This window comes from Caloenas nicobarica, chromosome 2 (genome assembly GCF_036013445.1).
Source record: "Caloenas nicobarica isolate bCalNic1 chromosome 2, bCalNic1.hap1, whole genome shotgun sequence".
NCBI classification, from domain to species: Eukaryota; Metazoa; Chordata; class Aves; order Columbiformes; family Columbidae; genus Caloenas; species Caloenas nicobarica.
In genome coordinates, this window is record NC_088246.1 from 50,628,924 (window position 1) to 50,750,819 (window position 121,896).

Sequence of the window (121,896 nt, forward strand, 5' to 3'; positions counted from 1 at the left end):
AACTACCAGCCCTGATGTTTCAGTGATCCCCGTCAGGACTGGAAGGATTATTATTGCCTTGTTTGCCACAAGGCAATGAGCTCTCCCGGTGTCAGTGGCACAGCAGGGTTTTGGTGGGTTTTTTCCTTATTCATATTATAGCAGCCTCTGTTATTCCTAGCCAGGGCTAAACACCCCAGGAAGGATGACAAAGTAGCCTGTGCTTGAGGAAGCTTGTCAGCCAATCTCAGCAAGATGAGGAGCTCCCACTGAAAGCCAATTCTGTGCCAGCTCATTAGGGGAAAGCATCTCTTAATGATGTGGGATGCTAACTACTTGCTGCCTTTTTTTAAGCACCAGGTTTTCTCAGCACAAGCCATCTCTAATAAATGTAGTCTTTAAGCCTCAGTGTCAGCTGCTTTTGAGCACAACTGGGAAGGGTTAGTAAAGGCTTTTTTTTTTTTTTTCACAGAGCAGGTTGGAGTCAGGAGGAGGTAAATATTTCATTTTGTTTTGGTTGTCTTGTGCCTATGTAGGTGCTACTTTGCTGAGACAGAGTCTAGTGGGCCAAGCAGCAGTTTGTGGCCTTGTGTGGTCACAGACCTCTAGCTTAGTTTCTCTGCCAGAGCTGCCCATTTGGTGAGATGAAGCTGAATATTGACTATTTACATGATGAGGGCAATACAAGAAGCCAGTCTATTTGGAAGGTGGGAAGCACTATGAAAAAGTTACAACTAAAACATACTAATAATGACGAAGTACAGACAAGTTCTTGTTCTTCTGAGGTATTGCTTGGCTCAATAAAGATGAGCTATGTGGACTATCATATACATTCTCCTTGGGTGATAAGCTAAATGGATGAATGTATTCCATTATGTTGACACCTAATGCCCCATGTGGTCTGGAGATGTGCAGCTGTGTATGGTCAGGTCTGCATGTGAGATTGTGCAGGGGAATGTGGAAACAAAGCCCAGCTGTCCAGGGCAGGAGCTTGCTAAAAGCTGAATATTTAGATCAGAAATTTATTCTTTTTCCTTTACTTTTTTCTTCTTTCCTCCCCCTACTGCTCACGTCTTCTGTTTATAACTGGTTTCTAGCAAATCACCAGCATGAAACACCACTACAGTTCTTGAGTCTTACAATGAGGTAGCTTTGGTGGGACTGGTATTAGCTTCAGAGAAAGAAAAATGCAGCCTTGTGGTTTCCCCAGGTTAGGTAGGCTTTCTCTGTGCTATGTTGTTTGGCAGAGCCCTATTTTTCATTTCAAGATCTCTAGCTCTGTGAAGGTAACATCACGCTAAAATCTTGTCATACCTGTTGTCCAATTATGTCAGTCTGTAAAAACAGCTTCAAGTGAACAAAAATAGCTTTGACAGTATTAATTATAGTGCTCTGTTTTATGACTGATTTCAGTGCTTTGTTGTGATAACTTAGATGCTGTCACAGTTAAGACTATACAATGACTTGGTAACAGATATGAAACTTGGAGTTAGGTCTGTCCTGGCTCTTTTTATGTTTCTGAAATTGACTTTGCCAAATGTCTTTTCCACCCCGCAGTCTAAGCTGGGAGGAGATTTAACATTTTCCCTGCTCTATCATCATGGCCATTTAAAAAATATTATTTATTTATTTAAATCCATCTGTTTCCCAGCTCTCACTGCCTTTCATAGCTGCAGCGTAGACTATCTCTCCCAGAGGACAGTGCCAACAACTGTTGCATGCATTTCTGGGCTTAAAGTACGCTGGTGAAAGTCCCAGCTCCTGTAACTCAGTAGGTCATGTTGCTGAGGTCATGCCGCCTCTTAGCCAGGCAAATGGAGACCTCCGAAGAGGACTTCTTGCAGCAGAAGAAACACAAGGGGACATGCAAGACCACTAAGCCAATAAAGCCAATGGGACAGTGCCCACACTGGAAGAAGAGCAGCTGCTTGAAAGCTTTATTGCATCGAGAGTGACGTCTCATCTAAGACAAGGTCTTCCAACTTATTCAGCTGCACTGCATGATATTGAATTATTTCATGGATAATCACACAGAAAAGGAGGGCTGGTGTATAGAGGGTCCCTTTGCATGGTACAGAAAAATAACTGCTTCTAGAGAAGTAGACCGAAGTTCTTCTTATTGGGACTACTCCCCCTCCTGCTCTGCAGTACGGTTATCTGTGAGCAGCATACTGCATAAACAGAGCTGAGGATGCTGGCATTCATTTGGTTGCTCAGCTACCTAGTCATAGGGTTATAGGATGCCAACTTCAAGGGGTATATTCCTTTTTTAATTGCCACTATGTTACTCAGTTGTACTCTGTCATTTATCACACTGCAGGAGACCATTTTCCAGTCTGTGTTCCATTTTGTTGCATGTCACCCCATCTAAAATTAAACTCCAAACTGAAATAAATATTATCCTATTGTTGAGCATTAAGTATTGAATAGGGGTTTTAGCTGAAGAATTAAATGCTACATTTTGCTCTGACATAGTGAAGGATAAAAAAGATAATAGGAAACGCTGGCATAGCTAAGCTTTTTATCTAAGAAACCTTATGGTATATAGTTTTATCTTATTAATAGATTAATCTAGGAGTCAGGTGGCCAAGATTTCACGGTTCAGAAATAAAAACATCATGAGCAATGATTCAAATGCAATACATGTCCATGCCAAAAGCCATTGCAGTACAGTAATGTTTCATTTTTATGTCCATACAGAAATTCCACTCTATGGATAATGCCTTATAAAATTGGGGAGCTGGCAGGAGAGGGTATTGAAGGAAGAAAATATTTGCTTTGACAGATGCAGGATAAATGCAGCATCTGGATGATGTTTCTTAAAACAAATTGCTCTCCCAATTTCCTATTCTGTCTGGCTTGACTTTACAGAATCGTCTGTATGTCACGTATGTGATGAGTAGCTCCAGGGGCGAGGAGAAAGCCTGAGACAGATGAGGGTCTGTGATTTCAAGCATTTCATTTTATTCCCTAGTTTTTCAATTGTAAAAAGAGGTTAATGGCACTTCCAGCTGTAGAAGAGATGCTATGAAGAAAGATTTCTGTGGTGTTCCGGAGGCACTTTGACTAGAAAGACTGGGGAAAGGACCTCAGCAGATGACTTCCAATCCCACCTTGTTAGGTTTTCATTTTTCAGACCTGCTCCTTTTAAAGTGTGGCAGAGCAAGCACCTCTGAGGTTTTTGTTCTGTGACCCAGGATCATCAGAAATCTCCAGGGAAATACCTTCACTGCTATTTTCCAAAAGATTTCTTCCCTGCTTGTCCTATCCTGGAAGTACGGGAGGCATACGTAGTAGGTCTTAACCTTGCTGTTAGGAGAAAGGAGATGAAATGCTTTGTGTGATGCTATATTAGCCTCTCTGGCCATTCTCAGAGATCTGTCATCCGCTGCTTCATTTGCCTCAGCCGCCTGGCCACTGCCCTGCTTGTCACAGTCTGTGAGAGATCCTTCTTGGGGCTTTCTGTATGGTGTGAAGACTCATCAAAGCCATACAGTCCTTAGCCTCACTCAGAAAAATGTTTATTCTCAAATCTTCCAGGCAATTTAGTTCCATTATTATCCATTATTGTCAAATAATTTCTTAAATCAAGAGACCAAAAACCTGAAATCTCTCTAGCAGAGAGACACTGAGGCATCTCTGCTCTTCCAAGGCTGAGGGGCTCATTACAGAGACCGTATGCTGGGCACAGAAGTGAAGAGGCAAATCTCTGAGTGTTTAATGCCTTCATTAAAAATGAATGTATTTTACGAATGTTCTCTTCTATGTAGAATTTCACTTTGCTATGACATCCCAAGTTCTTGGCAATGTGATCCCACTGACGTATCATTTCCCAAACAACACAAAGCCACAGGCTTTTACTGGACCTAGGACTGCACAGCTTATATTTTGTAGGAAGCCCCACTGAGATTTGAACGGATAATAATTTCTTTTCTTTTTTTTTTTTTTTTTTAAATACGTCCTCAAGAAGAGCCTTGAAAAATACTCCATCTGACTTTTATGTAGGAGAAAACCAGGACCAGAGTCTTCTGTGCAGCTGCTGCTCGGAGAAATGTCATAACTACAAGGATGGCAGCATAGAACTTCCATTAGCAGGGACTTTCCATGTGTCCAGCTTCTGTATTGTCTCAGCTGGATGCACTGGCTACATGTTTAGTCTCTTCTCAGTCTGATGGGTCACTGGTATCCCAAAGTTGCAAGCTTCAGGGTCACTATGTTGGTGAAGGGTTTGGAGGGGAAGCCATATGAGGAGCAGCTAAAGTCGCTTGGTTTGTTCAGCCTGGAGAAGAGGAGACTGAGGGGAGAGCTCATGGTGGCTACAGCTTCCTCACAAGGGGAGGAAGGGCAGGTGCTGATCTTTTCTCTCTGGCAACCAATGATAGGACCTGAGGGAATGGCAGGAATATGTGCCAGGGGAGGTTTAGGCTGGACATTAGGAAAAGGTTTTCACCCAGAGGGTGGTGGAGCACTGGAACAGGCTCCCCAGGGAGGTGTCATGGCCCCAAGCCTGACAGTGTTCAAGAAGAGACTGGACAACGTCCTCAGCCACATGGTGTGACCTGTGGGGTTGTCCTGTGCAGGGACAGGAGTTGGACTCGATGAACCTTGTGGGTCCCTTCCAACTCAGGACATTCCATGATTCTATGAAACAAGGTGCTGAACATGAGCAGCAGCTCTCTAGAGTTGCTCCTTGTTGTGCAGACACAGTGTTAGTTGCTACATCCGCATCTGCTCCCCACAAAAGATTGAAACTCCCACTTGGATGAGTGCTAAGGTTAAATGGAGCGTGGTTGGTAGTCCTGAGACTTCAGGAAAGTGTCATCGGTTTTATCCTCATCATGACTTCCACTATCAAAAAACATTCCAGGGAACAAAACTAATTGGATGCGGTAGTTAAATTTTATTAGCTTCAACTAGTTTAGAAAGCTGGAGGCATTTTAAGATTGAACACATGAAATTTGTGTTTACAGTATGGCATGAGGCAAGAAAAACGGAGACGATTCTTCATTGGGAATCCAAATCAGACATTTAAACTTGTGTGCATCTCATCTGTCTCTATTTTGAGTTGTGATTTATTATTTTTTCCCCTTAGTCCTTTTGTGACATTTTTAAGCATTAAATGTTAATGTAATTAAATGCTAATTTGACTGCAGCCTCTAACAAACACAGCATGCGTTTTTTTGCATATTCAGAAAGCTTCACAGGAATGTGGGAGTTTAATTCTTTTCCTTCAGTTTCCTCAGGTTTTGGAACGTCTATTTCCAAAAGCGATGCCAAGGACCAGTACATGTGTCCCCAGCCTGTGATGTGACCATGAAAGTCAAGAAGAGTGTAGCTGTGGAATGAACTGTGGACGACTAAACCTAAAAACCTGGCCAGAGCGATATGTCATATCATGTGCGTTGATCTTATTAATGCAATTAGTCATAATCTGATTATTTATTAGAGATGCTACCAAATATAATGACGGCAAGCTAGGAAGGACTGTTTCATCCAGTATTGAGCAGTATCTTAATGTGACTTTAGTATCTGATGTTTGACTTCTGAGGGATAGCAGATCCTGTTTATTGTGGGAGATGGAGATCCATCTATGTTACTTCTCTTCTGGGCCATGCTTTCAAATGAAGAAAGGGTCCCTTTCCTGAGGTAATTGTCCCTTCTGTGTCAATGTAGTTTATTGCACAAGGACTATGCGCACATCATGGTATCTGTGTTTGGGCCTTAAGATAAATAAGTTAAAGGAAAACATTCCTATTGTACATGACAGTAATTTTTACAAAATAGCTGGCTGAAGTTAAACCCTATTATAATTGCTAGGACTCCTAAGCACACACATCCCCTTTGCACAGTAATCATAGCAAAAAAAAAAACAAACCCTCAAACTTTTTAGTAAGGAAATGTTGTATTGTTTCAATTTGCTGTAATTAAAACCTGCTCTTTGCATTAGAAAATCAAATTCCATTTACAAGATGAATAATTCACTTGAATTCTCTTTGCTGCCATTGTTCTGAAGTGATAGAACTTCTCCCTGTTTGGCAACAAAAAGACCACCATTTTTTTTCTGTCTGAAGATTAACCCCATATATCATGCAGAGTGACAGCAGAATAAAAGCTCTGTGATGTTGCTGGTTGAAGGCTGCCTTGTTTCTGCTTCCCCTGAGAAGACACCTCTCCTTGGTGAGGGAGCCTCCCTGCTGCAAACTCAGGACTCATGGATTTACTTGTACAGTAATAGCAAACCACTATCTTTGTTCCTGTAGAATCAGAAAAAAAAAAATCCTAATTATTTGAAAGAAGATGGATGAGGATTTTCTTGCCTTTTAGATTTTTTTTTGATCCAAGTTGAATCACGTGTCGTCTTTAACTATCAGAAATAACACACAACTGTAAGCTAGTTCAATAGTGCAAAATGGGATGGTTATCCCCACAGACCTGCCAAGAATGGATATGAAACTACCAGTCCTGTGCTACCCATCCTCTATTCCCTTCCTCTCCCTCTCATAGCCATGCTGTCTGCAGCCCACTAAATCCTCCTCCAGCTCCTATTTACTAAGGCAACAAGTCCAAGACCACCACTGTCTACAAAACTGCAGAATAACTGAGGTTGGAAGGGAGATTATCTAATCTAACCTCCTGGTCAAAGTTGCTCAGGATCATCTTCAAGGATGGTGATTCCTCTGCTTCTTTGGACTCCTGCACCACTCTCATGGGGATATTTGAGGGGGAAAGATTTCTCAGAATTTTCTGCTGAAATTGAATAGATTTACAGACTTAAATAATGTTTAATTAGTTTTATTAGTCTTAATAACTAGCCCATGGTTAGGAGTGACAGATTTTCCTCTCTTGCATGCAGAAACGAGAGCTCCTCTCTTATGTCAGCAATCCTAGCACTGAGTTTGAATCTTAACACAGCTTCAACAACTCAGAGGCATGGGGAAGGGTCTATTGGTTGACAGTAAGAACAAAAACCCCACAGCAATAGGCTGGCAGAGCCTTCTGCACAGAGCCGTGAAGAGAACATAAAACTGAGGCAACTGGATGCTGAGAGAAACCCTTGTGCCATCCAGTGCTTCCTCACCCAGCTCAGCCTTTGCTGGTGCTCCTCTGCCTCTCCCAGCTCCAGGTCATCAACAACTCCAAGGAGCAGGAGTGGATGCTGAGAGGAAGGCAAGGAGGTGGCACAGGAGGTGGGAAGCAAAGAAAATAGCTTCTCCTGGATAATTTGCACCTGGATCTTAAATGCCTCTTGGCCTCTCCCCGCCTCTCCCCTCTTCTCCTCTTCCTTCCCTTTCCCTCTCCCTTTCCCTTTCCCACCTCACAGTGAGTCAAGATACAAAGAGACTATTTGCCTGAAAGGACAGGGGGATTTCAGCTCTAAAACCACTTTCAAGGACACATAACACAATGGATACAAGTGTTTATTTTATTTTGTTTTATTTTGTTTTGTTTTATTTTGGTTTTTTTATGTTTTATTTTATTTTGTTTTATTTTGTCTTATTTTGTTCTATTTTAATTTCTCTTCTCTTTTCTTCTCTTCTTTGCTATTTATTAATTTAATTTATGTTATTTCATGTTATATTATTTCATGTCATTTTATTTCCATTTCTGACTCTGTTTCTGAGCCAATGCTCACAAGCATTAACACAAGGCCCATGTGTAGCCAGGAGCCGGCTGATGCATTCTTCAGTTTAGCATGAAAAAACATCCCTTGCAGGCTGGCAAAGGTGAGTCCTAGAGCTGCGGAGAGCAGCAGCAGGAATGGAGGCCAAGCTGTCCCTGGTTCCTGAAGAGGGAGAATGTGGAGAATGAGGCGTGGGACTGACGATGCCCAAATGAAGAAGAGGTGTGTGGTACCGTGGGATCTTTTCCAGAGCGTGACATGTAGCAATGACAAGCAGACCTTTTGCCTTTCACAGCTTATTTTGCTGCTGTGCTTCTTGGCCAGGGATGCCCGAGAAGCGCTGTCGTCCCTGCCAGGCGCTTGTGTGTCCCGCAGGGAGACCTGACAAGTGGCAGCTGGGGACGGCGCAGCCAGGCCGGAGGCCTTCCAAGCAGGGGCTGTTTTGGTGGAGGTTTTTGGTTTTGGTAGCTCAGTTCGGGTTGTTGAAGTGGTTTGGCGTTGTTTGTTAGAGGCAGGTTTTTTGAGGGTGGTTGTCAGAGGTTGATTGTTGAAGGCTGGAGGGTTTAGGTTTCTTGATGTAGGTGATTTTTGGTTGAAGTTGTTTTCCGTTGGTTGTTTTAGGTGGGGTATCTGAAGTTGTTTTCGTTGAGGTTGTTTTCAGTAGTTTGTTTTAAGTTGGTTTAGGTTGTTTAGATAATTTTTGGCTGGGTGGTTTAGGTTGGTTATCTTAGGTTGTTTTGGTTTGTTTCTGTTTTGTTTCAGTAGGCAGTTTAGGTAGGTTGTTTGTGTTTTTTAGGTAGATTTGGTTTCCATCGTTGAGGTCGCTTGAAGGGTTTGTGTTGAGGTTAGTTCAGGTGGTTTGGTTGAGGTTGGTTTAGTTGTTTTTAGGTAGGTTGGGTTAGGTTATTTGATTTGGGTAGGCTGGTTTAGGGTGTTTAGGTCTTTTCTGGTGGCTTAGGTTTAATAGATGGTTTAGTTTGGGTTTTTTGGTAGGTTTGGTTTTGGTTGTTTGGTGGTTTAGGTTGGTTTAGGTAATTTTGGTTGTTTGAGGTTTGTTGTTTTCAAATGTTTTGTGCTGTATGAGGTTGGTTGTGTGTTTGTAAGTTGTCTGTTTCCCACAGATTTAATGTTGTTTAAGCTCAGTTCTTTTAGGTCATTGAAGGCTGGTTGTTTGGTTTTGGTTTAGGTTGGTTGCTTGAGGCTGATTTAGGTTGGTTCAGGTAGTATGTTATAAATTGTTAAAGGTTCTTTCTAGGTTGTTCATTGCTGATTGTTTTAAGATTTTTAAGGTAGATTGGTTTAGGTTCTTTAAGGTTGGTTGTTTGGAGTTGTTTAAGGTTGGTTTAGGTGAGGTGTTCTATGCTGATTTAGGTGGGCTGTTCTAGCTAAGTTTAGGGCCACCTCGTGGAGCAGCAGGCACCCAGCCCAAGTGGCCCAAAAAAGCCGTGGCAAGTGGGCCATGCTCAATGCTGCAGAGGAAGGCAAAAAACCCCCAGAGACACTTGGTGTCCCACGTGGGGGGAAAAAAAAGCCTTCCTCCCCCCAGCTGCAGGGCACGAGAGGCCATCTTCCTGGTGCTTGAGCAGCAGGCAGGAACCGAGCCAAAAGGGCCCAGAGGAGCTCTGAAAAGTGGTCACGCTCAATGCTGCAGAGGAAGGCAAAAAACCCCCGGGGACCAGTGCCAATCTGCCCCGGGGGGAAAAATTCCTTCCTGACCCCAGTGCTGGCGATCGGCTGTTCCCTGAGCATGTGAGCCAGACCTGGCTCCTTGTCCCACAGGCTGCTCACGCCTCCCAGGACCTGCCCAAGCCCTATCCTCCCTTGAGCTGGAGCCATCTCAGGGACTTCCCAGAGTGCCCAGATATCTCTGAGCTGATGGACCTTGGGGGCAAGAATCCTTCCTGTGCCTGGTGGGACACCAGTGGGTGCTCCAAAGCACTGCAACCCCTTGCAACCCCTCTGTATCCTATTTCTTACGGCTCCTGAGCCTGGCTCTGTAGGGGATGAAGATGGTGAGCTCTGCAGTGCTCTTCAAGAAGGCATCATTCCCTTGGTCTTGCTGCTACTATCCAGCTGAAAAGGATTTCCGTGCATCAGACGAGTCTGGAAAATGGCCCTGCCAGGAGATTGTCTTGCAGTGGAGAACCTCCAGCAGCCTCATGCAAGGTCTTCCTCCCTCAGCCCCTGCCCCGTGATTCCAGCAGCTCCTCAAGTGCTTCCCCTGGGATGTGTTGGGGCTGCCCCCGGGCCAGCTCTGGCACTGGACACGGGAGGCTGCTCCTTTTGATGCTGCCCGGGGCATTGTGACTGCTGCGTTGCCGGGTGCTGGCATTGTGACATGGGGGTGACAGAGCCCCCATGTGCAGCCCCGCCCGCCCCCCCTCCGCCCAGCACCCTTTGAAGGAAACCTTTGGGGCGCTATCCCCGAATCAGTCCCTGTACCTACAAGATAGGGGAGTCATCAACCTAATGGTGTCCCTTTTTTGCAAAAATACGGTGTGGATTTGTTGCTGGTCCAGCCTTGCTTCCAGTAGCCATACTGCCTGTGACGATCTCCCGTTCAATTACAGGAAGGTGCCTTCTGTCTGGCACTTGGGGCAATGACTCGCTGTGTTTTGACTTTTTCTTCCTTAGATACCTCCCGCCTCAGTGGCTGTTTGGGCACCGATGGGTTTGGGGACTCAGCGGGTTTTCTCTCTTTGGGTGTTTAACACTGGGACCTTCCTACCCATGCCCTCTGACTGTGCCTGTTGAGGTTTGCTGAGATACGGTTTGCAAATCAGCCCTTCCTGTGCAGCTCTTGATATAGGTATGTGATGGGGAATAGGTAATAGTGCAATATTTTTCACGTATTTAGCCCTCAGGGATTGTCATGCAGACCTCCAGGCATAACAGAACTCTCCTCTTCTTTGTCTCCTCTTGCCTCGCCTTTTGCCTTGTCCCTCTCCTCTCCTCTTCTCTTTTCTTTCTTTCTTCCCCACTTGATTTAAGGTAACATCAGTTCTTGTCTTGCCTTGTGGTTTTCATAATCAGTGCCTAGTCTGATTTCCCGAGAATGTCTAACCCTACCTGAAATTCGAAGGGGAGCATGCCCCTGGCACTGCTGAGGGACTTGCAAACACCTTGGGGAACTTGTTTCTGTGTGTTTACTTTGGTTTATGATTCTGCAGTAAGTTGGTGGAACGTTTCTGCTGGGTAGTACACCCCACATTACACCTCCCAGCAGGTGTAATGCTTCTGCCTGGCAAAACCAAATTGAATTCAGTGCTTAACAAAGGAGAAGAAAACAGTGCCTTCCTTGATTCAAGGGATTTCTTTAACAATGTTTCTTTCATCATTTGTTCTCATGATACAGAGTCTTCATTGTGCCTTAAACAATTACCAGCTTTAATCCAAAGGGAATCTGCAAATTTGTGTCACCTTATCTAAAACCAGTGAGAATAAAGGAATACAGATGGAGCAAAACTCTTCCTCTGTTTCTTTTCAATCTACTGCAAGGAAGGAGAGAACCATTGAGTCTTTGTCTTGGGCAGAATTAGCCCTTTCAAATCCAGACAGTATCACGATCAATTGATGTGAACGCAATTTAGCATCCCTGCCAACCGTCAGCATGCATGGCTGCCTATCTCAAACACTCCCTGTGAAGGCCACGTGCTGATACCCTTCCTCGTGTTGGGCAATCCTCTACTCTCCCGCTGGTCATAATCATCCTGGAGAAAGTTGGGTTCAACGAGGGCAGTGCAGATGGCAGATCCTCATGCACAGCACGTGGTGGCAAGCTCAGGTCCAAAGACCTCACAGAGCTGGGCCAGCAGCCATGAGAAACCTGCAGATCCCTATTCATATGATAGATAGTTTCTATAATGAAGTTCTCAAAATTAAATGGAGACCATTCTCTTTTAACCCATCTTTCTAAAAACTTGTCCTATGCTACTAGCAGTAATGCCTGCAAGTGGCAAAATGCAATAGAAAAAGCTGCAGGGAAAAAAAAAAGTGTGATGCTTTGGTTTGCTGAAAATCAGTCTCCTCATCCCTGTGCAGCATGAAGGCTGTAGTGCACCTAACAGCAACTGTTTGCTCAGTTTCGGTAAGTCATACCTGGCAAGTCTAATGGGCTGTGAGGTAAACCGTGGGCAGCCTGACGACTTTGCCCAGGAGTGCTGGATGTCAGGCACGCCAAGGGAATTGATATATCCAAAAGAGGCACCTGACATCTCGAAGCCTAAGGCACGAAGGTCACTGTGCAGTCAACCCTATATTAAGTGTGCAGTGAGTTCACATCCAGTTTGGGATACCAGTTATAGTATCTATACTGAAGGAGCAGCATTTGTCTTCCCAGAGGTATTTAAATGCTACAGCTTGATGTGTGCGTACATGAGAAACAGCCAGATTCAGCAACTGGCACCTGTGGGATGGGGCCTGAGTCAGCTAAAGCAAGACATTCACCCAACCCTTTATTTGAGCTTATTGTCCACACTGAGTGTCCTATCTTCCTTCTGCCCTATCTTAGGAGTCATGCTGGGAAGATACCAGCATCCCCTGACGTCACTTGGTAGGTGGCAGGATAGGGACACCCAGCACCTTGCAGCATCAGGAGACAAGAATGTTTCCTGACTCATGGGAGGAGCATCTTGTGTCCCATAATTGTCTGCCACTGCGTAGGTTAAAGGCAGACGTGCTCCATGACTAACCCAGGAAGAATGTGGCTCATGTACCGGCTGGCAAGGCTATGTGTGTGTGACATGGCTATCTGCAGCGTGGAATCAGAATTAATCAATTGCATGCTTCGGGACACTTGAGGGAAGGATTAAAACCTGATTTCAGAATATGTAGTGCAATTATTTTTGAAGCAGGAGGTGCTGGGAGCTGTTCCTGAACCACAGCAAAGAATCCATCACAGGAAAACCAGAAGTTCCACAATATTCAGAACAAAGTTTGCATGGAAATTACAGCCGACCAATTTCTGCTATGTTGTTTTCATGTTAAGTCACACTAAAAAATACACCAGGTGAATAGGAATGAACATCCTGCAGAGTGTGGTGAGCCCATGCTGCTGACATGATGCAAATCTTGTGTAAGATGGAGATAGCTATTTTTCCTCATGGCTCTTCAAACTTTGGAAAAGCCTCTCCAAAGCCAATGATACTTGGCTAGAACAAAGTTTGGAGCTGTGGATGTGACCTCAGCCATAATAGCACATATAGTAAAAAGAACACCATGACATCTTATGTAATTTAAGACCTTATTTAGGAAGCAAACTCCTCGCCCCAGGCTACACAAGCTTTATTCCTGTCCAGCAATACTCTGTAGTCCATGTGATTCCAATTAGGCCATTTATCAGAGTATATATTGTTTGGCATAAGCAAAGACTAGGATCTAGGCTTAAAACAGGAAACATTTCAGAGTTGTGGGTTTTGTTTTGGAGGAACTGTATGGGTTTTGCAGCTTGTACAACATCTGCCATTAATTCTTCAATACTTTGGTATGGTGGCTCTTAGCATCATGTTCTTGACAGTAATTATGTCATTGCATAGCTATCTTTGTAATCATGTTGTTGGGATTCATGAGATCAGCTAGAAACAGCCTTTGTTCTCTACCTAATGGGCCATCCTGATGATTCCTGTTTACATTGTTGAGCTTTTCCTGTCTCATCTGTGGCTCAGTTATTCCTCAGTTTGAATGTACGCTGTGGATTTCTCCTCCCTAGGTCTCTACCAAAGCCCATCTTGTCAGTTTTGGAACACCCCTCTGATCTGTGAAGGCTATTTTGAATTTTGATCTCACCCACCAAAATCCTCGCAGGCCCTCCAGCTCGGTGCCACCCACAGGCTTTGTAAGTACACTCTCTTCTACCGCCTCTGTCATTAATCTGCTGTTTCTGTCCTGTCATTCATGCTAGTTGCCCTGTTGAAGACAAAGTGAGCTTGGTAAGGCTATGCTGGTGGTTTGGGGTTTGTTTGTTTCGGGTTTTTGTTTGTTCGTGGGATTTGTTTTGTTTTGTTTTAACACCTAGTTATCTTCAAAGTACTTAAAATCCTTATTTATGCCAGAGTCAAAGTTCAGTTTAATGGATCATTCATTTGCTGTTTTAAATAGCTCAGAGGTGTTCATCTCCATGTGCTTAGGGACACGCTTGTCCTCCAGTGTTACTCAGATGCTCTGCTACCAATTCCTCCTGATGCTACTGACTTGAGCTCGCCTGTCTTTTTTAAGTAGCCATCCTACAGGACCTGGTTCTAGAGGAAGACTTTTATCCTGTCCTGCTTTCCTACCTCCTTTATGCTCTCATTGGAATAAACCTCACTTTCAGGTGGAAAACCATATGAGTCAGCTCCACCAACAGGGCAGGTCCGCCTGCTCACGTAAATCAGCAGAGTACCCTTTTGAATCATTCTGGGCGTCCTTCCTCTATCTTTACAGGAGCTGAATCAAACCTTCACAGAAGATGTTGTAATGATTAGGCAGCTAGGTGTCACTTGTCCGGGAGGTTCCTCATAGAAGTTGAAAGTCTGCTAGGAGTGGTTGAGGTCATGAAACCATTTTAATTGCTGGTGCAGGACTTGAAATGTGAGAGAGAGATTTTCTCAAGAGAGTAGTGCAGAGATGTTCGTTTACGCAAAATGCTATGTTTTGTGTGAAAAGTCTTAAATAAAACATTTACTGTTTAATAAACCAATGACCTCATCCTCAGCAGAGCTATGGCTTTATACTGAAGCTCTGTCCTCTGCAGATCTCCTCTGAGAATTTGGGGCTAAGGCAAAATTGTGGTTTATTTTCTTCTTAAGAAACAAGTTTACACATGAAGAGGCAGAGACAGGAAACTAATGTCAGCATAAGTGAACAAAATTAAGACCTTATTGCAGCCTTTCAGTACTTAAAAGGGGCCCAGAAGAAAGACGTGGACAGACTTTTGAGCAGGGCCTGTTGGTTTTAAACTAAAGGAGGGGAGATTCAGGCTGGACATGAGGAATACATTTTTTATAATACAATGAGGGTGGTGAAATACTGGCACAGGTTGCCCAGAGAGGTGGTAGATGCCCCATCCCTGGAGACATTCAAGGCCAGGCTGGACGGGGCTCTGAGCAACCTGATCTAGCTGAAGATGTCCCTGCTCATTGCAGGAGGGTTGGACTAGATGACCTTTGAAGGTCCCTTCCAACCCAAACTATTCTATGATTCCATGACCTGGCTGACTTTCCCTTACATCTGAGAAAATAAGGAGAAGAGTCCAGGTTTTGTCTCTCTGAATAATTTCAGTGTCCGAAGCACAACTGTTCATATGAATGAGGAGTAGAGACTGAGTTCGTAAGTTTTCATAAAAAAAAAAAAACAAACCACAAACCAAAACCCCCAAATAGCAGAAGTTATAAGTAATATTTAATTCTGGGCAGAATTGCATTGGCTGCTAAAGTGACTGCAGAATTGCTTTGAGTTAAAAAGCTTTCTGAATGAGTTAAGTAATCAATGTTCATGAAGCTCTCTGAAAAAAGTAAACATGAAGTGGACTTTTAAACATTTCTTTAAAATTTTCAACAAGAAAATTAATTATGTTTTAATTCTTCATGTAGTAGAAGGTAACCTAGTAACTAAAAGTAAGTTATAAATGACAAATAATGCAAAATAATAATTTACCCAGTGAAACAACAGAATGATCAGGAGGTAGGCCTCAATATTTAGCATTATTTCTGGCCCTAAACCTCAACCTCAACAAGTTGTTCTGGTTTTGAAATGCAAATGTTTAAAAAGGACTAATTTACACTGCCTGTGAAGTCCATGGCTTAGTATAAATTAGCGAGCTCACTTCCTTGCATTTTAAACCCCTATCTACCACCAAAAGGCATCACCTAAAGACATTTGAAGGGTCTATATGAGAGGCAATGTTCAAGAGGCTGGCTGTCCAACTGTTGATAACCAAAGCGCTGTGTGAAGTGCTGAACACTATACTGGAAATCCCTTTGCAGCATGTTGACTTACCTACCTTCTCCTCTTGCTTGGCTCTCAAGGTGCCTAAAGTCTCATTGGCCTTATCTTGTTCACAAAAATCCACTTGATGCTTGCTTCTGGGTGGAACTACTGAAAGCTTGACCAGGGTGAAGAGCTTAGACACCTAGCTCACAAGTGAAAAATTCTGACTTTCTCCCCTGCCAAAATCACGAAGTAGTCATTTGCGTGCATTTTTACAAGGGTCTTGCCATACCAGGCCTCAAACAAAACATTAGTTGTGACACAGGTCTACTGTGTCACACGTCTCTCATCTGGGAAGTTCAGGAGATGCCACCACTGAAGGCCCGGAGCAGGTAAACTTCCGTATGCGTGGCCCTGGTGACTCTGCCTGGGGTGAAGGAAGGACTAGATTTTTTAATTCCTTTCCACTCCTATGTCCCAAGGGATACCTGAGTAATTAACAGTGTCACCTCAGATGTGGGGGATGAGAATCAAATCCCACTGCTGTCTGTAGAACCAGGAAATCACATGCAAAGCTCTACTGGATAACATCTCTAGGGTGGGTTCCTCTCTTTTCCCTCCAGGATGAGCTGTCCCACCATGCACTGACAAGATAGAATGGTGGGCCATTGGTTGGGATCTTCTGGGGCAGGAAGAGGCCTGGGTTTCAGACCCAACACCAACCAAAATGAAGCCCTAACTGTTATAGAAGTTCCTTTTTCTTAGGCTTCCTGTAGCAGAGGCTCAGGCATGGATTTCCTAACACTAATCAAGGTATAAGGATGAGTCACTTCTGCTCACCCTTCTGACTGTATTTCTCTGTAGGATGTGACACTTGTAACTTGGCAACCCAGCACCAGTGACATCACTTAATCTTTTTGCAACAAGTTTGGCAGCCATATGTAAAACGCCTCACAGGAAAAGGAGCTCATGCCATAGACATTGGATTCCTAAGATAAAGCTCATGTGATTGTGTGCTCTGCTGTTCTGCTCATCTTCCCTCCCCAGGGATTTTATTAGTATGTGGGCTAATTTCAAGCAAATTCAACAGAGAGGTTGAATGTCTCAAAAAATTTAGAGTTCCTGGGAGTGCCACAAAAATTGGTGGCCATGTAGAACAGAGACATCCAAATTAGTGACCCCTCTGAGAAACTGATGGATACTCAGCATTATTATACATCAGAAAATCAACAGAGGAAAGAGCCATCAGAAATCTGACCTCATAAGTCCCACTGGTCATGAAGTTGCTAACTCCTCCATGTTATTACTTGTCTTCATAAAACCACTGTCTGCCTTCTGCCTTGGGCATCTATTACAAGTGTTACCGAATACGTCCTCTCAGAAGGAAAACAATTATTTTAATAGCTCCTTTAAATAAAAATACAGGCACTACAGTTAACCAGCTGCCTTTTTCAGTCCTTGCCCATTAAGAGCCCAGTACAGCAGGTCTGAAAACACAGTCCCTAGGAGGGCGACTGCTCCTCAGCACCAAGCCCCCAGCTCCCAAAGGCCGTGTCAGTGAGAGCTGGAAAAGGCCCTGCTGTCACATGGTGGGCTGGTAGGAATTGCAATCGCAAAGGCAAACTGGAGGCAAACTCTGTGTTGTTTTGTTGAGCAACATCTCCTGGCTCCTTCTAGCCCTCTTCATGAAACAGAGCTTATTTGTTTAGAGTCTCTGCAATGTAGATGATGCATTTGGCAAAATGTGAAAATAGATTAATAGATTTTTTTAAGACCATCTTAAAATGCTGAGAAATTAAGACTTTAAAATACAGTGCCCTCTAGGCTGATTCTTTGCCTGACTTAAGTCAAAAGACATTGCTCAGCAATATCTGCATCCACCACATCATTATGGGTTCAAGCAATTCCATATCCTCCTTAAACATTGCATTTAAAGGCTTTTCATGTTGGAGAACCTCCTTCTTATGGAAAAGTTTAGTTTTCTTCTTTCCACTTTGAACAATTCCTGCAGGAAAGACTAATATGAAAACTCCAGAGCTGGCAAGCAGTTCATACTACCATATCCATGGATTTCTTGCATGGCCGGCTGCTTGTCCCCATGCCTCTGAGCTGTCCAGGAACCTGTTTTACTAGATGCTTGTGGGGACAAGGTACAAGTTGTTCAGCCTCGGAGGGCCCTAGGAAGTGGAAAAGCAAGCCCAAGATCATAGAATCACACAACAGTGTGGGTTGGAAGAGACCTTCAAAGGTCATCTAATCCAAACCCCCTGCAATGAGCAGGGACATCTTCAACCAGATCAGGTTGCTCAGAGCCCCGTCCAGCCTGGCCTTGAATGTCTCCAGAGATATGGCATCTACCACCTCTCTGAGAAACCTGTTCCAGTATTTTACCACCCTCATTGTATTATAAAAAATGTATTCCTCATGTCCAGCCTGAATCTCCCCTCCTTTAGTTTAAAACCAACACCCCTTGTCCTATCACAACAGGCCCTGCTCAAAAGTCTGTCCCCATCTTTCTTATAGGCTCCTTTTAAGTACTGAAAGGCTGTAATAAGGTCTCCCTGGAGCCTTCTCTTCTCCAGGCTGAACAACCCCAACTCTCTCAGCCTGTCCTCATAGGAGAGGTGTCCCAGCCCTCGGATTCTTGGTGGTGATAAAACCATTGCTCCCTTGTTGCCCTTTTTTGCAACACTCTACAGTGATACAGAAAAACATTCTGCATGATGGGTGATGGCTGCTCCTAAGGGCCTTTTGCTGGCATCCTCCTCTTCCCTCTCACCATGGAACCCCACCTGGCCCTGTAAGGCCCTTCCCAGATTCGCATCCTCAAAGCAGCAAAACTCAAATTTGCCTCTGCTGAGAGGTTTTTAAGCCAGGCCTGGCAGGCAGCCAGCTGCTCAGCAGGCAGCGAGCTGCGGATCCTGAGGAATAAGCCACCCACGGTGTCTTGGAGCCTTCTATCCTGTTGGGGCTGAAGGAGATCCAGGAATCCTGGATTTGTGGCCACTTGCCATGTTAGGTGCCAAGCAGCCCGGGTAGGCTACCTGCCAGCCAACGCCTACCAGTAGACCACGATCAATCACTTCTTGAATAAATTTAAATACAGTGAGCTTGGGATTGGATCAAAGATAAAATCTAGTATCTACATGGGTTTCACAAGATTTATCTTCTGTTGCCTACACTAGTCGTCAATAATTTCGCCATTGTTTTTTCAGTCGTTTACTGACTGCACCCTATTTTTAGCTTTCTCATGTTAATGGATTGCCTAACATTGATGTTAAGCCAGTTGATTCATCTTTTTTGTTTTGTTTTGGTTTTTTTTACACATAAACCAAACCTGTACCTTTTCACATCTTTTGGCACTTCCAAAAAATACCAAGGTGTGTCAAAAATTGACTCAGAGCTCAGTTAACTCCCTGAAACTGTTATTTTCATAGTGTTGACAACATAAATAAGGGTAAGGGGTTAACGGAATGATAAAGCCCCTTCTTGTCCCTGCAGCTCACATTAGCATGGGTCATATTCCGGTTTAGGTGATGGGAAACTCATTGCATCCCTCTGAGTTCTGCTACCTCAGCTGCAACCAGCCTTGCAAGTTATCTTCGTGCTGCAGATTCGAAAAATGTTGAGTAGCTACTGACAACAGAAAGTGCTGGATGAGAGGGACATCTGTTATTTTCTTTCTGGAGATGCTCCTGCCTTCTCTCTGAAACACAGAAAACCTAGTGCTGCCTGCAACGTAGATGATGCCTCAGGTGGATTTTGGTGTTTTTCAGCTTCAAAACTTATTTAATGAGCCTGGATCAATTAGAAACAACCTGCTGTAGAAAGCAGAAGAGTATCTCCATTGAGATAACAGCTTGTGGAGCTATTACTGTAATCATATTGCCTCGCAAAGAATACTAGTTTCAATGGTTAATTGTTTTCAGCTCTGTGCTGGTATGATCCCAGCAGGATTAGGCCCAGCATGACTTCTGCTGCATTGGCCACTGTTATCGCAGTGCACAGAGCACTTTCCAGTAGACATGGAAGCATTTAATCACCTAAGCGAGCACTTTCTCCACTCCAACAGTCAGCAAAGAGCCAATAGCCTAATGCAGCCAGTACCCATTCCCGTAATGATAATTTACTAACTCTATTGCTCAGGCGAACAGAAGAGAAATGTGTGAACTGCAGCATAATATCTAGTGCAAATGTTAAAGCAGCAGTGCCCCTGTGCAATCTAAAAGCTGGGTACAGCCTGCACTCCTCTATGCATGTTGCATTCTGCTTCTCCAAGGAGCTGAACAAATTCAACCTTTTATTTTAGGTGAACCCAAATAATTTCCATTACCTTGCCACGAAAAATAAATGTATAAGCTGCTATGACAAGCTGTTTAATTTTTGTTAGAGGGCAAACCAAGAGTCTTGATGTTGAAAATACATCTGTGCACCATATTCTAGCCGGCTAAAAGAAACATATATACTGTCAGCATCGGGAAGCACCAGGGTGCACAGCTGGCATCTGCAACCGCATGTTGCTCTTTCTTTTGGGTTTCCTCCCCCTTCCTTTCAACTACACCCACCGATTACATTTTGGATTCATTGACACTGCAGTCACTCCTGTGTGGGCACAGTTAAGCTAGTTTCAAATGAGCTAATTTGGCTACAGATAGCATTGCAGACAGCGCAGCATGGGACTCGATGCAGTAGAAGCCGTGTAAATACTTCAGCAGCTTTACCAACACAGACTGCGGTGGGCTGCTGCAGCTCTCAGGGCAGGAATGAACTATGCTAAAGTGAGCTCAGGCACATGGGTGATACACAACCATGATCTCGGTGCAGAACGGTGATACTACATCTCAGGGAAAGGCTAGGCATACAGCAAACCAGGGGCCATGGGCTGAGGCAGACCTCATACGCAGATCTAATACGTTCAAAAGCACCATTCAGTGCGGAGTTTGAAATTGTCGAGCACTCTCCCGATTGCTTGAGATGTGAAAAAGAAAAAAAATTTAAAAAAGACGCAGACTTTACTCAGATGTATGAGAGCACAGTGCCTGCAACAGCAAAAAAAAACCCCAAACAACAACCAAAAACCCAGTGGAGATGACTGATGAGGCTTTCATGAGGTTTGAAAACACACTTATGCCCTGCCAGCTGCAGGCGGGCGAGCTCAAGAAACTTCAAGGATGGGAATGCTGCAAAGAGCGTCTGAGCACCTGAGGCCCCGGCGTCCCATGCACCTGGAGGAAGGGAAAAGCCCGCCCTTAACGGCGAGGTGACAGCGGTAGGGCCATTTTCGGTCGCCCCGGACCCTACGTGCCTGACCCCACCTTTCGCGGGTGAGTGCCCATGCGGGGAAGGCGGAGGTCGCCCCTCCTCATCCTCCCCCGCCCCACGGAGGCGCTCGGGACAGACCCGGGGCCAGGATGCCGGGGCGAGTCCCGCCGGGGCGGCCGCCCCGACCGCAGCGCCGGCCGGTCCCCGCTGCCGCCGGGCGGGGGCGGGCACGGCGCGGGTGACACCTCCCCGGGAGGCGGTGGTGGCGGCGCCCGGCCCCGCCTCGCCCGGCCGAGGGGGCGGGAGCTCCCGCCGAGCTACTACTGCCGCCGGCGGGGCGCGGGGCAGCGGCAGCCGAGAGCTGCGGTGGCGCGGCGGCAGCTCCGGCGCTAAGGGAGGGGCGGTGTTCCCCGGAGGAGGAGAAGGAAAGGACTTGGGGCCCCTCCGCGGGGCTGTCGGGGTCCATCTGACCGGGCTTGTATCGGGTCTGTCCGCAGGGTGTCCTGCAGCCGCCGCGGTCCGTCGTCCCCTGGCGCGGAGCCGCGGGGCGTCGCCGGCTTCCCGCGGGGGTCCATGAGTCGCGGGCGGGCAGCCCCGGCAGCGCCCCTCGCCCGCTCCCCCGGCGGCGGCCCGGCGCGGCGGCGTCGGAGGCGGTGAGATGGGGGGCAGCCTGGGCTGCCACCGCTCCATCCCCCGCGACCCGGCGGACCTGTGCCACAGCCGCAAGTTCAGCGCGGCGTGCAACTTCAGCAACATCCTCGTCAACCAGGAGAGGCTCAACATCAACACGGCCACGGAGGAGGAGCTGATGACCCTTCCCGGGGTCACCCGGGTGGTGGCCCAGAACATCGTGGAGTACCGGGAGTACATCGGTGGCTTCAAGAAAGTGGAGGACCTAGCGCTGGTGAGCGGAGTGGGGGCGGCCAAGCTGGAGCAGGTGAAGTTTGAGATCTGTGTGAGCAGCAAGGGCAGCTCGGCACAGCACTCGCCCAGCTCCCTGCGCAAGGATCTGGCCTCCGAGCATCACCTTTCTGCCACCAAGATCAACATCAATACCGCCACCCCAGCCCAGCTCATGAGCATCCGTGGCATCACCGAGAAGATCGCCAACAGCATTGTGGACTACCGTAAAGAGCATGGGCCCTTCAAAAGTATCGAGGACCTGGTGAGAATGGACTGCATCAATTCCTCCTTTCTGGACAAAATCAGACATCAGATTTTTGCAGAGCGGTCTCGTCCCCCTTCGACAAACACCAACGGTGGCCTCAACTTCACAGCCAAGCCTCACTCTAGCCCCACTTCACTGAGCCTCCAGAGCGAAGACCTGGACTTTCCACCTGGGGGTCCAACCCAGATCATATCCACTCGCCCCTCTGTGGAGATGTTTGTGGGGGTGAGAGATGGCAGACCCGTCCTGAGGGTGGCTACCTGGAACCTGCAAAGCTGCTCCATTGAGAAAGCCAACAACCCAGGTGTGCGGGAGGTTGTGTGCATGACGCTGCTGGAGAACAGGTAAGAGGCAGCACCTGACCTGTAGACCCAGCTTTATGTGGGGTGGTAGGTTAATGCCTTTGGGGTTTGGGCACTCTAGAGTCCTGTTGTGATCCTAGTGGGGACAGACTCCTTCCCAGGATTATTAAATGTTTCCAATTTCTTGCAGGGAACCCTGCTTGAATCTTAATGCTAGGACTGTAGTGAGAATCACTTGATAAGGCCACTATAGTCCTTGAAAGGTGGTGGACCTCCTGAGGAGGTATGTGCACGCACAGAGCTGTGCAGGGAAGACTGAGATGTTATGGTCAGTCACGTTGGGTCTGTTAATGGTTGGTCAAAGGTTGTTTCTCTGTCAAGAGCCTTTTGAACAAGCCTCGGTGAACTGTCTTTCCTGTCAGAAGCAGAGGACAAATGGCAGGTAAGGGCGGCTCTGTATGTACCCGGTTTCTTACGGTGTTTCCCAGAGCATCTTATTGCCACTTCGGGAGGCAAGATACAGCGCTACATCTGCTTTCTCAGAGCTGCCAAGCAGAGATCTGCCAGTGCCTCTTCTCTAGAAAGTCTCATTTGAGTGGTGACCTCCTTAACATCAGCATTAGGGCTCTAGTCCATTCTCCCTCAGATCCACTCATCGAATCAGAAATGCTGAAGAGCACAGTCAGGATGGTTTGGGCTGTGTAAGGAGAGTGGAATGTCATGGCTTGTCCCACGAGGGTGACACAGCTCATTAACGAGCAGTCATGGGGCATCTGCTGAGCCAGAGGAACCGCTCATCCTTGGGGGTGTGAGACATGGGGCAGCTGCCTGGGAAGGCTGTGCTGTCCCTGCACCAGGTGGATTCCTCGTTTCACTGACTGAGTGGGCATGAAGCAAGGTCTGTTTGTGGTGTGGTTAGGTGGGATGGTGCTTCTGGTGTTAATGGCTGAGAAGCTGAGAGGTTTTTTTGGTGTTGTGGTTTTGCATTCGTTTGTTTGTTTAGTAAGGTAATCGGGCAATGGTGCTGGGGATGTCTGTCTTGCTAAACTTTCTGCTTGATTCAGAAATGTAAGAATGCAATAAGGATTTAATAACTCTCACCCTTTCCTCTCTACATGTGAAATCTATCCCAGCTGGCCTGGCATTTCGTTTACTGCACTGGAAAACTAACTTTTCTCTCTGGTTTCTATTCAGACTTCCAGCTGGAGATGAATAGGGGCATGGGACTTTTGGACTTCTGCGAAAGGGGTATTGGGGGGAGGGGAAGTGCTGATGAACCATTATTTCTGGCAGTGCTGAGAGCTCTGTTCTTTTCCAGTAATATGCTGAATAATGGCTCTTATCGGTGTGGTTGCGAAGGTCAGGCATGCAAGAAGGACGGTGACAGTGATGTGGCGTCCTGCACTGCGGTACAGTGTTTGTGGTGGGGGATACCTCTGCTGTGGGCTGCTCGGGAGCCTGACGCTCCTGCGTAGGAAACATCTGTTATCTCACAGCGTCTGCTGTTTGATAGCCAAAATGGAGGTGGTAGCCCAGCGGGGTTATTCAGATGTTACACTGCTGATGGCTTCAGCCTAAGATCTTTCAGTATTCCTCGACTGCTTCACTAGTTCAGGTATCCCGCACTTCTCATTTTGCCACCATTCTTCTTCTTTTGTGAGCAGCTGGTTGGCTGGAGTGCACCTTAGGATGAAGTCTGGTGGGATTTGGCATTGGGGTAGGGGGCAGAGGCAGAAGGACCTGCTTAGGAAAGAGACACCATTGATTATCACTAGCCTCAGGGTTATTCTAATAATCGAGTTTTGGAAGAAAAGTGACTTCAGTAGTTTTTATTTATTTACATATATTAAAAATGTGTTGGATTTGTTTTGGTTTAATTTTTTAAAATTATTTTAATGACCTCAACCAGTAAAGTTTTAACTCTCTGTCACTTCTGCATCTTCAGCATTTTGGCAAAACAAACAAACAGTTGGCATATTAAAAAAGCTAGGCAGAGAAAGTGACTTAGGAAATAAGCCTGCGTTAGCCCAAGCTGGCCACTGTGTATGCAGAGCATGGCACTAGCAGTTTTACTTTTGCTCTTAAGCTGCATGGTACTTTGTTTCCATCCAGTTTAGCAAACAGATACTCAGTTGTACTGGATGATGTGAAAGGACTCTCAGATTCTTTGAAGTTTAAAAGAAGCCTGATGTAAGTACTTGTTTTTGTTCTGTTTTATTGCACGTATGTGTGCCATCAATCACACCGGGCAAGTACAATGCAATTGTTTTCTGTATTTGATCCTATTTGTGATAATGTGAGAAGCTGGAAAGAAATGAGAGTAATGTGCATCCACAGACAAGCCTACAAAGCTTTCCTGGGGGGAAAAGAAAATATGGGAACAGAAAAAAAATCAACATGATGCAGGAAAAAAGTATACATTGGGAAAAGTCATACTCAGCATCTCAGGGAGGAATTTCCTCTTGCTTGTGCTAGCATTGCTGAGGTCGGTGGAGCTTTGCAGCTGTAAAATGGCCTCAGCTAGGGCCAGAAACTGCTTGCTTTTTTTGTGTGGACTCCGTGGTCTCCCTCTTGGCTCTGGTTCTGTACCCTGGGAACTGACAAAATGCCTTGCAAACTAATTTTTGCCCAGGTGAATGAACTTCATTTGATAAATCAGCTAGATAAATTAATCTCTTGCTTCTGCAAGCAAGAATACATCACTGCACAGGGCCCACCAGCACTTCAGCCTCATTAAATCCACGGGGTGTATTTTCAGGGCACTCTGCGTGCTCAGTGGATGTTGCACACATGTTGCTGGAGTCTCCAGCTGTGACCCAAACCGTTGCCTGGTGATCAGAGGGCTGGAACATCTCTCCTACAAGGACAGGCTGAGAGGGTTTGGGTTGTTCAGCCTGGAGAAGAGAAGGCTCCAGGGAGACCTTATTGCGGCCTTTAAGTACTTGAAAGGGGCCCATAAGAAAGATGGGGACAGACTTTTGAGCAGGGCCTGTTGTGGTAGGACAAGGGGTGATGGTTTTAAAATAAGGGAGGAGAGATTCAGGCTGGACATGAGGAAGAAATTTTTTATAATACAATGAGGGTGGTAAAATACTGGCACAGGTTGCCCGGAAAGGTAGTAGATGGCCCATCCCTGGAAACATTCAAGGCCAGGCTGGACGGGGCTCTGAGCAACCTGATCTGGTTGAAGATGTCTCTGCTTATGGCAGGGGGGTTGGACTAGATGAGCTTTGAAGGTCCCTTCCAACCCAAACTGTTCTATGATTCTGTGATTCTATTTCGTCTGGCAGTAGGTGGATGCTCTGAAGAGCTACACTGACGAGGACCTGCTTGCTGATATACTTTGTGCATAGCCACCCTCACGTACATGAGGTGCTCCTGCATGCCTGTCCCTCATTGTCCAGAGTGATATCGGGTAGTCTGGGGTGGTCTCAGGAGCTGGAGTACTGCCTTGTGGCAGTACTCCTGCTGTAGAACCTGCCTAACCTAGCTTTTTAAGTCCAGGAATAAAGCACAACAAGTCAAGAAGGCCGTATTGAAACTGTGTAAAGAGCAGTAAAGCGTATTAATTTGAGATCTCAGAGAGTTTCATGCCAGTTGAAAGGCTGGTTTGGCATTCGCTTTGGGGTTTGATTTTTGTTTGTTTGTTTTCATGACCAGTTCACAGCAAGTAGCTTTGAGACCTCTTGGGCTTGTTCTTTCAGGCATTAACAACAGGAAAAATTACTGCTTGTTTCCAGGTGAGGTTAAAAGATGGAGGTCCTCCTGCCTTCCAGCCATGCAGAGCCTTTGTGCTGAGGGAGCAGTTGTGCAGGAAGGGAAGCGGGTTGTGCCTTCATTCAAAACAAACAAAAAGCAAGAAAATGTCATCATGTAATCTGATGAAGGATGGGGGAGGGAAAACACGATGCAAAACATTCACACTCATGCCCAGAAGTGCTAAATTTCTGAAGAGCAGCAAAGGGAATGTATACCAAATCAGTAAGCATGACTACTACTGCTAAGCTATTTTGAAATTCATCGCTGCAGTACAAAAATAATGAAATACAGCAAGGTCCTCACCCTCTTTCTCATATTACAAGGATCTATGTTTATCACAGTGTTTGGAGTGGAGGAACGAGGTATTTTCATTCAGAGGACTAGAGGGTAATTTTAGAAGAGATTAACATGATGAATGTGGAGGTGAGAATGACATGTAATTGGATTAAAGTATCAGATGTGGGGTGAATTTGCCCAAACCTGCGACATTTCTCACAGATGTGGTTTGGCAAATCTGGGATTTGTTGACAGGGGATCAGAGCTGGCCTGCCTTTGGGGATGCAAGTCATCCCCTCCAGCTGACCTCCATTGTCCTCCCTTTTCTCAGGGGGATGAAGAAACCAACAGCTTCTTCACAAACACACGCACACAAAAAGGAGGGTAGCATGATCAAAAGTGTGAGCAAGTCCACATCAAAGGCAGCATGGGGAGGATAAGTAGCCCCAGTGGAGATGTTTCTTCTGGCCAAGGTTGGTAGACGTACCCCAGAGCTGGGAATGACGCTCTTTCCGCTCCTCATCCATACATGCCTCAGACCTGACCCTCTGGGCCGTAAACTGAGCTCGTGACTCCCACGACACCCTGTGACACCTCTCTCTGGCTGCAACGTGCTGAGGCACCTGCTGGGTGACCACATCAAGAAGCATGATGCGGGCGTGTGCAGCACCGGTGGATACACAGAGCGTGCTGAAGGTGCCTCCTCTACTTTAATTGCTTGCTTGAAAGTTCGCTAATAGCCGAGGGCAGGGGTCACTTGTGCATCTTTCCCAGCACGGTTTGCAGCAGAGGTTTTCCAGCTGGTTTTCATAATCCTTTATAATCCTAAGCGGTAATTTTGTGAAGACATCTTAATTTTTTCTTTTTTTTGTAAGCATGCTTTGCAGTTGAGTAAATGCAAATTTATAGAGGGTCCAAAAGCCAGAACTTGCACTCTCTCAAAAAACACTTTCAATAAAAGTGGGAAGGGGAGATGGGATGGGTGGCAGGATGATGGTGAGGTACCAAGGTTGAGGCTCAGGTCTGTGAAGCCCAGCTCTTTTTTCCTTCCAGATGTCAGGCACTCAGGCTGCTCTTTCCCTCTTCTGCTTGCAGTGTGGTTACATCTTCTAGATGCAAAAGTTTTAACACCTTAACACCTGTTGCAAAAATCGCAGAACTATAGAAGAGCCCTGGTTGGAAGGGACCCTGGAAGGTCATCTGGTCCAACCTTTGGTGGGAAAGGGAGCCTAGATGAGATTATCTAGCACCCTGTCCAGTTGCATCTTGAAAACCTCTAGCAGTGGGGGCTCTTCTGAATCCCTGGGGAGGTTGTTCCAGTGATTCTGTTCTCACTGTAAAAAACTTCTTTCTTACGTGTCTGTAGAGTAACAAATACAAATACCAGTATAACGTTTGTACTTAGCACCAATGGAATTTTTTTTTTTTTTCTCTTCTTGGCTTAGTTTCTTGGACAGCGAGCATCTGTCCTTACCTTCAGGAACATGTCAGCCCCTCTTCCTCCCCCAGCTTTGTAACCGGTGAGCTCTTTTCACTTTGGTTAGATAGGACCTTAGAGGTCTTTCAAAGGTAAGAAGTTAACCTCAATTTCTGTGGCTCAGAGACCCAAATTGGTGTTCCTGCTGGGGTAGGTAAACCTCAGCCCAAAATTGCCTCCTGGGAGGCTGGGGGATGGACAGGCAGTCTCTGGGTAACCCTCACTTTGCCACTGTACTTGGAAGCTCTCCTTCCTAGTCCTACCTACCCCAGGAGAGCTGTTGCTCTAATGCGCATCCTCTTGTCACCTAAAAGAAATGAAGCTCCTGAACCACCCTCTGGAGCAGCCTCTTTTGATTAAGAGATGAGGAAAGAGCCATCTCGTTGAGGTCCCCACAGTAGGTGCTGGAGGTAGGAGCAGTGCTTTCCCATCTCTCCCCTATATTAAATAACAGGGTGGGGGTTCTGTTTTCCTCTCCAATCTCTCTCTTAGTCTGGGCTGAGAGGTGGGGTCATTACAAGGGGCAATTACAGGGTGTTTCAAAAAGATGGACCCAATCTGAAGCCACTATATCTCTGCAAGCACAAACCGCCCATGAATAAAACACTTATCACTTCAAAAGGGTGAGGCATAGTTTCAAATGATTACCACTTGATAACTCATTAAACCATTTGTAATTTTTTGTATAACTGTAACATGTTGCCATTGTGAAATACAGTGCTTTGAAATTGGGTCCATCTTTTTGAAACATTCTGTATTTACTCCTGGGGTTTGACGCTTTGTTTGTGGAGGGGTGCGCTGTGGCATAGTACCTTTCCTGCTCGCTTGTAGCTGTTACCCATCAGGATGAAGGAAAAAGATTGCCCCCCTGCCTCCTCCACCCCCCAAATGGACACTGTAGTTGTAGTAGTGTATCATAGTAGTAATGATGGTTGTAATTGCATACTTTGGAGGCTCAGCACCAGCTTGTATTTGTTATTTCTACTCTGTTGCTGCAGCTCTCAGTGGCCTGGCAAAGTCCTGAGGTGCGTCTGTTTTATGTCTATACAGCCGCTTGGTTGTTCTCCGTCGGGTTAATACTAGGCTGGAGCCTTGCCAAGAATAATTCCCCTACAAGAAAAGATCAGGAAAGAGGGCCTGGCTCCAGTAACCTGACCGTGCTAATAAGTCTTAAATGGCAAAAGAACAAATACATCCTCTCCTCCTGATGTAATAGGGAGGAAATCCTGCCTCCTGCAACTGCAGGGAAAAACTTGAGAAAAAAGGAATTGTTAGGTGATATCTTCTATGTGCACTTCACAAATGGATTCTTACGAGCAATAGAAATATAGATGCATGTAAGGTCGCCATTAGTTTGCACTTTCTAATAGCTCTGAGGAAAAAAAAATGGGGTGATGGAAGAGCTGGTGTGTTTAGGGGATCCGGGGTTGGCTTTTTTGCTGTTGTTTGGGTTGGTTGTTTGTTTTTATCCCTTCACCTATATGACATCAACAATACTTCACTTGCTGGAGACCAGTGGGAGACTGAAACTACCTTCTGCATAACATCTGGCAGGGGAAAGCAGCAAGATCTTCTAAGGTCAGACCCCGAGTGACATCATTTTCCAGTGAAATGAAACTCTGCTGATTTATTCCTGTTCAGGATTTGGCCCATTTGTTTGTCTATGTCAAATGACGTGAAGGCTGTGGAACTCAGTGCTAAAAAGCACAATTGTCTCCCTGAGAGTTGAGGCTGCTCTGCAGTACTGCTCCTATCTTAGGTAGGGATCCCAGCCCCTCTCAGGACTGCTGCTGGGGGAACAGGTGATGTCAATCAATTAAATTAAATTAATTAAATTCCATTTCCAAGCCTCTGCTTCATATGGATGCAGTACTGAGACCCTCCATGGGCATCACCTGCTCTTCCTGTAGGAGGTGGGTTGCTCCCTCGAGGTACTTTGCAACTCTGGAGTCTTTTCAGGAGAGATCAAAAGCAGAGGGTGGACTTACATGAAGATCATGAAGGGTGTACATCATCCCCGTGCCTAGACACTTGGAGAAGGCATCTGGAGCCATGTGCTCTGCAGGAGATGTCAGAAGTGGATGCACTGAGCTGTCGGATCTTGCTTGGTCTCTGTCGATAGCTGTGGATGTGCTGGGCTTGCCACAGCCCTCACAGCTTTCCTCCCTTGGACATGACACAGGAATGTAGGACAGGCCCTTGAAATCACCTGAGTAACTTTCCAAGAGATTTTCTCTTTTAAAGGGAGATCTGGGCATCTTGTTGACTTTGAACAACTGCCTCAGTATACTCCTTGAACATCTGAGAGGCCATCTTTATCTGCTTTAGAGTTGAGAATGTGGCTGGAAAAATGATGTAGTTAAAGGCCAGTTTATCCATATAAGATAAACCCTATTTTTCTGCTTGCCACTGTTAATCGTGCCATAAAGCCTGACTAAAATGGAACAGATCAGTGAAGAAAGCATTTGTTCATGTATTATTTTTCTTCCCAACTTGTGTAGTTGATACATCTGGCAGCATAGTTTCAATCCATGCTTGCTGGGCTATTCCGCACATTTATTTCATGTCACTGGATTCATGTTGCAAATTGCAGGTATTTTGGTAAACCAGAGCTGCTCGCTTCTGCAGGGTTTGCTGTATTCCATGTGGCAAAGATTAAATGGGTTGGCTGATTTATGGTAATAAATTGGCAAATTGGTATGTGATGCAATACTGCCTGCTCCTGAATCATAAGCAGAGGCCACCAGCCTATAACCTCATCCTGATAGACTTTTCAGAAAGCTTGTGCCACACAACTGTAGAAGGCAGACTAGGTACCTATGCATAAACAGAAATCTTTAATGCTCTGCGACTCTTCTGTGCTTTGGGAGCTCACAGTACAGCTGCAAGAAGGGTGGTTTTCTAGCTTTGGCTTTAAAAAAGAGCAATAGGATCGTTCCTGAAGGCAAAAGACTCGGTTGTTCTTAGCAGGAAAGAAAGACCAAGGGACGACAAACATGGGAATTAAATACTCCAAGTTCCTGAGAAGGTGCGAGTGGAAACTCAGTCAGTCCTTCTGAACTAGAAGAAAACACCGTCTCTGCAACCAAGTGCTGGTCTGGCTCACTGTGAACACGGGTTTCCAGCTGTGTTGAACACGGACGTTTAAGAGAGAATCTGGTTTTACAGATTTAGCTGCACCCTTCTTGACCGAGTTGGGCTTCAGTGTGTTTTCTACAGCTGTGTTGCTAGGAGGCCCCCGCTTCTTCAGTCTCTAATTAGCGTTTCTCTGGGAGTTTTGCCCAAATAATGATTTCAAGGCTTGGCTGGATGAGCAGCAAAAGTTGATAGGACAGAGATTACAGTTTGCATGTAACTTATTTTTAAGTCTCATTGTTCTTCATTGTGATGCAGGTGTAAGCTGACAGAGGGAGGCACAGTGTCCTTACTGAAATAATTACAGTACACTGCAGTAATTTCTCAACACGATTATATGGTGTGGTGATGGAGACAAGAACTGTGGAACATTATTAATAACAGTGCTTAAAAAATAGGAACCCAGTAGCTTCTTCATTTCCAGATTTTTTTTATGTATTATTTTGCATGAGGGACTTTGTTTTATTTGAATAATAGCTGGCAATCCCCACTGATTTATTGGAGAATAGAAGGGCATGATGGCTTCGCTGTGGGGAGGGTGAGACATACTGAAGACCTCCTCTCCGACGTTGGAGGTGTGCATGTGCTTTCCACCAGGTTTTGGTATGGTCCTGTCCCTCATCTCGGGGGTGGGTGATAGACAGCACGTTCTGAAATGCTACATAAGGTGCCAAGAGCAGAGTGGGCATCATGTCAACAGATCAGCAGCAAAGCGGGTTATGTAGCTGTGGTTAAAAGGATGTTTTCTGTTGAGAAACCGTTTCGTCTCACCCTCAGCACGTCTACCTCCCGGTCAAGCTGTGTGGTATTTTCAAGTGGCATGAGTGTTTTAAACTGTGTCACCACCAGGGAGGATCATCACGCTGACCTCCTTTCCCTCCCGGCTTCTGGGGGGTTTGTGCAGGCAGGAGCCTGGCATCAGCGCCAAGCTGTTGTTTTCAGCGCCTGTGGTAAAATTATTAGAGGCCAGTGAGTAAAAGAAATACGTTTACCCTGCTTGTGCCTCATGCATGTGCATGTTCCAGAAGTTGAACAGTGTATAAAAATTATAATTTAAAAAAAATTCCTATGGAAAAATACATCTGGGATTATATTGTCATCTCTGCTAAGGATGGCTAGGAATGCTGTGGTTACTAAATACACTGTGTTTGCATTGTGCAGAGCAGGTTGGAGTCCCTCTGTCTGACACCACCTGGCACCTCCTGTCTGGGAGGGAGCCTCATGGCTAGGTAGGCTGTCTGTCTGTCTGTCCGCCCTGTCTCTGTGTCTGTCACATATTGTGAGGGAGAGCACAGTAATGCCCTTCTGCTCTTTGTGGGGAACATCCCGCAGGGCAAAGCTATTCCAGGGAGCAGTTCATGCTGTAGGTTTATGGATACAGATGAGGACGAGAAACTGGAGAATCTCCTTTTCCTTCTGTGCGGCTATTTTTTGCTGTGTTTTTATAGGCGTTTCAGGTAACGTGCCCGAGCTTCTGTGCAAATTTAGCTACAACAGCTGTCCAAGCTGCTCACAGCTGACCGGGTTTTTAATGGGTTACTGAACAGCTAATTGATCAACAAGGCTTTTGCTGTGCACTGGGGCCACAGCCTTCCTGCCCTAAATCCCTCCTGCTCCCAACATGCTGCCAACCCTGCAAAACCCCTTTGCTTAACAAGGCAGGGGGGGGAAAGCATCAACCTCTCCCGGCTACAGCATAAAGAGGCTGTTGCCCTTTTTGTCAAGAGTTTTCCTTCGACTGCTTTATATTTATAGCTCTGTTTTTTGGTTTGTTGTTTTTTTTTTTTCCCCTCTGCTTCCTCGTCGGTCGCCAGCTGTGGGTGCGGAGGCTCAGGCTCTGTGCTGCTGGCCGCCAAGGGCTTGCTCCAGCCTGGCTCGGGGTAATTGCCGGTCAGTGCCCTCCCTCTCTTCCCCGAGCTCAGCTGGCATGAAGGTTAGCCAGCTTTCTGCCCAACTGGAAGCGGTGTGCTGCTGGGTATGTGCTGGATGTTAACTTAGAAACCTTGTGTTTGGTGTCTCCTATTTATTCTGTTTAAGCAAAGAAGACGAAGTGCGGCTCCGGCTCAATGCCACAGAATTGCAGGGTATTGTGGGAGAAGCAACTCTTAATTTGGAATTGAAAAATGAACTGCAAAATAGGCAAGTTTGTTACTTTTATGCATGCAAGGTCAGTTCCATAGGCTTTCTGTCAAACCTGCTGCTCATAGCATATAAAATGACTACCTTACTCCTCTTTTTCTTTTCCTTCTAAGCAGGCAAAAAATATGGAAAGTGCAAACCGCTGTCAGGAAGAATAATCTTAGCTGGGAAGAGCCATCTTAAGCTAACACAGGCAGATGCAGCTCTTCCACTGGAGACAGTGATGGGGTCCCACCTGCATGAGGACCACCTTAGGGAAGTCTTTGAGTTGTTCCCCTCATGTGGCATGTAGGGCTGATGGTGGTGAGGCATGTGCCGGCACCACAACACACATGAGACAAAGTACACTGTGTCTGCAAGAGATCCCCACCGCGTGTAAACCTCAGAGCAACCTCTGAATTCAGTGCTAAAATAAATGTTATTGGCAGGAGAACGCCGCATTAGTGCCTGACTACCCTTTGCAACCTTTATACTGACCAGCCCAAGTTCACTGATCATTTTCGGCAGCAATGGTAGTGCAATTTTTGGCTATTTGTCTATCTATATCTTCCTGCTAGTCATTTGTACAGCTCCTTCCCTTATCTCTAGCCGTGTTTACACTCCCCTTTCATAATCAATGGAGACATCGCCACCAGCACTGCCTAGTGTCCTCTGCACTGGCTGCCCTCCTGAAAACAAGGCATTGGGCAATGAGCAGCAGGTGGCCTGGGGGATGGTGAAGGGGTAGGTACCGCTGCCAGATAGCTCAGCCTTATTTCCAACACATCTCAGAGAGATCTCTTGGTAAAGATTACCCTTCGGTTACCAAAAACAACGCCCATGATTTATTGTTTTAACTGCTTCTGAATTCTGTGGTGCAAAGTAGCACTGCAGAAAAGGAAACAATAGCTCGAAGGACAATGTAGAGGTTCAGGGATTGAACAGTCCTTAGTCAGAAGCTCATGGATTTAATAAGTATTTGGACAATTTCCACACAGAGCTATTTGCAGTAAAAATTATGGAAATATTGCCTATAGACGAAGGTTGCGCTGCACAAGCAAAAAGCCACCTTTAAGCATGCGGTGTTTCTGATTTCTTTATTAAACTGAGGCCACTTGGACTTGGCTGTCGTTTGACTTGCTTCTCCTTCCATTTTTGACTTGTGTGTGCATAAAGTACAGCAGCTTTTTTGAGGAGCTGTGCGCAAGGATGATGGTGGCCTTCTATGTTGCACATCTGTGCACGCAAATTTGGCAAAAAGAAACCGAAAGTAAGAAGATAGGCAGATTCCTGTATATTGATTGTCCATAGGTTGAAAGGAAATAGCCTCATAAAAACTGCCTCTATTTTTGACCTGAGCTTCAAAGCTTGCTCTCATAACCTGATAATGACGCCTTGACTAGTCCCCTCTCCAGTCCTGCTGAACCTAAATCTTTGCTTTGCTTCACTTGGCTTTGAAATTGCCTTGCCACACCTTGAGTGCTTCCAGTTACTGCAAGTGCATTTTGATCATGCCTTTACTTTCATACCATGAGGGCTGAATGGTGTCGTCTCCCACCTACAAGGACAAGAACTTCAGTTTCCTTGGATCATTCATGATATTTCCCCAGAAATGGTTCTGACGCTGTCTTCTCATTCCAAGATGTGCTGCAGCATTTCTTTCTCCTCCGCTGAAGCCTTTTGCCAGGCAGTTTGAAAATCAGTACCTTTTAAGATATCTCAAGTTTCAGGCAAAACCTGCTTGAAAACTGCAGCCTTGCCTTTTATTTCAGGGAGTGTTGTGAATTCTTGCAAATAGAGGAGGCTCCTGTGCCATTGCTTGAAAAGAAAAAAGTATTTATGTTTTTGATTTCTGTTCCTCAGTAGTACTTAAAGCTCTGCAGAAAAAGACCTTGTTAACTTCCTGATGTGCTGGACGTGGAATTATTATTGCAAGAGAGTTGTTTGAAAGGAGTTTGTATGTATGTTAGAAGCTTAGCAGCACAAGCGTTCAGCATTTCTCTCCTATCTTCAGTCAGGCCTATCTGATTATGCTGTATGGGTGCATGCTGCACCGACAGTTTACAATTCCTCTTCCATATTCATCTTATCTTCTTAAAGATAGTGTCTGGAGATGTCAGCTCTGTGAGGAGAGGCTGATGAATTTATATCAGAAGAATCTTTTTGTCCAGCATCTCTTCAACACACTGTGCTGTTCAGAATTTCCTTAATACAGAAAGTACTGGAGGAATATCAGCTCTGTCACGGCAGTGTCGTTTGTCTTCAGTGCCTCAGTGCGGCTTGATTGGGCTCAACTCTGGTATTTGTAGGAGAAAGCCTGAGTTGGGCATGCAAGACTCCTTCTGCCTCAGTTTTTAAAGTACTTCTTGATACATTTGGGGGGATTCTTTGGCATTTCCAGCCAGATCACTATTAAGTGTGAGTCCTCTCTTACTATGTAAGCGGTTGTTTTTCACTAAGAATGTAAGTATGATGGTCTGAAATCTTCAGTTCTGGAGCAGAGATTTGCCAGATGACTGCGCTCTCATTCTGGGTTTGGGGATCTTTCTTTCTTTTTTTTTTTTTTTTCTTTCCCTGTTCATGGGATCTTCCCAGGGTAATTATAACCTAAAGATTTGATCAAATGTTGTCAGTAAACTTTGCACATGTATTTATCTGCTGCAGAGCAATTTCGCGTTATCAGGGAGCAAGGGTCATACAACAGCTTGAATCCACTGGCCTAAGAAAGCACAGAGATTGTTGCTTCCATCTTTATTATTCCCAATGCTTGACTCAAGTTTAACCTCCCAGGTCTGTTCCTCAAAACTGAGATGCTCCTAGAAATGTTGCCAAATCCAGAAGTTAGTTCCCATTGAGGTGGTGGTTAAACTTTGGGCAGTTTGCTTATTCCGTGTTTCCATCCTCCTGGATGCTGTATCCACTTAAACACTTCTGCATGTTTCCCTGTCTCCCTGTTTTTACATGCTGTCATTTTGTCTTATGGATGCAATGAATGGCAAGCTTGATATTTTAGTACTGTATTACTGCCTATAGGTATTAAATCATTGGTTTGATTGGTTTTATAGATTGTTTTTTATGGCATAACTTTAGGACGCAGTCAAGATAACAAAACCTGTGCAAGGCACACCTCTTCAAATAATCTGAAGTGCTTTCCATGGAGCAATGACTACTTTATCCTCAGAATAATCCAGAAATGAGAATAAAACCAGTTGTGGTTTGTTTTTTTTTTTTTTTTTACAAGGGTTATAATTTCTGCTCCATGGACTTTGTAGGCCTGCAGGTGCATGAGCACCATTGAGAGGAATCACTGGAGCCTTCTCTATTTTGCTTTAAGCCCAATATTGAATCCAGTAAAATAGATACCAGGACTCAGCATGCAATGTTCTCCCTCTCGCTGCCTTAGGGTGCCTGCTTTGCCACCTTCACCATTTGTTTGCCTGTTTTTGAGGTTATCACCTGTTCAAGCCAGAGAAGATCTATGGCAGGGTGGAGGAAAGAATGACATTGTGGTGGCTGGCAGGGCATGAGGACAAACCAATGGGGGACATTTTCATGGGCAACCGCATGATCCTGTTTCATGCCCTGTATGTAGTTTGCTGAGAGCTGTTTTGTCCCCCTTGGAGCTCATTATAAAACATGCAAATCATGTATAAAGCTGCATGAGGCATAATTTTGCACCTCTGTGTGGATCCCAACACAACCCATCAAAAATGATCTCTTCCTGTCATCGCTTTCTTGCATAGGATTGTACTTCAGCTCCAATAACTGGAGAGCTCTGGGTCTGGCCAAGCAGTCTTTCTCATTCCCACAGAAGACAGTTGTTTCTAAGACTGTTTTGTGTTGAATCCTCTGACCTAAATAAGTTTAAGGGTCTGGACTACATAATTAGCACCCAATGCCAGAAGAAAAGAAAGCTGAACTCAAGCCACCATTCCCTGCTTTGCCAGGGCTGTTCTGTGTGTGGGGCTCTGCATCCTCTTGCATCCTTATGCTTTAAAGGCCATTCTTATGTCCAGACGTCTCCGAGCCTGGCACGCTGGGCTGCTCTGTAACTGGGAAGCTTTCAAAACTCCTTCCTGCGTGTCATTGTGCAGCTGGAAGCTGGGATGGCTTCCAGCTCACTGAAGACACTCTGACATTGTTCCCTCCTAATCCCCCTCCTCCTCGCGGAGTGTGGTTTCTTGGGAGGCTAGCATGTTCCCTGGTTGGCTTCCTGTGCGAGAAGACAGGCAGCGGTTCATGGGAATAATGTAACCCCGAATCAGCGATGAGCCAAGGCGGAGGGTGGCTACATGGCGTGAGGGTGGTACGAGTGCTCGGCTCTGCAGCGTGCTGGTGAGGATGCTGAGCTGGCTCATGGTGGCCCTTCGTTTAGCTGCTTGCTGGCCTGCCATCAAGAAGCACAAATGTTCATCGCGGCAGGGCTCCCGGGTTTCAGCAGGAAGAAATGCCACCTCCCTCTCGACCCTGCTTGCTGTCCCTCGGGGGGCGATTTGCTGCTGGTTTGCTGTTTCTTTTTTGTGCGCAGGTAGCCAGGGGAAATAAAAGCAGGTTAATGGGACAGGGAGGAGGGTGCTTTCTACTGAACCAACCTTTTTTCTTCCCAAACCAAAGTATAAGGAGAGAGAGAGGACGAGGCACTGAGTATATAGATATATTCAAATGTCTTCACAGGGACACTTTCATGCAGGGATTTGACCTTGGAGGTTTGGATTGCATCATTTATAAGATGGTGGCTTTGAGGTCAACCCTCCTGATACTCGAATGTGCTGCTCCAGAAGACTTTGTGCAGCTCTTGAAGCATTCGCAGGCCTAAGGAGACAGAGCAAATAAAGGACAAAAGGGAAATTTATTCTAGTTGAGTTCTCTCACCTTTTCCTGCCTTCTAGCGGGTCAGAAGCTCAGGTGAAGTGTGAACTTCTCCTGCTACACCTGGCTGTGCTTCTGTTTGCTTTGCTTCCCTTCTGCTATTATCAGCCATGGGTGTTTGGAAAGCTAAAGGAGTTGATTTGAGGAGAGGGAAGCTGGGGTAGAATTAAAGCTGTGGTCTGAGGTGCGCAGAGGTGTGATAGAGGGGCTCATATATGCAGTTCGATAGCTTGGTTTTTCTTTGGGGTATCTCCTGCTAATTATGAGAACCTGTAAACAGCTTTACCCATGAGTCCCAGCCAGCCAGCTCAACTGGGATCCCTAAATCGATGGCATATAGATATCCACTTTGCAGGGCTGGGCCCAAACCTTCAAGTATCACCTGTTCTGAATGTTCAAAAATGATGAAGATGGTATCTCAAAAAATAACAGGATTAATTCAGAGCTATGTTTACAGATTTTGAAGACCGTCGTGGTCCATAATCTCACACCTTTTGCATTCATCCCTCGCAGCTGTGTCCTGTGGAAAAGGCTACATTCTGCCCTGAGGAAGGAAAGATAAAATGGAAGGTGGGTTGGATACTCACAGCCAGGTCCCACGTTGACGGAGCACATCCTGGTACAACTTGAAGGGCACAGCAGTCGGAGGCGTGTTGCTGCACCCCCTCCAGCTAACCCACATCCCTTTCGCCTCTCACATCCTGTAGACACGATGGGTGTTCCCCTTCTTGAAAGAGCATTTTGGGGCATTATTGCGTTTTTGGGATGGGGGTGGGGGAGAGAGGAAAGCAAAAGCCCAATACCTTGGCTCTGCTGGCTTAGGAAATCAGGTGGTCTGCCTGCCACGTGAGAGATTTCTTCGGTGTGGAGCTGGTGGTGAGGTGGTTTGTGGCAATGTTGACTAATTCGTGATAGCAGTGTTTTCCTGCTGGGGGTGGGGGGACGATCCCAACAAAGTGTTGGCTCACCTTGTGGTGTTACCCAACTCCCTTTGCACGCTGTCTGCACATCTGTGCAGGCACATGTCAGCCCTTCTTGCTCGTCAGAAGAGGTTGTCTCCCCAGCTCTGGCTTTCTTGCTGTGTGTCAGGGCAACACGCTTTTATTTGGGTGTTACATGACTGAACAGAAATTCCATCGCAGTTACTGTGTATGCACACGGATCATGGCTTCTTACAAGGCTGGGAAAAAAGCTGGGTTACCTTTCTCTTTCATAAAGTAGCAACTGGTATTAAACAACTTGGGTTTCTTTATGTAGGCAGAAGGTACACAACTTACTGCTAAACCGCCTGTGTGTGCCCGTTTCTTCTGTGTCATCTGCCATACTTCATGTTGGTAGGAGGTTTCATAGTCATCCTCACTCTGCTCTTTGGGGCTATGGGAAGAGAGGACCCAGCCCAGGACCCTCTCTTTGTAGTGAAAGGGGGAGCATCTGCTGAGGATCTGCTCCAGTGGTTGCTCAACCTCTTTTTTTTGTACATCCTGACTATAAATTGTGCTTCAACCCTAACAGTACAGTTTTTGCCTGAATGATTCGTGCTTTTCTCTGGAAAGGAAATGCTCCTTTTGCTCCTTTCTTGTACTCTGCTCTTCTGCGAAAGCTGTCCTTCACATTTTTCTGTGTGGTTGTGTCATAACTCGTTAGGTATGTTGTCATGTCGTGCTCCCCTAAAAGAGGAAGGGGTGACTGCCACCTCTTCTTGTCTGTAGCCTTCCCTCCCCAAGTGTGCCTCTTTCCTCATCCTCCCATGTCACTATGTGCTCATTCCCATGAGTGGCACTATCCCAGGTGGGATCGCCCAGGTTCATGTTTGTCTGGGGAGCTTAGCTTCATTGCCTCCCTGAGCACCCTGGAGACTTGATAACAGGTTGGCTTTACTCTACGGTGTCGCTCAGAGACACATCATGCTTCTCCACTCTGTTAGGAGTTAGTTTTTCTTTTCTTCAGCTCATTCCCTTGAGGATGGTACTGTTTCACGGTGACCTTATTGAGAATGAGATACCAAATTAAAATCTTGCGCTCAGCTTTTTTCTTCAGTGAAGTGCTGGTGAATGGTGCTGTACCTGCTTTCTTTTCATCATCTGTGACATATATGGTGTCTTCCTGAGTATTGGGGTTGAGGCATGGAGGGAATGATTTTCTTCATTGTGTTGTATGTATATGCCATAGTAAAGTTATCATTTGAATTGTATTTGATTGTTTAAACTACTGCAAGATTGGTGAGCATCCAAGGGGTTGTATGCAGGTCTGTTGTAGGACAAAGCTTCAGATACCTGGTTGGCACCACGCTGGGAGAGCAACCAGCCTGGTCGGGGGGACAAGCGCCTTCTGAGATGCTGCTCTGTGGACTCCCCTTCAGGAGAAGGTGTGGAGGCTTTCTTTCTCGATAGATGTCCTGGCTACCTGGATTGCAAAGCAAAATCAGTGCCATCAGAGCAATAAAACCACTCTGCTTGGCCAAGGCGAATGGTGAGGGGAATTGGTCTTTGGCTCAGAAAGGAGACTGGGCTTAGAGGAAAAGGCCCTGAGTTTAGTCGTGGAGGAATAAACAAGAAAACAATCACCTTTTTGATGCACATGGGCTGGGAAGAAATGCTAGAGTTATCCCCTATTAGAAATCAAATAAACTCTGTTAACCTTTCTTACACTGCTAGGACTTGCATAATGTCAGGAACTTCCCTCCCCCCCTCCCCACTTACATGAGCACAGAGGCTGTGGCTGTGTCGTGGGTGCTTTTCCTCTTTCCCCTGTAAAGCAAAAAAATACTTTTTTTTTTTTTTTTTCTAACCAAGAGAGATAAGAGAACTTCCTCTTATTAAATCCTGTGGCAATGCAATCCCAACCACATAATATCTGACTGAATTTAAGCACGTGGAGACATCTGCCTTTGGCAATTTTTAATTTCTATTAGAGAGTCAGCATTTCTCCTCTCCGAATGTGAATCCTAGTAACCCCTAAGATGTCTGGCTGGATCTCTGCCTGTGCAGGGTTACTTCAGTTCGGGGAGTTCACGCTGCCCGCAGCGCGTGGCAGTCTGCATCCACTCGCAGGCAAAGCGCCTTAAATCTGTGCCCTGCTCACGCTGTATAGCACAAATAAGAAGGAGGTGAGAATTATGTGTTTAACAAAATCTCCTTTTCATGGCTCTTTGAAAGGCTTTAAAAAGATGATTTTTTTATGTTTGGTTTTTTTAATCCCCAACAAGCTCACAGCCTTTTAAAATTAGAAGGATTTTGGATTTTGCTTTTACCTGTGTCCTGTCTAAAGGAAAACCTTTGGTAACAGAGCTGGCACAGCACAATCATGTTTGTTGCCCCGTTATACATCCGGTGAAGCAGATACGATAAGTCCTCTTTGCTTTAGACCTTGAACCTTGCTTTAGGGCTTAGTGGTTACTAGCAGGCTGGCTAAAGAAAACTCCATAGACACAGCACTCTGCAATTTATCTCATGGTCATTTCTATAGCTTTCTATAGTAACTGGTTATGTACCTGTGTGCACGCTCTATACTGTGACAGTTGTGGCAGTTTGCAGGCATCTGTGTTTAATGAAAGCTGTCTAATTGAATTAATGTCCCTTTCTATCTTCCCAGCCTGTGTGATTCCTTAGGTGCTCTGCTTTGGGTTTGAAGTTTTATTTGTTTTAATTTTTTTTTAAATAGCATATAGCCTTTTAAGAATAAGCTGTAGCTCTTCAGTGTTTGGGGATTTATTTGTCATGCTTTCAGAAAGAGGCAGCCTAAAACTTCTGCTGCTTGACTGGGTCTTGCTGAGAAGACAACCGTGATGCTTCCCATTGCTGTCCTGTGCTAATAAGGTAGCACAGGTCAGACACCAGATTTTTCCCTGCCTCCACCACCATAATTAATCCTCTAGAAACCAGTGTTTGCAAATTGCAATCAAAATTATAGCTAGAAACTATTTGGCCAAATAAAAAAAAAGGTGTTGGGGGTGGGGGGGGCGCTGCTTTAAAAATCAGAGCAGTTATCCAAATCACGAAGAGTAAATGCTGAAGTAATGAATAATGCATTAATGCTTTCCTTAAATCTGAAGTAGAAGCCGTGTACACTATGTAATTAACACTTACGCATATGCTTTCATGCACTGTAAAATGTCTAAATGAGGCATTAAAAAGTGAAGTGGTCTAAGAGAACAAAGCTATGGCCTGGGACTGTAGCCACCATGGCTCTGTCCCATCACTCTCCCTGATGTGATATTGGACAAGTGTTGTCACTTCTCTGCAGCTTCAGGTGTATTCTTGTCACTGCTTAAGAAGAACACATTTTGGAGATCCTCCCATTAGCTGCTGCTTACTCTTTCTCAGCACCCGGAGCTGATCCAGGTTAATCTGGGAGCTGCTTGTCTGCCAAGTAAATTTGCTTCACTTAAACAGCTGCTGAACGCAGCTTGCTGAACGGGAGTGGTGACTGCTCAAACCTCTTTATCTGAAATTGCAGGAGAAAGGCAAACTGTGCCCTGGCTTCATGTGTTGGGGCAGCACCACTTGCCACCTTTGAAAAGCATGTGGAGGTTCACAGAGAATAGCATATGCAGACCCCAACTTTAAAATACACAGGCAGAAGAGCTGCTGTGTGATGGGGACATGGCATGGGGAAAGGTGCATCAGGTGGTCACCTCTGGTGTCTGGTTGACTCTGCTGCCCGTCCAGGGAGACGGAAACTCTGTCATGCAGCTGTCCAAAGAGGGTGGATGTGGCTGGCATGGTCGTGGTGCTGGCGCTGGGAGCAGGGTGCCTGGGTAGTGCTGTTGTGTTTCAGCACGATGCTGCTTTGCCTGATGAGGTCCAGCCATGCCACATGATTCCTTATCAGATTGGAGCTCTTGAAGACTGACACTGCGGCGCCTTTTTTTTTTTTTTTTATTGTTCTGACAAGTGCAGTGGTTGTATTTGTCATAAATAGTGGGCAAAGTCATGACTTGCTCCTGTGTACAGTACTCAGCTGCAGGGAAGCATTACTCTGTGTTCCATTGTACACAGACTTTTTTGCAGCACACCCATTATTGCCAGCGACATAAGCTTCTGTGTATGTACTCACATGATACTTGATTTGAAACTTGTTATTCCACAATTTAAACTTTCAGTGATATCTTCTGTGATATAAACTTCAGATTTCTCCTCTTCTGTAGAATAAATAGATCATTTTAATGATGTGCCTTAATTGATAATGTTTCTTCTGGTCTCAAAGTCATGAGATACTAGAACAAAAAGGCTACTGTGATAAGCAAATGTAAAATAACTGTGCTATTTTCTAAGTACATATTAGAACAAGGGGAAAACCTTCTGCTGTGCTTGCTTCAAGGAGCTGTTAACATGGCACACTAGTAAACCCATGCCAGAAAATGCCACGCTGGTTAGGAGCTCAGCAAAAGCTCAAAGGATTAGTCGTGCCCTGCCTCTCCCATTCCTGAAGTGTGACTGACATGACTGTGGTTTCATGGTGGGCAAGACGTTCCTTCTGTAGTGTCTTTTGGTCAAAAGTTTCACAACTGTGTAACCTTCCATGAAGAGAAGCTTCAATCTTGACAGCAGCTTACAGCTCAGAAAGCTTGGGAACCACCACGTAAGACAATTATATGGACAGTGGGGACATCCCATTACGTGTGATGAGAGTCGGGGGAAAAGCAGAAAAGCCGTTTGGCTTCTTTACTATGTGTCTCCCTCTGTCCTCTGAAGAACCTGGCACAAGCTATCGGTGGGGCAGGAAAAAGAAAACTTTACTTGACCCATCTATCTAGTCAAATACGCTTATCCCTATGTCAACGAAAACTGTTGTGGTAGCATGTATTTGCTACACAGGGTAATTATCCTTTATGATGGGCAATAAGTTGTTAGGTACTGTAACAGTACATGGGTCTGGAGGAGTGGCTGCTGTGGCAGATGGTAGCCCTGCAGTCCAGAAGATCCTGGAGAAACATGGCTGGGTCAACAGAAGCCTTATGAAGTTCAACAAGAGTTCCAGCACTGCAGGTAAAATAATCCTTCGCTTTAGTGCAAGTGGGCAATTGGCTGCTTTGGGATCTTCAGAGCAGATGCAAGAAGCAGCTTCCTCGCTCAGAAGTTGGTGCAGCACTGGAAGAAGTTTTCTTGAGGCCATCAAGTCTCAGTATTTTGGAGGTTTTCAAGACTCAGCTGGGTTAAGCCACATCTGACCTCATAACAGTCCCGTGTTGAGGGAGGTGTTGCGTCAGACAGTCCCTTTTGACCAGTGTTTCAGTGTTTGTGGTTCTGTTGTGCTCCTGGAGACAATCACCCAGGATCTGGTTGATGGAGGATTCTTCTCTTTACCATACACAGTCTCTAGGAATCTTCTGGGATGCAGTAGGAGAAGTGAATGGTAGCAGGCTGTAGTCTGTTCTGCAATATGTCTGTTGCATACTTTTATTTTTGAATGGCCTGTCCCTTCTGCCTAGTATAGCTCTGCTGGAAAACTCTGCCAGCAAGCAGAGCAGAGGCTGGTTTGAGGGCCAGAATTGGCATGGAGAGTGCCGACTCAGCCAGTTTTTCTGACTCTGAGAATTGAGGAAGGATTACATTCTCTCCCGGATTAGAGTTGCAGCTATGTGTTGCATCCCCTGGAGGTTTAAATCAAAACCTTTCTGTGTTACTCTGATACTCAGAGCAAGGGTATATGAGGTTGTGGTTTTTGGCTAACTGGAGGCTTAAGTTTCGTGTAGCCCCTATCACACTTCAAAGTCATTATTAAAGTAAAAAAACAACTGGACTGCTAGGAAGACTGTCTGGTCTGCTATTTGTGTTGAAGTTATATAAATGGCACTCCAACTGCCCCATAAGCTAAATTCAGTATTCTAATGCAGTATCATGTGATGAAGATGAAGCCAGTAGGTTACTGTTGTAATTAGCTCTTGGAAAGAAGGCTTTTAACTTCTTACACTTATGTGACAAGCAGTTTTCTTATCTGATTTGTACTTTCTGTGGGCTCTTGCAGATGCAACCTCAGTATTGGCTGATTGTTATTTTCTGACTACAATATTCTTTGCATGTCTGGTGACCTAAGAGTGTAGCATTAGCCTAAACAAAGTTCTTTATGGCTTGACATCAAATCCACTTTTGAGTATCCTTACTCAATTGTCTTCAGTGGCATTTCTGACAGTTAAAGGCTCAGGTTCATGCAAGATGCAGAAATACCATCTTCACTGATATGTGAAACTCAGATTTTCTTCCTCTGTTCCCTCTGGCCCACTGCTTTTCACAGTTTTCCATTTCTTTACTTCACATTTTGGAATGTGCTGTAGACCTCAGTTTTATGAGGATGGTGGGATATTCATATTCCTTCAGAGCTTAGGTACCAAATTGTTCTGTTTTCTGTAATCTTTCAGTGGGCTAGCCAACTGACAGTTTTAAGGAAGCGTCATCTGCTGTGGCCTTTCCTTCACCATATGGTATAGATGCTATAAAGAGAATGACCTGGTTGTTGGCAGTGGATCCTGCCACCATTCCTGTTTGTGATGTAGTACATGGCTGTGCTGACTGACACACTCGGCTCTGACGTGCAAACTTGATAGTGTTAGGCTAGGCCTGCGCTGGACACTTTCGCTGGAGTAGTAATGCAAGAGTGCTATCTGGTCAAACTCTCCTTTTTTTTACCCCTCATGGTGACAATGCCTCAGTCACCTTGGCAAAGTCTCTTCCTCCTTGAATGCCTGCCCTTTGCTCTTGCAAGGGCACTGCAGCATCAAGGTCTTGTCACCAGCATCCTGAGCTCCACTCTAGAAACAAAATTGGGCTGGCTTTTAGCCACATGGTGGTGGGAAGTCCTTAAAACATACAGGCTGTCTGCTAATACAGTTTCTGCTTTATTGTCTACCTGTTGTAATGATGCGCTTCATTTTATCCTTTCTGTCAAAATGTCTTTGAATTTGTAGGACAACATAAGCTGCTCGTGGGTAAACCATAGAGAAAGTACACGACCAAAGTACTGCTCTTGATTTCTCCAGTTCTTCTTTCCCCTTATTGCACTGCCTCTCCTCAGCAAGTTCATAGCATCTCTCCAAGCACCTCTTGTATATGTTTTCCTATTTTAATCTCTGATGTTTGATCTCTTCCACTGTTTAAACAATTCCACTTTGGCATGAAGTCTTTTGCAGAAGATGCTCCAGTAAAACGCACAATTGCTGTGGCGCTCCGCCAGCATCTTCAAAGTAGGAGCCAACTTTTGAGGGTCAATCTCTTTAAAAGCATACCATAAAAGACTTTGAAGTTCTGTATCCAGGTTTATCCAGGAAGCTTCAATACTCTTTGTGTAATACCAGGCTAAATTTTACCGATGCTCAGATGCCACCAGCTGATTGGGGTCCTCCTGCCACCAAATTACAGCTTTGTTCTTGGGCCCGTGTTTATCAAAATGATCTGGCTTCCACTGTATTCCTTTATAAGGTTTTTAACTGGGCAAACACATTTCTCTGAAAGGAGGATGTGCATGTACGACAGGGTAAATTTGCATTACATTTCTGAGAATGAACAAGGGGCCTGGAAGAGTTTTTGTGTAAGAGCTTGATAGCATATGGTTCACATACTTGATGAAGAAACTATTTTGAATAGCATTTTATTGCTTCCCAAGTTCAAGTCTATTTTGCAGGGACACAGAGGTAAATTCTTCAAGTAGAGTCCCTGTTAATCACTTTGCATCTCAAACCTTCACAATTTTATTGGTAGCTTTGTTCTTCATGGCAGAATGATAGTGTGGTGGTGTGCCCTTTCCCAAACATGCCCACTTGATTTAATTAAGGACTACTCATTTTTTCCATTGCTGCAGTAGGGCAGGGTTGAGTTGGAGAAAGTGCCGTTTCTGGAACTGAGAAGCTCTACTCCAGCAGAGAATGATTCAGAAAATCCAGAAAAAGAGCCAAATGTCAGAGACCTTTACACCATAGCATAATGCCTATATTTGGAAGCTGTAAGTCACCTTTGATTTTTATGAGCTTCTAAATTTCAGTTTTCAGTCTTGGTCTCCTCCTTTTTGTTGGACAAATTTAAATAATTCAGGGCAAGTTAAATAGCTTGACCATGTCCAGTTTTAATGACTCAGAAGAAATCAATGTTGCCACAAACACAACACTCTTTGTGAGCCTCTCTTGCTGCAGAGTTATATGGAAACGGGTGTCCTTTGAAAAAGTAAAAAAATAAAAATAAAAAAAACCCCTAAGACTGTGAACGTTATACAGAGTGTTTTCCCCAATTTCAAAACCACTGGACATAAGGCGAACCATTTTGAAGGAAGATGTTATTACTCTTCGCTGAATATAGTAAGAAGTGCAATATGGAAGAAGGAAAACACCTTTTATCATGATATAAATTAAACTAAAAGTCAGGTCCCTCCTTTTTTTAATGCAGGTGACCAGTTTTGCTTTTTTTGTCTGTCAGAAGTGAGTTGAAACAACTCGTGTGTTTTTTGTGAGTAAACATAACTGTCATCAGATTATTTCCACAGCCCTCCCGCCCCCTCTGCTTCTTTGGAATAGTATTCTCTTATGCTGCCTGAATCATCATGTAGTGAAATCTTTGGCTCAGGAGTGTTCAGTGAAGGAGTAGGTGGAAGTGGAGACAGAGAAGCCTCCTGGATTGTCACCCCGAGTTTTGAATTATGTTGGGAGTTAAGCTGCATTGCCACTGCCTGTGCCTGCTCCCCCATAGTAGACTTATGCAGACAACGTTGCTGCATTCAGTATAATTTAATATAAGTATTTGATTTGCTGCTTCTTTATTCATTAGGCTACTACTCTGTAATCGTTATGTTACTGGCAGTCTCAGACCCTCTGTGGTTTCGTCTCATGCATTTGGGAATTTGGGGGTTATTTTCAGCTGCCTAGTCTATTTTAAACTCTTTTAAAATTTAAAAAAAAAATCAACAAATAATGAGTTAGAACAGATTGATCCTTTTGAGCCATTTGTCTAATTAACCTTTGCCTCTCAGGACTCAGCTTTGGTTCTGTTCAATCAAGTGCAATATATCTCAGCCCTTAATAACCAGCATTTCTTCTGAGGACCTTGGAAGTCTTCCATGATGCTTACTTTTCTGACGGCTGCCACTCTCTTGGCATTGCACCAGTTTGCAGAGAGAGAGTTGGAGACGGAAAGGAAACAAGAATAAGAGGACAGCAAAAGAAAAGGCCACAGGATAGCCTATAACTTAGCAAACAAAGCATTTCTAGGAAGTGCAGCTAGCTCTGGGCTCATGTCTTTAGTGCTCTGCACCCCAAATTGAGATGGGATAGCAAATCTGAATGAACATAATAATGAATGAAAGTATTTATGTGCACATGAATGCTGCATGCACCGAAAAGGATGCCTCTTCTGTGCTTCCTCTGGTTTAAAAGTTTGAGGGAATCTTCAGAAAGAGAGACTTTACGCAAGTGGAAATGAGTAGATGATGACCAGTCTCCTTCCCCGTTCCCTGAAAAAGGAAAGAATTAGGCCTGAGACGTGATCCTCTATGTGGAGGAAGAGGTAAATAGGATGCTTCCCTGATGTTCTTAATCCTCTCTGATAGGAATGTCCAGAATTTGCAGAAGTGTCCTGTCAAGCATCAGTGCCTCACAACAAAGGAGACACCTTTTCTGAGTAGATGGACAAGAAAAGAATGATCTTGCTTTAAAGTCACAAAGTCTGAGAGTTTTGAGCAGCTCTTGTCTTCACGGTGCATAGGCACAGCAGCATGGCTTTCATCTCTTTGGAAAGAGCTTGGAATGGGTGTTCCCAGGGAGGAGGTCAAGAAGACTTCCAGGTGTCATTATATGTGGACATTCATGCTTTCTGCTAGTGGTTGTGGTTTGGGTCATTCGGTGAGCGTGTCTTACTCCCAGAATGCTAGGAAGAAGTCCGCTGTTCTTGCAGCCTCCCCTTTTGCACTCATGCACTGGGAATACACAGAGTCCAGGGTTTATGAATCATGGTTCTGTTCCTGCAGTGACATAGCTGTGCTGAAACCAGAGCATCACTTGAACATAAATCAGACCCTCGATGCGAAGTTCATTGGTCCTGCAAAATGATGGTTTTGCTGCAGATGTAGGAAAGAGAACAGCAAGGAGAGAACTGTGTGTGAGAGAGGACTCAGAGAGCATCCTTGGACCCAGCGGACTGCTGAAATGGAAAAAGAAAGTAGTGAACTCTATCAGTTGCCTCCTGCCTGTTAGCTTGGGTAATGCTGATGTTTTCCCCCCTTCAGCTCTCAGCAGTAACCATCCATAATTCATGTTTTCCCCCTTTTAGTTCCATTACAGTTTGCTTTCTCCCTATGACAAATACTTCACTCACTCACATAATGTAATAGGATCCACGAATGCAAATGTCGGGGGAACAGTGTTTGTGCAGCCTGCACTACACCACTAATTTGCTTGATGGATTTCAACTTCTTTGCTTCTTCCATTTACTCCTGGTTCCCTTCCCAGCTACAGAGCCTTTATGTGCTTTCTTGATTTCAAAGCATTCTGCAGGAAAATCAATGATGGCTAGACATCGAAGAACAGCTGCTTTCATCCGAACTGGGAAACTGCAAAGAAGTATCCCTAAATAGATTTTTATATATATCTATAAGCTTATAAAATGATATATAAAACTTAGACTAGCTTTTAATATATAGGTATATATAATGTATTTATATAAATACATACTATAATATGGATATATATAAAAATATAAATATATTTTCATAAGGAAATGGATCTCCCCAGTTTTATCCTGATTTCTACTTACTATAGATATATTTTTTTCCTGAGAATCTTCCAAATGATCTTATTGTGTCATTAGCTGGCAGCTAGTCCCAAAGCAATATGGGCTGGTATTCCCATCCAAGCCTGTCAGCTTACTTCATAAGCTCTCTGGTGGCTTCCAGCAGCCGTTAAGACGTGGCGGCGGATGTGATTTTTTCCTTCCATTTAAGGAGTGATTGAGAAGACTCAGATGCTTTTAGTAGAAAAGGAGAAACCAATTTTATTTCCTTGTCAGACTTTGTAGGGGAAGACGGAGGAAGTTTATGAGGCTGAAAGTCGTTAAGTGTGCTTTTCCTTTTTCCTTTTTCCTTTTTCTCCTTTTTCCTTTTTCTCCTTTTTCCTTTTTCTCCTTTTTCCTTTTTCTCCTTTTTCCTTTTTCTCCTTTTTCCTTTTTTTCCTTTTTCCTTTTTTTCCTTTTTCCTTTTTTTCCTTTTTCCTTTTTTTCCTTTTTTTCCTTTTTTTCCTTTTTTTCCTTTTTTTCCTTTTTTTCCTTTTTCCTTTTTTTCCTTTTTTTCCTTTTTTTCCTTTTTTTCCTTTTTTTCCTTTTTCCTTTTTCCTTTTTCCTTTTTTTCCTTTTTCCTTTTTCCTTTCCTCCATCTGTTTTTACTGGGGTTTGAGTGAACAGGGTCTTGGGGGGAAAAGACAGCTTTAGTAAATGGGATATGCTGGCAAAAATGAGATGGTTTTCCACAGTGCCTGCAGTGATGAATGTACGAAATGTTCCTTCTTCATTGTAGAGGCATCCCATTTAGGTCACCGGTTGCCCCAGTTGGTGTGGGCAGTCACAATGGAGGGAGCAGTGCAGGTTGCTTTGCAGCCTCCTCCTAGGAATGGAGCTTGATGGTTCTCAGGGACCTGCTCCTCAGCCATCTCAGCCTGTGAAGCCTGGTCTGCAGTGCTGTGGGTGGGAGACTGCCATTCTTTCACCTGTGTTTGTGCAAGGCAATCATTACTGGGGTGGGCAGAGTCAAGAATCTAAGCCCGCGGTCTCATTAGACATTAGCAGCAAGGGACAACTCCAAACATGTTAACAGCAGCTCTATATTTGAAACGACCAAACCAAACAAAAAAACTCCACAAAATACGCACCCGAAGTACCCCCCCACCATCATTTGCTTAAGCCAGCAAGATACGTTTTCTTCTGTGTTTGTCACGTTTTGGCTGTTATCTTTCCCCACTCTCCCAAAGCAGCACGTGCTTGGTGCCTAAGCTTCTGCCTGTGCTTAAAACAATTGGGAAACAGTGAAAGCTCTTAACCTCAGACAGCTGGCTGCAGTGGGGGCACACCACAGCCCTCACAGTGACCACGTACTCGTGATGTCCGCTTCCCCATCCTTATCATTACTCACCCTCTCATCTGGTAAATGCCAAAGGAAAAATAGGGTCTGTGGCGTGCATGGTGATGAAACAGAGCGTACCCTTTCGGCAGGAGAGCTGGGGACTGAGGTCGGATATGGATATGAGCAGAGCAAGCAGTTGATGGGGAGCGCTCCCTCCCATGTACTGGGGCTATTAGCACAGCTCAGCTGCCATTTCTTTTTTGTTGCCTTTTTTTCTTCCAAATCTCATGTTTCATGCCCATCTCTTAGAGCACAACTGATTTATGAGTAAGATTTGTTTGCGTAGATACACAAATACAGTTTTAGCATACAAATTTAATGGCCCAAGGGTCTTGTCCTGTTCTTTTTGTTAACTAACCCCAGCATGAATCTGTTGTCAAGCACTTCTGTTACGTGCATATATGGTCTACTCGCGGATATGTAAGTCACCCATAAAACTTAGCCATGGGCCATAACATAGCTATGGCAACTTAAGAAAAAAGGCAAAAAGTTTAAGGACCAGAAAGGAGAGAGAAGGGAATGATTTAATAATGCTCAAAATAACGCTTTGGGATTGAGTGGTTTTTGCACAGGCTATTTATAATAACGTCTGTGAGTCTATCTGAAGCATGATTCAGTACAGCTGTATGCTGAAAAGGGAGCCAGAAAATGAGGAGAAATCAAATGGCGTTTCATGTTGTTAACTTTAGTCAGGCTTATGCACTGACTAATAGAAAGCATGAGGTTTTTGGAAAAAACTCAGGCCCCAAGCAAAGATGTATAAACTTACAAAGCAAAGGCAGTGCTGGCTGGGGAGCTCTGCTCTTCCAAGCTGAGGAGAGACGCTGAATGCTGGGAAAGAAAAAACAAAGCAGTAGTCAACCCAGCTGTGCTGGCATGCCTGAAGACTTGCTGTGCACCAGGTCTTTGCTGGCTAACGGGGTGTGCAGAACTGGGAGTGACAGCCTGCAGTCAGGGTCTTGTTACTCTACCTTTGCAGCTGCCCTGCATTGCAGCACCTGGCCCCTCAGGACACCATCGTAAGGCCAAAGTGTTAAACACTTTGCTGTCTCTCTGATCACCAAACTTAAAGCTTCATGTTTTCTTCCTCTTTCCATTTTTTTCCCCAGATTACTGGGTTCTGCGCTGTAGGGGAACCTCAGCTCCGCTCCAGGCTCAGCTCAGCAGATGCAGGTCACTGCGCTCATTGATGCAGGGCTCTGCTCTGGAGACCTTCTCCCTTGATAGTGGCAGCCAAGTGGTTTCTGTCCATAGTGGCTGCAAGTCCAGTGCTGTGCAAGGATGCTCCAGAAACTGGCTGTAGTCCTAAATCTTCTCTAGCCCTATCCTAGAGTACCCCTCAAGCTGGTTTGGAGGAATCAGCTTCTCTTCCTCAGGCGAAGAGTTCAGGTGCGTTCTGCATGGATGGATCTTGGATCTGCCTTGCACGGTGGTTTCTGTCTATCCCATCTGCCTTCACGCAGAACTGTAGGTTCTCTGGTGTGCAGGCAGATGACCCTGCAGTCATTCTTAAGAAGTCCCTGACATCTCCTATTGCAAGAGCAGATGGTATTTTGTGGGCAATGAGAACTCAAGCCGGGAAGTGATGCACAGTGCAAATAAAACACAGTGATGGCTCGTGGCGAATAGGAGCACAACAACTAGCAAGGCACCTATCAACAAGTTTGTAGTACCACAAAAGGTTGCTAAAAAGGCTTAACTTATTCCTGGGTAGGTGGGATTAGAGAAAGGAACCTGATACTATCTGTTTTTAAGTAAGAAGACTTCAAGGAAAGGATTGCAACACATCCCTGAGGAGCAGAGATGTGCTGTAGCTGTAGACATTCATTCAGCACCCTGACTCATTTTCTGAAAATCAAAAGGAATTCCCTTAGAGGAGAACATCGCGCGTCAGCTATGCCCAAAAGAAGAGAGTTGTGTTTCCTTGACAGCACATCATGTTTGCATATTTTTACTGCTGGAAGAGAGTCCTTCATCCTGATCACTGCATGTTTTCAAGTATTTTGAGTGTGCCTGAGGTGCCAGGATATTAATTTCAATAGCTTTGTTTAAATAGATCATGTAAGTAATTGAGTCACTGAGTATTTTTAGTAGGGTTTCAGACACAAACAAGGCCATTTCCTTCAAGTCAATATAGTTACTTGCATTACAGGTTTCTTACCAGTATACTTTAAAGCTGGTAAATTAGAGCAGGTGCTTCAGTAACTAAAAGGTTTCCTCAGGAAATACAATTTTCTGCAACATATTAATGAGCTAGTGTTCACATACTGCAGGTGAGGGTGAAAAATAAATATACAGTATATAAAGAGAGTACATAAGTGTTGTATTGTAGACAGCAAGACCTGGGGCTTCCGCACTGACTTTTGGTAACTCTCTTCGCATTTCTATGTTATTTGAGTTCCACCCTGCCCCTCCTCCCCCAATCTTTCTCTTAGTCACTGGGTAGCTATATTCTCATCTACTTAGAAATCCTTGGTGAACCCGTAAGCTACAAACAGCATACATATAATAGTTAGGAGCTGCTTTCAGTGTTTGTAGGATTGCTGATGTAGTGCCTAAATAAACAGCCTGATTTTCTTTTTTTCAAAGCATCAAGCCCCCCAAAGCAGCAACCTTGAAAGAAGCTGCATTTCCAAGCTGATATTGCATAAAGTAGCACATGGAAGTGTTGCTTGGAATTGCTGGAAGAAATAGCAGTAAATAACTGGCTATCAAGAGCAATTTTTCAGGTAGTGGGCTGTAATCCAATGGGCAGAGATAGCATGTGTGGTAGTGCTCCAAGGAAAGAAGTGACTTGCAGCTGGTTGCATGAAGGCCGTTACTTATATTTGTTGATTCCTTCTGACTCAGGAAAAAAATACCTGGTGTCACCTGAGGAGAAAAAATTGCACTACTGAGCAAACATTGATCTCTGTAAATTTGTAACAGTAGAGGGAAGTCTTTTTCTCACCAAGAGTGAAACCAGTGTTGTTGCAAATCATCTAACAACATTGAATTCAGATTTGCTTCTGGCCCTGCATGTGCAGTATCTCTGCAGGACATAAATGTTCCATATGGGTTCTTCACCTCTGAACAAGAGTACAGCATTCCTGTAAACATGAGATAAAGTAAAAATATTCCTGCTTCCTGTTTTATTACTTGCTTCTGTGTAACTTGGTACACTTTGTTTTAAATAAAAGCATACTAGTTGAAGGAGTTCTTGTGGGGCTTCACTAGTGTAAAGGGGAAGAAGGATGGGTTTGTACAGTAAGATTATGATCTCTAATGAAACAGTAGTTGCATTTGGGACAGTCTACATCTTCTGCAGCTATTGTCAGATAATCCACAATTAACATTCTAGAGATAAATCTGACAATTGATAGAAGCATCAGCAGCCTTGATTGATAAATGCTACCTTTTGATGATTAAGTCATTGAAAAGTCTCTGGCTTCAAAAGGAAAGAGACAAAAGTAATTTGCATAACAAAACCCACATTGTTGTACAGCTTTCAGAAGGGAATAGCAAAACGTTAAATTTTACTATGTACACACCATGAAGTAACCTTTGCAGAACCCCAGCTGGCTGTGAGCATACTGGATGCCTTCTCATGCATGTTAGAGTACCTGCCTCTCGCTTGTCCTGCATTCCTCCAAAGTGCACTGCATCGGAGGTGGGTCATCCAAAACTAGGAGATGAGCCCTGAATTCAGAGACAGGCCTTGCTTGTGGCTGCACTGCTACTGCCTATGTTATTTCAAAGGCTTCATTCTCCAAGATGCATCAGCCCAGGCTCCTTCTGAAATTCAGCATTGCACACAACATTGCAGTGTTTTTAAATAGAAGTGCCTTCTTCGCTCAGCGCCCTCCTGTTTTTATTTCACTTTCACAATTACAAGCAAAATGGTGTTAAAAAATACCTTTATGTTGGCTTTGTGCTTTCCCTAAGTTCCTTCTAGTGGAGCTGAATGCTTGTGTGCAGCCTAGTGTGTTCATCAAACGGTAACAGAAAATCATGCATGCCCTGCTACCGTAGTGGTTGGGCTTTAATGGAATACCTTTTTTTTAATCCCTGATTATCCTGTTGTTTTCTGAATAATTTCCATGCTCTCTGCCTTAGTTAAGAGTAGCCTCTACAGACTGGAAATGTATGGTCTGGGGCTGTTTTATAATTCATTGGATATAGACTTTTTATGATGCTTTGAAGACGTCTGAAAACTAGAAGTACATTAAAGTGAAAGCATATTTGTGTTTAGGCATTAGGCTGTGAGTACTTCTAGTGGAAACCATTGAGCACAGTAGAAGGACAGGAGTAAAGCTATGTTTTGCCAGCTGCTGCTGTTACAGGATGGATGTACATAATTAATGCATAAGATGTTGGTGGACGATGAGGAATTATGAGACATTGCTCTGAGGCTTTGAAAGGCTAATAAAACCTCTTGTAGTACATGGCAAATGGTATCCTTTGGCAGACTTCTATGATGACTATTTGCCCAGTCTTAAATACAAGCTTTTAACTATACTGGCTCTTTGCTGTGTCTTTCTAGACTCGTGAGAGTCATTTAAACAATATTTATATGCATAATTTTATTCTTCCACTTCCACACAAATGTTTTTGTATCTCTGGGCAATGGAATTTATCCTCTGGAGTCCAAGAGCAATATATTAAACAACTGGTTTTAAGACAGGGTAAGGAAGGTGGGCAATTGGAGTTGTACTACTGGTCTACTCCACGGCTAAAAAGCCGGCCAGCATTCTGCAAGCCTGACTTGGAGCAGCGTAGCATGACAGCAGCTTCTGCCCTTGTGGGAGGACATAGGAGATGATGCCAGCACAGGTGGGTTGAACGGCTCTGTGGAAGTGAGGTCCCTCTCTCCTTTCAGTGATCGTATGGTGAATCTAAATATCAGCTGTGGTTAGGCACCAAAGCCATAGAGAGCTGTCCTGGTTTCAACTGGGATAGAGTTGATTTTCTTCCTAGTAGCTGGTATAGTGCTGTGTTTTCGATTTAGAATTAGAATAATGTTGATAACACATTGATGTTTTAGTTGTTGCTGAGTATTCAAGGACTTTTCAGCTTCTCATGCCATGCCAGGTGCACAAGAAGCTGGGAGAGGGCACAGCCAGGACAGCTGACCCAAACTGGCCAAAGGGATATTCCATACCATATAACGTCGTGCTGGCAATGCTCTGCCAATACTTTTCAGGTTCCTACCTGTCCTGTGAGCCTCACAGATTGGTGGGGATGCCACAAGATCTTTTTCTGAAATTCCTTATCGTGGAAAGGATTGAGCTTTTGTGCTACATGGGGACATGTACAAATAACAGAAGTTGAAGGAGAAGAAGGATTATTTATTAGTGTCTCTTCATCCTACTTTCCAAGAGTCATGCATGTTTCCTTTCTATCTCCCTCAAATTTCTTGAGCTGGGTTGTCATTGTACCTCATATATAATACTGTAAATCTCTGGGAGTGACTGTTGTGGGACTTATGGAAACTTGTTGATTCTGAAGAACAAAACTGACTAAAAATGACATACATGTTTAGGGTCATTCTCTGTGTTCACCATTCAGAATATCCTTCAGTGTTAATTTAGGGTATTAAAAATGTAATGATTAATGCAGTTTCTCTGTGAGGTGAGTTCAGATGTGCTTATAAGTCTTAAACCAGAAAATCTGTTTGGGACAGCTAAATCGAAGAAAACAGAGTGACGCTGCTTCTCTCTTGCTGTAGTTTATTATATCCTGAGCACTTTTTCTATCTGCACCTCTGTAGACTTTTATTTTTTGTGAGATGCGAATATAAAAAGAGAGCTTTGGTTCTGCTCTTACATGTGTTTCTGGAATGCTTGCAATGGAGTGATTAATTATCTTTTTTCTCTCTGTTTTTTCTTAACAGTATCAAGCTTTTGGCTGTGCAGGAGCTGGTTGATAGAGAAGCACTGGAAAAGGTATTTAAAAATATTTCAAATACTACTGTCCTAATGCATTTAAGCTCTTAAAGCCCGCTGTGTTAGTAGAGCTTCCGAACTTTATGGACAATCATGCAGTATAAACCAGGAAATCTTTCTAGCTACACAGTACCTGAAGTCAGAGGGGCGATGTTTTGTCCAAGCTGATCGCATGCTTTTGGTGTTTTCTGATTTTCACAGAGGGCTTGGGGTAAGCAACGTCTCTAGTCTGCACACATTAGCTGAAATTAGTTCCTTGCTGACAGCTAGGATAAGTAGATGATTTGAACCAACTATGATGAATGAAGCAGAAAGAGTGTCTGAGGGGCCACTTCTGAACATCCAGCTCAGGAGAATGGCAGGAGGTGCCTTGGAAGAAATGCAGTTTAATTTAGTGATGAGAGGATCAAAGCAGCGAGCTACTCAACGTCAGCCCTAACAACACCAGCTGAGTGTATGGTGCATGTTAGCCTGAGCAGTTCTGTCTGCCTTGCACAGGAGCAGGCCTGCCTTTAAGCCTGGCTTTCCGGGGAGCTGAGGGGTGTACTGTCCATGACCGTCCCAGGGATGGTGGGATTTGCAAACAGCCTGTGCTCGGTGTCGTGGATGGCAGAGAGGAAGAGCTGTGTGGAGCTGATGGCAATGTGGTCATGCTCAGGGGGTGCACCCCCCTGGTCCGGTGTGCAAGACCCCATCAGTTTAGCCAAGGTGCTGGCACCTCAGCTGCCTGAGATCCCATCTGTGGAGCTGCAAAGCCAGTAGACACAAAAGGCTTGAGAATTTGTAAATAGCAACACCTGGTACTTCTCCTCAGCCAAGGGTACTGCAAACACAGCAGTGCCCTATGGATCATTTCCTTCTGCAGGAAGAACCACACGTCATATTTATTGTTTTATGATTTTGCCAGCCTGGAGGCTAGGACTGGACTCGCAGTGCCCATGCTGGGACCAGTGGGTTCTCTCGGTGTTCCGCACCAGCTCCTTCAGCTACAGAGGGCCAAGGAGCCAGCTGGGAGGCAGCATGGAAATATGAGAGACTGGGTAGGATGCAAAGAAAACAACTGGATTCAGAGCCCTGCTGTGAAAACTGCCACCTTATGGCAGACATTGAGCTGACCCAAGCAGCCTCTCTGTGGCTGTGAGTGACCTGGTGAGGCTGGGGGTGGAAGGAGGAGACCTTCTTCTGCTTCGAGCACACCGTGTCTGTGTGAAGGAAGAGGTCCTGCAGTGCTGTGTTAAAGCTGCATCTGCCCGGTACTCTAGAAATACTGGGTAAAATGAAATCCAGCAGCAGCAGGTGCTTCAGCTTTGTGCTTTTCCACTGACTGGAGATGCATTTCACAGAGGTCCTGTGTACAACACAGTTAATTCAAGACGGGCATCTCTTCATTGGCTTTAGGGAACTCTGATTTTGACCCAAAGAGGTGGATTTTGTTAAAAGGCAGCAAAAGAGGACTGGGAAGGTGATACTGTAGTTCTTTTGCATGTGAAGATGATGAGGTTCTCAACCACTTATTGTGCAAAATAGGTTAATATTCACAAATTGTTGTTTGCAGCAGTAGGCTTCTCTGGCACCTCATACCCTGTACCCTTCTCACCTTTCTGTCAGATTTGCACCTCCCTTTGGCCCAAGGCCTCCTAAAACATGGCTTGGCAAGGGTGAGTGACCTCAGCCTGGTGGGAATGGCTGTTTGAGGCATTGTCTGGAGCTGCGCAGGAAGCTCCTCAGAAAGGCTCAGCTTCAGAAAAATGATCTTTCCAAATTGAGCTCTTTGAATATTTGATATCTGCTTTCATACAATGCCAAGCTTTAGGAATTTAAAAGGCCTGTTTAGCCCTCTGGAAAATAACAAGGTGGAATTATGTAAGTTCAAAGAAATTTACTGCCTTTATTTTTTAGATACAAGAGGGGAAAAAAAGTAGACTAGAACAAAATCCCTTGTCCTGCCTGCTTGCAGTGTCAAGTTTTGAGAACACATGCTGAGTTTTGTTTTCATAAATCACTGTTTATCTGAACTATATTGCAGGAATACAGAATATTATTAAATTATAATGTTTTAATATTCATCGCAAGATTGATTTTTCTGATTTTTGAAGGGAAGTTTTCTTTCAGATAGCTATGGACATAACCTAAAAGCGTTTTTCATGTAGGACACTTTCTAGTCTGTCATAGATGATTTTGAACTTCCGTAACCTTATTATTTCTAAATTTTGGTGCTCAGCTTTGAAAGTGTTCTGTATTTTTGATACTTGCATGGAAACCCAGAGTGAATAGAAGCATGCTGGTGAACAGCAGTGTCCCCTGAAAACACTTATGGGGACACATAAATCTTTGTGCTGCAGACTAGCTCTGTTAAATCAAATCACACTGAAGTCATGTGCACGGGTAGTGAGTCTCTTGAGAACCAGGCCCTTGACACAGTATCATAAAATTATCTGGCACTGCAAAACACCATTTACTGACACCTTTTTGAGATGGCATGGTGGCCTCAGAGGCGAGGCATGTGAAGCAGCAAGTTGTCAGAGCCTCCTGCAGCTTGCTGACAGGCTGGGAACCCTTGTTGAACTATTGGGGTCTTGAGAAGTTGGCAACCCACCACAGGTATGTCGTGGAAAGCTCTGCCGTTGCATAGCGGAGCAATGCTATGCTTCAAAAGCTGCACATCAGTTCTTTACTGATTGCTTACAGCAAAGAGGTTTAATGCCTTTCAGCTATCTTAGATACTTTATTATCTTTAAATGTTTTTCATGCCTTGACCATTGAAAATAAATTGATCACACCATGAGAAGCTTTGTGTTTAATTTCCTATACCTTAGTGCTTTGGCAAATTTGGCAAAAATGACCCTTTAAGCCAAAGATCTACTATGCTTCACTGCATTTATGCCTGGTGTTGCTGAGGCAGAAGGAATGACTGACTGGGTTTAATTACAGCTCGTCCTGGCTTGGGGCAAGCTTGTCTAACCCTTGGATGCAGCTCATCAGCTGGTTTGCTTCTCTGGGGTGCCAGGGGCACCTGTAAGCACTGTAAAAGCGGGGTGCTGCTTGACGACCTGGACTGCAGCACCCCACTTGCTGTCGTTAAGAGAAATGAGAAAACAGTAATTTATCTTGGTGAAATAGGGCTAGGTCACATAAGAAGAACAAGAGTCTTCACCGGACGAAAATCCTGGATCAGAGACTGGCTTGTTTGTGTTTGTTTTGGCCGTAGCCTATCCGACCCATTCCCACAGGAACTCCACATGAGCAGTCTCACCGGCAGCTTAACGCTAAGAACGTGCTTACGTGGATTTTGGCTTACCTTGAACCTTCCAATCGATCTGTTTACTTCTCTCTGCCTCCTCCCTGAGCTTGCCCCGGCTGCCATGGGCTCGCGTTGCTGGTGTGCCTTTGCTTCAGAAGAGCTGCTGCCATTTGCCAGCGGCAGTAACAAACGCAGACAGTGAGATGCCAAGGGAGGGCTTGAGATGGTGACAGCCTTGTCCCCATGAGGATTCAAGGCCACTCATGCTTTAGAAAGAAGCATCTCGGTCACGCAGGTTTGTTGGCGCCGTGTCTTATACGAAGCATCTCTTCCTCTTCCAGAAGCACAGCTCTGGGAGAGACCCCCAGGGACGCTCCTGCCCCAATGTGTTTTTGAGTACTTTACTTGGTCTAATTTTGAGAAGTCCTTAATTGAAGAACTCTACTTGGCAAGTGTTAATTGTATTCATTTGGGGAAGGGGAAAAAAATAATTGTCCTGAGGAACATACTGTTTTTATAGTTTAAAAATAAATCTGTGTAAGTAATTAGCAGATTGAATTGCCTAGCCAGTGACATTTCACATTGGTTGCTGTTTTAGCATTTAAACCTGAAGTCCTTTTCCGCAGGCAGCAAGTATGCCAAAACAATTGTTCTCATTGGTGCTTGATGCCAGTAGGATGCGCAGGAAGAGTCATCCGTATTGTAAGAAAAATAAAAGTATTCTTTACATTCTGTCAAATGTTCCCCTTGAGCCTTTCCAGTGTTAACATGGGCTCTTGAGCTCATTTCTCCTTCAGAGGTAGGTTACTGGGGGAAATTATAATAAATGATTTGTATAACAATGTTATATTTGGTAACTCCCTGACAGATTTTTATAAGGTAAGCCTGCTTTGGGAACAAGCAACAGTAACCCATTAGTTTCCTATTTATGTATTAATAATCAAGTGCAGCTGCTGTTACTCAGGAGGAGAAAGGACTGTCCACTTGACTCCAAAGACAGAACAGTTTCTTGTCTTCTCACCTGGGAAATGCAAATCGCGTAACTCTGATCAGCAGTTTGTGAAAGTGTGGGATTCTTCTGCAAAGCGATATTTGTTCTGCTTGAATTTGGAAGCGATCTGTCTAAACTGGCATGAGAGATACGCTGGGTGGGCTGAAGCACAGTAGGAGTTGAAGTGACAATTGTGATTTTGTTCAGGGATGGTGTTCTTGAAGTTGATAATTTGCAGCTTGAAAATCAGGATAATTAACATCGGTTTCACTATCAAGGTCTGTCTGTTCCAGTGATGGCAAATTTATGCGCTGTGAGCTACGAGGTCAGTGAAAAGAAAGTGAGAAGAACAAAGTAATGATCAGTAGGCTCACGTTGGCTGTGTGGGGATTTTCACCTTCACTAGAGGAGTTTTGGAGGTCACAAACCAAAAAGGGATTGGAAGTCTTTCACCTGGTGTTCGGAAATAGAGGTCCTGTAGCTGTGAGGCACCGAATACATTCACTGGGCGCCGGGAGAGGCAGCCACATAGCTTCTAGCTGTCTTAGTACAGGAAGGAATCTTTTCTGTCTGCTGGCCAAATGTTGCATGGTCATCCATTGGGCATTTCTGCTGGTGTGGACATGAAGAGTTGGGATGATAGAATGAGAAAACTGGTCAGCCTTCTCCAGATAGATTCCCACCCCCCCTTGAAGAGTTATTTCTTTTTCCTTGAATAAAGTGTTGAATAAAATGGAAAGCTTAGCACTGTAAGAAAGCAATCCCTACAGTCTGTGCTCATTTTTTTTTTTTTTACTTTTGTCACCTCCCTCTGCAGTACTAATGGCTGGAGTTTTCTCCCATCATGTGGAATCTGTTTCCTGGGTTTCCTCATCTGTAGGAAAGACCAGAAGTCTGTATTTGGGAGATGTTTGCTAGATGCAACCCCTTCCCATCATGCAGAATTTTCGTACTGTGCCTGAGGAACAAATGAACTGCAACTGGGGTGACACTGAGGAGGTGGCATTATTTTAGTGAAAGAAAATTAACCTACCTGTCATCAATCAGAAGCAGGTTTTGTCTGAGGGGAAACACAATGAGTAGTGTTGCCTACTTCTACAGGATAAGACCCAGGAGACTAGGACAAAATGGGATGCTTGTTTTTTTCTAGAGGCATCGCTCGAATAGTGCAAATTCAGCTACAGTCAAAAACAGGCTTGTAAAATGCTGAGCTGCCCTGTGCATTCCCTGCTGTAGCCTTCTCATTTCTACACAGCACACGGAGAATTTTAACTAGAATTTGCTTTTGTTTTCTTGATCCAGTGTACTGTTTCCTCCAGATATTATCTGCACATAAAAAGTATGACATCAGTTGAGGTTCCAGAATTTCCAGTATGAAATGCATCTGCTGGTTTTTATTTATCTTTTGTCTGCTTTTGAGTAGATTGAGCCAGATCAGTGTTTAATCGTGCTTAAGCCCATTGTAATCTCTGTTCTTTATAAAATCCCTCTCAGAGCAGAGCAGGTTGTTTATTTGTGAAAGGTTATCCCCAGGAGCTTGTTGGTGTTTGAAAGAGAGGTGCTTGTTTTCCATTTGCAGGGGTAAGCAGAGGCACATCACTTCTTGCTTGCGTGGATATAAATATGTTTGTGTGTGCATTTGCTAGGACAGCTGAAAAGCAAGCTGTAATGTGCCTTGACATGGAGCAGCTGGTCACCCGAGGCCATTTGTCTGGCCCGGCACCATTTCCTCGGTATAAGCACCAAGTTGTGGGCATGGGGTCAGTGCTGCCCTTGCAGGCAAATGTTATGCCTTGTGTATAAGCCAGCACTGGTGTGGGAGCTATAATCAGTGAAGGAAGAGCGGGGAAGTGCTGTTGATACCCATCACTGTAAGGCAAGGGTCTGCCACCGCTGTCTGAGCTCTGACTTGGAATGTATCTGTTGCCCACTCAGCCAAAATGTCCTGAGCTATTGCTGCTGTTCAGTTTTTTGGGGAGTGCAACCACGCAGCAATCCCAGAAAGGTAGGGAATAATTGTGGTGATCTGTGATTTATGGAGACATGCTGGAGTTACAAGGAAATCACATAGTTTGGGCAGAGCCGCCTAAGATGACCAACCCTGAACAGAGTTAGGAGTGAACCTCAGTCTCCTAAATCCTAGGCACTCTTCTAATGCCAAGACCGTCCTTCCTCCTTCATGTGATTTTTTTTTTTTTTTTTTTTTTTTACTGCAGCAGACATGTACCTCAGAAACGCAGTTAATTCAGGACTGAGTCTTTGTGTGCATGTTTTTAAATGCCGTGATCCTCCTGTACAGCGTGAGCCCCTGTCTTGCAATCTTGTGTCGCTTCGGAACTGTTGATTAAAAAAAGATTACAAGACGATTTGCAATAAATTAATTAGGGGCTGTAAATTAGTTATATTTACTGCCTACTCTTAGAACTGCCCTTTCCAGAAAGAGGTTGACCCCTTTGAAACTTAAGTACATTTGGATGATAAGAAAACAGCAGTCTCGCTTTCAGAGAACTGGAAAAAGAGACGCAGACTTGGCCACTGGCTCACTCAGGACCTTTGATCAGTCTCTTCCAACCCTGTTGCTGCCTCATTTCTCTGTTCCCCATTTCTAGAGAGGAGAGGTTGGTGTCAAGTCTCTCACCGTCTCCTTTGCCTAATTCAGCCTTGGGGTAGAATTCTGCATAATTCATCAGCTGAAGTATTAATAGGTCTCCTCCTGCCCTGTTCCTTGAAAGCCACCATGGAGTCAATGATTGGCCGTTCAGAGTAAAAGGAGATTATTCCAAATTGTCCAATTGATTTTATTTTAATTATTTTTCTCACCTATATTCCCTATCACTTAACGTTTTTGCTCTCCTACACCCTTCCTATATTTCTTCCTATCTCTTTCCCTTCTCTTGCGTTTTCATCTGAGTGCAGATAATATTCAGGGGTGCAAAATCTTTTTTTCAGACTTTACCCCATGGGATCAAGAAATCTCAGGGTGAAAGGAAGTATAGCTGTTATTGTGAAGAAACCGTTTTTGGCTGAATGGAGCTGGAAATGATGTTGACACCATTTCTTAAGATATGAGGCCTCTCTAGGATTATCCCATCCACTAAATTGACTTAAGAACCCTGCATCTATGCAGTGTTTGCCTCTGGCCTTTCACTTCTTTTCCTCCTTTCTGTCCTCTAAGAGGGATCTAGATGGCTAGAAGTTTAAGGAGGTGTATCAGTGGACCTTATGGGTCTGGCCAGCTCCATGATGATTCCAGTAGCTCTCTGCAGGGGACCTATGACGACATTTGTCTTTCCAGGCCCCTCCACTGCAAACTATTGTCAAGTGGTCAGCAGCATTGGAAGCACAGGCTCTCATCTACATTGATCTTGGTTGGACTTTTTTTTTCCTTTAGTTGCATTGCCCATCTCTTTTCTGATTATAATAAACAAAACACTAGGAGCCACGCAATACACATCATTGGGAGCTATGGAGAACACAGGTTACTCTTAAAATGCTGTCTTTTGGGAGGTGCCCTCTTCTTCCCTAAAGCATGGCTGTGCCTCTCTGAGAAGTGGTGGTATGGAGATTGCTTGTTATACTAGCTTGGCTTTCTTTTATGAGGCATCTAGTTCTATCCCTGGACTGAAGCCAAATTTATCCATTCATAAAATCATTCTCTATACTTCCAGAACAAGGAGAAACAGAAAATACCTGTTTACAAATGCTGGTATGTGTTTAAGTTTTGTTTGAGGGTAGTAGAAGTAATAGGGGTCCTTAGTTCTTTTTTTTTTTCCTGGCTTTCTTCTAGAAGATGACAGCAGGAAAAGCAAGTTCATAGAACAGGACCAGTTCTGAATAGCCAGCAATTTTGGGGAAGGGTGGTTTTGGTTTTTGCTTGGTTTTTTTTTTCCTTTTTAAAACATTGACTGAGCAGCAAGAGTGTTTCAAAGTCAGCCCCATTTTTTTTTTTTTTTGGTAGTTTATATGGATTAAATAACACATATGCTCTCTATGGGGAGCAAGAGTCCATTGGCTCTGCTAGAGCAGAACTTGGTCAGGGTTGGAGGACAGTCCCATAGACTCTGTGGAGGGCATGCTAGTGGGTGAAGACAGAAAACTCATGCAAACCTATAAATAAAGAATGTGCTATTTCAGAGAGAAATCAGTGTCAAATTGGGCTCTTTAAATTAAGGGCTAGAAATGTGAAAAAGTATTAATATTAATAATAATTTATAATAGACGTGTATGAGCTTTTTTTTTTTAAAGGTGAGATGACATGTCCTAGTGCTGGCAGCCTGGAAGAGATCCTCCTAATAATTAAGCATCCAGAATTTAAAAAAAAAAAAAAAAGTAATGGAGTAAGATAAGAGATAGATTTAAATAGCTTTACAGGAGGTGGCACAGTGTTCTGGATGGTGGCACAATCAATGCCTGAAGGAATAAATATTTGAGACTGGCAATGGTTGTGAGTCATATTTTATATTTCTCTCATCTTTGTTTCTGTGTTTTTACCATGGGAAAGACTGCTTGCTCTAAGCAGAGATGTAAATCAGTTGGGGAAAACAGTAATACTAACAGTAGGAAAGAAATGGATGGAAGCAAAATGCCAAGTGAATAACTATTTTTGATGCAAGGCTCTGTAGAGTGGGCCAAACCGTGACCTTGTAATAATGAGGGCTGTGCCTTTTTCCTTGTGTCACAGCAGTTTTCTTAACACGCTGCTCTTATTCCTTCTCACACTGCACATCAGCACAGTCCCATCCATCTTCACCACTGTGTGTGTGCCAGAAATGCACAATTTAAAACAAAAAGCAACAACAAAAAAAACTAAACAAAAACCCCAAGCAAAACAAACAAAAAGCCACCCCAACTCGCTAACACCTTTGGAAATGAGTAAATTTTTATCATGGGAATGGAGAGAGATCTAGTTATCTTAACATGCTTAAGCAGCTTTCCTTGATTAATAACATTCAAAACTGTGATTTTTTCCTCTTCCTTTTTTGATTTGTTTGTTCTTCTTTTGTATTAGCACTTTTTCTGCCACTCCCCTCCTCTTTTTCTCTGGCTGAAGGCAATGTGAAGGTAAGGAGATTCAAATCCTGGGAGAGCAATATAGCTCACTGGTCAGATTGTTCGTTTCTTTGTTTTGTCTTTTAATGGGTGAACAAGAAATTATTTCTTGTCGCTTTTAGGCCCCACGTTCCATAGGATGATTTTCTATTTGCACTCCAGATTAAGGGCTAGGTTCTGATAAACTGGTTTTCACCTCATGTAGTCCTGGTGGTTACTGAGTGAGTAGGGTTGTACACATGGTGGTGTGGTTTTACACTGCACTGCAGAAATCGATTCCTGAGTTTCATGTTTCATGAGAAAATAATCGGCCCAGGGATTAAACAAACAAACAAAACAAAAAGTGCGATAGCTCATTCTGTGCAAGACTTGGATCCCTTAGTGTTGGTCACAGCTTGAAACAGTAGCTGTAAGCATACACTTATAGTAATATTTCTAAAATATCCAGTGCCACATTGATCTAAAAATCTCAATGTACCTTCCCTAAGCATAAACCTGTGTTCCCAGAGAGGTGTATTTCTGGTGGCAGAAGTGGTGGCAAAATGAAACTTGTCTTCTTCCTTTGGAAATAAAAAGTTGGGGAAAAAACTTGGAAAAGCACTTGAGTATTTACAGCAGGCAACACAGTAATAAGTAAATATTTCAGTCATGGGGCGGCTATGGTTTTTAGCACAGCTAACCAGTTGAGCAGACTATTTTACGACAATGTAGGGGAAGTGTTTGAAGTCAACCACTCATCTCTCATAAAAGCAGCTTGATGAAAAAGATAGCTTCATAGTCATGAGGCCTTCTTTTAATTCTTCTTTATATCAAATTGGTTCCCTTAGCATGCCATTATTACTGCCTACCTATGCAGCATTAAACACTCTCTTGAAAAGGCTTCAAGAATAAATTGAAAAGATTTTTGACCATCCTTGCCAACCTCTTGAGCCTTAATTCCTGTATTACGTTTAAAAAGAAAAAAAGCCCTTAGGGGTAAGAAAAAAGTAGTCAGGAATTGTCTTCTGCAAAATGAGTCTGTCCCATGAAGTTCATGGAAAAAGCTCAGATTCTGAAAGGAAACATTAAAAATTAAGAACCCATGAAACTTCTCCTACATGGAGGCTGACAAATACAGGTGCTGTCTTCCGCAGGAAAAAGGCAGCATAAATTTCCACCAAGCATTTGTGAAAACACCTTCCCATTAAATGGCAAACTGGGTGAAAGATGTTACTCCCATGTTGACAATAGGTAGTTGAGCATCCTGGAGTTCTTCAGTAGCGGTCCCAGCACTTAAAATGTGTTTGGAGACTTATTGCATTGCCTCTTTCAGTTGTTGTTGTTTCACTGCTCTGCACCAAAGGTTTCCGTGTCTTCCTTTTGAAGATCTATAAAAAGACACTTTATATAAATAACCACTTTTGTTTAGGATGAAGATAGGAGAACATGCCAGTGAACGATCTGCATTGTTGTCCCAGGAACACTATCATTAAAGGCAAGCAGAGAACTGGTTTAATTGGCTACAATCTGGTGTTATTGTTGTTTGTTTGTTTGTTTGTTGTTTTGGTTTTTAATCATATATTCAAAGATAAAGAATGTAATTTCCTTTTGGATATTACAAAGAATTAAGCAGTTGGGTGACTGCAGCAAGCTATAATTCGTCTGAGAGGGCAGTGTAGAAACTCACTGCTAATTTTTTCCAAAATAAGTTCTCAAAAGGGAAAGCAAATAACTTGGGAGTGCAAACTTAGGCTCCAACCACTCCCCAACTGATCCTGTAAAGCCTCACTTAAAAAAAAATAAATTTGATTTTATTCAAACAGGTTCATATATGGAAACAAATCATTACACGCTTTTTCATAATTGAGATAATGTTAAACTTATCAGCATAATTATTTCCTGCACATTCATGAAGTAAAAAAAAAAAAAAATGGTGAATAGCACAGCAGCAGCAGGAGAGAGGTACGTGTCCAGCTGGATTTGCATCCACAGGATGGTTCAAAACATGGCCAAGCTCATGAAGGGGCTCAGATGCCTGATGTGGGAAACGATGTCTTCACTTTGAAAAACTTTGCAATCCTGCCAGGCATCCTTTAGCCGCCACCTAACCCCCAGTGGTGCCCAAATGATTTGCTTTCATGGTCCTCAGGTAAGCAAAGCGGTGCCTCTCTGCAGACCCAGATTTACTCCTGTCTGAAGCAGGGAGAGCAGACTTGGACAACCTGGTTTCTCACATACGCATAGCTGGGCTTCAAAAATGAGCCTTTCTTATCCTGTCTTCTCCGAGGAGCTCAGTCCCAGAGGTTTCCTTTTTTAAGCAGTAAGCTTAGAAGTGGTCTCTGCAGCAAAGCCAGCAGTTCAGGTCGCCATGTGGCTCCAGGGCAGCAAGGCTGCAGTACGGTAAATGTTTGCTTTCCAGTCTGTAACGTGGTACCTGGAGCACCCATCTAGGAGCTGAGAATCTGATCAGATGGGTCAGGACCTGAGACCCCAATATGCACGCACATTACTGCAACAAATGAGCTCTGTGTGTCCATTGCATGGAAAGGCAAGTAGAGGTGATGACTGTGCCTACAGGTGCCGTAGTATTTCTGAAGAAAGACAGCGGATGAGGATTTGGCTGTGCCGAAGGGCTCTGCCTCGATTTCACTGGTCGCAATGAGTTCATAGAGCTCTTTGAAGCATGCCTTAGATCCTTGTGAGGAACGTGAAAGATGGTAAGGATTTATTCAGTCGTTAATCTGGATGTCTTGGTTTAGCTCTAGGAACAACAAACCAGCACATAAAGGATGGGAAAGTATTGTCCTAGGTCTCGATGACCCAGTGCAAGCAGCACACACTAGCATGGCAGAAGGGGCAGAGAAGCTTTCCAGGAGTAATGCTGGAGCTGCTGCACTTTCAGTAGATTGGTTCCTTTTTCTTTTCTTTTTTTTTTTTTTTTTAATCCTAGAAGTTTTCTCCTAAACTTTGGTTTGGTTTGGTTTGGTTTAGGTTTTGGTTTTTTTAAATTATTTCTTCAGCTCTGACTTCATTGTAGAATTATGTACAAGAGGGAGAAGTAGAAAACTTTTTCCAACACAAATGTCTAGATATGGCTGAGACAGAAGCTGATTCCCTGAGAGTAGTTGTTCTCCTTTGAAAACACTCATGATTATCTGTCTATCAGACCCCCATCTGCCTGCCAAGTTTTGTTTGCCTTTATGTAATATCAATACTTGAACAACAAAAGCAATAAATATTGTGCAATCTTTAATGAAGTCTTCCTAGAAGGGACTAGCTAAATGGGCCACCCTGACTTTCCCTTGTGCTATTTATATGTCTTAATAAAATCTGTGAGTGCATCCGCCATGCCGGTGGATGCATCTATTTCTTGTGTGTGTATTTTTTGGCTACTTTTAACAACAGGAAAGGGATATGCTTGAGAGAAAGGCAAGCAAGCAGTGAAGGCATGAGACAACACTGTTGTCAGTGGGAAATGGGATCCAACCTTGAGTCTCTGTTTCAGGCTTTAGCCATAATTATGCTTCCTTCTCTGCTATTACATTTGGGTGCAGGAGAATCCAGATGTACCTGAAGGGCCTGATGCTCCTCTGTGTCCCCTTCCTTACTTGCTCCTGCCTGTGGGAAGGGGATCCAGTGTTGTTTGGCTGCAGAAGTGTGTTGAGCATCCTGGCCCTGCTGTGTCTTGCATCCCCTCTTGACTTGCCTGGCACTCTAGGACAACAACAGTCCTGAAGCCTTTGACCTTTCCTTACCCATACCTCAACAGCCAGTTCAGTAAAACACAACACCCACAAATCTCTTTCTCCCCCTAACTCTACCTCTTCCTCCTCGCAAACGTGATCTAACAAAACACTCTTCTTCACCCAGAACATCGGTGTCAAATCAGGATGCTTTACTGGCAAACCAAAGGTGCAGATTTCAAATTTGCATAAATATTTGTAGCTTTTCTGTTCTTGGCTTTCTGGGTCAGGCTTCATTAGAGTGCGCCAACTGCAACTGTGTCCTATACCTGGTAGATTGGATTAAGATTACAGGTATTTGAGTCTGCTTTTTCAATTGGAAATAAAAGTACGGTCCACTTGAATAATTAAAGAAAAGAAAGGATAACGTGCATTTAATTCCAGGAACGTGATTTTTAGCTTCTACAATACCCAGTGGTGGAGCAGGGAAGGCATATATATATATATATATATATATATATATGCTAGAGGATGGATTAAAAAAGAGCAGTGCCAGATGGTCTCAGGAAGCCACTGTCAATGTTGTTGTATCTTCTATCAGAAATATATTAGATCATGTTTCAGGATAAGAGTTTTGTTGGAGAGGATTGGGAGGCTTCTCATCAAGTGCCACTGCACAATTTCCAAGGTGTATCTTAGAGCATTTCTGTCTACCCTTTTCTAAAGCACCAAGTCCATCACAGGGAGATGCTCTGTAGCACAGAACAGCCCCTTACCTTGGTGTTTTCCAGCCCATAACTGGCAGATTCCTGCAGTCCATGAACTACTACTACTAAGAGGTCCCTCAAAAGTAACCAGAAAGTGAGCCCACTACCAGAAAACTTGCATTTTTCATGCACAGGTACAGATTTCTTCTTCAAGAAGAAGAAAGTTCAAAAAGTTCAAAAAAAGGTGGTGCGTTTTGACCTAAAAATATAGCGTAACATATTTTTTTGCTGGTCAGGGTCTTCTTTTCAATCGTTGCCAGGTCCCACACTCGAATGTCAAGTCTCTTTCACCATGACAATGTCAAATGTTTGCTAATGTGACACCTCAACATAGCTGAAATAATAAGGAATTGGTAGAAGTTTCATATGCATCTCTGGCAGTCATTAAAGCTGCTCCCTCTAGTGCCTGTTAAAAATAAAGGAACTGTGTGTATGTGACATTTAGAAATGGAATATTTATTCCCTAGTTCTCTTCTCTCCTCTTGGTTAAGAGGAACCAAAATCACCCTTGCTTTAATGAAGTAAGCTGTTGTTTACCTTTACTGCAGTGCCCTTTTGGCCTGAAAGCTTCCGTGGTAATTAACTAAAATGGAGAGTTAATGGCTTTGAGTGCCTTTCTAAAGTTCAGGCGATCATTACTGCACTGCCATGTACTGTGCCATAACAACAGGCTCACCCTGGAAGCTCCTCCTCGCTGTTCCTTCTCTCCTCACCCTCCTTACGGCCTCTGCTCTGACTCCAGGTCTGAAAGTGTCCTCCAAAGAGGAATCACTGGCTAATAAGAAATATGGGATTTATTAAGCCCTAAGACATTGTTTTCCCAGGTCACACTTAGTTTCCTCGGGGTTAGAAGTAGCGCAACCTCTTTTTGAGCAGAAGATGCTCACCGCAAGGGAGGTCTCTGGCTCAGTGTGGTCCCCAGTGCTGGTATTACAGGAGTAACGCTTGACAGGCAAAGATGTTCAGCGCGTGGAGTGGTGTCGTCATCTGGAAAAGATGACTCTGCTGTGCTGGTTTGGGACTGTCTGAACTAATAGCACCCCAAAAGAAAATAAAGATTAACCAGCGCATCCTGGACAGGAGGTGGTGAGATTTGCTCGTGGGCTCCTGCCGTGTGCTCGCTGGCAGCTCTCCTAGTGTGCAGAATTGCTGCACTGGAGAAGATTTAACTTAATGCACAGATTAGATGCTCTTTCTGGTGGTGCCTGGAGTGTCCTGAGGAGACAGGTAGGTGGTTAGGGAGTCTGTAACTCCCTCACAATCTGTAGCACTTGCCAGCCAAGCATATGTTCTTCTCCCTGCTCCCAAATTAGTCTAAGACCCCTTGCCTTCCCCTCTCCAGTCCCTCCTCAAATGGACGTTTCCCCAGCTTTTCCGACTGCCCTCCATTCTTTTCCAGTGTCAGTCATAACCTCACTCCTTTACCCATCTCTGCTTCTGGAGGGGCTGGGAGCAACAGGCACCGGCTCCTTATCAGGGTGGACAAAGAGTAATGACGTCTTTGGATCCTTCTTTCTCGGGAAAATAACGTGTTGCTGATGAGCAAAGGCAACGGGGCTTGTGCTAGCTCCTGGGGTGGTGGCCCTTGTGGCACCTTGGGGGCAATGGGCAGGTACTTGGCACAAGGGGTTTGACCTCTCAAGAGCACAGGCTGCTCTTTGCCCAGAGCACACCTGGAGCCGTGTGCCGCCACGTTCCTGCTCCCTGGAAGTGTTGCCTGTCCCACAAAAACCAGTACCCAGCTACAAGAGAGACCATGGCGGCATAGGTGTAATAATACATCTTGGCATCCTTGTAAATAAGCCCTGATGCAGTTGGTATTATGGTACATGTTTCAGTTTTGACTCGGGATGTGTAGGATTTAATGAAGAAGCTGATTGCATTTCATGAAATTTGTGGCCTGAAAGGCTCTAGAGAAAAACAAAAATAGAACTTTTTTTCTTAGGGGGGTTTTGGGAAAAAATGTTGTTCTGATTGACTGAGATTATAATTTTGATTTTTCTTTACCACTTAAAGAACTGCATCTGAAAGTGACTGATGCAGATCTTAGTTTTGCAAAGGAGGAAGGGCACTTTTTTAATTCCCAATGTAGGCTAGGAGCTTGTCTGTATATTTTTACTGTACAAGAGAAAGCATAATGTTGTTTGACATGGGAGTTTGTGGGCAGAACAACATGATTTGAGAGATGCCCTTCTCACTTCAGAAAAAAAAAAAAGTGACCTAAGCAAGCATGCTGTCACAGTTTCAAAATCTGTGTGCCTGTAAGCCCTGGAAAATGGGCACAGATTAAAGTCAGCTGCTGTAGGCCAACTTCTCTGTTGCTGCAACTGTACCCAGAATGGGCTGATGGCTTTTCTCTAAACAAACCGTGTAATCTTATTTGTCATCTTTTTGTTTGAGCAAAGTTAAATCAAGGCCTTAAAAAAACATCAACTCGGAGGAAAAAAAATATTCAACTAGTCAACTGCAGATGCTCTTTTTAATAAAGCGATGGTTTCTGTAGGATTTATTCAGCCGTGTTGTACACTTTGTGCTGGCTGGACTTTCTAGGCAGCTGCAACCCCGAGATAAGTTAACTCTTTTGTTGGATTACAGTTGAAGTCCTACTATCAACAATTCTTTTTTTGCTGATTTGAGTTATTTAAATGTTAGGAAGCTCGTTCACCAAATTCACGCTGTTTAAAGTCATCAGAATGAATAATTGTTGCTGACGTGATTTATTGTGTTCATTAGGGTAGCACGTGGCAATCAGTTCAGAGCCGAGCTCTATTCCCTGGCCATGAAAATGCGCTGCGTGCCTCCTTGTTTAATAAATCAGCCCAGCCCTAGTGCTGCCCGAAGGTATCTCATGGACAGTAACACGATATGTTAACGTGGCATCTTGAATAAGAAGCCTGAGCCAATCTCAGCATTCAGAAAACTCTTTTAAAAGGTGTGCCAAGCGTTTTCCCGTTGGGTGCACAAATAAATTTCAGCCTTCCGAGGCAAAAAAGCTTTGCTGGGTCACATATATCTGAGAAGTCAATGCTTACAGGCAGTTAGTAAAAGAGCAGGGTTTTATTTTAATTTTTGAAACAAAAGATAAAATAAACATGAGAATAGCTGTCCCATCGTTTTGCCAATACCCATGTAGGAAACACTTATATCTGTGCAGTTTATCACCACAGCTCTTTGAACTCTGTTTGGCGTGTCCCACTGCAAAGAGTCACTGTGTACAGGAGGTTATTGTTTGCCTTGAAAACCCTACTTCATTAAACTACATCTTGATTTGGAGGGACATTCTGGATACAAAATTTTGTCTGCAGATACTCTTTCCCAGTTTCAACACAGTTTCTCCAGCATCAGCTATAACAAAATTATGTGTGTTGGAAGCCCCTGTTGCTCTTTTGCAGCGATTACTTTGTACTGTCCCCTTTCTCTGCAGCCAGAGCTGCTGCATTCCGGCCCTTCTGTGCAGCTGGCGTTTGGCTTATTTTTGTTTGTTTTTTATTTATTTTTAAATTTAAATCTCAAGAGTTTTTAAAAATCTCAAGGTGATTTTTTACAGTGAGGGTGGTAAAACACTGGCGCATGTTGCCCAGAGAGTTAGTAGATGCCATATCTCTGGAGACATTCAAGGCCAGGCTGGACGGGGCTCTGAGCAACCTGATCTAGTTGAAGATGCCCCTGCTCATTGCAGGGGGTTGGACTAGATGACCTCTGAAGGTCCCTCCCAACCCAAACTATTCCATGATTCTGTGATTCTATGTTACCCAGCCAGACTCGGGGGCTTTCCAGGGTGTCCACAGTTCCAGCATCCTTGATCTGTTAGACTGAATATGAGGAAAAACTTCTTTACTTTGAGGGTGCCAAAGCACTGGAAAAGGCTGCCCAGCTAGGTTGTGGAGTCTCCCTCCCTGGAGACATTCAAAACCCACCTGGACATGATCCTGTGCAACCTGCTCTAGGTGAACCTGCTTTAGCAGGTGACTTGGACTGGATGATCTCCAGGGGTCCCTTCCAGCCCAAACCATCCTGCGATTAGGGCGCAGCCTCTGTAGCTCTGACTCTGTGCTTCAACACATAAAGATGTCTGAGTGCTGTGGTTGTACAGCAGTGTCCAGGAAGACGAACACCTCTGGGGACCATCACAAGGATCTGGCTGGATCTGCGTGCAAGTCTGCAGCCCATCCCTTCAAGCATGGGGAGTCTCAAGCATGTGTCCCTGCCATAAAGTCAAAGTCAGAAGAGCCCTAACTCCAAAACGCCAGTTACTGAGGTGGCCTACACCCTTCCTCTTGTGTTGTGCCAGCAGCCTCAGTGTTGGAGCGGAGCCAGCCCCGCTACAGGGGCTTCCTGCCCTGCGGGAGGATTTGGCAGATGCTCGAGGAGCCCCTTGGGGGAGTGGGATACGGTGCAGTCAGCATCTTTAAAGGCAGCATAGAGGGAACCCCTTTCCAGTCAAACAAGTAGCTTTGGAGGGAAAAAAAAAAAAGAGTCTGAGGGAGAAGCATTCTACTCGCAGCATTTGCACTGAGCTATTTTGATTTTTGTTTATCTCCAAATAATGTCAAGTCGGGGGTGAGTCAGCCTGGGACGTGGCCCAGACCACCTCCTTTGCAAGCCTTCAGGGAGGGCAGAGAGCCTGTGGTCCATGGTGTCTCTTACCAATGCCTCACTACGTGCTTTATTTTGCAAATTTTTTAAACCCTACAAAGCTGATCTTTTTTTTTTTTTTTTTTTCCTCTTTCCTCTCTCTTTAGTTTTGTATGGAGCTGAACCAGCCGACGCTGCCAAACATCCGCAAGTGGAAGGGCCCTAGAGGATGTTGGAAGGGTGTTGTTTCCGAAAAACCCTCGGGCCAGCTACACAAGGTACATTAATCCCTAAGTCTGAACTTCGGCTTTGCTTATTTTTTCCCCTCTAAGCAAGAACGTATTTTGAATCTCTTTAAGGCAAAATATTTTGCAAATCCTTTTCAGCAAGGTTTGCATTTCTCGGGTTTTTTAAGCTGACTCTTCCTACAGCTTTCAATTCGACTGTGCAATTGATTTTTTGGAAGAATTGTTTTCCTCAGCCTATGGCACACTTGTAAGGAGGAAATTGTGTGCTTTCGGAGGAGGTATGGTGGATAAAAACAGTATAGAAATATAGAGAAAAGGCTACACACTAGGAAAAGGAAACAGTCCCTGGTTTTGCCCCGGCAGACTGCAGTACTTCTGAATTTTTTTGTGCTACTCAGCTGAGCTTGTTGCCTACCACAGCACCAGCTGGCATTTGGAAGAGCTCCCCATTTCCCTAGTTTTCAAGTGAAGACCCCGCAGAGGGGCCACGCAGCCTGCCGCCCTCATCTGGGAGAGGAGCTTATCTCACACGTTCCCCAAAGTGCTCTGCACAGGTATTCAAAATATACTGGGGACTCCATTCGAAATCAGCACCATACTGCACTGTGCTTTCCCCTGCAGCAGTATCTTCTGCTGTGGGTGTATATATATATATATATATATGTACTGCAGTGAGGCACTAATTTATAAGGTGGTGACAGCTACACCTGCTACACGTGGCAATATTCAAGGTATAGCTACATTGGACTGAACACCACAGTGCACAAAAGCACTGTGTCCCAAGGGAAATCTCTCTTTTTTCCCTTTAAGGGTACTAATGAGACTTCAGAGCAAGGTCCTCCTCAGGCTCAAACCTATTGCTGAACGAGATCATTCTGTGATGCAGTTACCGCAGCGTGGGTGGTGTTGTGGGGCACAAGCAGGAATGAAGACCTCTCATGTAATAAATGGTGCCTAGCAGTGCATTGGGCTGTCTTCATCTATTCTGAGCACTGTCGCTATTAAAGACATGGCTGCAGTTGTGTCCCACAATCACAATGTTCGGAATCCACGTTTCATTGATCTGGCTCTTCCAAATCAATTTGTATCACTGCTGACTCCTGAGGCTGTTGTTGGACTCTGATGTTTTGGGAGGTGCAGCAACTTTTGCTGCCCTTCTGAGTAAAACCCAAGAACGGCAACTAACAGGGGAAAAAGGAAAAAGAAAAAATAAATAAAAACCAAACCCACAACAACAAACCAACCCAAACCCCATCACCTGAGCAGCACAAGAATTAGTCTGGTTACCACTAGGACGTCACAGAGAGTCTTAAAGTGTCCAAGGTTTAAAGCAATTCACACTTAATTCCAATGCAGAGTGCAAAACCCCTTCTGGACATCTTTATTCCTGGCTGGAGTTTTCCTTTGGGATCTCTTGTTAGGCCAGATCATTGAAACACTGAATTTTAAAAGTTGTGCAAAGTTGTCCAAGTTAAGCCTCTGCTTTTTTCTTTTTCCCCCAAGAATTATTAATAATTGTGTCAGAGTTTCTATGTTAAATCCAGAGTCTTTCATCTATTTTTTTCCTGAACTGTATTTCCAAAGATAACAATGAAAGTTTTGACTATGAGCTGAGTAATTAAAAATCTTCATCTACCTTGTTTTACTGGTAAGGGTGTAAGGATGAATGCTTCTCAAAATTACGGGCAAAGTCTGTTGCCAAGCTAAGAACAGAAATAGCATGTACTGATTCTTCCTTTTAGCTGCTTAAGCAGAAGTCTGGCTGTGCTAGAGAACCCCCCACTGAGCCAAAAATTCTTCTCTACCCCTTGGGTTAATTAATGGGTGCGTCTGCTTTGAACATTGTGTACACAAGTGCAATACAGTGAGTTAAGGGAGCAGAACCCTGAGCATACAGTATCTTTGGCACAAGCTCATCTTGGGATGCTCTACAGGGCTGAATAATGCAAAATGGTGGATGGTGCTTCAGGCTTCTGCTTCCACACATCCCGGGCATTTGGCCTTCAAACAAGCAATAACTTTTGACCACCATGTTGATGTGGAATCTGGAGCCAGGGAATAGCGAACAGCTGTTGACAGCAGTTTTATTCTTCCACAGCTTTTCCTGTAGCAGTTTTCAGACCTTAGACTTCCAACTGGTGGAGTAATTTTGTCATTATTTTAAGGGCGAGTTATCTAAAGGAGCTACCAAAGGATTTTAGCCAACCTTAATACTTTCTTTCAAGGCTCACGGGAAGTCAGCAGGGCAGATAACATTTGTTTATTCCAGCTGAAATGGAAGAAAACCCTTTTCCTTGCGATGGATTTAGCTACGATTTGCTAAGGGAAGCGGGTTTGAATGATACCAAGCAAAATGGTGTCTGGGTGATGGGAGGAGAAGCTGACAGGCTTTGCATTAGGTACTGCTGCTGGTGTGGCCAGGGTGGGCAGCTTTCTGAAAATGCCAATACCTCATCCTGAAGTAATAAAAAAAATCCATGCAGGATGATAGAAACAGAACTGAAAGAAACGGAGAGCTGAGCATGAAACATTTTAGGGGGAAAAGAGACAGAGAAGATTGAGACGGCTGAGATGTCTAGACCAGATTTCACACCAAGAGACTTAAGGAGCCTGGATATTTTTAGTTTGTGGGTGACAGAAATCCGTGAGATGGCGTATGGCGTGGGGAGCAGGAGTAACTGTGCGCAGCATCATCCACCGCAACCCCAGCAGTCACCCAGTGAGACCATGACGCACTGAGTTCAAGGTTAGACAAACAATCCTTATTTTCCTGCGGGTAATAAACTACCTCATCATTGACCATGCTCAGAAGAATATGATGCCTCTGATGCCTTGCCTGCACTAGGAGGAACAAGGACTGTATCAGCCCAAACATGTGCACAAGAGGCATCATCTTTATCTTTCACCCCTGCGGTGGTCCTGAAGGCGCTCCACCTGTATAAGATAAAACAGGTTATTAAATCGTGGGCTGGACCAAGCAGTGCTGAACTTACCTGGGTGTCCGATAGCCAGTGTACAGGTGAGAGGGGCTGCAGGTAGCAGAGGAACACGTGTTTCGGGTCAGCACGTTCATTTTTCAGTGAAGTCAGTGGAGCTCACCCCCACATCTGGTGGGGATTTTGGCCAGAGGGGAGATAAAGAAGTGTTTCCACTTTATCTCCTACTGATAGCCTAGGATGCTCTTTCTCCTTTACGCTTGTGCACAGCGAGTTGGGCCTCCTGCCCTCAGCAGGCACCAAGCCCAGATATAAACCTGCATCGTCTTCTACCGCCTCTGCATATTTTGGGAGTGATGTACACCCCTGCTAACAGAAACAGTGGTACTGAAACTGGCCAGTGAAAATTTAAGCTAGAGGGCTGCATTTGGGCAGAATATTTTAGTTTTGCCTTCTTACTACTAGCTTTTCTCTTTCTTTTGAATTCCAGGGAGTTGAATATTTTGGCTTCCTCTGGGATACAGCAGCAGGCATTGAACTGAAGGATGCCTCATCTCAGGAGACCGCACAGACTAATGGCAATGGGAAACACTCATATCCTCACCCATACCTCGCACATTTCAAGGTAACTGCTGTTGTGCCAACTGACCCTTGCAGACTTTAGCTTTTATTAAAAAAAATGGGTAAGATGGAAAGAGACACAGTGTTCTAACAGGTAAAAATTTGCATGAGGCTCTGACCCATCTCATCACTTTAGCACTGTATCATGGCTTGATTACAGAAAGGTGCTTAATGGGCCTTAGTACGTATGGCAGATCACCAGAGTCAGTCATTTCCCTCGCTCCTGTGGGAGCAAACCCTGCCAAAAGGAAGCATTCGGGCGCTTGAGGGTCGGTAGATCTTCGGTAGCATCCACAGCCACTGAGAGTGTGACAGAAGTCACCAGGCACCTTGTTCTGCTTTTAGCGAATTAACACAGCAGGAACAAGGTGTGTATCCAGCAGCATCCAGCCATAGGGCTGTGATTCCTGTCAGTGCCACAGAATGTGAGTGGAGAGGGATAAGTGTAGGCAGAATGGAAGTATATAGATATATATATATATATGTATATGTAGAAGGCACAGTGCTCCTGAGAGACTCAGACTGATCTATGTTATGTTGCTGGCATACTGCAGGGTTCCCATTTTAATGGTTTTTCACTAGGCTGAACCCATCTAAAAGGACATGGTGCATTTTGGAAACTGTTCTCATACATATGCTTGAGTGAACATCCAAGCAGAGAGCGCCCATTTCTGCACAGGCTGTGGTGGAGGGGTCCAGGTTGGGGAACTTGACATCTCTGATAACGCTTCCAGAGAAGCGTTAATAAAATCATTATGAATAAATAAATTATTAATATTAATTAATATTGATTAATAATGTAAATAGGTAAATCTTAGGAGTAGCTATTACTTGTGCCAAGTGAGTTCCAGAAGGTAAGCAGAAAATTGCAGGGAGCCGTCATCTCCTTTCAAGGTACATTAAGTTTCTTGATTAGTCTCTGTGACGGGCCAGGGCTAATCACAAGAGAGTAGTAATTAGCCCATGTAATGACCACAACATTATTTGTAGCTTATTAACAACTCGTTTTACATAAATTGATTTTTATAAGCAGCCAGCTTTTTTCTGCAACCATGGTGGCAAGCTTATGCAAACCAGTTTCCTCAGAACTAAGAGGGTATTAAGTTATTGCAAACAAAGCTGAAAAACGCCTTTCCCCTCTTCCTCCCAAAACCAAGACAAACCAAAACACACCACATACATAGCAAAGTGAGTCCTAGTCACCCAGATTTGCCACCAAAAGTACTGGGAACAGGTGTGTGGTTTTGCTTTGTGCCCTTCCAGGCCCTGTCTGCATGGCATTGATTTCTCCTCCTTCCTCCTCCAGGTTGGCATGAATGATCTAACGCTGGTTAACCTTCATCTGGCCCTGTCGTCCTCAGCAGGGGAGAATATCGGGAAGAACCACGACAGCCACAAACTGGCAGCCTTTGCACAGACATTGCAGGAGACTCTGAAAGGTAGGGTAGATTTTTTTCCTGCCAGTTATTACATGCACGTCGACCAGTTTATCTAATCAAAAGAAATTTTTTTTTAAAAAATGAAATCTATCTCAGTGCAATCCTCGTCAGCCTCGCAATTGTCTTTATTGGTATTCATATTTGAATGATGCATAGTGTGGCAAATGTGCTTTTCCCTTGCTCATTGTCTTATAGTCTTCCCTAACTAACACAAAAGGCACAGGGCTTCCTACTGGCTCTGACACCATTTTTTCAACTAAAATTCCTTCTGATTTTACACTAGTATAAGAGCAAGTTCAGCTGGAAAACAACAACAACCACCAGCGTTAAGACTCTATTTTAAGTGCTTTGTGGAAATAACACCTACCTGGTATCAGAACAAAGCTTAATGGTGTTTTTCCAAAAGAAAAAGTTTCTATATATTTCCTTTTTGGACAATTGGAAGCACTTTTTATAAAATTCAATGCAAATAAGGAGATGGATGCTAATGAGAACAGACACCAAATCCTGCTTTGGTACCTGGATGCAATATGCACAGTAATTCTGATGATTTCCAATAAGTTGCTTTGGTTTTACACAAGGATGAGGGACGCCAGAATTTAGATCTGAACTTGAGCAACATAGTAGGCAGCTGAATTTCTTTACCTCATTTCTGAGAATTTGCTTCTTTGAAGCTTGCAAATTAAATTCGATTTCCTACAAAGCAGAACAGCATGTTTCAGATTCTAAATGTTGCTGGTCTCGTTATAGGAATAGAAAAATCTAGCCCTTTGTTTACTGCTTAATCAAACCTGCAAAAGGGTTACAAGGTTGCATGCTTGATGATTTTCAGCTTGGCTCTATTTAGCGAGGTTGATCACTTGGCAGCGTTAATATCCCTTTTGTATAATACAAGATATTTGCAGTTTTTATGCGTGTTCTATTGTTTTTCTGTTTGAGCTGCAAGGAGTCCGTCAGGGCTATTTTTAAGTGCTACTGATTTAAGTATTTGTCCACATACCTTGAAATTGGAAAGGATGAAGGATCATTTGTTTAATCCCCAAAGGCTGAACTGAGACACAAATAAATGTGTAGCTCTTCGGAAGTCAACCGAGTTGCACTTCCACCATGTCTAAATTTAGACTGTTGGCGTTAGGGCTTCTCTTTATTTCGTGTTTTTATTTTCATATGGTAGGCACGTTACTGGAGCATACTTGTTTCTTGGCCTAGTCTTCCACAAAATAAAAATATTCAGATTCCTCCAAACTTGTGGGATGCAGGTCTTATTTCCTAAACAAACAGTAGTGCACACATGTTACTTTGAAGTACTGAATTACCCTGCCAAAATGAATGTCATGCTTAAAATTACCACCAATCTTCAATTTCTTCCAAATCAATCCATAAAATATGAGTAACAAGAACTGATTTGCCTGTGGGTACTGCACTGAATTCGCACTTCTGCTCCCATTTTGCTAACAGACGCCTGCTCTGTTATCTTTCATTCTTATGAAGAGGCACATGAGCATCCGAGGAAATCTGGTTCCTATCCACAGTCTCCACATTTCTCCCGTCAGACCAGTGGGTCCTGGTTCCTTTCCTCCCCGCTTTATTTCCCTCCAGCAGTACTGGAGAGACACTGTGGCTCTTGGCTGCTCATAGCTAACTCCTTGCAGCAGCCCTTCTGCCTTCTCTCAAGAACCCCACCAGTTCGTCAGTGCGGTGACCATGGGCAGCACACAGATGCTGTTCTGGATGTGCTGGTAGTGCCTGGACCCAGGGACCAGGGTGTTGGCTTTGTCATCTTCTCTCATCTGGCTTGGCCATATCCCATGGGTTACCAATGCATCAGGCCTTAGGTTTAGAAGACCTTTGAGCGGTGGTGGGGAGCCTCTTAGCAGCTGACGTACCATCACATCCTTCTTATCACCTGCTTCTCACTCTCTCCAGGAAGGATTTTGGGGTCTAAGAGTCTGTCGAATTCATGAGTGGACTCATTCAGGGCACGGGAAAGTCAGGGAGAGTGTCCTACAGATGCATCTTTGAACTGCCACGAAGCAAAGGAGGGTTTCCTGATTCCTGCAGGAAAGCAGATTTTGACACTGCAGACCTTCTGCAGACGCTGAAAGTCCCTCAGCTGATTGTGCTGGCACCTCGGTGCTCAGCCGCTGCGGCACAGGGATGAGTTAAGGCAGCGCTTTGCTTTTCTGGCCGAGAGCCACCCACAGACACTGCTGAAAGTCGCTGGCACTTCAGGGAATTTGCAGATGCATTTGCGAACAGGCCGGACTTTTTCCTCACCTGAAGAGCGGTCCATTGACAAGGGCAGGGTTCATTTGAGCCCAATGCATATGAGTGTGTGTGGGAGCACCCCTGAGAGATGAGGAGACACGCTCCTGTCTGCTGCGGGCCGTATGCTACCACATCCCACCAGATGAATGCCCTGGGTGCCTGTGGGACAATACAGCCTGGGGGCAGGGGAACCTTTGCAGCAAAAGATGGGTTAGTAAGGGAGCACTTGCTGCTCTGTGCTGCAGGAGAAGGAGGAACAGATTGCATCAGCTGAGGAGCCTCTGGCTCAGGCAGCCTCTGCTGCCTAGTCCTGAGGAGGAGGAACAAGCCTTGCCAGTCTCTAGCTTTCATTTCCTCCAAAGCAGGAAAACCACATCACAATACCAGTAGCATTGTCTCCATTTTCTTTTTTCCCCCATCTGATTTTAACTGTGGACATTGTGACTGCTGTTTTCAGTCATTTATCATCCCTCATTATGGGCAAGGGCATTCATTCTTCTAGATGTTTTTCTAACTTGGGCCAAAAGTTATTGGGGCTGATCCATGAGACCCCTGAGAGCTGCAGCTACTGCTTTGCAGCTCTGCTCCCTGCCCCGGCTGAGGGACCCAGGGGTGACCGATTAGGTGCAGTCACGCACCCAGGAGGATCCAGGCAGGTTTGCTTCTTTCCCTGCTTGATGTCTGTCGGGGGCTGCAGCAGGCAGACGAGACTGGAAGCCGCCGTGCATGGCATTGCTGTCGCAGGAGCTGGCAGGGGCAGGAGCAGGGCTGAGAGTGAGCCAGCACAAGGGAAAATTAAGTTGGTGGTTATCTAGAAAACTGGTGTTGCCTGCTTTCCCTGCTTAGCACAGGGCTGCCCAGCCTTTTTCTCAGTGATTCGCAATCACAGGGAGCCTCAGAAAGATCTGCAAAGGGGGACGAGAAGCAATCCTTTCCTTCCCCAATGGCAAATTGGGTCGCGGCTTCTTTAACACACCCCAGCCTGTTCTATCTGGCAACTTTATGCTGCATTTTGATTTTATGCTTAGTTATTCTGCATGCAAAAATTTAAGTGGGTGAAGAATACAGTGACTCCCTCCCTGTGCACACAGCAGGCTGACTTCTTACCTCCTTCCAAGCACACATCTAGGTGCTGGCTGTTTTAGCCTTTGCTTTTTCTAAACTGTCCAGAATGGAGCAGTCAGTTAAAATTTTCACTTGTGATTATGTTTTGTTTCATAAGTTTTTCATGCAAGGGAAATAGGCTTGAGGATTTGCTAAAAGAATTGTCAGTACGGATAGGATAGGATAGGATAGGATAGGATAGGATAAACAGATTTTGTGTGGGATCAAGATAATGCTGTTAAGATCCCTGCCTCTCTGTCAGTTTGGGGGTTTTGTTTCTTCTAAAGGTGGGAAGGCCACTGTCACAACATTTTATAGAATAATACTTAAACCTCCTGTCATTTCCAATATGATTTGTGACCTGCAAAGGGTGGAGAAACCACAAATAGTTTCACTACTGTTTCATCACTTCTCTGCATCTTAGCAAGTAACATGGTTTGAATTATTTGGGTGTGTAAGTCATACGCTATAAATTTCACTTCTCTCCTGCCTTTTCCCAATAGTCTGTCAAGCTGTGCAAGACAGGAGTGGAATAGATTTTGTTGCTTGAATTGCACTCCCTCTCCTGGCTAGCTACTTCTACAGCAACAGCACAAAACGAGGTTTACCTGTGAGCACTAGGTATGGTAAAGTAATCCATCCATCTGTCCATCCCTCTCCCTCCACACTTCAGCCCCAGAAAGGAAAGAGCCTACAGAATCACATAGTTCTCATCTCTGAAGTCAGCTTTGGGATAATTTTTGGTGCTTTTATGCCTCCTTTTAGCATCTTTCTCCTTCTCCAGGACCAAGCTGTAGTGCAGCAACGTCTCTGATGAGCTATCAGCATTCTTGAGATTATTTTATCAGACATTTCTGGCAATGGTTTGAGATGGCCACTGGGACATGTGCATTGTCCTCTTGCCACACTGCAGAACTTTGGATATCTCCATCTGCAGCTGTGGATCTAGAAGAGCACATATTGTGGATACGAAATTAGGATCCAGAGTTTCCTTTCTCACCTCATTAGGGTTAGAAATAAAATTCTATTCAGATGAAGACAGGATTTTTTTATGAGCATTTCAAGTCATTCCCTTCATTTCTTTGAAAGTTCAGGCCTAAACAAAGTCCAAGACATCCCAAGTTCAGCAGTATTCCTTCAGTCAGGCAGGCAGAGGAAAGCTTTTGTAGTCAGGGAGTATCTATGTGGTTTGTGAACTCACCTTCTGCCATCAGGCTTGCAGGCTGCTCCCCAGGCTTGTTCTTTGGGATTTCTTAAATGCACAGGACTAGAACGAGCACTGCACTTTTGGGACTCTGCTTATACCAGCATAAGGCTGTGTCTTCCTGGATCCTCACGAAAGTGTCCTTGACTCTTACAGCAAATCTATAAAAAGACCATGTTAGGACAAGTTAAAGCTAATATATGTTTCTTGCAGAAACAAACCAAAGCAAAATGTTTACAAAGTCACAGATTTCTAAAAACCTCTAAGACCAGAACTGCTTGGTTTTGAGTTTGTCACTATCAGTGAATAGCAAGCAGAGGATGCCAATATAAGTGAGATTATATTTAAAAACAAGAATGAAGTGTGTACTGGGTCTTTTTTATTGTCATGAAGAGAATGGCCATGAGTAAACAGCCAGTGAAAAAGGCTTTAAACAGCATTTCTTTCAGGAGTTCAGCGTAGTTGGTTTTGCTACTCAGTATTTGTATTTTTCCTCCTCTCATTTATCCTCTCTCTCTCTTGTACTTAAGCGATAGATGTCCATTCCTCTCATTCACTTCTATCTTTCCTGCTTTCTAGGAGAAAAAGATGTAATAATACTCGGAGATTTTAACCAGGCCCCAGACAGCAGCGACCACGACATCCTGAGAAAGGAGAAGTTTCATCACCTGGTCCCTTCTAGCACCTTCACCAACATCAGCACGAAGAACCCACAAGGGTCCAAGTCGCTGGATAACATCTGGATCAGTCGGAGCTTGAAAAAGGTTTTCACAGGTAGAGTTGCTTTTTAGTGAAGTCATATAACATTTAGTTAGGCTAGTGGTGCGTGCCAAATGTGGGCAATATTACTCATCATCTTCTCTGTGATTCTTTTTCACGCAGGCCACTGGGCTGTTGTGCGAGAAGGTCTTACAAACCCATGGATCCCCGATAACTGGTCCTGGGGTGGGGTGGCTTCGGACCACTGCCCTGTGCTTGCTGAGTTTTACCTGGAAAAGGACTGGAACAAGAAGGATGTGATGCGGAATGGGAACGGGGTGACGGTCGAACGCAACGACTCCCACGCTAAGCACGAACGATGACGTGAACTTGAAGGTGTCTCTTCTGCTCCCCATGGAGCAGCTGAAGGCTCTGTTCGCTCACAGCTCCACGGAGCAGGACTGCCTCCCCTTCTCCTTCCTTCCTGCTCTCCTCCCCATGCCTAGAAAGATTCAGCACTTGATTTTGGTGCCCCTGGCTTTGTGGCCCTCCTGGACAATTGTGGGATGTCTGACGGCAGCAAAGCAATCTGCAGCTTTTTCTGGGGACACAGTGGACATTTCTATGCCTGGAGATTTGGATGAGAATTGTACAGAAAATAAAGTGTACTTTTAATACTGTACAGGATCTTTGCTAAAATGCAGCCAGGCAGGGCCCTGCCGTGAGGGTGAGCGGGGGGGAGTGATGCTGATTTTCCTTTGCCTCCTTGTAAACCGAGGAAATAGGACAGTTCCCAAAAAGACAGACACCATGGAAATCCTTGGCAAGTCACAAATGCCGTTCAGCACTTGCAAAAGCTGCCAGAGCTGGTCTCTACGTGATCTGAAATGAGGCCTGAGTGCTCCCTCCAGCCCAGCCCAGAGGAGCCCCGTTCCCCCACAGCCCCATGTGGTGGTGGGTGCCTCTTGTCCTTCTCTTCCTCTCTCCTTATGCTCCTGGCAGGGTGTATTTTGCTCCAGAAAGGCTTCCTGGAGCTTGGCTTTGGCTTTTGGTTCAGTATGCAGCACACAGTGTTGGTTTTTTTTCCTTCACATTGGCTCTGGGGAGCTGGGAAACCACTAGCTCATCCCTCAGCAGAACCTGATCCATTTCTCCAAAGCCTGATGCTTTGCTCCATATTGGGGATCTCACAGGAGCAGTCCTTACCCTCTGGCTCTGCAACTGCCACCGCAGCTGGAGCAAGGAGGAAGGATCGAGAAGATGTAGCCCTAAGTCTTTCTCTAGGAGTCAGTGTTAGGAGCAGGGCTCTGCACTGGGAAGAAATAAGTCATACTTGACCTAGAAGGGAAACCTATAAGGAGAGGAAAAAGGCAATTCAGCATCTGCAAAAGAAAGAGGATGAGTATGAAAGGTGCTGAGCAGCCTGCTACCCCAGTGCCTTCTGCTCTGGGCTGCAGATGAGCACACATTTTGCTGCTGAGTGGAAAGGAAAGCTCTCTGGCACAACTCATTGGGCTCTAAAGGGAAAACTGCTCCTCACAGAGGTGCCGCACCAAATGAGATGACGTAACTGGCGGGGTTTAAGCAAAACAAGCTAATATTCTTATAGTATTTTCATTAGTTTAACTTTCTGAAATATTGTCTCATTTCAGGTAGGAACAACTGAATAAATTCCCATGAAAAGACACACACTTGAATAGTTCAAACATTTTTTCTGACTATATGCAAAACTAAACCTGGAGCGAGGTGGAATAGCCTGGGCATGACTCTCCTCTCAGGCTGAGGGAGGTTTCATTGGCATTTCAAGTGGTTAAGCAAATGATGAAGAGTTCGGAGTACCAAATCGAAAATGCATCTTTACTTGCTTAGCATTCCTTATCGAAAATGGGAGGTGTAAGCATTTGTCCTGGGCCATTAAAGAAGCTAGCAGGAGAGCTTGGCCCCAGCTTTCATTTTGGATCCTTGCTGCTGCTTAGTCCTTTTCCAGCAGGTATGATTTTGCTACCTGCCCCCCCCTAATTTGTGCAGCACCAAATACCCGGAGCAACTCTCACTGGACCGCTGCAAATTATAGGTGAAGATGAAACAGAGTTGCCTTAGTCAAATGAGGATCACATGCAGTAGTAAAATCCCCAAGAACATGCTTGCTTGCTCTCTTGTACCATCTAGTGTTTGGTAACGTATTCCCAGTATAAACAGCTCGAAGGCTGAAATGACTTCACAGCTCTAGAAATACTGCTTGAGAGGACCGGACATCATTTAATCTGCTGCAGGAACAAATAAATGCAGAAGCACCAGAGCCTGAAGAAGCACCTGCAGTCTCCTTTGTGGGTGGCGGTCTGCAAGCAGCAGTGCTTTGGCTGATGAGTCGCTGATTAGCAGGGGCTGCTGGCAGGGAAAATGAGCTGAACCATTCCTGTAACCCATGTGTGAGCTGCAGGAAAGATTAACGAGCCTGGTCTGTAGCTGGGAGGTTGCTCCGACCAACCTGCTGGGAGCTCTGAAAAGGCAATTATTTGGTGAATAGAAAGATGTCTTGGAGTAAGATGGGTCCTACAGGGTCAGAGGGAAGAGTATAGAGGAATTTGATACCTACTGGTGGAGTTCTGCCTTGCATGAAGCATCAGAACAAGGTATGTGCCTGGTTACTTCATGTTGGGAGTGAGCAGTGCCTGACCATCTTGATATTTTTGCTGGTTTTAAAAAGCTTGCTTTGCTTTTTGTGTGTGACATCCTCGGAGGATGATGAGGTGGTTGTGAGCCTAATGGATTCTGGAGTTCCTGAGAGTGTTTGTCATGTTATGCTGGTTCAGAAGTGAAGTGGCAACTGGCATCCTGTGACTGTGGAAGCACACCTGAATAGCAATTTTATTTCAAGATGTTAATAGTAGAAGCAAGGCTGGCTCAGCTTTCTGTGGCCGTATTGCCCTGGCAGTGCCAAGGGAGGCAGTAGTGATGGAGGTGGCACAGAAACAGTGAGTCTGTCTTGAAAAAGGCCTGATATAGGCTCTACACCTTGCATGTTTTGGGCTCCCCTCAGTAGCCCAAATTCAGTGAGGCTGGGTCTTGCCTCATAAGTAACATCACCAGCAGTTAAACACTGATTTGGTCCAGGTATATATATTTTTTTTCTTAAGTACAGCCGCTTCTGGAAGGCAATTCAGCTCACCAGTGCACAGCAAAGGGTGGTGGAGCAATTCCCTGCCCGTTGCACATGAAGCCTGGCTGCTTTCTTACGACTAAGTGCTACCTCTTGTCTCCTCCCGACACGTGCCAGCCCCAGACCTTCCCGTCCAGGTGACGTGTTGACAGTTGATGCACAGCCCATGGTCCCTGTGGTGGTTGTGGCTGGCGAGGCCCTGCAGCGGTGGCTTCTGCAGAGGACCTCTGATCTCATCCTGGCAGCCTTTGAGAGGTGGCTCCTGGTGGGGCACAGCTGAATTTTCAAGTTGAGTTTCTGCCTTTTAGCACCTGATGGAATAAGAGCTTAAAGCTGTGCCTCCCTCACTGAGGGGGCCATATCTGCTGTTTGGTTTCTCCTTTTTGCTCACTGTGGCAAAGGCTTTCAAGATATCTATAGCCAAACTATTCTCCTTTCCTATTTGCTCTGACCTGTTTGCTTTAGGGCAAAACCTCTGCTGTGTCCTGTGGGATTGTTAGAAGGATTTATTTGGCAAAAGTCCATTCGGTCACTTGGCTTTGCGGTGTTGTACCAAGCAGTGGTGCATATGGGCTAAAAAAAGGAGTTACAGTGCAGGAGGAGTATCGTGGAGAGCTGCTAAAAACCTCTGTGGAGCTAAACACAACTGAATAACTGTCCTGGAAATGAACTTTCAAGAACCAGGTCATGGCAGCAGGGAGTTGAATGAATCCTAGAGCAGCAGAGATGGAAGCTTGTTTGCAGGAGGTAACCAGCCTTGGTCTTGGCACTCTTGAGCCTTTGTGGGAATCAATGCTCAATGTTCTGAGAAAAGGATAGAAAAGGTTCAGCCCAGGGGATGTCAAGGTTTTCCTAGACATCTAAATGCCTTCTTTTGAGAATGAGTTATTTTTTTGTTTTTAAAACTGGTGTCTTAAAGGAGCATGCTGGGCACTGGCAGGGTCTGGATGCGGTGGGAAGCAGAGCTTCTGGTGCAGCAGCTGCTGTTCCTTGGGGGCACTTCAGATTGTAAACTCCAGCACTGAGAAATTGGGTGGAAGTGTCCCATATTTAGGCTTTGAGCTTTTTCCATAGCTGCAGGAAGCAAGTCAAAGCCATGCAGGCATTCCCAGCCTCTAACTTTTCAGATTTCACACTTTCATACAGAGTTTCTAGATTGGGGAAAAACTCCTTGGGAGGCTTGTGTTCGTTTGTTTTTCTGAAGCAAAACAGAAAGCTCTCCCCTGTGTGAGGAGTCACATTGACTATGAAGCAGGGTTCTCGTGGGAAACGCAGCCTGCAGCAGCTTTTTTCATCCTCGGGAGAGGCGCAGCAGCGACTCTGTGAATCCGCCACTCTCAGGAGTGACAGAAGCACCTTGCCAGCACGCTGCACAGCTCTCACTGTCACCACTATGCAGCTCTGGGCTGTGTCCCACGTCCCGCAGCACAGGACATGGCTCAGTTACAGATGGAGCCCTTGGCTGCTCACCCCAGCCTGTGCCGCTGCTCATCCACGTGGGTTTGGGCTGGGTTTCCTCCCTCTCCTTAAAACGCTTCAGGAGATAATAAGGCTTAAGAGCTTGTAACTTTGGAGCCACTGAGAACATACGTTGTAGGAGGGAACGGCAGGCAGCCTCACATAGGTGTTTCCACAATCCTTTCATTGTTCTCAGCAACATGTTGGCTGCTGCCGGCTGCTGCTTGGGTGATAAGGACTGTGAGGAGGCTGCGACTCTGCAATCAGGTGCCTCTTAAGAGTGGCCACACATATATAGGACAGTATATAATGTAAAGGCACATTCATATTCAAGTAGACCTTTTTCTCATCAGGTTATAACATGAGATGCTTGTTTAGTTCATGTTTAGGTTTTTAAGTCTTGAGTAATTTTTACCTCCACACCTAGAAGTAAAAAAGCTCCTGTGTAGGATCAAAGTAACTAAAAGTATTTACTCCAGAGTACCTATGGTTATGTGAACAATTAGGAAATATGTGGCTGGGTGACCCTTCAATGACCCATCATTCTGGCCATCTCGTAACCCTGCATGATGAGATGCTCCCAGTCTGAGGGACATCCAAAGGTGTCTCTTTATTGGCTGTGAGCACAAGCCTTGTTTAAAAAGAAAATAAAATGGAATGTGCACCGACCCAAATTGCAATATTGCTCAAACTTCAAGTGAAGAGATAACACAAGGAGCACCAGCACTGAGCTCTCGCAGCAGTTTCCCAGCAGTTTTTAGGGAGTGGCCTTCAAAGAAGCTCTTGCTTCTTCAGACCTCATTCATCCCTTGGCACGCTGGTAGACAAGAGAGGCTGCCTTGCAGCTGGGTGGTGACTCTACCTCTCTTCTCTTATTGTTTGAGGTTATCAGCCCACTCCCCTGAAGATCACTACCAGTATACACGAGGCTGGGCATCTTGGTACTCTGGTGTAGTCTCGCTTGGGAGAACCTTAACCTGATTGTTTTAACTCTAGGGTCGTTACTCATTTTCCCAGTAATTCCATGGTCGTGCTACTCTTCCCCTTTACATGTGATGTATCTCCAGCTGCTTTAAAGTGACATCTTATCCTCCACGGAATGCTCCCTTGGGTGAGGAAGGTGCTGGAGGAGAAGTGCTTGTCCTAGGTTTCCTCCCTGTGCCTGGAGGGATGTGTGGAGCTGTTTGTGGAAACCCGAAGGGTGACAATACCGGTCAGCTTGTACACGCTGTGCTTTTACCTGCCTGTTACCCCTGGGACAGAGAGAGTAGTAAGTATCCTTGTAGCACCGTGCTTTGCCTTATGCGTAGAAACCAGCATTGGTGGGACCCACCATTGCAGCTTTCTTTCTGCAACAGGAAGGTAGCGATGTAACGGGCAGGGCTCTGGGTCGGGAAGGTGTGACCAGAGCTACACCTAACCATGTCTTTCACTTCAAAACAGAAGGAAAAATATTTATTTTACTCTTGGGATAGTTGAATACCTATGAACGAGCCTCAAAGACTCCAGGAGGGTGGAGGGGGATGTGCGAGAGATGGCCAATGCACAGGGAGTGGGGGGATAGTGGGAGCATGCCAATGGACAGTCAGGAAGGGTGCAGGAGCTCTTTAAGTGATGCACATCTAGAACATAGCTGGAACACAGAGGTTCCTAAGGAGAAGGGTGGAGAAACGTCTAAGCAAGGATGCTGCGAGCTGGAGGACTGTGGGGCAGAGAGGGGCTGGGAAAGGACAGAGGATGGAGATGGGAGAGTAGATGGAGAAGTCAGTCAGAGATGGAGGCTTCTCCACATTGTCCTATGTGTCTGGTGACAAATCTTGCCCAAACCTGGAAAAGCTTATTTTCTGGAAGCTGTAAAGGAAGACCAAAAATACAGGGGACCTTCAGCTTGAAAATATTGCTAGATGGAAGAGGAAGGAGAAGAGGTTGACTCATATTTCTTGTAGGGATTTTTTTTGGTGGGTGGGAGTGAATTGACTGACTTTGTAGGCTCAGAGATGGATGATGTGGTAGTGAACATATTCTTGAGATAAAAAGGAAGGCGAAGGACTGGGATTAAATAAACACAGCCTGAAGGATGAGTGCTAGAGACCAGGACAAAATCCAAGCAGGAGAAATAAGCAAGTAAGCTGGAGGAGACAGCCTGATGGGTCTCTTGTTCGGGGTGGAAATTGGGCCCTAATGTATAATATATACATGAGACCCTCCAAGCGCAGGTTTCTGGGGACTGCTGTGGCAGGTCTGAACGTGAGCCCAGCCCTGCTGTATTTAGAGGAGCTGTGCAGGGGGGCTGGTGGTGGCGTGTGCCCTCTGATTCTCCTCCAAAGCCCCACAGCATCGCACAGGCCAGCAGAGAGGGTCCCTGCGGGGAGGCGTCCACCCTGCTCCGACCCTGCGGCACCAGAGACGTTCCGTGGCCTGGAGTCGCTCCTGCGACACCGGCCGCGTTTCTCCCACCGCGGTTTTTTCTTAGGAATGTGTTGGCTTTTTTTTTTTTCTCTTTAAAATCTTGTCTGTCCAACCAGGTCCTGCTCACTTGTGTGAGGCCTGGTTGTGTGGTCTCCATCCATGTTCTTTCCTCCTTCGTACGGTGGCCAGCGTGGTTTTAACTTCAGCCTTGGTTTCTTCGTTATGTAAAGAGCTAAAATAACGCTGTGCTTTGCCCTCCATGTCCGTAGACACTTTGGGAAGAGGAGCTGAAAGTGGCTTGGAGGCACTATGTGATTAGGGAAAACAAGAAAGACATTTCAGCAGCACCATAAGGAATTAATTTAGACAACTTTAATGGGAAGGGCATGGCTGTGCCTTGAAAGGTAATCCTGATGGCATATCCTTTATTATTGAATCGTTGTAAATGAATGGCTTTAAAATAAATATCCAGATTTTCCGGATTTAATCTAATATAGACTTTCAGTTGTGAAAAGTCCATAATTACATTAGATAAAATTGATCAGTGAAGCCAAAATGGATTCTCCCCTCTATATATTAAAGATACATAATGTCATTTTAAACTGCATATTGAAAAGAACTCAAGTCCTTAATTTGGTGCTAATGTACTATGAAAATTATTAAGAGACTTTTAAATGAACACTTCCTTTAAAAAAAATTTGTTCCTTTTGCCTTTTTTTTTTTTTTTTGCTTCGACAGTGTATCTCTCAACTTCCACCCTGATTCTGTGCATGGTCAGACTTCCAGCCTGGTTTCTAGTGTAAATGATTTTCAGCTTTCTCTCCTTGCCACGCGGGCAGGAGTGTCACTGAGACCCTTGGTGCTTGGGTTGCTCCTGAACCTGCTTGCAGGGCATCCAACTTCACAAACCTGGCACTTGAGTGCAAGGAAAAGGATTTCAGAGTTGCAGTAATCCTGCAGATCGCCTGTGACAAATGTGAAATTTATTCAGTACTGAAATATACCTCTCCAGCAAAGCTCGAGCATTGTGTTTCACGATGCTGACACTGTAGAAGGGGTATCTGGGATGCACTGGGTGAGGGAGAACAGTGGTGATTTGGGAGCTTGCAGAGGGGGGAAATTTCAGGCTGAGTTTTCCGAACTAGCTCGCAAGAGAGGGGGAATGCAAGGCAATAATAATTTAGCTGTCTTGCAAGGCACATTAGCTAATGACTTTTAAAGTATTTCCATAAAAAAGAACCCACAGCCCTTAAGTGTTATCCTTACTTACACATGAGGCAGCTGAACCATAAGATAAGACAAGACTCCCTGGAGATAAGCAAGCACATTTTATAATATGAGAGGGGACCAGGAGCCCTGAAATGAAGCAGCGGGGGAGAGGGAGGTGGATCAAAGTGTTAAAGCATAACATTTGGAGTTGCCTTTTCCTGCATGGACGTTGCTGAGAAATGCATCGCAGCCAAGTGGCTCCGATGACACTGCAGACCATATCCTAGAAAAAGGACAGAGCAGATGGAGCTGTACCCAACATAAGACTTCAACAGCCCCTTCATAACTTGAACCCCAAGTGATGTTTTTCAAAACTGTGTCAGAAAACCATTGCTTCCATGCACAGCTTGGGATGTGCAACTAGCTGCAGAGGCAATGCCATTGAGAGTAACTCTCACACAACAATGATATAACACTTCAGTACTCCCATCTCTGTCATTCTTTCATTTATCTTTATTTGTGAAAGTTGTATAAAACGCCTTTTAAAATTGGTCTGGTGAAATGGGGAGGCTTTTCCAATGTTGACCAGGTTTCTGTATAGGAATAACACAGAAGTAGTAACGTGTGGATATACAGCAAATCAACAGAGCCAGACTGCTAGGAAAGGCTGTCATCACATCACTGACATCCTGAAACTGTGTAGTGACATGAGCTCACATGCACTGCTGTCCATACGCTTTATTACAGAACTTCAGTATCATGACTTAGTAACCAGCCCCTTCACAGTGGAAAAATTTAGGAAAACTTACAAAAGCTACACTTCAAAATTTGAAACACTTTTACAAAGGACAAATCTGATGCCGAAAACAGAAGCTGACAGCTTCATCTATGCCTACAGTATTACTTTGATACTGACCACTTCCAGACTCGAACCTTGCACAAGTAAAAATCTATTTCTAGAATAGAAACAGAACAGAAGTTTCATGGCACCCACTGCTTTGGAGAAAATGTTCTTAGAGTAAAGCAAAAATCCCTGTAGTAGCGTTTAGGGCTACAAAGTGGTAAAAGAGTCAACTGGCTGGTCGACAAAGGGCTGTAGGAACTGTATTTTGTGGCAAAGCAGAGTGACTAGCACTGTCTCCTGGTTTCAAGGACGCATTATGTACATACACTTAGATTGTAAGACATTACTACTGGGGGAAGGGGAAAAGCACTTTGCTTATGTAGAAGTCACTGGAGGAAGGCAAGGATCTCTCCCGTAAGGGGGGAAAAAAAATCAGTTCAAAATTGTCCCTTTCAGAAAGGACTGGCCCTTTCACATACCCCTGGGTCAGCAAAGTGAGCCAGATTCTTTCATGGTGTAGCTCAAATCATCTCTGCCTGATCTACTCCAAGGACAGCTTTTGACTGCAATCTTTGACTCGACCTCAGCCGTGTGCGGCTTTCTTGCCGCTTCTGGCAAAGCAGCCAAAACCTGTAGCATGTGGGTGTGTGACTGCAAATGGTTCCTGTCAGGCTGCTGCAACACCATGTCTGCACAGTGCAGCTCTAAAAGTTGGGCAGGCGAAGTTACCAGTGACCAAACTAGACAGCCTGAAGAGGGGAAGGAGAGAAAAATTACTTGTATTTTAGCATACAGAGGCTGAAAGGCTTTCAGCTCGTGTAGAATTCTTACAATACAAAATTAAGGCTGCTGTGAGCAGTTCTTGGTCCCTGCCTTGAAAGTAACCAAATTTAGTAAATTTATGCTTGTTGAGTGCATTTTCTTTTTTGAAGCAGTCAGCCAGCCAGCCACTGCAAATGCACCTGCACTCCTATCTAAAAAGAAGCTGCTTTCATGGGATTATTCAAAAACCTTCTGACCAACTGAGAGCTTTTTCCTCACAGATTTTCCTATGGATCAGAAAACACATCCTCAAGGCTTTGCTGCAATGGCTGGTAATGTCCTGGGTGTAAAATCAGGTGGGAGAGTTATTACACCAGTTTCATTAAAGAACAGGATAAGCAGGGAGGGGATACCAGGGCTCAGGTTCCATGCAAATGTGGTGTGGAGGAAGCCTTGGCTCCATCTACTTTCCTTATCCAATACTGGGGCTGTTACTAGTGGGCCACGGCAGAAGGGGAAGAAACAGCTAAAGCCCTTTCTGAGGCTCTTACTTGCTCCTGCCCAGCCTCTTCTACCATAGCTGCTTCCTAGGACTTTGGAGAAGCCCTGGTAAAAGGCTGTCTACTAAAAAAAAAAAAAACCAACCCTGTCAGAATACTTAATATGTGCAAAACTCAATTTGCCTTGATAATTCCATAATACTCTGGAATCAGAAAATGTAGTTTATGTAGGAAGCCCTCCTGCGTCATCTAAGCTGTTTCTCATGCGACTAGCCATGGCTCACAGTGAAGTGCCTTCTCTTCTTGGTTCTGGATATAGCACCGGCAGTTAAAAGAGAGGTAAGGTTGCTTCAGAGTGTTGCAGCACTTCTGGTGGAACACAGGAATAGGGCACTTGTGTTTCTTGTTTTCCCCCCGTTCACATCTTGTTTCTTCAACAAGCTCTGCAAGCTCAAGCTTGCTGTAGCATGGAGGTGCTGCTTCAAAAAGTGACTTGACCCTCTGTAGGCTCAGGTGACCCACAGAAGAAGTTGGTGCTGCTTGCTGTGCTGAATCATGTCCCTGTGTTCCTGAATTTATTTTAAATATGTAAGTCATGAAATCACAGTTCTGTCTGATCCTTCTTCCAAAACACTGCCGTGTTGAACTTCCTTGACATGCTCTGCTTGCCCTCAAAGGAGAAAGACCCTTCCCAGAATTCAGCTTCCTGAAACACATGCTATACAGATGAAGATGTGGAACAGTGTAACTTTTTTAGGGGATAAATAGGATAACTTTGCTACCTGCTTACAGTCATTAAAACAGCAATACCTAACTTTTTTTTTTTTAAATGCTACGGATCCCAGTAAAAAAACCCCAAACAAATCTTTTTATAGCATTACAGATATTTGATCCTATGGCACACAGACCTGCTTCAGTGCACAGTGTTTTACAGATTTTCTTTTTTCATTGCAATGATGACCAAATGGGAAAGAGCTACGCAGACAGTGATGTAGCAAAATCTACAGCAGTTCTACTGCTACGAACTGTGAAAGCTATGACTGAAGACAAGGCAAACACAAGTGAACTATGGGGAAATTTCTGCTTTCTCCTTTCCTCCATCTCTAAACCTGCATGGGAAAGGGCAGTATATTACAAAAGACAGTGTCAAGCACTATACTTGCCATATAAAACAGAGTAGATGACTGGACAGATCACTGCAAAGGAATTCCTAAGCCAAATTTTTAAAAATGCACAAACCCTTTAAAAAATAATCAGTATACAATCACAATACAAAAGGAACATAAAGGGACTATTTTTTAATTCCACAAATTCCAGCCACCCTTCCCTCCTGCCCCACCCCTCATAAGTTCATTTTTGTAAGATCTGGGAAGTCCAGTTCTACATCCTCAGTTGCAAAGAATAAGTGAATGGTGGGCTAATACTGTTAATTTATGAGATCCTGGAGCTCCTCATCAGTCAGCTCATTGACTTCCATGATCTTTTCCAAGTGCTCCATATATCGGGCGTGGTCTTGCAGAAAGTGTGGTACCCTCATGTTCTCAACCACAGCTAATCCTTTCAGGCGGTCCACATCCTCATAGGAGATCTGCAGGGAAGGACATGGGTTAATTTTGCAATTTCGCACTATAGCCCTGTTACTTCTCTGCTGAGGATCTAAAATCTGTCTTGTAGATGAGAAAATAATTCGGTGCCAGGGGTATTTAAAAGCTTGTGAGAATCCTTTGAAAATATGAGGATGCCTCAGTGGAAGATGCAAAAAAAATATGTAATTTTAGCAAATGCCTCCATACTTTCTGCTTTTGATTCAGTCAGCGAACAGACTTGTAGGAACCTGAATCAGAATGACCTACAGCAGCTGCAGGAATAGATGGAAAGGATGGAGCACATGTGAGTCTTGGAGTCTCTTCTCAAAGCGGTGGAAAGATTGACATGAGAACGGAAAAAACACTGTGCCAAAGACTGAGGAACTAGAAAGGGAGTGTAGGACAGGCATGGCACAGGAAGCAGGCAGGCTCCAGCTTTGGGAAAGGCTTGGTGCCAGCTGACCTGACCTCTGATATCAGTTTTCATTTTCACTAGCAAATGTGCTTATGCAAAGCTACATTAAAATGCACCTCTTCTAGTAACTAACTACGGCACGGGCAACCCATAAGCATCCCAATTTTATTTTTTCCCATTCAGCAGCAGGGTGGATATTGGATTTGCCTCTGGGCATCAGAGCTGTCTGGGTATAGGTGTGACACTCTCAAACCTTTTCAAGCTACTACAGGCCCTACAATTTCTTTCTAATGAAAGCTGAGGTTTATCTCCGTAGTCCTGTGATTCTACAAGCTAGGACCTCAAGTCTTGAGCTCACAGTACCTCAAGGTGCTGTGAACGATGGTCCAGAAAGGATGGATGCTTTGGCTGTGCAATAGCTACAGAAGCTGCCCTGCAAGCACAGAACAGGACTCCGTGGGCAGCTCTCCGGTGCGATGAAATGTATGTGGTTGCTGCTTTGTCTACAAGCTGCGTGTTCTGGGCACCCTACAGACAGCAGCATATGTGCTGGCAAAACCCACCAGCCTGGCTGTGCTTATGAACTGGCACGTCCTATTTCCTCACAGCAGGTCTGTGCCAGGTGGCTTGGGAGCAGAGCCTGCTCCTTCCAACCTTGTGACCCCAAGTTTCTTCTAAGGAGCTGAGCACTGTGCGGTCAGGGCTCCTCAGCAACAGCCTGCCCTCTTAGCAGGTGATGGTTGCTATTTGGAAAAGATGAATGTGAGCGTGAATGATCCACTGATGCGTAAGGGGCACGGAAGGGCTCTCTGGGAAGACAGGACAGTGTAAGCCAGATTGCTAAACTTGATCCCTACAGGTGGTCAGACATGGGGTGCATAACTCACTGGTGATAATGGGAACAAAGTCCGTAAAGAGAATGAATTTCCATCTGAGTACACATGTCCTTTTCTAGCTGCAGTGACAAGATGCATCCTGATTAAAAAAAACACGAACATACACCCACGGCCAGGCTTACTCAAGTTATTAAGATACTGCTGTTTGAAGATGGTGTGGCATTACGCCCAATTAATGTATTTAGAAGTAGATACAGAGGAGCTATACAAAATCATACCATCTCCTCTCAGCCTGGAGTCACAGCACCAAATGAGATTAAATACTGACCTTCCCTCCTGTCCCAGCTTGAAATTCCACCTCTTTTCCTCCCAAACAAAGGAAAGAAAAAGGACCTTTTCCCTCTCCTATTTATGTTCAGGGGTTTCTGTTACTGCTGCAACCAAGAAACAAGTATCTGTGATCTGAGGTATACTTTGAACGAGATGCATTTCCCCAGTCCTTGCAATTGCTAAAAAATGACAAAAGTTGATATCCTGAGGAAGAGCAAAACCATAACCTCATCCTACTGTGTCAACAGGTTGTCTTCCTTAGCACATATAATTAAAATCACTGTACAAGGTAAAAAAGACTGAGGTTAAAATGGGCTTACTTAGGCTCTTTGTAATGTGTTCACATTCTTGGGAAACACAACAGTAGGTGACATTTTGCTGCTTTCGCTTTTTAAAACTCTGGTACTTATGCTATATTGAAGTGCACCGAATATCTACGTTCTATTTCTCTTCTTTAATATTAGTTGCACGCAATTACTACACGAACGTTTTGCAGTGCTTCCCATATTCAGTTCTTTGCTGAAAAGTTTTAAAACTGCTCCTTCTAAAAAGCAACTTTTCTCAGGCTTCGAGCTCTTTCCTTAGTCACTTCTAGGTATGCTGAACAGTTTGTACGTGTTCTGTTTCCACGCACTGCTCTCTTCTACACTGTAAGTGATGTCAGAAGCACTGGGAAGGCACGGCTGCATCCATCAGTCAGATCTCTAGCACTCAGATGAAAACAGAAGACACAGAAACTTCAGCGTGGCTCTGTCTTAAATACTTTCACATGAGAAAGCAGTGCTCCTGTTTTACAACTGTGTTAACTGCGTACTCGAGCATAGAAGGAATTTGTTGTCAACAGTATAGTTGACTGCTTTCGTTTCCTATTATGTTCACACCTTTATTGTATTTCCAAGGAAAATATGCCCAAGGTAGGCAGGCTGAGAAAGATGAGCTCACTTGTTACAACACAGAGAATCTTCAAAAGGCGATGGAAATTTTCCCACTAAGTGCTGGGCTTCCCTGTGTTTAAGTCCTGTGCTTTTTCTTCTAACCTGGAAGACATGCCAGCTGAGCTTAATACTCCAGCTGGAACAACCTGATGCTTCTGTTCCACCCTAAACAAATAAATCACCCTTTAGATTGGTGATAAACTCATATTAACCACAGGCTAGATCTCAGTGCAAGTTTCAAATTTCTCTTGTTTTTCCTGAGAATATATGGAGATATTGGATTGGGTCCAGTGAAGGGTCACTAAGATGATTAAGGCACTGGAGGATGATTAAGGCACTCAGTCCTGTGAGGAAAGGCTGAGAGAGCTGGAACTGTTCAGCCTGGAGAAGAGGAGGTTCAGGGGGATTTTACCAGTGCCTATGAACACCTGATGGGAAGGAATGACAAGGGAGTCAGGGTCTTCTCAGCAGTGCCCACTGACAGGGCAAGAGGCAATGGGCACCAGTTAAAATGCACAAAATTCCGTCTGAACGCAAAGCACTTTTTTACAGGGAGGGTGGTAAAACAATGGCACAGGCTGCACAGAGAGGTTGCGGAGTCTCCATCAGTGGAGATATTCACAGCCCAACTGGGCATGGTCCTGAGCAACCTGCTCTAGCTGGCCCTGCTTAAGCAGGGGAGTTGGATTAGATGATCTTGAGAGGTTCCTGCAGACATCAACCCATCTGTGATGCTGAGAGCGGGCACTGTTCCGACACACAAATTTCCAGTTTGATTGCAGAAGATGTGTGCAGCAGACATTCAGAGTAGATTTTAAGATCCCTTGATTTTAGAAGTTTTAAGGTCAAGCACTTATAAATTACTATACTGCTAGAATTAAATTGCTTGTAGAACCTTAATGTCAATGCTTTGCCATATGGATTACAGTGAAATCTGTAATTACGTGAGGAATGCCTTATGATGTTTTTGAAGTGGCTTGACAATCCTGCAGACTCCCTGAAAAGAGGAAGGCATAAAGCAGTGCAGGAACAGCATGTGTTCAGTAGTTTAGCAGGCAGAGGCTGTGTGGAGTTAGACAGGCTTAAAGCAAAAGGAAGTTTCAGAGAATAAAGTTGCAGAGACTTATTTGACAGTGTGATTTTATTTTCAGAGCTTCCTAACTTGGTTCAGTTACCTAAATAGGATGTTACCCGATATGGATGTTTCTGACACTAAAGGCAAAACTTCTTAAATGTGGACCTAAACCCTCTATCATAATATGCCACTTCCCTTTATCACCCATTGATGGCCAAGTAGGCAGAAATGTGTCTATACCAGCTCTAAATGCAAGCATAACAACATCACTGTGAATCCTGCTTTATGAACTGTGAAAACTTAGCAATCCAAGGATTTGGTTCAGGAAGTGTGACAAAGTTTCTGCACTTCTTAGTATGATTTTGAGAACAAATAAGCAATGACGGTTAGAAAGGACATAAAATATGTTCTGTGAATGTAGAAATACTACGTATTCTGGGGAAGAAAAATACCAACTGAATTTTTAAAAACATCAGAGGTACCATCAGTGAGAGAAATTTGAGATGAAAAATTCTTTGTGGTGGAAGGGGTTGTTAGCATCAAATGGTTAATTGTGTTTTTTACTGGGACCACGACCTTATGTAGCACCTGTCCCACTTGCCCAAGGCAGTCCATTGTACTGCAAGTCAGGTAGTACCCTGTAAAGGGTGGAAAGTCTGAGAAATATGACCATAAAATCTCAATCTGATAAGTGAGGAACGGGGAAAAGCTGGTAGAAATTTTTAGGGCCTCAAAATATTTCTAACTTGCATTGTGTAATACAAGGTGTTGTACAGAACACAGATCTTTAAAACGAAGTGAAACAGGGCACAATGACTCACAGCTCTTTATAGGCAGGGTTGCTGAAATGATAAACTGTATCCTTTGGTAAAAATGAGTCCACTCACCTTTCCAAGGGCTGTCAGAAGATGGAAATCAATGGACTCCCTGTACCTCAGGATTCGGAGGATGCCATCCAAGTATACCTGATCCTTATTGAAACAGCCTAAAAGGAATCAAGATGCATTGCACTCTATCAGGGTTTGTACAAGGCATATTCTTAGATGCCATTATGAGCGGAACAATTTTGTTTTTAATAACTAGATATTTATAACCCGGACTTTGAAAACCTTCTCAAAAACTAACTAGAGGGCTAAACCCACTAGCCAGAGAAAGAAATCAGACAGAAGATGGTGTCTGTGAATATCCACAGCAACATTACACCTCTTGTAATAAACATGAGAGGAGGTGAAACTATGAGTATGAATTTATTCAGTTTTGCAATTTACATTCCCACTTCCAACAAAAAATGCATTACTGATTCAGTTCCAAAGTCTCACGGATGTGTATTTTCTGCTTGTTTTCAATAGCAGAAATCCTGCTTGCCTCATTTCAGAAAGTGCAGAGTCCTATTTCGCCCTTTTGCAACAGTTTTACCGTGTGACAGGATAAAGGAGCTCTGTGAATGTTCTGAAAACCTCCCTGAAGTACAAAAATAGAGAAAAGAAACAGAGAGCCCACCTGGTTGTGATGTGTCAGTCCACCCTCTCTTGGCTCGTACGCAGTAATCCCACCTAGTATTGGGGTCCTTGACAAATTTCCCCACGTCCTGGAAGAGCTGGCTGAAGGACATTTGGCTAGCCTGATACACCGTGTAGTAGAGCAGGGCAGCTCTCCACAGAAAAGGGTCTTTGCGGAACAGGACGCTGTGAATGCTCGCCAGCCCCTCTTCTGTAGGGTTGATTGGTTTTAACCCATGTTTTCTGCGTCCGTTCCGGTTGCACCAAGGCTGGCTGTTGTTGTTAAAACCCCTAAAATAATGAGTTCCTGAAAAGAAAGGAATATAGGACTTAGAACAGTAGCATTAAATGATTAAAAAATATATTATAAAATATGGAAGGAGATGCCCATTTCAGAACTCTGAACTGGTAGGACTAGGCACTGGGAAAAGTGCCAACTTTGGCCTTGTCTACAAGAAAGAATTTTGTCAGAAGTGGATACACGGTGCAATTATTCACCTGCTGACTGCAAGTGGGACTCCCGAAAATGCTTGAGGAATAAAAATGTCAGCAGGACTTGAATTCCCAAATCTGTGGAAAGCAATTTGCAAAAGTGTCTCACATGCTGAATGCTTCTAGCACAGGTTAGGCATTGTAGTGAATAGAAGGAAGGAGAATCAAAGTAAGGGGGCAGAAATGTTGCCTCTTGAAGGTGATTAAATAGCCATACTGCAGCCTTGGAAGAGGCTGTGAGCCCTCACAACATGAGTAACAGTGGTTCACCAGGCAACTGCAGGGCTTATTCTTCAGTTGAAATTCAGGCACCAGCCAAGTTTATCCAGTTTTGATGTACTTAGTTAAAACAGATTCACTGAAAGGTTTGTAGAAATTTTCCACAGGGCTGGGCCAACCCTGTGTAATGCAAAATCAAGGCAATCTTAACACCAGTTAAGAGCTCACTGGGTAAATTCTTCATACCTAAAGCATGCTTACATTTGCAAGCAATGCAGCAGATTGGTAAAGCGGAACGGCTGGAGCTGAGGCTGAACAGTCACACTATTTTTGCTTCCCTTTTTTTTCACTCCAGACTACCTCTAAATTGCTCTCATGAGCAAAATGTCCCTGAGCGGTGACAGCACAGAAGGTATGCCCTGGAGCATAACATCTGGGCTCGCATCATCTAAAAGGATTACACTTTGTCTGCTCCAAGGTTCCTCCATTGTATGAACCTTAGTGCAGTAAGTGGGCCTAAAATGCTAATGTACATGAACCCTAGGAATCCTCAAGTGGATTATCTTCCTTTTACTTCATGCCAGAGTGATAAATAGCACGCCTACAGCATAGGTTCTTTAGACAGGCACATTCCCTCCTTCTCTATGTATACATTACAAAATAAGCAAGAACGCATGCAAGTACTCCCCTTTGCCTGAAGAACTGATGTCACGCTCATACCAATTTCATGTCTCAGCATCCCTTCCAGCCAGTGCTCTCGTGCAGTGGAGATATTGATAGTGAGAGTGGGGCGGCCATTCACCACTGTCATTGAGGCTCGAGATAGCAGGTCCTCCGTGAGATGGACCACAATCTGAAGATGAGAGAGTTCAGGTAGCAAAGAGCTCTTGCTCCTGTTCCTGCTTTTTTTTTCAATTGGCCCTTCCATTATCTAACTCCTCTTTGGTCCCTTGCCCTTTACAACTCCTCCTTGCTACTGGCCATCACCTATGAGACACACTTCTGACACCTCTGAGCTACCCTAGTCCCCTGTGCTGGTGACAAAACCTCGGACTTCAGTGAGACTCAGCATCAGGGTTAATATAGACAGACATGAGACTGCAAAATTTAAAATGGTAACACTGATTGGATTTGGGGGGATGGGTAGCAATCATATGCAGAGTAAAGTAGACAAAATTCTGCTTTTTGAACTGTGTCTAATTATCTTGGCACTACTGAGAAATGAAAAATATTAGATAAGCACACATAACTTGACTAGGTATCTATGCACTTTAATGTCTGAAACCTTTTTAGTTGCAATTATAAAGCCACAAGAATGAGAGGAGGAAGCACTATGTACTTTGTTTCCTGATACATGATGCAGACTTGAAATATTATTAAAATACCAGTATTGTTTTGTTTTATACAGGATAGTAGTTCTTGTTTTCCTGTTTTCTCTCGGAAAATTGGTAATTAAAACAAAAACTGCCAGAGAAGGTAATTAATGCATATTGATATATTTTGTTATTTGAGTTTCAAAAGACTTCTCAAACAAATGACTGGGAGGGAGAAGGGAAACTCTTTGTTGAAAACGAAGCACCTTTCCCTCTTCATATAATGCCTAAAGAAACAGCACTTCTCAGAAGAGTACAAGGGAGAGTACCTACAAGAGAGAGCATTTTTTTTAATACCAAATTTAACAAAAAGGACCCAGGGATCAAAGGCATTAACACGACACTTCCCTGTATTCAAACCCCACCATTCAGCTTCAAGTTCAACAGCAAGCAATCAGTCCCATAAAACTCATATTTAAGATGCAGAAAAGATAGGTAAATCCCAAAGCATTTCGATTTAAAGCATGGGTACCACTTAGTTTTATTAACATCTCTTCAACTGGAGAGAAGTAGTTTCATAATATTTTAGATCATACTAAGCATGATGTATTAATCTTATTTTTGTAGAAAAAGCAGAGCATTTAAAGCATTTCATTAAGAAGGACACAGGATAATTGCTAAGGGTGTAGGATCCTGCTTGCACGAATACAAACCAAGACAAAAATGAATGCAAAGGAAGATAAAAGCACAGCAGAGACCAAAAATGTTGTTTTGGTTTGGTTTGGTTTTTTTCTGCTTGCTCTAACCTGTAGTTTTATAACCTACTCTTAGAAACACAGGTAAAGTCTAGTATCAGTGTCAAATTATAGTCTCCTAAAAAAGTGTGATGCGTTTAATGGTTTCTCCTAATAATATTAAGTTTACTAATTAAGCGTAGTTTCTGGGAAACTAATTTTTGTCTCTTGATGTCTGATTCCAGATTCCTCTTGCTCACTGCCAGTGACTTCATCCAAGTCTTGGACTGTGTCAGCTGGTGTTTTCATTGGGAATAATTCTCTTTTTATATATTCAATTTCAGCTGACTATATAACTCAATCATACTGGATTTTTTAAATCCAACATATAGGAAATAAGTTTTTTGCACAGGGCTCTAAAAATTAGATGGTTAAAGTCAGGAAAAAACAGCACTCAAACCAACTCAACAAGCCACCCTCTCTCAGACATTTTTATTCACTTATGTCACTTTCATTTGTGTTGCTTCTTATAAATCAGTCTCTTGCACTGGTGCTTATTTTTCTTGGCCTTCTCTTAACTCTTTCCTTTGGTGTAAATGATTTGATACAAGAGAACGGATGGCAGAACCGATGAATAAATGGAAATGTCCTAGTCCTCAAGTAGCCGAAAAAAGGAGGGAAGGAAGGGTGTCATTCTTGGGTACTCCCAAAAGTGGCGAATTTAAGAGCAATTATATAGGAATCAGGAAACAGGCTGAGAGATGGCTGAAGCATTCACAAGGAATTTGCATCATTTCAATTGTTAAAAAATGAGACTGGGCACGGCCATGAGAAAAATATGATGTAAGGAATGTTTTGGTAATTATGGAGGAAAGGCCTCAAAAATGGTCTCCCCCCAGGTCCATCCACATGTAACTTTTGAGATCTACATGAATGTTACTTTCCTGATCCAGTGTATGACTTACCTCACCAAGACAGCCTTCTTTCACCATATACTTCCTGACGTGATTCCAGATGCGACTTTTGGTCAGCAAGCTGCCTCCAGTCGCCTGCTCAAATTTTTCATAGCTTCCATATTTCTGCAGTGTCCGCTCCATAATGTTAATGGACTATAAAATACAAAAGCATAGCAAATATGAATGCAGTAAGAGCATGTGTATTCTTTCCCTCTTAATCTTGCTCTCTCTTTTTAAAATCTTTCTTCCTTTTTTAACTCATTGGGAGTCACTATCAAACTGTAGTCATTAGATACAGGCTGACACACTCTGTAATCAATTTATACCATCTTCAGACATGCATTAATGCCAAAGTACAGAAAAAAAAGATTCTGATTCACTCATTCTGGACCCACATTCATCAGCATGACAAAGATGATTATCAGTCTAGTGAAATAATACCCATTTTCTCTTTAATTTGGGGAATTTTTTACAACTGCCTTTTAAATCAGACATAGCAGGTCACAAGGACATTTGCAGTTTAAGTTGCCAGCACGTTCCTTTTTACGGTTTTCCAAAGAATTTTACAAAGATCAAGCATTACTGTCATCTTGCATAATTTCTTGGTATTTTCTAATTTAGGAATGCTGAACCATCACTACGCAGATGTGTAACTATAATTTTAATGACAATATTTCTACCAAAAATGTCTCCTTACAATGAAATCCTCTGTTCCGTGAGTGTACTGTGTTTCAGAAAGGAGGAGAGAGAACAGGAACTTTATTCACACAACTTTCATTTAAATCTTTCATTTAAATCACAATACTTCTTTATTACCCCCCAAAATGAAGAAGGCATGTTTCACTAGACAAATGAAATGGTATCAACAATTATCTTACATATTGCTGCTAGAAGAAATCCCTGTGGGTGGAAAGCAGATCATGATGCTTATAACGTGACCTGAACTCTGCATGTTACTGGTGGGATGTGAAATCCTCATCCCCAGTAATCTACTTCCCAACATGTCATTTCACACCCTTAAAAGAACATGTGGTATAGAATAACTTGTCCAGCAAAAGCCCAGCTACCAGGAAATGGCTTTTTTTCATAGATACGGTAACAGAAGCTCCAAAGAATCTCACAGAGAGGAAAAAAATACTACTGATATTGCCTTAAAAATGAAGGTTCTTGCTAAGAAAATGCTACTAATGATGAAGGTGGAAATCTTGCAGACTGAATCTCTTTTTACGTTGTACACTTATATCCATGCATGAAGGTGATGACATGCTTGTTGTTTCCAGCTATGTAATTCTGACATTGTCAGATGGGCTTATTATCCACAAAAATAGGATTAATTTTGTATCTCTCACTGCTACTAACAATCCTGTTTTTCAAGTTGCAACTAAAATACTCTGAGTAATTGCTACTGAAAGCCATAAATGCTAGCTAGATATAATCTTAAAGTCTTGTAGCTCTTTGATGAGAGAAACATCACTTACCTGAATGCCAATGAAATACTGCACCTAATGTTTAGTATTTATTTGTCTGCCTCTAATACTTATTATTAAGGGCCTCCTGGTCAGATCTGAATTTCTTTTTCAGAAATGAAGAAAGCAGCACAGGGATAATTTTGGGGGGGTTATTTTCAGATCACAGGCACTGAATTCAGCATGGAGCCCTTCATTTGGGGTTCTGCACCTGTCTCTGAGGTGAGATGACTCAAAGTCGGGTGTTGCAAGGACTTTCTGGGAAAAGGGAAAAATCCAGACCAGCATGCCAGCTCTTGCCTGTTCCAGCATCCAACTGTGAGCTTATTTTCCTGCCTCTGGGCCAACAGAAAGCAAGGTACTGATATTGCCACAGTCCCCAAGGCCAAACTGTAAACTCTTCAGCAACAGGTAAAAAAAATGGAAGAAGAACTATGTGGCTGTACCAGGTTACTGGGTAGGAGTAATTCCTGTTATTTTCATTGTTACCTAAAAGATCTGGTTTAATCCCTCTTATTGCTACCAAAGTGTGCCAAAAGTAGCAGCGGTCCTAAGACAAGTCCCCTTGCACAGCAAACCCTGTTGATGATCAAGAAAGTAATGACACAGAAACACTAACAAGAGCAAGACAGGGCTCTGCTTAATTGACAGATTCAGGTTGTGGTGGTGGTGGCTTCTTTAAACAAATTATTTGCAGCCAAGTAGGTCTCTGAATTCCAAGTCACCCATGTGCAGCAACACGGCTTAGTTACTTGAGAGTTATTGTAGACACACGCGCTGGTAAGACATGCTCCGGAATGGTTTGAGGGAAACCAAGTCAGAAAATGGGTTCAGTGACCTCAGAGTTAGCCTGCTGAGTTCAGTCAGCTCACCCTATGTTCAGAAGCAACTCCGCTACAAAAGGGTTGCAGTCCGTTGAGATTCGTGAGAAAGCCAAGGGTTGCAAGCACCATGGCTTTCCTCCCTGCAGAGCTTATTTGCTGAGGGGAAAATCTTCCCAGCTGCATCCTTAGGTAACAACAAACTGTACCAGATGGAACTCTAATCAGCAGCCAGAAAATGGTGGCTGCCCTTCTTTCTGGGCTAAAGTGGAATGGAAAGAGAAAGAGGTAAGAGTGGGGTTTTGAGGCTAGTTTATTCAGGCTGTAGTGTTTTGGGGTTTATTTAGTGTTTACAGTGTCTTTTCTTTTGCATGCTTTTTACTTGCATGATAAAGAGTGTGTTTTAGTGATTTAGAACTGGCGGAAATATTTTTAATGAAAAACTTTTCAAATACTTTGCATGGAGTTAAAAATGAATACTTATCTGTTTTTTGTATAAGACTGTCCTGATATAAGCCTGTGCTCCTACTGCAGCATCCCTAGAAGTGATCTACAGTCTCTTCTAGTGGAAGAGGAAGTTTGTGTAGGACCATGAGAACTTACACTACTTGGATAGCTTGATGTGCTTTGTGTTATATATTAACGTACTTTATATGTAGATCTTAGCGTAGGAGGGAGTTTGTTACTAGTGAAAAATAAGTTGTCTTGCAATTAAGTGCTTTTATAGCCAGTGATGCATCATTGCATCTTCAACATGTCTAAGCTATGATATCACCTGGACACTTCAAGGAGTTACTCCATGTCAAATGCCTTGTTGTTTTTGCCTTCCAGTCCCAACTAACTATTTTTCCAACATCTGATAAATCTGCTAATTGTAGGCTACTTGTATTCATTACTTAAGAGGTGTGTAATACAAACACAACGTGGCACAACTGATTTATTTATTACCTCAAAATTGCTATATTTTTATGAGTACAAGGGAAGATGATGTATAACTCCTTCATAGGGGATAATTCAACAAAACAATGATTTTTAAAATATATATATATAAAAATAGATTTCCCGCCTTCATGTACAATTCAAAGAAACAGGTGTTAACACACAGGTTACTTGAAGCTGCAACTTCCTTGCTGATCTTGGTTCAGCAAATTGCAACTGTTAAGTCACCTGCTCTGCAAACACTGGGGACGATTACCTCTAGCTCAGTATTGTCACCTCTAGCATCTGTGCAAAAATAACAGACACTTTAAGTGTTAAGAAAACTTAACAATGAAGGGCAAGAAGGTTTAGCCAGAAGGAGTGCCAGTAAGAAAACTTTCGTAGCACTTAAAGCACACAGTTGCTGCACTGACCTTGAAACACAGCAATATGAGAATTAATTTCCGTAATATTATAGACATGTCAATCAATGCAAAAAGCTGCAAGTCTGCATACTATTTTTTATTCTCGAGTTCTCTTCCCTAAAGGCACAGATTGTGTGACTCATGAAAGAATCTTATCATGAAGAGAATGAGATTAAGTAGAAAGAGAGAAACAAAGAAACAGAACGAAGCAGAAGGAGAGAGAGATTAAAAATATTTTTTCAAATATATTAATAATTCAAAAATGTTTGTCTGTGAAAAGTCAATCAATAAAACTGTTATCTGTGCTCAAGGTTTAAAATCTTTGATCTGACTAGGGGCCTGGGGGTGAAGTGGGTGCTCACAAGCCTGTGCATTTCCCATTGCAGCATTGCTGTGTTAATGGTTTGCAAATCTATAGTTTTCTTTGCCTTTAAAAAATAAAATAAAATAAATAAATGGGGCAGGGTGTGATTCTTTTTCCAGATGTGTTGCAGTAATGCTATATTAACCAATTTCACAGACATGCACAAAAGCAGAAAAGGCAATAAAACACCATCTGTTTTAATGTCCTAGCAGGCTATGCACAGCTGTGGATAAAAAATATTTTTGAAATGATTAAAAGTCCTGTAAAAATTTCAGCTCATTTCACTGAAGTATCCTAAAAGCCCCCTATAAAACTCGTGAGCTCCGTCAGTAAAAAGCTGGTTTTACAGAGATATTAGTCATAGAAGAGCAAGCAAGTGTAGGTTGCTGTAAGCACCTTTTACAGAATAAAATAGGAATAATTCCGTTTCTGTTCACAGAAACAAACCTTCCTAAAATAACTACAGCAACAAATTAAAGCCAAAAATGTTTCAATAAACAAAATCAAATTTATCTTTATTGCAGGAAGAAGGATGACTACACGCAGTTGTGTTTTTACTGCAGACGCAAAACTTGACACTGTGAGTACTTTTTTTGCAACTGAAGTAATCTCTCCTGAACTTAACATTTCCTATAAGATACCTATGTGTTTCTTCTGATAAGTAAAATCTGCATTAAAAAAAAAAAAGATAGCACTGAGAAAGAGCAAACGCTCATACAATATTTGCTGATTGAAATTGTGATTAATGCTGCTTTTCCTGGATAGTAAATTTGCATGAAATGAAATTCAAATTTGCGTGGAGATGAAAATTTCTGAAGCTAGTTATAGATAAAAAAGAGAGAGTGCCACCTGCTGGGCTTGGAGCTGTGTTAAAGCTGCCTTTTTTTTTTTTAATATGAAGTGCAAAATATTTTTGTTCGGTATTTTTAGTAGCTGAAATTTGAACAAATGCTTTTCTGGCTAAGAACTTCTGTAACTTAAACTAAATGTTATGAGACAATTTACATCCTCCTTTCTAACTTTCAGAAATATCATACTTCACTGAATATTAAATCCTTCACTGCTCTTTATAAAAAGTTGTTATGAAGCCTTTATTTTTTCCATGTTTTATATGCAAAGGGGAAAAGCTAAAGTTACAAATCAGTATAATATTGAGAAATCACTCATTATTAAAATATTGATTATTTAGGTGTGGGGGGTTTTAATTAAAAGAAGAATAAATCAATGACAGGCTGGCTCTACAAAATCATCATGCAAAAATAATTTTTAAGGCTTTGCTACCTCATACTGAAAGGGACAATTTGTATTCAGTTTGGCAAGTTAGTTATTGTTGATTTGCTGTAATCTATGATTAATGTTGCTAATATTGCTATAAAAATGCAAGGAAAACTTGCTAAAAAGCTCTAGTCAAGGAGTGGTTTTATTTGGTGTCAGTATGATTTAGTTGGTTGTTTAGAAGCATGGAACCTGATTTTAAGAACAGAACAGCTGTTCTCATAAAGAAAACAATTTCTTAATGAAAACCCAGCCAGTGAATTTTTAAAATATAGAGATCTTTTTAATGTGAAAATGCAGACCAAGCCTTACAATACAATGACTTAATGGGTAGTAACACCTGTGTGCGCTCTAGGATTTAGAAAAAAAAAAAATTAAAGTCAGACTATTCACAAGTCAAGCATCAGTTATTAGAATCCATGGTACTTTAATTCATATATCCCTTCCACCAGGAATTTTGGGGAGTTTCATATCACAAAGAAGTGAAACTCATGGAATAGCAGAATCTCTTTCCAGGTCACATAGCACTTGAAATGTAAGATTCTCTATTTAGGAAAGCTTGTCAGACTTAATAAGGTCTTTCTAAACCACTTTTAAAACAGCAAGAGTGGGAAGATGACTGGTTCTGTTATAGAGACAAGCACTGTTTTTGTCACTTAAGCCAAAGTTGAAAGAAAGGTTTTTGTTGTTCTTATTGTTTTTTGCGGGTTTTTGTAATTCAAAGACAGGTAGGAAGCCAGGGTAGTTACACAGAATGGGAAAATCTGTGCCTATGTTACCAGTGGGGCTGTGTATATTATGGTGGTGGTGTCTTTTTAAATTTTACCTCTCTGTGGATGGAATTTGTCTGCTGCTTGATTGAGCCTAATGTATATGCAAATATCCTTTCAAATTTGATTAAAACAAGGAACATCAACATATGCTTATCCAATAATCATGACCTCAAATAATTGCTACCCCCTCCAAAAGCCTGCGTCACCAAAAGGATTGGCAGGATTTCTACACTGCTTTTTTTCCTCTATTTATTATCTACCATCTAAACCTATTTAGACATTGTATGTTTCCTGTATTCAACTCTGCTTCACTGCCTAAAAAGCTTTCTTGCCTCAAATTATGTTTCATGTAAACCCATTTGTAATGAACTGTGCCTCTATCCTATATAGAATCCTGTAAATACTAGGAAGGCTTTAATTTTTTACTCAAGATTTTCTTTCAGTTCCACACTTGTATTCTCATTGATGCATTTCTCGAACAGCGGGGGAGGATGATAAGCAGGAACAATTTTCACTTACTACAAACAAAGCCAAATAGCACCTTTACAAGCATAGGAAAAAATAATCAGTGGAAAAGGAGAGGACAAAAGTAACAATACCTGCTTAAGAAATCTGTCATCTGCATGGCTGTGCTTAGCTAACACATTTGGCAAAGCTGGGTTTGCATATTCAAACTGAGGATCGTATGTGAAATCGGACTGGAAGAATTTCATCTTCTCTTTCTCCACATTGGAAGGCTTGATTGCAGTCAGTAAACAGAGTTTTTGGCCAGAGATCTCCCCCTCTTTTCCATGACTTTTTGACGACTGGGATTGCTTTGGCTTTGCTAGATTAAAATGCCTCTTAGCTCTACTTCTGGGTCGCGGTGGTCCCGCAACCGAAATACCGTTTGTAAACTTTGTGCTGGTGGACACGGGGCTGGTGAGGATGACGGGCGGCTGCCTGTTCGTGCAGTACCAGCCGCTGTTGAGCAAGGGCAGCGGGACTTTGATTTTGCGGTGCTCGTTACTTCGCGAGGTGGCAGAACACTTGGTACTTTTTCTGTGTTTCTTGTGGTGAGCAGCCACCTGCTTTTGAGCGTGGTGTTTTTTCTCCTCTTTGCTCTGCAGGAGAACATTGTAGCTGCTGGTTCCTGTGGTGAAAATGTCCTTAAGGATCCCAGAAGGTGGGTGCTGGAAGCTGTTTTCGTTATTAATGTTCAGCTTATGTTCTGGGCTCAGGACTGTTTTCTTAGAAAGCTCTGTCTTAGGCCAGTGAAGTTTTTCTGCATTGATGGGGAAAAAAAAAACCAAACCAAAACAACAACAAAACTGAGGATCAATTTGATTTTCACACAGCAACACTAATCTTAAGAACTCAAAATTGCAACATAAATGAAACACAGAACTTGTCTTAACTGCAGTCACATCAAGTTAATTCTGACTTCTAGACATACAGAAGAATTGTGCGTGTATATCTCTTTTGAACAATTAGACTGGGACTTGTAAGATCCAGCTAAGCAAGTATTTTATGTTTGCATCTCCTGGCACAGGTGCGCTGTTTGCACCTAAGAACTATTGTAACTTGTTTAAAACAAGACTCTGTGTGGAACTTTTTTCATGCTTACTGTCCCATTAACAAGTTTTTAGTTTTGAGCGATATCTGATTGATCTTTATCATGCCAGGTTTTCTCTATGGATTAAAAAAAAAACTTAAAAAAATAGGAAACTGTACAGCAGGAGTATATGAGCAGTATTTACAGTGAAGTCCCACAGGGATCTGTGCTGTGATATAAGCAGTCTGGTGTGGTCTCATCTGCAAAATCTGATTCACAGAATTTACTCTGAGGAAGGATAAGAACATCAGAATGGGCCCGCTACTGTGAACAATTTAAACCACCATACAAATAGTAATATAAGTTTAAAAGACTTCAGTTTCACATACTGCCTAACACACACAGTGAGCTGTATTTAAAGAGGAGAATAGAGATCAGCTAGTTACAAACACACCCCAAAGAATCCTTAGATAACACTGTCATTTCATCTATTCAAAATTGTTCTACAGCTGTAAACTAAACTAAATGCAAGAAGCAAATAAGTTTCCTTTAGTGAATGAGCCCTCCTTTCTTGCTCTGACCACTGGCATAGCCTGCAGGGGAGATGGGTCCCTGGTGCAGAGCAGTTGCACAGAAAAGTCACTGAGGACTAAAAATGTATTTAATGTTTGTGCTGGCTTGTTAGAGAGAAGTGACCTCTCTTCACTGGTTCTAACCATCCCCTTTTCTCACCAACCAGCTCATCCTAGAACATTAGGTGAGCCAAAAATCAGGGCACAAATAAATCCTGCCACAGAGAAAAGCTTCGTCCTTCTGCACCTAAAATGAAAGGACTCACAGAACAGAGGATATGACCAGAGCTTGATTAAAGCCAGCAAAAATGGATTTGAGCTTCAGCCCACAGTTATAGATAGCTAAGCTGTAATTATTTTACACACAGTAATTATACTCTGAGTGGAACATTAGCAAGAGACCATTAAATGCCTCCAAGGGGGGAAAAAAAAAATAGTAGTTTAATTTCAGCTTTATTTTCACAGTAAAATTAGGTTTTGCTTCCAACATAGGCATCATGACCTTCTATTTCATGCTATTGGACCTCGGTCAGTTCCACGACAGTCTGTGTTCCTCGGTTCTCCTGAAGATGCTGTTCTAAAAAGAAACAACAACAAACAAAACAACCACAAAACCCAAAAAAACCACCAAAGCAAAACAACAGGGGTCCTATTTGCATGAACATATGATGGGAAATCTGCAGCCCGAGTGTTTCCTCCACTGGAAAGAGAGAGAGATAGAAGCATTAGATTATTCTCTTCCACTAAAGTGTGCGTATCTTATGCAAGCTCGGTTTTGTTTCACGGTAAGTTTGCACGTCTTCTTTCGATGTTTGGTGCAGGAACGCACTCCTTGCCATTCCTGTTCAAATTCTGTCAGACTATTCTCATCACACAGGTTACAACCTGCCTACCTGGCTTATCTTGCTCTACCATGAGCTGTAGTGGTGAGGAACCACAGTTCCCATCACAAGGAAAACAACATCAAATATGCAGCCAGAATACTATGCAGGAGGCATTAATTTCTATGTGTACCTATCTACAAACAACAGCTACAAAATGAGGCAATTTTTTGGACAGCAGAATAAGATGACAGCTTGCGCATCTTTCTTGGCAAGTATTTAAAACTGACTTTAGGCCCGTACCAAGTATTACACTATGAGAATCCTTACTTTTAAGGATAAATGAAAAGTAAGGTTTCCAGAATATCTGACCACAGAAACATTACATTTCTGAGCATGTGACTTTGCTCGTGTAGACAAAATTGAATTTCGAAATTAAAGAGCTACTTCTTAAAATACAGATGAGAGATGATAATGTAATGAGGTGGTAACACTTCACCTTCTATACTAATCAGTTCTCAAAAGTCACAAAGAGCAAAGCAGCCTCAAATTGCTACTACACAGCGAATAATTTGAATTAATACTACACGTTTCTAAGAAGTGACAAATAGAAAAGAAAAAAAAAAGCCAGAAACAGAATTCAAAGAAACAACTAAAAATGACCCTAAAAAACCCCTCCATGCTCTTGCGTTGATCCAACACCAAAAACTCATGACTGACTTTCAGAGCTAAGTAGTACAGTTGGCCAGTTATACATGCATTTATATCTAGGTAATTTTCGAATACCACAAGTCAGAATTCTCCTGCAAGTGTTACAAATGGTGGTCGAGTGCTGAACACATACTGGCAGGTTTCATACGCAAATGGTTTGTGTCGAAAATAGTTGTCCCGAAATCTGTAGTTACTATATATGTGCAATCTCATAGCAAAGTGATTTTTTTTTTTTTCAGCTGCCAATCTAGTGTGGCTCTCTTTCATTTTCTTCCGACTAAAGGATACTCTTTGATGCATATTTGTGCTGAAAACCTAGAATCAATAGATAATCCAGCAGATCTGAAAGATTATATTAGATAACTACTTTTCACAGAAGTCATTTAACTGCCATTCTAAAGGTTTTTTTGATTGGTCCTGTGAACATCATTCTTTTACAAAATAAACTAGAAAATAAAACCTGAGATATCAAGATCATGCTGCAAAACACCAAATTTTAAAGTTCTTTCTCCAGTACATTTGTTTAATCTGTAATTTTCATTTCAAACTCACATCTGTAAGTCAGACAGCATCAACCAAAATAAAAATACACTGCCTTCTAGGAAACTCAACTTACTAAACTATATCCAAGAGTTTCCAAGGTTTAGCTATGTTTGGTGATTGAAAAAGAGGTCTAGTATTCTGAATGTAAAACCAATTCATTGCACAGCCTGTGTTCTGAAAATGTACTTCAGTGTTTCAAAAAGTACCAAGATATCATACTGCTATAAAGTACCTAGTCAGAGAATGGATTTTCAACACCCATTAATTACACAGACTGGCTAGCAGTGATTTCCAGCTTTTAACCTCTGGATACCATAGGACAGATATCAACAGATTACTTCTAAAAGGTCTAGTAAAGGCAAATTGAAAAATCACTGCACTATGGCATAACTCTATCCCACATATCGCACTACATATCATATAGGGGTTTTTTATCTCATCCATGTGTTACTTGTGTTCCGAGATGTAAAAATTTGAATTTAATGACTTTATGCATTTCAGTCTTTGCAACAGCAAACAGCCAAAGAACACGTGCCCAAGGCTCCAGTTACCTTTGAGAACCTCCCTAAAAATGTGCAATCTAAATACACAGGTTCTCTTCATTGATTTTGCTTCCAAACACTCGGTCACAAAGCCTCAAAAAGCTAAAAAACCCCCAAACAACAAATTAAAAAAAAAAAACCCACCAAAAAAACCCCACTGAAACAAACCACAACAAAACCAGTGTAGTCTCTCCCAAGAACTTTCCCATCATGTTTATTTCCAGTCATTGATATTTTGTTCCTCTCTGCAACAGCACAATAATAAAAATATAGGTCCTAGTGACACTGGTGAATTACTAAATGAAACAATCTGCCAGGTTTGGAGTGGAAAGTGGTGATGTAGAAAGGAGGAGAGGGCAGAAGAGCTCCTTGTCTCCATTTTGGCATCAGTAAGGTACCAAGGGACAGGATTTTCCTCCTGTTGGGTGGAAATTTAGTCTGATTGTCTTGGGCTGGAGTAGAACTCTGCCCCTCTTTGCTGCAGCTGTGTAGCCATTACCACTTAAAAGAATTAATCCTGTCCGTAATTGTAAACCTAAAGATATGTAAATCCTCTCCATTTTAAGTCAGTCTGCTCCTCTAACAAAGACAAGAGTGACTTGCAAAATACCTAATGAAGAAACTACAGAGATTAGACTACTGACCTTGCAGCTTTAGATATTCTGGAACCTGCACAATAAGTTGAGACTTTTTTTAAAACATATCTCGAGACTGTTGGATAAAGTGTCCTTTAGCTGAACATTGCTCATTATATATTAAAATGATGATGTAACCAATATGCAAATGTGGAACTAATTGGCTCTTTAGGATTGCCCTGAGTAGCGATAAGATTTTGTATATAATGGCTGTCACTTTTCTTTCTGGCACGCTGGATTTATTCCAGCATCCAGGCTTGTGCAGCTTTGTAACAAACAATATCTTGTCTCTGTGTGCTAAATTTGGCTTATTGTACATGGAATTGACCCTGGTTTTGAGACAACAGCTGTGTTTGGTTTCTGCCACCTCACGAGGTGGGTTAGCAGGACAGCCAGCTGGCCGAAGGACCTCACGCAAGAGTGGGTCATGCCCCAGCCCAAATCCCATCGTTTTCAAGATATCTGCTGCATTGGCAATACTGGACTTACTCCATCCTGCAGATACAAATGCGCCACAGAACAATACAAAACACCACAGGCTTGATTTTGTCGACAGAGGAGTTTTACCTGTGTGTAACTTTGTTTATATACATGCAGCTATTCTGGTCTCACAGCAGCACTGGAGAAGGGATGTACCCCAAGGCTGCTAACAAAGGATATGTGGGAATCACAAATAACATTATAATTCTGCACTAACAAAATACATTCCGTGTCTAAGTGGCACCTGAGTTGCTAGCTTTGAATATTGCAGCATAGCAGACACAACCTAATCTCGTCAGAGGTTATTCATTAGAAAAAATGTCAGATTTTTTTGTTAAATTCAGGAACTAGGTTATAATATTGGTTTCCATCCTTTAGAAATTGATGTATTGAGCTAATCTTTTATTATATTAATAATATGTGTAATAAAAGCCCTATGTAACAATTTTTCCAGACTTTGGAGAGTGTTGTAGAAAAATCTTCCTCTAGGTGACTGGGTAGCCACTATCCAAGCAGCTTCTTAAGTACCTGTTCCATAGGTGGAATGAGGTCAATAATGATAGATATTTGTGGGTGCGGGTCTCTGCCCAGGTGGCCTTGCTCTAAAAATGTAGAGAGCTCCTGCAGTTTTCGAGCAGCTGTCACTCAGGTTTTATATGCATAACGGACAAATTGTTTCCAAACTGCAGGTATGATTCTTGAGGTTGCTTAGTGAAGATTTTCTTGGGGCAGTTTCTCCTGTCCTAGGAATGTAATGATCTTAGCCACTGCTTTTGGTTTTCAGTTCAGCACTACCATTTTAGAATATACTTGAATTTCTTTTTGTTCAAAATCAGAAGCAGCTTGACTTGAATTTTCAAATTTATAGAAATTACGTAAATAACATAAGTGATCTATGTACAAGTAACAAGAAAATAGTGACATTTGAAACTGAAAGATGAGAAGAAAATATGTGGATGTGACAAGTAAGATTCCTCCTTTGACATATTCTGCAAATGTACAATTATATTACAAATAGTTTTTTTTATCTTCAATAATCAGGTAATGTGAATAGATTAACAACAATCTGTAGTTTATGAGCTCTAGGCTGTATGGTTTGTGGGTGCAGAGGGATATAGAAAGAATATCCTGCAACAAACAGGCAATGGAGAGTGTTATACATGAATCTATAATGTTCCACTGCCTCTCAAACTACAGGCTTATGTTTGTGGCATAACAGAATCTGACCAGAATCCTGTAGTATATTTCCTCGCCACTATAAATACCTCTAAGGTTTACAAACACACTCAAGTTTTGAACAGAAAGTGTCAGGCAGCTTGAACTAACGAGCACTAGAGGCTCTGTCTATAATGACTGAAAATAGCTTTGCTGTAGAATTAATCAGTGAGCTCCTGACTTCTCAGACTCATGCTGAGATATTTTCTATTTTCACAGCAAGTTAATTTTTAACTTGTGTTTGGAACTTTGACGTTTAACCTAAGATTTTTTTTTCCCCCAAATTATTCACCTATTTGCTTTCCTCCTGCAACAGTATATCTGTCTTTAATTCTGAGCTCCAAAACCAAGGGCAAGATTCATCTATGAGCCAGCTTGTATGTCTGATTCATTAACTGCCAATGTTTGTAGGTAACTCTGAAATATCTACCATTTACAAGACTCATTGGCATGATTTTAGACTGTAGTTTTTGTCTTTAAAATTGCAATGATATTAAAAAATGTAGTTTTTCTGCCTTAAAAAGTATAAACTGACTTGTGAGTAGTTTCCTGCATGTATGTTTCTACACTGGAATATGACTTGAAATACTTGACTCCAAATTCAGACTCTTCAAATTAAGTTATAAAGCACAGTAATAGTCAGTAAAGTGAAGACTTGGCCCTAATGAAATCAAATAACAAACTTCTGCTCATTTCATAGACTCAGGATATAATCACAAAGCTGATTTATAGACAGACCTGCACAGGATGAAACTTCCATCCAAGCGGATCTCTAGGTTGCTCTACTGCAGCACAGGTGTGTTCAGGAATGTCTGATGGAGCGGGTTGGACCCCAAACAACTATATCTCCTTTTAAGAAATCTTAATCTTTTAAGATTACAGTTATCGTTGCATATCTCTAGGGATGCTCCGCCACGTTCCATGAACGTTATTTGTACTCCCGTTAGCAGAAGTAACACCGTACTTATATCCATGCACAGATGAAACAGCATATAAATTACACGGAGAAAGAGTAACTGCAAGAAATCTTAGTTATGATTGTAACAGTATTGTATGAGAAGACCCTAAGATCTCTTCTAGATTCCCCCCGTAACAAAATAACATTGGCTTAAAGCAGCTGAAGAAGTGACACATGAAATGACATCAAATTTAAACAAGGAAAACACCTGAGTGAAAAACCTGTTTTGCAGCAGCAACTGTATTGCAGGTTTTCCTACATGCCACATATACTCAGCACTCAAGGTAAAAGTTTTTGATGCCGCATAAAATCATTCCACATTATGGTTATGCGGTCATAGCACAGGTTTTTACACACGTGTGTTATAAAGATTTGTCAAGTTCTCTGAAAATACGGCAAAGAGGAGAGCCGCAGGGTGAAAGCCACCGATGCCACCAGCAGTATTTTTATCAGCATTTTGGTTTGCGCCTCCCGCCCCGCGGACGGGCGGGCAGGTGTCGCCCTCGCACCCCCCGCGGCGTCCCCGGACGGGGACACGGTGTCCGCGTTCCCCGACGGGACCCCCGCGTCGCCGTCTGTCAGGTCCGGTAGGCGCGCAGCACCGTCCCCCCGCCCCCACGGCGCAGGTGACCTCGTAGAAACCCCTCGGGTGATTTGTTTCCCGCGCGGGAGCAGCTGCGGGGGCCCGGGGGAGCGCCGGAGGGGCGACCGCGGCCCCACCTTGCGCCTCCTCCTGCCGCCGCCAGCCCCTGGCCGAGCCGGGAACGCCCCAGGCGCCCCGGAGGGGCAGCCGGGGCCCGGCCCTGCCTGAAGCTGCCGCTCCGGGAGCGGCTGGGGCTGGGAACGGTACTCACCGGTGACACGGATGGACTCCAGCATGGTGCTCTGTCCCGCCGGCTTCCCCTGCGCGGCGGGCTCGGCCGGGGCGGGCGGCGGGCTCCCGCCTCCTGGGCGGGGAGGCGGGGAGGGAGGCAGCGAGCGGCGCCGGGCGCGGCGCGGGCTGTGGCGGCCTCGGCAGCTCAGCGAAGCCGGCCCGGCCCCGCCGCGGCCGAGGGAGCCCGGCTGGCCCCAGCCCGGCAGGCAGGAGCCAGGCGAGTGGAACAGCCGGTCTGACCTGCGGACTACAAGTCCCGGCATGCCTTGCGCCACCGGAGCGCTGGCGCGGGCAGGGTGTGGGGGCCGCGCTGCACTCTGGGAGTTGTAGTGCAGGGCGGCGGGGCGGCCCGGCCGGTGTCCTGGGATGGCCCCGGGCGGGGCGGGCACCGAGCTGCACCCGAAAATATGGCCGAAAGAGCCCGCTTTATCACAGCGGCACGGCTTGGCGTGAGGTGCCAGCAACGTCGACGGGTTTTCAGCATCATCCTTTGCAGGAGCCTAGCAGGCATAATTTGCGCTGAATCCAGCGACCGCGTTGCAGCACATTGGT

At 43.8% G+C, this 121,896-nt stretch overlaps 2 protein-coding genes across 3 annotated transcripts; one reads left to right on the forward strand and one right to left on the reverse strand.

The window, feature by feature from the left end:
* Positions 1-13,509: 13,509 nt before the first annotated feature.
* EEPD1 (endonuclease/exonuclease/phosphatase family domain containing 1) lies at positions 13,510-86,365 on the forward strand. Of its 2 annotated transcripts, XM_065628549.1 has the most exons (8): positions 13,510-13,527; positions 21,265-22,279; positions 56,830-56,881; positions 75,334-75,444; positions 78,841-78,975; positions 80,278-80,410; positions 85,566-85,760; positions 85,869-86,365. In XM_065628549.1, the coding sequence occupies exons 2-8, from the start codon at positions 21,426-21,428 to the stop codon at positions 86,066-86,068; spliced, it is 1,680 nt and encodes a 559-aa protein (XP_065484621.1). In that variant the 5' UTR covers positions 13,510-13,527; positions 21,265-21,425; the 3' UTR covers positions 86,069-86,365. The 2 variants fall into 2 exon arrangements, with proteins under 2 accessions (XP_065484621.1, XP_065484620.1); XM_065628548.1 differs by lacking the exon at positions 13,510-13,527 and having other exon boundaries at positions 21,077-22,279.
* An 8,097-nt stretch (positions 86,366-94,462) lies between these two features.
* Positions 94,463-121,455, reverse strand: MATCAP2 (microtubule associated tyrosine carboxypeptidase 2). The gene is made up of 7 exons (XM_065628372.1): positions 121,325-121,455; positions 113,059-113,723; positions 106,427-106,570; positions 104,135-104,267; positions 102,705-103,010; positions 102,092-102,189; positions 94,463-97,615 (listed from the first exon to the last, which is right to left on the reverse strand). The coding sequence occupies exons 1-7, from the start codon at positions 121,347-121,349 to the stop codon at positions 97,454-97,456; spliced, it is 1,533 nt and encodes a 510-aa protein (XP_065484444.1). The 5' UTR covers positions 121,350-121,455; the 3' UTR covers positions 94,463-97,453.
* Between the last annotated feature and the right edge of the window lie 441 nt (positions 121,456-121,896).

What these genes read in the sequence shown, in the direction of transcription:
- EEPD1 (XM_065628549.1), top strand. Translation starts at nt 21,426, where the DNA reads ATGGGGGGCAGCCTGGGCTGCCACCGCTCCATCCCCCGCGACCCGGCG. An exon ending in ATAGAGAAGCACTGGAAAAG is followed by an intron (nt 56,882 to 75,333) that starts GTATTTAAAAAT and finishes CTCTCTCTTTAG; the next exon opens with TTTTGTATGGAGCTGAACCA. An exon ending in CATACCTCGCACATTTCAAG is followed by an intron (nt 78,976 to 80,277) that starts GTAACTGCTGTT and finishes TTCCTCCTCCAG; the next exon opens with GTTGGCATGAATGATCTAAC.
- MATCAP2 (XM_065628372.1), bottom strand. Translation starts at nt 121,349, where the DNA reads ATGCTGGAGTCCATCCGTGTCACCG. An exon ending in GGAGTCCATCCGTGTCACCG is followed by an intron (nt 113,724 to 121,324) that starts GTGAGTACCGTT and finishes CCATCAATGCAG; the next exon opens with AAAAACTTCACTGGCCTAAG. An exon ending in AAGAAGGCTGTCTTGGTGAG is followed by an intron (nt 104,268 to 106,426) that starts GTAAGTCATACA and finishes TCTCATCTTCAG; the next exon opens with ATTGTGGTCCATCTCACGGA.